Source organism: Rhopalosiphum padi, chromosome 1, assembly GCF_020882245.1.
Source record: "Rhopalosiphum padi isolate XX-2018 chromosome 1, ASM2088224v1, whole genome shotgun sequence".
Classification (NCBI taxonomy): domain Eukaryota; kingdom Metazoa; phylum Arthropoda; class Insecta; order Hemiptera; family Aphididae; genus Rhopalosiphum; species Rhopalosiphum padi.
The window spans coordinates 25,690,277-25,834,455 of record NC_083597.1 but is presented as its reverse complement, the minus strand read 5'-3'; the positions used below and the strand labels follow the sequence as shown (position 1 = coordinate 25,834,455).

The 144,179-nt window shown below is 26.8% G+C and overlaps 13 protein-coding genes and 1 long non-coding RNA gene across 40 annotated transcripts; 9 read left to right on the top strand and 5 right to left on the bottom strand.

Moving 5' to 3' along the window:
• Positions 1-13,233: 13,233 nt before the first annotated feature.
• On the top strand, positions 13,234-40,294 carry LOC132930668 (synaptic vesicle glycoprotein 2B). 5 transcript variants are annotated; one of them, XM_060996661.1, is made up of 14 exons: positions 13,234-13,848; positions 33,546-33,719; positions 36,013-36,072; positions 36,186-36,290; positions 36,831-36,992; positions 37,082-37,244; positions 37,311-37,432; positions 37,496-37,734; positions 38,086-38,255; positions 38,317-38,413; positions 38,534-38,702; positions 39,277-39,436; positions 39,533-39,660; positions 39,737-40,294. In XM_060996661.1, the coding sequence occupies exons 2-14, from the start codon at positions 33,686-33,688 to the stop codon at positions 39,790-39,792; spliced, it is 1,665 nt and encodes a 554-aa protein (XP_060852644.1). In that variant the 5' UTR covers positions 13,234-13,848; positions 33,546-33,685; the 3' UTR covers positions 39,793-40,294. The 5 variants fall into 5 exon arrangements, with proteins under 5 accessions (XP_060852644.1, XP_060852676.1, XP_060852668.1 ...); XM_060996693.1 differs by lacking the exon at positions 13,234-13,848 and adding an exon at positions 14,688-15,076; XM_060996685.1 differs by lacking the exon at positions 13,234-13,848 and adding an exon at positions 32,938-33,316.
• Positions 40,295-49,694: 9,400 nt separating this feature from the next.
• LOC132931652 (endophilin-A) lies at positions 49,695-65,127 on the top strand. 6 transcript variants are annotated; one of them, XM_060997552.1, is made up of 13 exons: positions 49,695-49,769; positions 49,833-49,928; positions 55,064-55,148; positions 57,574-57,642; positions 57,730-58,080; positions 58,143-58,209; positions 58,288-58,388; positions 58,529-58,632; positions 59,341-59,435; positions 59,790-59,831; positions 61,172-61,276; positions 62,040-62,155; positions 63,287-65,127. In XM_060997552.1, the coding sequence occupies exons 3-13, from the start codon at positions 55,104-55,106 to the stop codon at positions 63,404-63,406; spliced, it is 1,215 nt and encodes a 404-aa protein (XP_060853535.1). In that variant the 5' UTR covers positions 49,695-49,769; positions 49,833-49,928; positions 55,064-55,103; the 3' UTR covers positions 63,407-65,127. The 6 variants fall into 6 exon arrangements, with proteins under 6 accessions (XP_060853535.1, XP_060853534.1, XP_060853533.1 ...); XM_060997551.1 differs by having other exon boundaries at positions 49,707-49,928; XM_060997550.1 differs by lacking the exons at positions 49,695-49,769; positions 49,833-49,928 and adding an exon at positions 54,649-54,794.
• Positions 65,128-67,689: 2,562 nt separating this feature from the next.
• On the top strand, positions 67,690-73,398 carry LOC132917149 (uncharacterized). The gene is made up of 2 exons (XR_009660252.1): positions 67,690-68,259; positions 73,204-73,398. It is a non-coding gene; the product is annotated as an uncharacterized LOC132917149 (long non-coding RNA).
• LOC132917148 (uncharacterized) lies at positions 70,041-74,001 on the bottom strand. The gene is made up of 4 exons (XM_060977747.1): positions 73,707-74,001; positions 73,409-73,565; positions 72,701-72,862; positions 70,041-72,563 (listed from the first exon to the last, which is right to left on the bottom strand). The coding sequence occupies exons 1-4, from the start codon at positions 73,810-73,812 to the stop codon at positions 72,425-72,427; spliced, it is 564 nt and encodes a 187-aa protein (XP_060833730.1). The 5' UTR covers positions 73,813-74,001; the 3' UTR covers positions 70,041-72,424.
• A 3,158-nt stretch (positions 74,002-77,159) lies between these two features.
• Positions 77,160-79,186, top strand: LOC132931912 (general transcription factor IIH subunit 2). Of its 2 annotated transcripts, none has more exons than XM_060997996.1 (2): positions 77,160-77,178; positions 77,833-79,186. In XM_060997996.1, exon 2 carries the CDS (start codon positions 77,845-77,847, stop codon positions 79,009-79,011), a length of 1,167 nt encoding a protein of 388 aa, XP_060853979.1. In that variant the 5' UTR covers positions 77,160-77,178; positions 77,833-77,844; the 3' UTR covers positions 79,012-79,186. The 2 variants fall into 2 exon arrangements, with proteins under 2 accessions (XP_060853979.1, XP_060853978.1); XM_060997995.1 differs by lacking the exon at positions 77,160-77,178 and adding an exon at positions 77,189-77,397.
• A 635-nt stretch (positions 79,187-79,821) lies between these two features.
• Positions 79,822-86,603, top strand: LOC132931910 (uncharacterized). The gene is made up of 17 exons (XM_060997993.1): positions 79,822-80,251; positions 80,927-81,196; positions 81,273-81,500; positions 81,606-81,812; positions 81,896-82,114; positions 82,187-82,380; positions 82,451-82,680; positions 82,752-82,882; positions 83,455-83,674; positions 83,781-83,932; positions 84,037-84,159; positions 84,245-84,372; positions 85,142-85,217; positions 85,296-85,439; positions 85,510-85,587; positions 85,661-85,873; positions 86,269-86,603. Exons 1-17 carry the CDS (start codon positions 80,105-80,107, stop codon positions 86,524-86,526), a joined length of 3,018 nt encoding a protein of 1,005 aa, XP_060853976.1. The 5' UTR covers positions 79,822-80,104; the 3' UTR covers positions 86,527-86,603.
• A 1,034-nt stretch (positions 86,604-87,637) lies between these two features.
• Positions 87,638-93,035, bottom strand: LOC132918265 (uncharacterized). The gene is made up of 6 exons (XM_060979416.1): positions 92,619-93,035; positions 92,093-92,368; positions 91,852-92,033; positions 90,538-90,667; positions 90,303-90,446; positions 87,638-90,079 (listed from the first exon to the last, which is right to left on the bottom strand). Exons 1-6 carry the CDS (start codon positions 92,686-92,688, stop codon positions 90,000-90,002), a joined length of 882 nt encoding a protein of 293 aa, XP_060835399.1. The 5' UTR covers positions 92,689-93,035; the 3' UTR covers positions 87,638-89,999.
• LOC132918263 (ral GTPase-activating protein subunit beta) lies at positions 92,659-106,111 on the top strand. 13 transcript variants are annotated; one of them, XM_060979404.1, is made up of 30 exons: positions 92,659-92,676; positions 93,610-93,665; positions 94,909-95,136; positions 95,195-95,396; positions 95,531-95,557; positions 95,651-95,815; positions 96,059-96,292; positions 96,881-97,147; positions 97,269-97,427; positions 98,276-98,377; positions 98,478-98,603; positions 99,615-99,955; positions 100,028-100,173; positions 100,241-100,325; positions 100,394-100,538; positions 100,619-100,729; positions 100,917-101,075; positions 101,331-101,471; positions 101,735-101,749; positions 101,873-102,099; positions 102,688-102,795; positions 102,863-103,061; positions 103,129-103,351; positions 103,411-103,630; positions 104,197-104,358; positions 104,438-104,717; positions 104,784-104,978; positions 105,101-105,236; positions 105,403-105,519; positions 105,739-106,111. In XM_060979404.1, exons 2-30 carry the CDS (start codon positions 93,630-93,632, stop codon positions 105,857-105,859), a joined length of 4,677 nt encoding a protein of 1,558 aa, XP_060835387.1. In that variant the 5' UTR covers positions 92,659-92,676; positions 93,610-93,629; the 3' UTR covers positions 105,860-106,111. The 13 variants fall into 13 exon arrangements, with proteins under 13 accessions (XP_060835387.1, XP_060835388.1, XP_060835385.1 ...); XM_060979403.1 differs by lacking the exon at positions 92,659-92,676 and adding an exon at positions 93,451-93,468; XM_060979405.1 differs by lacking the exon at positions 92,659-92,676 and having other exon boundaries at positions 93,411-93,665; positions 98,481-98,603.
• Positions 106,112-106,752: 641 nt separating this feature from the next.
• On the bottom strand, positions 106,753-112,331 carry LOC132918266 (X-box-binding protein 1). Its single transcript, XM_060979417.1, has 4 exons — positions 111,845-112,331; positions 108,363-108,459; positions 107,567-107,940; positions 106,753-107,489 (listed from the first exon to the last, which is right to left on the bottom strand). Exons 1-4 carry the CDS (start codon positions 112,027-112,029, stop codon positions 107,393-107,395), a joined length of 753 nt encoding a protein of 250 aa, XP_060835400.1. The 5' UTR covers positions 112,030-112,331; the 3' UTR covers positions 106,753-107,392.
• Positions 112,332-122,087: 9,756 nt separating this feature from the next.
• Positions 122,088-125,989, bottom strand: LOC132917242 (protein deltex). The gene is made up of 9 exons (XM_060977887.1): positions 125,556-125,989; positions 125,325-125,473; positions 124,897-125,071; positions 124,655-124,837; positions 124,372-124,574; positions 124,190-124,286; positions 123,873-124,087; positions 123,646-123,788; positions 122,088-123,384 (listed from the first exon to the last, which is right to left on the bottom strand). The coding sequence occupies exons 1-9, from the start codon at positions 125,758-125,760 to the stop codon at positions 123,087-123,089; spliced, it is 1,668 nt and encodes a 555-aa protein (XP_060833870.1). The 5' UTR covers positions 125,761-125,989; the 3' UTR covers positions 122,088-123,086.
• A 1,321-nt stretch (positions 125,990-127,310) lies between these two features.
• Positions 127,311-129,446, top strand: LOC132925197 (uncharacterized). The gene is made up of 2 exons (XM_060989614.1): positions 127,311-128,097; positions 128,697-129,446. Exons 1-2 carry the CDS (start codon positions 127,786-127,788, stop codon positions 129,444-129,446), a joined length of 1,062 nt encoding a protein of 353 aa, XP_060845597.1. The 5' UTR covers positions 127,311-127,785.
• A 2,171-nt stretch (positions 129,447-131,617) lies between these two features.
• Positions 131,618-135,495, top strand: LOC132918551 (eukaryotic translation initiation factor 3 subunit E-like). 3 transcript variants are annotated; one of them, XM_060979833.1, is made up of 10 exons: positions 131,618-131,875; positions 132,048-132,164; positions 132,239-132,400; positions 133,064-133,186; positions 133,256-133,488; positions 133,558-133,675; positions 133,764-133,975; positions 134,048-134,282; positions 134,346-134,388; positions 135,252-135,495. In XM_060979833.1, exons 1-9 carry the CDS (start codon positions 131,786-131,788, stop codon positions 134,370-134,372), a joined length of 1,317 nt encoding a protein of 438 aa, XP_060835816.1. In that variant the 5' UTR covers positions 131,618-131,785; the 3' UTR covers positions 134,373-134,388; positions 135,252-135,495. The 3 variants fall into 3 exon arrangements, with proteins under 3 accessions (XP_060835816.1, XP_060835809.1, XP_060835802.1); XM_060979826.1 differs by lacking the exon at positions 135,252-135,495 and adding an exon at positions 135,000-135,242; XM_060979819.1 differs by lacking the exon at positions 135,252-135,495 and having other exon boundaries at positions 134,346-134,493.
• LOC132918561 (sulfiredoxin-1) lies at positions 134,432-135,780 on the bottom strand. The gene is made up of 3 exons (XM_060979846.1): positions 135,541-135,780; positions 134,998-135,134; positions 134,432-134,777 (listed from the first exon to the last, which is right to left on the bottom strand). Exons 1-3 carry the CDS (start codon positions 135,581-135,583, stop codon positions 134,568-134,570), a joined length of 390 nt encoding a protein of 129 aa, XP_060835829.1. The 5' UTR covers positions 135,584-135,780; the 3' UTR covers positions 134,432-134,567.
• Positions 135,781-136,733: 953 nt separating this feature from the next.
• LOC132918532 (ankyrin repeat domain-containing protein 13D) lies at positions 136,734-143,800 on the top strand. Of its 3 annotated transcripts, none has more exons than XM_060979812.1 (13): positions 136,734-137,674; positions 140,473-140,608; positions 140,682-140,852; positions 140,918-141,061; positions 141,127-141,177; positions 141,723-141,906; positions 141,973-142,171; positions 142,235-142,351; positions 142,404-142,554; positions 142,613-142,774; positions 142,844-142,944; positions 143,018-143,103; positions 143,164-143,319. In XM_060979812.1, exons 1-13 carry the CDS (start codon positions 137,516-137,518, stop codon positions 143,189-143,191), a joined length of 1,689 nt encoding a protein of 562 aa, XP_060835795.1. In that variant the 5' UTR covers positions 136,734-137,515; the 3' UTR covers positions 143,192-143,319. The 3 variants fall into 3 exon arrangements, with proteins under 3 accessions (XP_060835795.1, XP_060835784.1, XP_060835789.1); XM_060979801.1 differs by lacking the exon at positions 143,164-143,319 and adding an exon at positions 143,355-143,800 and having other exon boundaries at positions 136,735-137,674; XM_060979806.1 differs by lacking the exons at positions 141,127-141,177; positions 143,164-143,319 and adding an exon at positions 143,355-143,800 and having other exon boundaries at positions 136,737-137,674.
• The last annotated feature ends 379 nt before the right edge of the window (positions 143,801-144,179 follow it).

Here is a 144,179-nt window from a genome sequence, read left to right as displayed (position 1 = left end):
TTTTCTTCTTCAATAAGTCGCGGTTATTTAAAATCTGATACCTTATAAATTTTTAAATTCTTAAGATTTTTTGTTCTACTATTACGGTGTCTTACAGAGATACAAAATTCTGTTTTTAAAATGGTAATTCCCCTTTTACATAACAAATTATTTAGCGGTTAACTTTACTGAACATTTTTACATAGATATCAAAATCAAATTTCGAACGAATAGTTTTCGAGTTATATTTAACTTTGTGTATTAATGATATATCTATAAACATTAATTACTTGTAAAAATGGTTTAAACATAATAAACACTAGATCCAATATTAAATATATTTTAAATTTTTGTAAGACTATTTTTAAGGACTATTATTTATACTATTTGTATAAACAGCATTTTAACAACTACAAGAAATTTCAAGTTCATCAAAACTATCGAAACAATTATCAACTAAATAGTATACAATAAAAAAAGGTGGTTCTCATTTGAAAAACAGAATTTTGTATCCACACAACATACTTGTTAAGAAATTCAAGAATTTTAAAATATGATGGTCTTTATATTTAAAAAATTCTAAAAATCAGAATTTGAATAAATTCATTATTAAAATTTAAATGAAACAATGGGGGTGAGCATACTTGGTAAATCGTCCTGTATATTTATGCTCACGTGGATTACACATTTACACATCATACGGAGTGTTACATTTTACACACCGATAAGGCAATAATGAACCATATTTTTGTCGCAGTATTAAACGTGGTTTCGATACTTCTCACCGCGACAATCTAAAATCTCATCATAATTTATTTGATTGAACAATGGTCGGGAAAAGAACACCTTTCTGAAAAACGGTCGATAATCATCAAAAAAATGACTATATAATATGGGTATAGTGTAGAGTTTTACTGTAAAAATTTAATTAAAGATGCATACACCGCAGCGGGTCACATATTTTGCAAGACGACGCCATTAATTGTGAAAAAAATACATTTGTATTTCCTAAACTTAATTTAAAAATGATAGTGTCTCGGGTCAAATGAAATATGAATCACTCTGTATGGTCGATAAACCCGCGTACGTTCGTAACACGAAATTCCAAACGTTCAGCGGTTTTAAATTTTTTTTTTTTTTTTGTTAAATGTACATAATAACTTCAGTGGTTCGAAACGAAAAAAGTATGGAAAAAATTTACATTCAAATTTCTATGAATTCATCAGTCCCGTAGTGGCGGTGTAAAACGTGCCACGTCACATTCTACCTTTGAACTCGTTTCGCAACATTTGTGCACAAGCATCGAAATAACGATATCAACTCTCGGCTGTAAATTGTAATATAATATACATAATATTATAATAATAACACGAGTTTATAATAAATAATAATATATCTACGCTGCAAATCGGTAAACAACGAAAATATGTATATAATATATAGATACCCAAAATTATATACTAATAAATAATATTATAAAAATATACAAATAACTGACAAAGTGCCTTCTTCATTGAAAAGCTTTTTAAATCTATTATCCTAACCATCATAATATAATCGATCATCATTTTCACTTACAGTTCTATTTGTAACAGTTAATGAATCGTATAATAAAATAAAAAATATACCCAATATTATTGATCCTAACGTTACATCCAGATCTAGAAATACGACCCAATCAAATTTATCGTCAAAAGTGCAATAGACTTATATCGTTCAATTTTAAAAGCAATTTTAATTATAAATAATACACAATACTATTAACATAATTATGTATTTAAGCAATATCGATGTATTATAAAATTAAAAGAGAAATAATCAAAAAGGAAAAGTTGTGTAAGAAAGTTATATATTACAAAAAAATACAAACTATTCTTTGCAAGGAAAGTTTCAAGTTTTTAACATTCGTTATGCGTATAATTGCCAAATATTATAATGAAATGGTTAAAAGTTGGTTGGTCTTATAAATAAATGAATGACAGTTTATTACCAACAATTTATATTGTTTTATCTTTGGAAAAAATCTCCTGCAATTATAATAACGAGAATAATAATGAATCTTAAATCAGGAAAAATTTTTGATTTTTTTATAATTATTTCTGAAAGTGGAGAACAAATCGTCTTAAAATTATACTCATGAAATAAATAACATGTAATAATATGAGAGTAAATAACTTAATTTAAAAGGATTGAAACGTAAAAATAGCTTTTGAAGAGGATGTGTATTTCAACTATCAAAATATCAAGTTAATTTTCAATAATAAGTATTAATATTGAAGGAATTTTACCTGCCTAACGCCTATTAGCCTATATTATATAACTGATGTTTTAATACAAATATATATTTTAAAAGATGAATAATTCAAAGAATAATGTAAAGAATGTAAATTGTTATCATATCATAATTTCCGGAACGTAAATTTATAAAACATATAAGTAATAACCTAAAACCGCAATGCAATACCTACACCTAATTCGTTAATCTATTGAAACTCTATAAAAAAAAAATTAAAATACTCGCTGTGGTCTTAAACACAATATACAATGGAATAAGATACCGCTAAATTATTATTAAGTCATATAGTTTCAAGGAAATGACTGTAGATTATTTTTGTATGTCGCAAAAAACCCTTATGAAGTCACTTTTTAATTTTTATTTGCGATTAAACTGTTTATCTAAAGCTTTCGACGTGTATTAAAGCATATATACTTTGATACAAAACGAAACCGAAATTCTTTTAAAATATACTAATACATACAATTTTTAGATAATATTATTAAACATATTGGCAATTGGCATAAAAAAAATATATATAACTAGGATAAGAAATATTAATAGTATTATGTCTTATTAAAAATTATTTGGAAATATTTTACGGTAAACCGATTACCTCAATGACAATAAAAATATATATTAATGTACTTAGTATGTATTCTATACGTAACTATAGTTATCACTATGAAATATAAATCATTTGTAATAAAAAATATTTATTTTATTTATTATTATATTAATCATGTATTCATGTCCCTTAACCATATAAATGACAATATAATTTTCTTTTCGCCTTAATTTTTTCTGGTATTTTAATACTTATGATAAATGACTCAAATCTTATAAATACCCATGTAATAATTAATCAAACTATCGTACGTCTAAAATGTATTACATTTTTAATTATGGTTTTAGGTCATTTACGATATTATTTTATTTACAGTTCAAAGACACGAGTCGTTTGAAGTCCATAGTCTACTAAAGGCGGTGTAGGACGTAACGATGTTATTGTATAAAGACGATACAAGATCGATAATATTCTTGGCAGATAAAAAATAAGAGCAAACGATTTAGCGAGACGTTAATGAAACCAAACCGTTGTGATTTATAGCGCTCGCTGTTTAGTACGTACACCGTGTGCGTTAATCGGTTTCATCCTGTAACATTTTACCCCAAACGTGGAAAGTCGATTATAAAAAATAGAAGTTTGGCGAGAGAGTTGTTTGCCCTCCGGGACTATTTACTCACGTTATATGTATATGGTATAAATAAAACGCAAAAGATCAATTATTATTCGCCTCTGGGTAATATACTGGTATAGACATACACGAAATAATTATACCTGCTACTTTCTTCAATACACAACGATTGTGTGTTTCATCTTGAGAAAAGTCTATAATAATTATAATAAGTAGGTAAATAACAATTATTATGCTAAATATGTTAACATTTAAAATAATACTATCGCAGATCAAAGAGTTGTAAAATACGTTTACAGTTATACACTAATTATATCCTTTGATAGTTGGTACAATACGTACAAGTCGCAAAATATCATACGTATTAGGATTAAACAACACTACAACTTTGAACTTTGTATTGCTTATTTGTGTTGATTAATTTATATCAGTAATAGTATAAACTATAAAGACATGCGTTTAAATCTGCAAAATAAATAGCTATGATATGTCAATATTTCCAATAATAAATCATTTACTATAAAAATATACAGTGAGTCACCAAATATACTCACCCCCTTTTTTTCAATAATGATAAGTTACTTTGAGACTATATTTCCAAATTCTTAATTTTTTGTACAACTTAAGGAGATACATATAGATTAGAGACATAAACTTGTGTTAGCACAAATAACTCCAAAAAACGAGATACCGTTTTCCTCCACTGTCCGTTTTCCGCAAAAAAAAAAGGTTGGTTTCCATTTTCCTCCGCATTATTTTTGACTAAAATTATGTCTATTTTCCTCCAATATTTTAGCCAGTGTTTTTGTGTTGCGTTCCGTATTATAAAGATAGAGTATGGCTAGGATCACATTTTGCGCGTACCTGTTGATGATAAATTCTGATTGCTTAATTTCTAGGTATGTAATTACAAAAAGTAAAATAATTATTCATATTATGTATAATTTTTATTTTATTTAAACAGGTATTCATTTGTTGCTGAAATGTCCTATAATTATAAAAAAATATAATATTATATACTGTACCTACCTAGCGATTTTACTATATTTTATATCTTATATTTTACATTTTCTTTGGTTGCGTTATCACCAACCACTTATTATTACCTAATTTTTTCTTATTATTTTGTTTATTGATTGATGCATCTTTATCGACGTACGATTTTTACTTACTAAACTAACTTTACTTTACTAACTTGATACTTTTTTATTATATTCATTCTCTTTTTAGTCACTTGCCAATTTCGGCGCGTATGGTATATTATTATATTATAATTATGCTTTAAATATTTAATTTGTTCTTTTATTTTTAATTTAACATTCTGACAACGAATGGCGATTTTATTATTTTGGAGGAAAATGGACAGTGGAGGAAAACGATATCTCATTTTTGGAGGATCTGCCTAAAAAATGATACAGCTGACAATCATTGCAGTTGGAAATATACTATTATTTTAAGCATGGGAATGCGCAGAGGTATTTACAGGTAATGCAAAATCATCAAAGCGGCACTGTTCACTCTTAAGGATATTTTTCTTATTATTATCAGGGCTGTACCGAGAACAAAGCACTAATATTTCGGTTCGCAAGTCGATTTGCACGACCTGTACGCACGTCTATAGTTTTAAGTATATAATTATAGTTTAATCATATCATTACTTATAAATTATAGTAATAAATAAATATGAATAGATTGTGTAAGTGTGTTTTATTTAAAAGAGAGATATTACCAATTGTAAAGAGATATAACAGGTACAATGAAGTACAGTGGCGAACATAATATAGTACATACTCTTATTTTGACGGATTCGGTGATTTATCCTGATCCATCACACTGTAAATCATAAATCATCACTGTGAAAATTGATCAAGACCTGCAAATACGATATTTACAAGTTTTTGGCATAATCTCTCCACAACTCCACTATTAAACAACTACCTATGCCAAGAAGAATAGCGGTTATCATGCTATTCAACAAAAACTCGAATCATTTGTTTATCAGATTTAAAGAAAAGTTTTGCAATATAAAACTGTTCCAGTATAAAGTTCCTTAAGTGAATATAGACAATTGATCACATTCAACAGTTTTTTTTTTATATTGAACCAAATTTATTCTGAAAGGATACTATCATACAATTATTAGTTATACAATTTTTAAAAAATTATATACTTTATTTTAAAATCCGTGTTAGTAAAATATATTTAAGTAAGCAATCTATGTTAAAATGAATTCCTCCTCCCGCAAATATGTACACACCTGCTTAGAATATTATATCATAACTCATAACTCATAAGTTATAATAGTATAATCATTAATCAGTGCGATGATTTATATATTTACACTTAAATATTTAAAATAATAACCGTCCACTGAATTACGTTGAAGTTTAAAGTAAGAAAAATTATACCCTATCCATAATAATTATTATACCAAAAACAAAATATATATAAATATACAACAATACGACTGTCGACTATGTATATACCATCGGGGTTTTTATTTTATGATTAAATTCAATGATTTGTGTTCGTGACATTTGAGTCAAGTATTAATTTAATATTATAGTCGTATACTACTATTATAGTCTAAACTCAATGTAATATAAGCAATCTCAGATGTATTATAATTTACATCCATTTGCTATAAATCATTATTATAGTTTGATAACAATTAGTAGAACTAGATAATAAATCCAATTACTAAATTATATAATAGGTACGGCTATTATCTTTAAAACATTATATTATAATATATAATACGAAACAATATTCGTTGAATTCGTCTAATACAAATGAAATACACTTATTATTTATACATATTATTATTATTGCTGTGCGAATGCCAATAATATATACACATAAGTTTAAACATACTAGTATACTATACCTACTACCTAGTATTTAGTAATACAGTAATACCTTTACATATTATAATTATTTCGCATACTATAATTACCCTATTCAAGTTGTAATAATAATATAATATAAAATAATTTGTAATCTGTTTTCAATATTTTATAAATTTATAACAATATGAGATAGTATTTATTTTTAATTTTAAGCAGACAATAACGATTTTTATTTAATTTCGTCATTACATGATATAATAAAATTCTATTTCAAAAGTTTAATGATATATGCAAATATAAGGCAATAGCTATATATGATATAATATAGATTACTCAATTTTTAATTATGTCTTCGAATATAAATTAATATTTCATGTATGATATTTTCAGTTTAATACAATTTTAAAACTATTTATTGGACAATTATTTTCACTATAAACTTGTACAATATTTTATATTATATGATCAACAATTTCTCACAAGTTTTTTGGTTTTATGAAATTGTTAACATATTTATATACTTGCTTTATATATGTTTATTTTATAGTTTAATTTTCGACTAATTATTACATTTTACTTTCAGTCATCATTTGATTAAACAAATTTTTAATATCTCTAAGTATATCACTTATTTTTATAAGCAACTTCAAATTTGAAATTGATTTACAAACATATTTCCAGTTTACTAGTGCATAAATAAGTACTCTAGTACAGCTAAATAATGGTTATATTGTATTTGATCCGTTTAAAATGGTTTTTTTTGATTGTGGGAATTTACCATTGATTACAAATTGATAATAATTATAATAATATATCACTATTTTGCACTGAGGTGAACGAATCGTTGAGTTTATTATAACTATGTGAATGTGACTATCAACTTTTAAGTATTTCAGATATTTATTGTTTTATTGTAACCTTTTTCTGGCGATAATAACTAATGTTATAATGTTATATTTATATTTCTATATACATTATATGGTATTATAACTTATACGAATAAAAAAATACATATAATTCGATTATTATTCAGATAATATGAGAATAACCAAATCAAATTAATATTAACTATTAGATCAGCAATAATTATATATTATAAAATGATAATTTTAATTTTAATTTTTCGATGTTTTTAAAACTTCATAATTTTAAAAAAGGTTTGGAACATTGGAGAAACATTGAGTATATGATTGAATGGATATTGTCACATTGAACATATAATATTTTATAACTTTATATAAGAAATAAAAAAATAATTTATAACCAATTAATACCTAATGAGTAAAAATATTTCTTAGGTAGTTTTTTTTTATACTGGGCAAATAAATAATAAATACAACTTTTATTATTTTATAGATTTGTATGTATAAATGTAATCGTCAATAGACAATAGTAATTATTATATCACTCGATTATACATATTTAGTATGATTATCTATATATTTTTACAAAGAATTCTTGCAGATGTTGTAATAGGAAAACCTAACTTCGCACAGTGTATACTTAGTTCATCGATACCCAAATCATGTAGCAAAACTAAATTCTATATTTTATCTCCTAAGTAGGAAAAATTCAAAACAATAATTAAACTTAAAATTTTGTAAGTTCGAAGAATGGTTAAAAAAATTTGAAGAAAAGTAGGTATGTAGTATACTAGTATAATATATTTTTTATATCTTGTATACTCGTACATATAAATATATATTCAAATTATACCATAAATACTATACGATCCAAAATTGATACATTTTATACACCTGCTGCACTTTGTTCTTCACGTTTTTATTTAATTTTTAAATTAGTATTTTATTTAAATAAGGTTTTAATTGTTATTTTTTTAATTGGTTATTAATTGATTACACAAGGTTTATTTAACACAAGACACAAGTGTAGGGGGTGAGGGAATTTACAATAAATATGACACAAGAAAAAAAAGAAAAAATGTTTGTTTCGAATTATTATGCTGCAGTATACGTTACTAGTTACAGTTTACAAAGAGATATTACAATATATGTAATATCATACAGGATGAATAATCCAAAGAAAAGTCTGATATATAATAGCCAATCATGAACTATTATACGTGTACACGTCAGTATAAACGACTCCATTCTCCCGGCCAAAGGGTTTTGTTAAATGGAGTGTGCGGGGCCCCTCCACTACCGTCACATCCACCTCCGCGTCCTCAAATTACATCCGTCAACAATCATCTCACGCATTGTCGTCGAAACGTTGATTATGTACGGAATCGCCGAACAATCTACACTGTATACGAAAAACACAAAATTTTAAAGTAAGTCGGGTTGTCGAAAAATAATACATAACTATACGATATACGTATACAGGGCGTTTGTCCTACAAAGAAATACTTTTAAAACGGCCGTGTATGGACCACACTATAAACGTCTATACAATACTGTATTACTATTATTAACACTCACCACGATACGTAGTGATAATGGTTTTCGACGACGACTGGCGAGCGTTGGAGCAGGAAGACGACGGTATGCGTGCTGCTGTATATTATATAGTACCTACCATTTAAATAATTTATTTTAACATTTTTACGAAACTATTACTGGAACTGACTGACATCACGTATTATGACGTATGACAATTGTATTGAAATTATTAAAATGTTGAAAAAAATCGTCTCGATATGTATTGAAAATAAATACGTAATGGCAATAATTGGTGAGTAAAATATTTTTTTCTCAATATAACTCTTTACTGTAGTGAGTATACAATAATTAAGGACTAAAAAAGTATAGTGAACCAGAGGCACCCCTATGTATGCGTGCAAATATCAGCATTTCACGACGATGCCTATACGGCTATACAACAGTGCAACACCCACAAACATGGCAGAAACAGCCGACACAAACTAAAATTCGTCCTATACTTTTGTTCAAATTTTCAGCTTTCGTGTTCAGTACCCATCGGCCGTCAAATCGAGAGTGTTTTGTAGTCGCGGTTAACACGATTTTCGAACCCAATAAATCGAACGCACCCGACTGAATTGGTTTGCACACGGAGTACGGACGCGGGGTCTAAACAATGACGACAGCGGCGCGGCGGCGACCGGATGAATTGAATTCGTCGCCAAGGTCAAAAAGTGGAGAAATATAACATTACCCTCCTCCGGCGGACATAACACCATTCAGGCACTTTCCCTGCTCTACCCTCGGGGCATTTCAATTTTAAATATCAATAGCCCGAAATATAGTTTTGATACTACACGGCCACTGCGCCACTGTGTATAACACTGGAGTTAAACACGCGTGTTAAACGCGTTTATGTAAATCGTGTTTTATGGATATAACGTTCGTAATACTTAATAAATTATTATGTTGTACAATGTATATGCAAGTATCATTGTAAACGTTATAAAGGCTTATAAAATTGAAGCGGTTAAGTGGCCTTGTAAATTGTAACTTACAGCTTGTTACATCTAAGCACATGGTTTTAAACTTTTAATCCGACATTTATACTTTTCGTAGTAATGAGTGTTGTACGTTAAATGAAACACTCTGTATATAAAATTTATTACCGTGGTGGTGTAGTGTGTCTATGGTCTATCGTAGAACTCGTAGCTCATAGTGCTCATATACTACCGCGCGCCTTGGCGCTGTTTATCGAATCAAATGACGATAAATCGTTTAGATACCCGTTAGGTCAGTTGGTTCAATTCACAGGTTACTGGCTTTGGCTAATGTTGTATTGATAAATCACATAAGACACGACAATGCTATAATTGATATTTCAATACTTTACGAGTGGTTAAATATCGAAGTACAACTTACCAATAATCGTTCTCATAAATTTTATAACCGACCTCAACTAGTATTATCATTGATTTTAGAATATTCTAAAATCAATGGTAATATATACTAAATTTTATACAAAAATGTACGCAGGAGGCGTAATTCTAACTATTTATCTATGCGTTAGTGGTAAAATGATAATCAATTATTAACCTTTTTTTCAAATAGTCAAATAGGTGTATAAAAATTATTTCATATTTATCTACCTTAAAAATAATGAATATTGTTCTATAAACATTTTATTAGATTTACTAACGAGTAACGACAATAATTAATTTACATAATATACTATTATATGTTTATCACATTAATCATGGGAAGTTTTGCATTTTAAATTATGGAAATATTCTTATGCTTAACACCTAAATTCACTAAAATAAACTTAAACATTTTTGAACGTTTTAAAAATATTCTGTATATAAATAATAACGGTTAGTGGAAAAGTTAACTCGACTTTCCAACATTTTTGATTGTATCATCATAAATCCTTAAAAGTTAATAATGTTATACTAAAAAAGAATAAATTAAAAAATCTCACAGAAAACATCAAAAATGTGGAAAGTGGTTATCAAGTAGTCCTTACTCCTTATGACAACTTCAAATCTGTTGTTGGAATCTTATCGTTTCACTAGATTAATCGGTACGTTGGAATTATAACACATTTATACATTTAAATTATTCATAAATGTGAGTATATTAGATCAGTGGTGCATAATAACATACTTTGTACCACGATATCCATCATTTTACGATAAATATTTCACGACCCTCAGGTTATGCACTACTGTATAAGAAAAAGAGAAAATTAACGGTTTCAATAATCTTAAGTCTTAATCAGACTATTGCTTTATTTACAATTACATCGCAATTAACCAAAATCCAAAAGAGATTTTGACATTTTAATCAAAAAATAATGACGGTTATCAGCCGTTATCTATCTTGTGTGGGCTTGTCGGTAATTGAAACTAAAACAATATTATTGTTTGAGGACGGCCTAACATCAAACATGATAGTTTTTTATACTTGAAAATTTGACAATCTTGTCATTAATTTTCATGAAATTGTTATCAAAGAATACATCTTAATATGCTATAGATACATACTACATAGTACATATATAAAATAAGTGCCTATATCTATTTTATATATTTAAAATTTAAAACCTATTCTTAATTATACTGTATATTCATGTATATTATGTAAAAACTATAAAATATTCAAAGTACAATTTATTTTTTCATTACTCATACTATGTACACCATATAGGTACAAAATACAATTTACAGCGCTATTGACAAAATAACCAAAATTTGTAATGCATATATTTGCTTAATTTGGGATTTGAATGACATGTTTTGATGTTTTAGAGCATAATATTCATATTTCAATAGTTGGAAATCACATAGATACGTAAGGAAATATTTTTTACGAGTGAAAGGTAAAAATTATCAGGTTCAATAATCAATTTATTACGAATATAATATCATAGTCGCTTGAGATCAAATCAATACAAAATTTAGATTATGACTATATTATACAGAGTGAAAAAATTTAGATTATGACTATATTATACAGAGTGTATAATGTATTATATACTATATAGTAAAATAGAAATGTTATTTATATCTTGTTATAGATATTATTATTAATGATTTATAACCATAAATAACTAATAACTAATAATCATGTTAAATGTTATATCGTTATATGTATGAAATAAATATTATAGGGAAGCGTCAAGCAAGTTTCCATGGGGGAAGCTGATGCTCCACTTGTAGTAACTAGTGACGCCTAGTAATGTGCATACAAATTGTATGATACAATATTATATTATTAAACTAACGATTTTTGATAATTTAATTATAATTATACCTATACAATAAATATTAAAAAATCTATAAAATATTGTCATCGTGTTATAAGCCATGACTTATAAGTAATCAAATAGTTTTAATGATTTAAAACACATTGATTACAAATACCATTAGTTCATTTGTTTTATTTAACATACGTTATTTATAATAGAGTTGAATCAGTAGTTGTTACATTATTTTAATTGATATGAGCAGTTATTACTTCATTAAATAACAAAATATCCTGTTTCAAACTTTTAAAATAAGATATATTTACAACAAATTAACTGTAATTGTTATTTATAAGTCAATAGGTGATAGGTCATCATTCATAAAATATCGCGTAATCGTGTATTCGTGTCAATATACATTTTTCAATACTCGTGCGTTAAATAATAGATCTGATATTATGTTAATATTACATTATTATTTAAATATTAACATTAACGTTTATATTTTTGATCTACCATATAGTTTTGTTTTAGAAATAAAACAAATATTTTGTTTCTACATTATAGATTAGCAGGCCAATGTCCTATCAGTTTAATACAATGTTCATTTTTAATCTAAGCATTCTAAGCCAACTAAATGTTTGACTCTTGGTGTGTTTTAAAATACTGTAGTGGAACATAAATAGTTATTCAACGATAACACGCTTAGGTTCGATTACTAACAGTATAGGTATAAATGGTAAAATACTCTTATATATTATTATTATATTATACAACACGTATTGTATTTTATCGCACCATCGCATCAGAATAAATATTATTATGCCATTTTGCTATTTTGCGAGTAGTTCATGCCAATAAATGCGTATATTATCCCATGGCCGTACTAAGCACTATAATTGTCCCTTTTCGGTTTTTTCAGTATTTTCATCTCCCTCTTCGCCATTTTCTCGGTACGCGTCAGCAAGTCTGTAGTAACAACAATAACAATAACAACAACGACGACGACTACGACGCGAGATCCCGAGGGGGTTTGAATCGATGAGAGAGTGGGGATAAGGTCAAGACTGACCAGCGTGAACAATTTACAAATAAATATTACAAATCGATGGGGCACACGCACTGTTGATGCGCCGTTTTGGGAATCCCGGGCGGTGAGAGCCGCCGAAACGAAAGAAACGAAAAGAAAAAAAACGATCTACGCGAAGTGAAAAGAAACGGAGAAAAAAACGTGTACACACATAATCGAAATATTTTTAATCGAAAAAATAGTGGGGAACGGTGGCCTGCGGTCGCGATACGCACAGACGTCCACAGTGCGACGTTCTCGGTTGTCCGGACACTTACACGCGCCGCCCGTTCGTGTACATCATATTATTATTATACCGACCGTTTGAAAAACAAAATAAATCGTAGCGACTGTGAATACCACGTTGTTGAAATATTCTACGTCGACATCATCTCCGTTAAATAATCATTTATTTTTCATACATATATGTAAATTGTTATAAATTATTGAAATAGGTACATATATTATTATTTATCGACTATTGTAAACCGACATGTCGGTTTGTCGTCGATGTACCTAGCGGTTATCGCCAATTACTTAGTTGTTGCGAGTGTTGTCGTTTCGGCCAAAGAAATCTCGCAAAATATTTTTTTTTGCTGCATCTCCGTCACGCGTGTGTAGTGGTGCATCGTTGTTTCAGTCCGTCTCGCGTGAATTATAATAATAATAATATTGCTGTTTTATTTTGTTTTGATCATATTATACTATATTATTTTATATATTTTTTTCGTCGACTCTTGCGCGTGCGTGCGTACGATTGTCGTGTTTGTGTGTGTTGCATGTGAGTGTACCGCAGCCACCGCCACTACCACCGACGAGGAACAGGAGGAGGACTTCGACAGTGCACTGGTAAATTTAGAAAGATAAAAAAAAAATATAATCGTAAAATATCCGTTTTGTTTCAATAAGTGGTCGTCTCGCCCGGTCTTTTTACTGGGAAAACACGACCGCCGACCGGTCACCGGTGTAGGCCGTAGAATATAATAACCTAACCAACGGCATCAACCGTATAACCCGTGTCTTGTTGACGATCATCACGCGGTGTAAAAATCCGACGGCTCCGGACTCGCATGATGTGTGTGTGTGTGTGTGTGAGTGTGTGTATACGCGCGCGCGCGCTCGTGTTTGATAATCCAGAGCAGACGACTCGTAGTTGTGGTCCAAGGCAACACATCTTATACCGCGTTCAAGGACGCGGTTTTCAAGGTCGTGTTTTCTCCCCTATCGAACAATCGTCACCACGTTATTGTTTATACAATATTATATAATATTTTGTAATCAGTAGCAGCATCGTCATCTTCGTGATATCATCACAGTTATTTTTATTTACGTTTTCATTCCATTTTTATTTGACTGCTATTGCATACGACTCGCATACACAACGCCGTGGCTGTCTTTAATCTTTGCAGCCGCTCAGATCTACGGCCAGACAAATGTAGCGCACAATAGTATTGTTATAGATACCAACAACCTACAGCAAGCGTTGCACATTTATTTATTTATGTAACATTATTTATACATTATTATTATAACTAGTAACAGTAGTAACTACGTGCGTTTGAGGTCCACTGTGGTTTTATTTCTTTTTAATGAGACCAGCTGATAAAGAACGATTAGCGATGTTCGCCGAGAATACGAATTACTATTGAGTATTGATAACGACGTTAGTTTTTGTGGCAGTTAGGTACTACTGCAGTCGTTACTCGTTACGATCAGTCGCGTTAATTGTTTGCTCGTTGAACATAGGCTTTAAATTATTATAATTATTATTCTGCCAGTGTCTTTTTTTAAAAGTGTATTAATCAAAATTTAAAAAAAAATAAATGTTATTTTCATAATAATTGTTCGACGGAAAATTATTAAATCGTGAAAAACAATACCAAGTGAAGTCTCATTTTCTAGTGTTCGATTCAATCACAAAATATTCTGATGATAATTTATTGACGGATGAGGTTAATAATATGATGTACAATTAATCGTACAATGTGATATGAAACAATTTCATTGTCTTGTCAAATGAAATGTACGGTGAAAATCGAGAATATTTTTAACCGTTAGAATTTATTAACACAGGCAGGTAGTCCATTTTTTCGTAAGTTATAGATTAGATTTATTGAGACAAATGTTTTCATGGTCTTCAAATGTAAAAACGTTAGATTTTGGCGATGATTATCGTGATAATTAATATGCGATTTATTTTCGGTTATTAACATGTTATTATACGCTGAAAATAATGTCTAGAATGAAAAATAATTATGTTATTACTGCTTTATGTTACATCAATAATTCAATGATTAAGTAAGTTTGATTATATTTTTAGGCGAAGTACATATTTTTTATTCGACGATAGATTTGAGCTCTAAGGGTTATATGTATCCAATATTTATTATGAATTTAAGGAAAAGTGGTAAATTGTTTAAAACAATAGGAATACACTATACACAATTGTAGTCCTACATTTCTACTACGGTAGATGTTACAAAGACGAAAAATATATCGTAGAAGAGACTCGTTCATAATATTTATTCTTTACATCGATATATATTTATATATTTATGGTGTATTAAGGGTGGTTTTTTTAAGAAAATCGAATATTGAAGTCCCTGCTTATTATTCATTAGAAAATAACTTTTGTTCTTACCCCAAAGGAAAAAATAAATGTAATCACTGATCATGAATAACATTTAAAGGGTTGAATGTGGAGATTTAATTTCTTTATAGTGATGTGACGAAACTAGTGTTTTGTATCAAGATCTATTTTAGTAGGTAACACGTGCATCCCTGAAATAATACCTAATAACAAAGCGAAATTTTCATTTAAATTTTTGTTGCGTGGTAATCATAATATTATTATCGTGTTAAAAAACAAAAGCAATTGACCTATAAGGCTATAACAGTATTACTCAACTTTGTGATAGGCCAATCAGGTGATGAAGAATAAAATTTGAATTTTTTTCAAATTGAAAACTCGATACGAAAAATGATTGCTCAGAAAAACACGACTTCTGTTACGTACGTGTTTGTATAGTGCATGTATATTTTGCGATGACGTGTGGTCGAGACCCGAAACCACGCCATTGGAAAAGACGTGAACAAGAAGGAATCGGGACGAAAAATAATAATAATAATAATAATATTTACGACGCAGTTTATTATTGTTGTTGTTGTTGAGCGTCGCTTCGGTTCAAAATTCTAGTAATCCGACACCCTCCTAAACGTAATACGCAAGGATAAGGTCTGAAGGTGTGTTCACTACGATACGTGGTGGTGGCGGTGTGCAACCTGCCTACCTCACACTGAAAATTAGTATCACTAAAATGTTGTCGATCGACATTCGACACCGATGACTGATGACATTTATATGATTTTGTATCGTTTTTCGGACACGGTAACCCGTTTTAATATTTGGCATGTATTAAATTAAAAAAATGAACCATCAAACAAACAAATCCGTCAGCCGTAAACCAATTATCGCTTGTCCACGTCCACATGTAGTACACCTAGTCGTTAAAGTTAGATATTATGTTCCGGCATGATGCTGCCATGCCAGTGATTTTATATTTTGTTATTTTTATACCTATTCATAATAATTATCATACAATATTATTGTTACGGTTAAAAAATAACTATAAAAAACATAAACAATGATAATAGATTATAATAATAGTGAATATTATATAATTCGAACTTTTTACATTTTAGTAGACAATTAGACAAGGATGTTTTGTTTTCGAATATCGTACAGTTATTATTGATGTATAAGCTGTAGTTTTTCGCGTGTACGAGCAACCTCAAAACACGAATACCACGTCGTATTACGACTTGTCCTCTTATGTAAAGATATTTGGGCTCGTTGTCACCGTCGGTATTAATCTGTGGTTAACATCAACACTCAAGACTTGGAGATGATGCCACACCCGCATTTTTTGTGTCTACGAATTATTTTAATATTTTTAATCAGCTTTTTTTTTCGGTAAAAGTCATTACATGGGAGCCGCACTGTTTTCACATTGCTTAGTCCCCAAATTTTCAATTAGCCTGACGCTCGCTAAAATAACATTCATACGCTTCATTCATATGTTGTGATCTAGTTGTAACTGGTATATTGTTAATGCTGCTTAGGTTATTTTGTTGGAATAAGGAATAATATTTATATTTTATTTTACCTATAGATATCTACAACATAAGCTAAACAATTAGTTTTCATTCGGAAACCGTGTAATATGTTTATCCTCCATAATACAAATTATATTGAAATACATTTCTAGTGACCATTCAGATAAATATATTTTTTAAATTTTAATTAAATATTCAATATTTGGTACTTTTTTTGTTATTTTTACGACACCTGTATAACATTTATCACCCCGCTAGCAACCTGTATACAATTTATCGCCCCGCCACCAATAAGTTATCCTACGTCAGCTGTTTACAATTTGATATTCGTGAATTCATGATTGTTGTATCTATGATATCCACGTGTAGGTTCAGTAAAATGTCTTGGAAGGCATGGCCTCTATGCCCCCTCTTAATAGCCGCTCCTGTGTAGGTTAGTATGTTGTATATTGTGATCTTTTTATGGAAAAAATAAATTTGAAATTATATTTTACTACCTATATTTTAATCGTGTTTGTATTTTGTTGGGTTGTTGATTTGTCGATGTATTGCGATAGATGTGTTGTGTATTTGTATGTATAATATAAAGTGTATTCTTATCTTACAATCGTTATTAGCTTATTTTAAAATATTGTTGAAAATTAATTTTAATGAGTTATTTTTCAAAATATTTAATGCAGGTATTCAATTTTTATAGAGAAAATTATCATATAAAATTTGTGATATTTAAGAATTTTTATAAAACTCTTATTTTTGTAAGTACCTATATATAATAAAATATTAATTATTAATTTTTTATGCTACTATTAATTGTAAGGAATTTATTATTAATTATTATAATTTATCATTATTTAATAGTTTTGTAATGGCATATACAAATTATTACTGTGCAACGACGGTGGTGGGATGATAAATTTTATTGTACGACGCGATAATGAAGCATTCGAATCAATAAGTAATAACAAACAAGTCCAAGTATTTTAATCAGAAATCAAAATCAATAATTATCCGATTCTATTAAAGTAGGAAATGTAATAGTTGTTTTTATTTATTTTTTAAGTAATTATGTCGAGTAAAAGAAGTTAAATGAATTTACTAATATATTAGTAAATATATTTTCATACCCGAGACCCGACAGAATGTTTATCCTGGTGTATCGCGATTATAAGTAGAACTATTTACTATACGCATTACGCTATCTTTAAACTGTACGATTTCAATGAGTCAAGTGTATTAGACGTGGAAAAAAATAATAGGGATATGGTATTGATTGCAGTCCCTTTCTTAAGATTTTTCTTGGTTTTTTTTATTATTTTTATAATGTATAAGTGTAATTAGACAATTTTAAATAATATAATATGATAAGTAATATAATTAATTTGTTTAAATTTATAAATATCCATGAATACAAGATCGATAAAACTGAAACAAGGTTCAGTAGCCAAGATTCTAAGTTTTGCTGTATGACTTCAAATATTTAAAATATTTCGTTTCGATTTGCTTGTGTTTTCAGTTATATTTTTTGGAAACAGATTATATGTATATAAATCCAATTTCTCGATAGTGTGCGTCTTCGGGGTCGGTCGCGTTTGAAATCTGATAGGCAACAGGTTGCGCGCCGCGGCACAACAGGTGTTTAAACTTCGCTCAAACTGCATATAATATTATATATATGTATAATGTATATATATATATGTACATATATATGTGTGGGTGGGTGTGGCTGTCGTTTTGAGTAGGGTCTCGTAGGAAAATATTTGCGGGAAATTATAAAGTGCGTATTATTTTTGGCTTTTTATCGAACGGTTCGAAAAATCCCATTGTTCCGCGTCAGTTTGAATGTAACAATAATTGTGGCGTAATCAATAATCATATATTGTAACATTATTAATTATCTTAAATCAAAATAAATTTAGTGTAGATTTAAGTAACCATACGTTTGTTAGTTATAATAACAATATAAACACATTATTGATCGTTCGTGGAAACATATAAATTTGTATTACTTTAACGGAGATGCATTCGATACAATTACCTTGAATTACTTTTCAATTATTTTCTAATTACTTAATACTTTAATACCTTTGTAATTTAATATTTAAATATAATAATAATATGTAACAATAAATTCTGCATGCCAACAGAATTATTATAGTGTAAAACGTAGGTACAATAATTATATTCTCAAGAATTTAATTTTCAGAACTCTCGGAAAAGAAAACGTCTACCTTAATAATACCATAGTATTACAAGTATTTATAGCAACTAATATGGGGACTTATCGATTTAAAATAATATACGGATAATAATTCACAACACATTAATGCCATTGTACATCCAAACGTATAACAACATTTTATATTTATATTTATTATTATTTTCTATGTATTTTTGAAAGAAATAACCATGTCATTAAATACTAATTTCATTTGAAAATCTTTTGGCTCCGAAAATCATTTTTTTAAATAAACTATAGCTTAGAGGAAACTTCAGTTTGAATGGTAAGATTGTGAATATTTGAACATTTTTAATTTTATTATTTATACATTTTAGTTTTTATCAAACACATTTTTGTACAATTCCATTAATGTATATGTATATGATGTTCAGTATTTTATTTAAGAGCAAAAGCAATGTTCTAAAGATGTAGAATAATAAACTACAGCTGATAGCTGTACCAAGAAAATCATCAAATACTAAAGGCGATCCTTGTAAAAAATTAACTTTCAAGAATAAAAAATAGAAATATTTGTTAAAATTATCAAAATGGGTTTATTGTCCAATCATTGCCAGGACTCAGTCTACCTCGTTGAAAATGTTTGTGATCTCACTAATAATTAAGAGGACGCCATACCCGCGTGTATTGTCTCTGTCTTATTAACGTACATCATAACAAATTTTCGTTCAGCAGAATACATTTTGTGATGTTAGCTTTAATATTAGAGTAAATTTACCAATTATCAAATTTAAAGGTAAAAATAATATCTAGACAATGACATAGGCTTTTAACGATATTATTATTTTAAAGTAAGTTATTGTATGTTATGTGAAATATTACAACTTTAAAATGATAATATCAATAAAATCATATGTCATTGTCTAGATAATATTCTCACCTCTAAATTTGATAATAGGTAAATTTACTCTAATATTAAAGCTAACATCACAAAATGTATTCTGCTGAACGAAAATTTGTTATGATGTACGTTAGTAAGACAGAGACAACACATGCGGGTATGGCGTTATCTTAAGCTTAATCACTTAAAAATAGTAATTTAATATTCATTACATTTAAATATTTAATAATGACATCATTCACAAATATATTCTAATTTTATTAGATAAATGTGCAACTTAAAATTATTTAAGTTAAGTTTTATAATAAGATAACAAATAATGGCATTAATGGCATTAATGGCAAATTCTACATTATTTATGACAAAAATACCAAAATTAACAGCGTACATTAAGTACAGTTGAATAATTAAATTAAACCGATATTTATCACACTCGTGGATTAAATTTATAAAGTATTATTAATAATGTATTATAATATTTTTCTAATGTTTAGTATTAATCACCATCATCCATCAGTAATGGGTTATTTAAATAATGAATACTATTTCCATTGAATTAAAAAAAATTGAGTGAAATCAAACCATTATTTTTCTGATTTATTCGAATTTTAGATAGTTATAATAGTTTATTTATTTTATAAGCAAACAATTATGTTTTATATTAATATATAGTAGCTATGGAAATATATCAAAAAAATCTATAGACTTGATATTTAAATTACATTTGATAAATATGTATAATATATGTCAGATTTTTGTGAAATTTTATTATACGTATATAATACAATTAGTTGTCAAATTATTAAAAAATGTAATTTGAAACTTAAATATAAATAATTTACATACCTATTTATTTTTAGTGATTATTTATTTATATTAATTAAAAGGTTTAATATTTTAATTTATATTTATTATCATTATTATTTTCTAATGGGGGTTGTTGTGAAATCAATTCAATTGGCAGCAGTTGATTAAATATTTAATTTTTTCCATTGAAGAAATGTATCAGGCTTACAGCGGTTATATTTTAAATATTTTACTCAATGAAGTAGTAATAATATTTTATTTTTTACTTTTTACTTTTGGTGAAAGAACTTATCTCACCAATTAGGAATTCAGCTCTTTAATAATCCATAGAAATTATATTTTAACTAATGTGTGTTCCTATAACATATATTATAAACATTTGGTATATTATAAGTATATCATATTATAATATTATATTATTATGTAAAATATTGTATATAGCCATAGTTCATAAATACACTGAACAAAAATTAATGTCGAAGAATTTGCAATCTAATTAATTAATCCTGCTAGATAATTTCCAAAAAAAAAAAACATTTCTGCTGTGTTTTTGGCGATATTTATTGTTATTACTTATTAGTTATTAGCTTTCACCTAAATATTTACTATATTTGCTCATAATATGGTATTCCATGATGCATCTAATAAATCTAACGATTTTCTGTCGTATTTCCATACAATTTTAATGAATTCATATTTATTGAGAATAACATTGAATTATTTTTTTCAAGAATCTGGAAAAAAGTCACCGACCTTGTAATTTTTTTTATTCAGGAATATTTTCAGAAATCGTTTGTTTTTTTTTTATTTATTGCTGAAAAAATGTATTGTTTTCGTTTTTGGATATACCATATACCTTGGATTTTTTGGGCGGGTCCTTGGATGTACACGTGGTCCATTCAGTGGGAATATAATATATATTATACGATCGGAAGTAATGTTTTTTTTTTCGTGACAGCCTACATGGACGGGAAATAGATGAAGGGTAATCTACACAACCGTTGTTTGTGTTAACTGGAAAAAAACGGACGTCCTCATAATACATACGCAATTAATGCACATACGCTTTGTTGCTCAATTTGTGTGATTTAATATTTTAATAAAGTTTACATGACGAAACGACACATCTCGTTTCTAGTGTGATCTATATTATTATTATTCTGTTTGATCATCGGATCGTCGTTAAATATTCACTATTAGATTTTTGCATACTTGTTGGTCGTTGCACGGTGGCTTCTGGTGGTTATCTATGTGCATGCTAGTAACAGTTATTAATAATTTTAAATAGTCATTTTTTTACGATTTCCATTGAAAAATGGTTAGTTACGATCATTGTACCAACATGATACCGCAGTGGTTTGACGTTGACTGTCAAAAACTTTTATTTAATATATTTATACTATTATTCTTTCGTTAAATGCATTATAGTAAGTATTATATATTAAGAGGTATAAAATATGTATCTCATTAAAGTTAACATTTAATGTTTAAAAATAAACTGAACATTTTTTAACAATTTTAATTTTCTTATTATCTTATATTTCATTTTTCAACGAATACACGAATACGGTTAAAATACTATGTTACATTGTTACAATGTAACTTTCACATAATATTATATAGTTAATCATAATATGGTAGTAATAATTTGTCCTTTCGATAGCGTTATGCGGAGTGCGTCGCTATTTTTAACTTAATAATCATTACGGTTTTTTATTTTTTCAATATATTTACAATTTAATTCGTCCATTATTTTATCTAAATTCTAGACTTTAAATCGCTTTTCTTTTGACTGACGTTGAAGACACATTATATAGCATCACATCAGACATCATCATTTAGCTATAGGTATAATATTTATTCTAAGTTCGATATAATTAACTCGTATATTGATATTAATGATATTTGATTTAGAATTATATACCTAGGTATAAGGATAAATAATAATGAAGATCTGAGGAATAAATGTCTAGAGGATTACGAATAAGGAATATGCCTGGGCGTATTATTTGTTTACTCCCTTTGACCCACGTCCCACACACTACGTAACAGAATCAATCTCGCGTTGTTAGCTTTATTATTGAGTGAATAATTGACGTATTACCAAACATTAAGTAAAGAAAATGTTATCATTTTCTAATATCTATGTTTATACGTTGTTTCAATTTTTCTATAAGTTATGAGTTTATGACGTTATATGGCTGTTAATCTGTTATGACTATGAGTTTATAAAAATATTACGATTTAAAAATATATTGTATCACATAAAATCGAAGTATCATAAAATAGTAAACGTAACTGATTATGTTTTTAAGTTTGATAACAGGTCAATTTACTCTATATTATTAAAGCAAGAGGGGGTTCTACTCTTTTACTACTTCTTAGCAAATTGGCTATGTTGTGCGTGGATTATAAACACAAAACAAAATATAATATTGGACTATCATTGGCACGTACTTTGTATCTCCATATTGAGATTTTACATAGGTATTTGTATTTTGTACATAAATACATTTTAAATTACAATCGATGTCCAATAAATTGACGAATGAGGAGTTGAATGATTTACTAATTTTAAGTGATAAGATAATGAAATTAACATTATTATTTAAAATACTTAGTTTTTTGGATGACAAAAATGTATTTCATATATTATATTCTAATGTCATTGTGATTCACTTGGTATTATAATATATGTACATAACTTTAGCAAATAAATATAATTTAATACTAACTAACATTTAATATTATTTATTTTATTAATTTATTGAATAACGATATATGAAATTATGTTAGTTATTTTTAGTGAATACTCTTTTAACAGGATGTCGTATTCGCGTGTGTTGTTTCCGTCTTACTAACATGATAAATTTGCGTTTATCAGAATCCATTTTTGCTATTAGCTTTAATATCATTAGACCTATAATCAAATTTAAAGTTAAGAATATTATCTAAGGCATAACGTAGGCTTTTATTGATATTTTAATTTTAAAGTGAATCATGTGGATTTTAAAGTTAATATTTTACATAGTTATAACTCCGCTTAAAATTAAAATATCAATAAAAGCCTACGTAATCCCTAGAGCTTAGATATTATTCTTACCTTCAAGTCGAATTATAAGTAAATGTACTCAACTATTAAAGCAAACAGCATAAAATGGATACGGCTGAATTCAAATTTGGTATGGTGTACGTTAGTAAGACGGAGATAGCACGTCATGCGGGTACGTCTTCTTAAATTGTCTTCAATAAATTTAAAGTTTTTTATACATTGCTAATAAATGATTACAGATACAACATACCCATATGAAATATTGTAATATTGTAGTGAATTATACATATTATTAAACTTGTACTTCAAAGTAAATATTGTAATATAATTACTCAACTTCCATTTGTTGAAGAAACCCGCTTTGCATACTGTGCGTATTATTTCATGATTTCAAAATCATTGACTACATTTTTAGATCATTGAAAACATTGGTTTATATTCTCATTTTGTTTTGTATTATTAATTTTTTAATAATTTTAGGAAAAAGATATTCTTTTACATTTTAGTTAACAGTCTTTTCTGAGTTATCATTTTGTTTATTTGGTTCTATATTAATACATTTTCAAGATAACTGCTGACGCCTGCTGTGTAACATCTAGTATATATTTTATAGATTTTAATCACGTGTCGATAGACTTATTATTTGTATAAAAAAAAATGTTTCGTTTCATTAAGTATTTGTTATACATTTTTATCTGTTATTACTTATGCAATTATATTATTATATGATTGAATTCATTAATTTATATCATATTATTACATTTTTAAATTATCGTGTACACTAGTTATTACGTATTTAAGTATTTTGTTTAAATGTTAAGTATGTATTTTCTATATTATAGAGATAGTTTTTACTGAAATTACTGTATAATTAAATATTGATCTTTGTTAAACGACTATTATAGGTTTAAACATTTAAGTACAATTTATTAAATATCAAATAGTAAACTACCAATAATTGGTGTATGACGTATGTGATGATGACATGATGTACTACTTTAGAAGACACTAGTACTATTATTAGTATTATTATTTATTCGTGTAGACTATATAGGGATGAATTTATCGATTCTTTGAATTAAATGTGATGTATAGAAGTATTATCATTTCTGAGAAAAAAAGCAGTTTTAATTTTAATAACCATAATATTATATTTTATTTTCGTATAAAATTTCAATGATTTTGATCGATTCTTAGATTCATCGTTATCATTTCTTGTATTGATTGTTCATTTAATTTGAAATGCATCATATTAACTAAATATCAAAGTTGATAATAATTGTACATTTATTATTCTATACAGTATACATTTAAAAAAACTTTTGGATAATTTATACATAATAATATATTGGCAAATTACCAGACGTTATTGACCGGTGAAAATACGCTGGGTTTAAATTCCTACCCCTAAACCAAAAACAAAGGGTCTGATTATAATGATAATTAATTAATTATTATACATTAAAGTCGGAAGGAAAGGAATATTATGATTTCTGATAATGCAATAATAATTTATTTCCAAACTGTAAATGTATATCTTATTACTTAATTAAGTAAGTTTTTTTATTACTATATTAAATTAATTAATTAATATTGTTAACATTATCGTATATTGCATTTTTCCATGTATTGATGAACTCTAAATAGAAAAAATTTAACTATATTCGATAAACGAAAAGCTCATAACCGCGTGAACATCAGATATTCAAATTTCCGTAGTCCAGTGGTATAGTCGGTATACGCAATACGCGCTACACTGCACCAGTGCGTTAAAATTTCTATGGCCTAGTAGTATAATCTAGGCAATTGTCAATCTTATTTTATAATAAAATCAAGACGTGTAGAGTTTATCGCGAGTAACAAGAGTTTATAAAAACGAATGAATTCATATTTTACTTATATTGAGCTTATATAATGCTTATATTGACATAAGTAACAACACTTGGTAGTTACTTCCAAGACATAAAAATTAATTATAAGTCTCTTAATATAATATGACGTGTACATTGTATATACAATAAAATTATAAAATGTACATATTGTACATATATTTTACTTCTAATGTATATGAAATTAATTTTTATTTATTTCTCAGTTAGGTACACATTTTTTAAAATATAAATAAAAATATAGGTATTTAGGTATTATGTAAAAGTATTTCGTATAACGTCTGAAAAACCTAGAATCGACTATTATTTTAGTTATTGATTACTTATTTATTATTGTAGTTAATTATGGGCTTTAATAAAATTAATGAAGTTGGAAATATTTGTAAATTATTCTAGTTTAATACATAATTAGACTTGGACATTAACCAAGACTAAATCTTTAATAATATATAATTATCAAAGTGTATATTGTGTAGCTTTTCACGTAAAAAACAGCCATAATCGATACAATAAAAAAAAGGTTTAGATCAACAGAAATTATGTATAGATTTTAAAAAAATCATAGATTATCATCAAGTAGTATATTATCTTTATCACGTACAACTATCAAAGATTTTTACTAATTTTGTTATTACTCCGATAAAGTTAATTAAAACATACATTGAGTATTGAATATGAGTTAGTTATACGTACCTGGTACCTATATTATACTTAGCATAATACAATATTATCGCATAATTTAGATTATTCGTATTATAATGTTACTAATTAGATCTGTAAACATTATATTCATTCAACAGTGTTTTAATTATAATCGTGAAGTTTTTCATCATATGAATCCAACCGTAACAAAACATAAAATTTGAACGCTTTACAATTTGATCATATTGCCAGATTATATTGTTCATTCAGGACTTCCCAGTTTTTTGTTTAAGGTAAAAACAATTAACAACCCAATTAATTACATCCGGACAATAGATTTATGTATTGATGTGTTTGTATGTGTGAACGGGTGATAATATTCATCACACAAATGATGAATATTAATGCGACATTGAGGGAACAAAGTCATCCAGCTGTGTCATTATGAAATCCTTGGGTCCGGGATCATAATACACCTGTGTATTGAGGTTTAAATATTTTGAAATTGAATTCGTACCGAATGTTTAAGTGTTAACATTTAAATTAATGTTAAAAAAATTGTATGCAGAATTTCGGTGTGCATAATTTTATGTCTAGCTGTTTAATGATTTCTACCTTAACAATTAATGCATAGATTGGATTATAATGTACTTTATCTTTATGAAATAGCAATGAAGTATGAAACGACTTGGATATTATTTCCTTATGTGTTATCTCGTAAGTTGTACCAAATTAACAAGATGTACAGATAGTATGGTCACCTAACCTAATGGTAATGATTAAAACTTATGTAAATATAAAATATTTTATTTTTACAAGTTCATAAAAACGAAGGATTAAATAATATTTTATTATAATTTAATAAATTGTAGTAAATTTGAACCAAATATAATACTGTGTATTATATTCAGAATATGTAAACGAATATATTTAGGTAATAGATAGTAAATAGAAGCTTTAAAAAGAAAAAGTTTAATTATCTAATTGAAACATTTTGTTTAGTCTTATTTCTCATTCATTTGAGCTGTCACTGCACTACGAGTAATCACAACAGCAATGATTACAGATGATCAGTAAATATGTATATTTAAAAGAAGGTAACGATAAAAACTAAAGGTTTACATTTTTAGAAATCATATTTAGGATATTTTAAATGAAAATTACTAAAATATTACTAAATCTATTTAAATATAAAAATATCCCATACATTCTCGTTTTCATACTTTTAAATTTTTTGATGATAATATTTTATTAAATCTAACATGTAGCGAATGTTTGCCATGTTCGTAAACACGATATAAATTACTACAAATAATTGCTTACAATTGAACACGATTGATTTCTTGCGAACATAATGTACGCTACAGCTAAGTCAGTACATCAGTTTATGAAACCACCTTATGAGATGTTAGTATATTAATTGCTTTCTTTCTCTCACTCACACTCAACATAGATAAAATGCATTCATGTAAAATTGTTTTTACGAGTTTTGAATAACCTTTGAATAAAATCGGCTATTATAAAAAATATTAAGAGAATTATAATTATTTGTATATTTGAAAGTTTGATATAACGGTTTCATATTTTATTGTAATTTGACTTTGTATTCGACCAGTATAATATAAAATTAATAAAATTATGTAAATTTAAATGAATATTAAATTTTTGGATACAATATTCAGACAAATCGATATGATAAAAATATTATTCTTCATAATATTTGTTAAAAATAAAGAATGAACACAATTATTTTGTGTGAATATGTTTTATCTAAATTACGCGTGGGCCAGAGAAAAAAAAGAAATAGTTCTATGATATCTTCTTAAATAAATAAATATTTTAGATATGTAATTTGAATTGTGATGTCTGTGATTCCTACCTGGGAATAATTCTACACCGCTGTTATAAAATGTATTTATTAATTTTTATTAAGTAAAACAACTTCCTTGAAATATATTTATACACATTAATTATCTAGAAGTCTTTAGTCCGTTAAATGTACAATAAGACGTGTAAGGACAACCAAATCCGTATATGCGAAGAATGGAAAACCATAATAACACAATATTCTTTCGTGATTCCATAAATCAATGGTAGTACTTGGTTTTTAAATTGTTATTGTAGATATAATCACGCTATTGTTTTTAAATATCTACACATTTTAAAGGAAAAGAAAAAAATAATTGAATTTATTATTTAATGTGTTATTGGGGAAGTCTTACTATGTTAATTATTATCTGTTTCATATTTGACTGAGAATAATTCAATTCACACCAATAAAAATATGTGCATTATTTTTTACACTAGTAGGCGGTATTCATATTTTTGTTAAACGTATTAAGTAATTTTATTATTTATTATTATTGCGTTCAAAAAATCAAAAATGTGTTGAAAATATATCATAATCAAGTATTAAAAGTAGGTTGATCATTACTTTATTGTACATATTAAATTTGTGTAGTTGATAATTCAGAATATGTCTATTGTCTATGGTTAGGTATGTTTTTTATAGAGTCGTATAAATTGTGTCAATACATTTCAGTCTCGACTCAAACATTTTAATAATATAAACTTATTATTTTTGAAAAGTTTTCTCAATAATATATGTTCATGTTATTAAATTTATTTATAACTTAAATAATTAAAAAAAAAAAAATTAAACGAACAATAAAATGTTTATGAAAAATAGTTTTATGTGTTATATTGATTACTAATAAATTATACGAACTTAACAGGGAAATTAGCTTTCAGGATTAATATAATTAGTCATTACGTAATCAAAGCGATGATAGGAAGGAAGAAACTAGCGTTATACGAATTGCGAAGAAGTTTTTATTTCATGTAATATTATATAATTACACATAGATAATTTTTTCTGATACACATTATAATATTATATTTGTATTTTGCTCTGATACGAATTTGTTGATAATAATTATTAATTATATATTTTGTTCTTGTTCATGACAAATGATAAATAATATATTATTTATCTAAATACTTTTATACTATTGTCAATACTATTATAACTAGGTATTTGTGTAGATTCTTTAAGTTCTATATTATCGGTCTACATTGATTTTGTACGTATAAGGTATAACATGAGATAGTGCATTTTTAACGTATTTGTTATTAGAATGGGATAATATTTGGTATCAGTCTATTGTTTAAATAATCATATTTGATAAAAATTTAATTCAGCTATTCACATATTATAATATAGGTAGCAACTTTTCATTTTTATAATTTTGTAATCCAGTGTAGACTAGCAGGTTATTATGCAGACAATATGGGTTCGTAATAAATTACTATGTGTTGGGATAATATAATATTATGAATTATCACTTTTTGGTCAAAATTGTAAAACGCAATACCATTAACTAAAAATGTCACACTAAACATGCTAATTTTATGGTGTGTATTTATCTATTTTCGATTATGTTCGATAGGATGAGTACTGAATGAATGACTTGACTGGTTAATTACAGGAAATGCACAAATTACTTTTTTTTAATTTCATGATCGAACATTTTATAAAAATTTGTTTTGTTACACCTTTATTAGACAAATTAGCTCACCAAAGTGCCTATGAAACACAAATTGCAGGAAATTTGAAACGTGTTCATGAGTAACGTTTTTTCGCCTATTTATTTGGGCGTTGGAATTGTATTTGCTATTCAGGGTCTATTTCATAATTTTTTTTTTTTGAAGGTCAATTGTCTCTTTTTACTAATATTAATCGTAAATTATTTGTCTAGACTTATCAATGACTATTAATTTGCAAGTTTACTATTATTATGTATACACTTATACTTGACTTATAGTAGTTTTTATTGCAATTCAGTTGAAATTGTATGCAGAATTTATTGTAATAAATATCATAATGAATGTAATATTAGTATAATCGTTGTCACTTTGTCAGCTTAAAAAATAGAAAGAATAATTTTTGTCTGTAAAAAACTCAGCGTAAATATTAGTGTTCGGTAAGCGTCTGACAGCCCAAACTTTAGTTACGTCAACTTATTTATTGCTATGTTTCGTATTCATAAATATATTATATAAATAGCCTATGTTGAATAAATTATGTTCTTAAAACAATATTAAAACCAATCAAATAGCAACTAAATCTAAATTTATTCTAATTATTATTTTTAAAAAAATGAAAAAAATACCTATGTATAAATCAAAAACAATAGACTTAGTCACAAAATCTTAAGGTTAAAAAAAATTAAGCTTAGAACCAAGCCATGATAATATAACTTATAAATTAAAAGTCAATCATATGAATGTTAGAAATGTTATCTATTAACAATGTTTTCTCTCTCACAATTTTAGGTTTTATATTTGCAAAATATATTCTTATTCAGTGGTTCATACTTCAATTTAATAGTTTAGTTTGACTTTCGAATTCGGTCTCATTGGTGTTATTAAATATCTCGGAGCAGTTAAGTACTTATAATAATAATTAACCGTACATTAATATCATTTAATACCTTACATTCTTACATGCTTATAAATAACAATACATTATCAATATCTGTTAATTTTTCGTTTCGTTTGTTTATTCTTATTACTTTAAATTTGAATTTATTCTCTTTTAAATTAGTTTAAATTTTGATTAGTGATAATCAAATAACAAGACATTTATGAAATTAGATTTTATTAAATGTATTTTAGTAAATACACAATACACCTATATTATAATTTATAATATGCGGGTTCATAAATCCAATTATTATTTTGGGTTTAAAAGTGATGAATTATTTATAAATTAGGTCCGCATAACTATTTCTGTCGCTTTGTATCATGTTATTGTATAATTATAATAAAGATTGTTTAGAAGGTAAACATGATTTTATAAATGAAGAACTATTTGAATTTCCATTTAAACTGTTGAGGTTATTATTTATTATGGTTAGATAATAGATAGGTACTTACTATTATATAAAGTTTAAATATTTGTTTTATTTATTCTAGTTTTGTATTATAGCTAAATGCTAATAATACTATTACCATATACTTCTATAAGATTTAGTACTGTTAGTATTTATTATGGTATATTTGTTTCACCAGAATTCGTTCGACGTTGATGCAAGTCACAAATTATGATTAATTAATAATTATAAAATATAATACTAATTGTTTTGAATTCAAAATTGTACATTGAAAAAAGTATAACGAAGATAAGTATATATTTTATGGAATCATGCTTTAAAATGTATTATTTTTAATATATTATTGGATTATTCAAGTGTAATTGGGTTAGTTAATAGCTGAATATTTTTATTAATTTTGAAATTTAATTATATGACTAAAATATAACATATTAATTTCAGATAACATTAAATTGTTCTTATGGGATTTCATTATTTATCTAATTATTTTAATAAATTGTGGTTGTATCAAAAGAGGTAGCTGGGTAGCTGTATCCACATAATTTACAGTTTTATAAAAAAATTACCTATTAGTTTTTATGGTTAATAGTTATTGTCAGTAAGAGGAATTGGAAAAGACATTAAAAAGTATTAAGCAGTAGTTCATGTATGTTTAAATTTTTTTAAATGTTTAACCATATAAAAATATATATGTAAAATGTAAGTATGTAACTAAGAAACTCAAATAAGCGTGATTTTTAACGTACCTAAGTGTGATGTTGAGAAAATTCTTTGTGTTTTTTTTTTATTTGGTTTGTAGTTGCTCTTGTTAGATACCTACGTTAACCTAATCTCGTCTTCTTCTGCAAGTTATAAATTGTGTTTAGTTATGTTATTATGTTTATAATTTCGATGACCGATATCGCCAAAGCCAGCGGAGCGTGCATTTTTATTAAATAATATCGAACCAATCTAAATCATATTTTCGCTTAATAATTCGCAACACACTTAAAATATATATAATATGTATATTATAATATTATACACTTCATTCTTGTATAAGATATCGATATATAGATAAATAATAATATTAATATGATCGATACGATTAGGTTAGGTCTGTGGCATAATACCAATGTGCGGAATAGCGGAATATCGGTGTTGTAAGTGGGTCCGTTAAAAATGATCCTCGGACCGGCAACTCGATAAATATCCGGTGTAAAACCACATTAGCGTGTGCTATTATACGAGTTTTTCACACACGTGTATTGTGCATGTGTGTATATTGTATTGTGTGTGTATATATATATGTATAAATTATATTATGGAGTTCGATTGACAATCTCATTTTCGTACGAGGCCTGAGGCGGCTGTCCATTTCAAGGTCTGCACTCTGTACACTCCACTCTCCGCGTTAAAAAAAAAAAATGAATAAATCTCGTTCCGCAGCAGCAGCTCTTCGCACAGCAGCCTTTCATTCCACATTCTAATGAACCCGGCCGACGGACGCGTGTCGATCCGACGCTCAGCGGTGTACTCGCACCTATTATAATGATACGAGCGAGCGCGTGTGTAAATAATAATACTGTATAATAACAATATTATTGTGTGTATATAATATAAGGCGCATACACGTGTGTGTACCGTCGCAGTCGTCGCGATCGTCGTCGTCGGAGCAGACAGCAGTTGTAGTAGTAGTAGTTTGGTAGTGTCGTCGTGTCGGTCAACGGGATCCAACATTCGTCTTGTATAATAATTATTGTAGTAGTACCTCGTTGGTCGTTGGTCGGGTCTGTCCGAACGTCGTTTCGAATACCTATCAAGTCTAAACATTTGCCGATCCGCCAGCAAACCGTTTAGGTACATTATATATTAATATGGCGGACGTACCCCGCTGTACGACGTACGTATCATGTAATAATAATTAATAATTATTTGAGAATGATGATTATGTGTTATGTAAACACGATTTTATTTAAAACATTATTTTAAGTTATATAGAAATATAGCGAATTTTGTGTGCCCGTCGGAGGCTAGTTTCGTCCGAATATTTTTGATAAGTGTTTTAAATTTATGATGTGTTTTGTAGATGAAATCGACGTCGCATCCAGAATACCTTTCATCTACACGACCAGTCAGAGATAAGTTATGATACCAGTTTTATGATAACCGGCAGATACGAACACGTCCTAAGTCTTGGCCCGGTTTGCGCCGACCAATAACTCTAAAATGGTGGTAGATCATAGTGGATCAAACAGTCCAGGTAAAAATAAAATATAATGTAAAGTATACAGTACCGATCGTTTATAATGTGTAATGTTTACATTCCTATTTTTTTTCTACCCCCATCAAATGTTCTTTACTTGACGAGATAATACTATGTTATTTGATACTGTGCGTTTACCAGCGTTCAATATCTTTATCTAACGCCGGGTACGTTATAACGAGAATGCCTTAAAAAAAAAAACAAAAAACAATTTTTTAAATTTATACCTATAGCTGAATAATAATTTCTTGCACAAAACAAAACATAATATAGACAATCATGCGACGATTCATGTTCGCCAAAAATCAACAACATTGTCGTTCGAAGTTACTACATAGTACCATAATTAATTATGCCGAATTTAGTTCTTCGATCCTACCCAAAACCTGATTGATTATATTTTAGGTACGATGTATTTTATTTTGCGTAGGTAATTATCTAACGATCGGCGTTTTTACATCATGTTCGTTTTAACTGTTTTAAGTAGGTACCTGTATAAATTATTATATTATTTACATATGCGCTTTTTATTTTTTGACATTCGGCCAACAGTAATTTCGCTGAACTTGTTTTAATAAATTTATTAGGAATAACGGTTAAACGCTGCGGTATTGGTACAATATTTTATACGCATGATACAGTGACATGTACCTAGCTCCATATGTGTCAATGTGTCATAATAGTATTTTAATTGGTGGTATAATATTGAGTATAGGCACTCTATATACCTTAATGTATCCGTAAAAACTACGAACTAACTGGGTCTGACTATTGCGACACGTTTCGTTACTGTTTTCAAAATATAAAAACTCACGATGATGATGAAAAGAACAAAAGTTGTTATTGTAACAAAGTACGCCGTTCAGGAATTTCGGTTGTGACCATCTAAAACCGCATGCAGATATTCGTTTATTTATCGGCTTAGGTGTAGTTAGTTTTTTTCAAAACGCGTAGGTAAGTGGTAGGTAATACAATAATATAATACTACATGCTCACCTCCCATGCGTATAATATAATACGATTATTATTATTATTTTTCGTATTTATTATTATATCGTTTGCCCATTCATGGTTGTTGGTTGTATTGTAATAAAGTCTCGGACCACTTCTATAGTCACCACCACTGCCGTCGCCGCCACCACGTGAATCCGCGTGCTCTCGACTCAACGTTCAATAATCGAAAAGCAAAAAATATATATATATATAATATAATATACACATATACGAACATAACATGTACACGAAAACAATACCATTGTACGGATTCTTCTCATTCTCTCTCTCTTTTTTTATCTCTATGTATAATACCGTGTATTTTCTAGTAATATTGTTGGGAGTTGAAGAAAAAGATCGTTTTATTATTTGTAGTTCGTGATCGTACTTATTCGCGATGATCAATTAATTAGTCGCGCATATCGGGCTCGAAACGATTCATGAAAATTCGTTCAATTCTTATTGTTGATTTATAATTACTGCGTGATGTTAAAATATTCAAGTTCGTACTTCATAGACACCGAACAAATTTTTAATCTCCGATTAGTATAATTCATCGTCCTCGTCTTTTATTTTTTTTTCGTCTCATAAGAGTGGCGTATTTCAACTGATTTACGAACGTTTATTCAAAGTTTAATATATTGAACGGACTGCTCGAACTTTGGTCCTGTCTCCTGTACGCTGGTCGTGCCAGGCTGCGTCGGCGGTCACACCGAATAAAAATCACTATTATAGACCGGCGACTGTTAAACTGTATTGTAGTGTATCACGCGTGTATACGCGTATCGTCATTATTACTATTATTATGTGACATACACTTCATAATAGTAATATAATATAGTAGTGAAACCGGCGGCGGCGTGTCGTGGTGTCTCTCGGGCTCAACCAACTGCAGTCGTTGATGAATTCGGCCTTTGGCGTGTCACGATCGTTATTACAACGATATGGACCCTCCTAACGGCGGCGGTAAAAAAAAAATCTTCTATCATATTATGTATACACGCGTTACTATTTTCGTTTTCTTCACCACGTTCACACACCATCTCGAGAACACGCAAAAGGCAAAACTCATTCATCTCCTGCAAGTCTAAATCACATCTGCAATTACGAATGAAAACTACCGGCGTTTTCCGGGTTTTAATTATAGGTGTTCTGTCGTCTTGTAGAGAAATGCGCGCACCTCCCTTGTTATATTATTCTCCAAATGATAATGTTCCAACAGTCGCACCTATCATACGGCGGTTTCTGCCGATTTCAACGGTTTAACGTAATACTATATTTATAATCATTTTTCCAGACACGAAATACAATAATGGCAGGGTAAAAAACCAAGAAACTATCGATCTAAAAATTAAAAGTAAGTCGTCCATATCTGATGTACGTTTCTACTGCGCGCTTATATTATTATACCACTGTAGTAGTCTACTTCTACTTTTATGATGTTATACGGTGTTTTTGTACTTTTTTTAGGTGGAACGTTAGATAGATACGAAAAAAAATTAGACGCCATCGAAAATGGTTCTTTTCCTCCCACCAAGGAGGTTGCAGATTTCGAACAAGCAATTGAACTCACAGGTAATTGCAAATGCTGATGTTTCGTAATATTTATACATTAAAATATTAAACAGAAGTCTTCGATTATCTATCTATATATTATATAGGCATATACTTATTTTTATAACAATTGTATCCGATGTGCTTGAGTTTTGAACATTAAAATAAAATTACCAATTTAATTAATTTTATCATAAATATTACTAAATTTTGTTATTTATTCGATTTTTAATTCACGTCACACTTTTAAGTAGTGATTACCGTTCATCAATAAATTAAAATTACGATAATTATAAAAAGTCTAATCAGTGAAATTTCACCTTTAATAATTAAAAATAATAATTAGTGATTTGTTATTATTTTTGGATATAATTTAATAATTAAATTTTGTGAAATTTTTATCAATTATAATATAATATGTAGATATATTTATTTAATATACCATATCTACAAACTGAAATTAATATAATTTATTTATTATTATTTTTTTAATAGCAATACTATTTTCATTTTCATTTTAATTTGTAATTAATTTATTGTTTAATTTTCTTGTTTCTTTAGGTTATGGAAAATTCCATTATTTACTGTTGGTTGTGTGTGGTTTTGTTAGCACCAGTGAAGAAATGGATGTTATATGTATGTCTTTCATATTACCATCAGCCCAATGTGATCTTAAACTAAATACGTCCTCTAAAGGATGGCTCAATTCAATTATATTCATTGGTTAGTATGATTATATTTTAATACTTTTTTAACATGTCCTCAATGACTGTATAATATCATATTATGTATAATAATGTATTTTTTTTTAGGTATGATGGCTGGCGCATACATTTGGGGTTCGCTAGCTGATGCATTGGGTCGTCGTAAAGTATTAATTGTTATCAGTTTTATGAATGCCCTGTGTATTGTAGCATCAACTTTTGCACAGTCTTACGGTGTATTTATGTTCTTTAGATTTTTAAATGGAGCTGCGTAAGTGAATCTGGTGGATGTAAACCAATAAATAAAAACTTTTCTAACATACTTCAATTATTTTAGATTGGGTGGTAGTGGTCCAGTTATATGGTCATACTTTGCTGAATTCCAGCCTAAAAACAAACGTGGTTCAATGTTGAGTTCGATGGCAGCATTTTGGACTCTTGGGAATTTGTTTGTAGCATGTAAGTACAAAGGTTATTAATTGTAACAATGATTTTAATGTTAGTATTATGTACTTTATTTAGCATTAGCATGGATGATCATACCACAAGATATTGGCTATAGGTCCCCTACCTTTTTATACAATTCTTGGAGAATATTTTTGGCTATATGTTCCATTCCTAGCGTACTTGTTGCTGTGTTCCTGTTTTTTTTACCAGAGAGTCCAAAGTTTTTATTGACTCGTAATGATCACAAAAAAGCATTAGAAGTATTCAAGCAAATCTACGCCACCAATACAGGAAACGATCCTGAAATGTATCCAGTAAGTTTTATTAATATATTATAATAGTGTGGAACCTATAAAATATTTTATATTACCAAATGTAAAATAAAATGTTTGTATTTATATTAAAATTTAAAAATAATAAAAGTACTATAATTTGAATGTAGTTTAAGAGTGTATATTTTGTCAGTTTTATATAATAAAAATGTAGTAGAAATAAAATACTATTGAATTAAGAATGTTCAAATTGAATATTTATAACTAAATTATATATAACTATACAACTTAACCAAACTCAAATGGTATATAATTTAACAAAAAAATTTTTAAATAAGATATTTAAAAAATAAAAATATAATAATAAATGTGTGTATAATTTTAAAATTATAGGTTAAATCATTGGTAACTAAATCAAATGCTATTGAACATGATAGTACAAAAAGTATTTCTTTTAAAAGTATGACTGAAGAAGTAGCTCATAATACTAAGATGATATTTATGCCACCAATATTAAAGTATACATGGATATCTATAGTGATCAACCTCAGTTTTCATATTGGGTACGTAAATTTATAATTGTATAAAAATTAAAAAGTAATTGCAATTGGCTTTTTTTTATAGCTATTATGGTCTCATGATGTGGTTCCCGGAGCTATTTAATAGATTTGATGAATATGCTCGAGCCCATAATGGTAGTGAACAAGCACTTGTGTGCGAGGTATGTTTATTATATTGTATTTATTTGTATATTTGTATTTTATATCAGCATTAACTTACCAATAAATTATTATTATGTTTGTTATTATAACTTGTTTATTTTTATTTGTTGATGGAATAGGTGACTGAATTTGTAGTTAAGACAGGATCACACTCCCATGTGGACTTATGTTCAGATAAAATCGAAAGCGGCGTTTTCCTTGAATCATTTATTACAGTGGCAGCTGCCATTCCTAGCAATATATTTGCAGTATTGGGAATGGATACATTGGGTAGAAAATTCTTTTTAGGTAAGGTATAACTAACTATTAAATATCTATTATATTACACAAAGAGTTCAACAATGAAATTACTTGATGTTTTCAAAATGTAATTATTCTTTAAAGAATGAATTTATCATTATTCAAAATATATAAATAAAAGTATAATGTCTAATACAAAAAAAAAAACTATTTCTATACACTTATTTTACATAATGCCCCCCTTATTGAGATGTATGCATTCTTGGAGTCAAAACTGGAAGTTTTGCATGACTTCGTGCAGCATATTAACAACAGATTTTTATTTAATTTTGTTCCAATATTGTAGAGGAATAGTAGATTGGCATCAAACATTCATGAAAAAAAGAGTTGCAAGCTGTTAAATTAGAAGAGTGATGGGGTCCAAGCATATCCATGTTTTGAGAACTTGCTTTTACTGAAATTCTGTGTTGTTTACCTGTTCAACGATTTATTTTTATTAAATTGTAGGCTTTGAGGATAATGACTGTCTTGAGATCTTACTTGCTACCATCCCCACCACAAATTTACTTGTTTCACTGCTAAACCTTGTATTTTGAAAATATATCAACTATGTCTTATTCAGTTTTCAGTACAATGGCATCTGGAATATGTGCTGTTGGCTTGTCACTAATCACAAGTAAAAGACAAAATTTAGTAGTATCTGCTATTTTTAGTAGTGCTATTAGTTGTGGTAATGCTGCTTTGGATTGTTTAATCACAGAAATTTTTCCTACAAATTTAAGGTAGTCTATGATAAATGTTAATAATATAATTTGCCGTTGATGAACAAAGTTAGAATGTAAATTATTTAATAACTATTTTTTTTAAAATATTGATAGAGCTACTGGAATGGCTATATCAATGGTAGCTGCCAGACTTGGAGGTATTATTGGAAATATTGTTATCGCTGCGCTACTTGATCTATATTGTCCTTTACCTACTTATATAGTAGCTGTGCTCCTGATAGGTATGGTATAATTTTATAATAATAATACTTAAAAACATGAGTCTTCAAAGCAACTTTTTTATATTTCTTTCTCTAGGTGGAGGACTTTTGTGCCTATTGTTGCCTAACACCACAAGAGAACCATTAACGTGACCTATTCATGGAAAAGATTAGAAACAGATTTTAAGTCGTATCATTATTATTTTACTTTCATTTATTGACATGACATTTTGTTAGTTTTAAAACCTTTATAGACACATAATATGCACACTTATTTATATATATGAAAAAAAAAATTCTTCTAATATAATTGTATTAATTTGTTGTTTACTGTATAATTTGTATAATATGTGTACATTAATACACATATGTTTGTATAGATATTTTCCAGACAAAATTTCTAATATACTATTGTTTATTTTATTTTATTATTATAAATTTTTTTTTTTTTTTACTGTGAATTTCTTGTGAATATACTGTTAACCTTAATATTTTAGATTCCAGTATTTAGTTAAGTTACTTTACAACTATAATGTTAAAATTATATATATATATACAAACTAAATACTATTCTTAATTTTTTTTTATGTTTGTTTAGTCATAATTTAAAGTTTTATGTAATACCAAATAAAAGATAAACAGTTATTAAATCTAATTTTTGTACAAAAATTAATGTAAGTTAGATTCGAGTATAAATTACAGAGGGTAAAAGAACCTAAATATAATCCAGAATGGTCCAAGAAAGTAGTTACAGGGTATGATATTCCCAGGAATACTTCATTTAACACATTTTTCTTTGTAAGATGTGTAGCATGTAATTAGGAATTTGTTTTTTGGTATGGTTGGAATATGCAGCCTTTAGATTAGTAATAACTATGAAGCAAACCAAATAACTAATACGTTAATATGCAATAATTACTGTGATAATATGAATTCTGTCTTAGGTTTTTATACAAAAAATTCTGTTTATGAGTTAACATATTAAGTATATGTGTATCCTATTAACATAAATAATATAATATTTACTTAATTGTTAATTATCTAATACATCCTATTTTCAAAAACATTGTGTGTATCTCTTAATGATTATTAAGAATGTATAATATGTAAATTCCTCAATAAACTTCTGTCACTTTAGGCCTATAGAAAAATATATCCTATACATTATAAATGTACTTTATGTACTGATAAAAGAAAATTGTTTGAAACATAATATATAATAATAAACTAAATAAAAACTAACTTAAAATTTAATATAAAAATCATAATGCTGGATAGGTATGAAATAATATTTAATGCTATAATGGTAAAAACAAAGAATAACTTTTTTAGGTCCATTATTTGTTGGAAGAAGTAGCTATAAAAGTGGAATACTTGCTATAGCCCTATAGGTGAATACTTAAAAATAAATGACTGTTTATCACCTTTAGTAAAGCACTCAGAAAATTGAAAAGTTTGAGTTTTAAAAATGAGATACTAGGAAGATGACAATTTTAATCATTTATACTAAACAACATAAGGGACATTGTACCACTGTCCACTATTAGTACTTATAGTACCATAGTACCTATTTTCAACCGAATAAAGTTATATAAACTCTGATGAAATTATGAAATAAAGTTTTATTTTTTCGAATTAACGAATTCAGAAAAAGTCTGGTAGTATCGTTCAAATATTAAATTTAAAATGTTTTTCGATTCTATAAACTATGCAAGACTACGTGAGTATTATATATATTGGTTTTTTGTTATATATATATTATATAGTTTTATAGGTATATTAGGATATACACTTTAGAAAACATCATTCATTTTGCAACTTAGATGAATACATTTTTTTTTACTAAAGTGTCCCATAAGATCGATTATTCATACCTCATTGGCCTTTACACGTTTACGTGTGTACTTATATAGTTATATATGATGGGTAGATCAATAAAGGTAATCATAATATATCTACTATCTGCATAGGTACATTTTACTTACATAAAAAATTCCGTTTTTAAAATAATAAACTGTAGCCTGTAGCTCTATATGTGCACTAAAATGTTGAAATGTGTAATGTTATACCTACCTAATAAAGATAATTGCCGGAAAATTATGAAGGAATCGTTTTTTTTTTTTTTTAAGAAGAGTTATTTCGTTTCCACGTGTAGCCCTTATTCAAGCACTGCCCATTATGTAGTTAAAAGTAGAGAATGGATTTTGTTGTGCGGTTGTGCCGAATATAAAAACTACCTTGTGCAGATACTTAGTAGTTGGTACCTATTGAAATATGTATAAAAATATATGTAAATATAACAAAATATTTGTTGTTTATAAAATTAAGAACAAAAAATACACTCATATTTCACGCCTCTCATTTGAATCAATTTGGCTGGTTTTATGATTATTTGAATGCATTCATTTAACAACTTACAATCTAAGACATTAAGAAGATCGAATTACTATACTCAGAACTAAGTTTACCAACGTCCAACAATGTTGTTACCCATGACCCACGTATTGATCTATTAAATTTATTTACCATCTATCTTTGTAATTTGTTGATGATTATTGATTAGTAATTTAAACATAATGTTGATTTATTTGAAAACGCTACCCTTTTAATATTGATTTTCACAATATTTTCAATACACAACTCTTCCTTTATTTTGAAATGTTTCATTAGAAAAATTCTTTTTATGACTCAGCTATCGCTTAACGGGAATTTTCAATCTAATCTAACAACCAATTTTATAAAAAAATGTCGATAACAGTATAAGTACGATGTAAAAAAAAGAATAGTGATGAGTGATAGTGAAATATACAGAAAGTTACGTAGAACAAAATTTAAAGACACATCGAACAATTCCTAAAATATTTATAATATTCAACTTATCAATCAACTATGTAAAACTAAATTATTATTTAGATATAGCACCGATTTACTCGGAAATTCATGAAATATATTTAAATTTAACTTGCAGATGTTTAATATTACAACTAACGGTAAAAACATGAAATTAGGTACCTATACTAATTATTAGTAATAATAACAACAAAAATCGTTCCCCAATTATCAGTAACTAAATATATTTTTTTACATTTACAACATAGAAATGTATATTTAAAATAAAACGAGATATGTACGAGAAAAAATTTATATTTTTAATTAATAGTATTGAGTTATACAAATTAGTCCTAGATTATTGAGTATTATATTATTTATAATTCTTGGCCGAATTCCGTTTAGAAATAATTTTAAAAAACTGATGTTAAATAGTTTATGAGATAAGTATTTAAAGCTTATAGATGCACAGGTCACAGAGTGGAGTGGTATGAAGATACCCTGGAAAATGCTAATCTTCCATCATCTAAACTTTAAATAGGTACTTATAAAGTTACTTTTATTACTTATAAACTATACTCGCCCGAATTGCAATTATTTCGTATCGAAATACTCAGAAAAATATTCTGTTTCAGAATATTTAATTAAAAATGTACGTGTCATTCAAAAAACTAAATTATAAAATTAAAATATTAAAAGTAGGAAAATCTAAAAAAAACTTGTTTTATTTCGAATGAAAATAATTTTTAAATAATGGGTGTTTTTCAATAAAATAATTATTGTATATGGCTAGGTACCTTTATTTTTTTTAAAGGAATGCATAGACTATAAGTAAGATTTTAAAACATGATGGTAAATATTTTTTCCGTATCAATATTTATAATCTATTGAAACATTAGGCGCTCAATAATTATCAAAACACTAAGATAAAAAAAAAATTGATAAGTAAACCTTTTTTTTATTAATTTACCATATTATGTTTTGTATGTTTTTTAGATTTGATAATTATTTTTATTTTTTTAAATTATACGTTTATATGCCTTAATTTTAAGAGGATTTATATAGGTAACTAAAATAATAATATTGTTTATAGCATTGAAATTGAAACATTCATTTCCATCAATCACATTTATTTCCTTATACATGTTTCAATAAAAACTATAAGCTATAGCTATTATAATATATAATAATTAATTTGCAATCGATAAAATCCTAATGTATCAAACTATCAACTATCAATACTTAAATTATGGAAGTAACATAAATTTGAAACAATTATCTATGACTAAAAATTTAAAACCAATTTCTTATTTAATTTTTTTGTTTTTTTGAAGTAACCAATCACATATATGTCTCAATAAAGCTCGCATGGCAATCTCTATTAAATTATGGACTTCAATAAATAACTCATAATTAGCTGAACTATTTTAAGTATACTTAAACTTAGTTATTTTGATGTATGTCATTTTAATTACATTTGATAACAAAGTAAACATGTCATACAGATACTCAATATAATATTATTAATGGCAAATACATTGAACCCTTAAAGGTATAGGTAATTTAATTAATTCATTTGCATGAAGAAACTAACATTTTATTTTAAGTTTAAAGATGCCTATGTACCTACCTATATGAAAACTATAAATTACAATTAATTAGTATTTTTTTAATAATTATATAAAATAAATAAGTACATACTATATGTAACCAAGAAAACAAGTTCTTATATACTAGCGTATAAGTAATTATTGTTTGTAATAAAAAATTTAAATTTATTATTTGTTATACCTAATTGATAAATTTATTTTCAAAAAAATGCATTTTCAAGATTAGATTTTTATTTTTGGTAGCTATGACTATAAGTATATTTTATTGAACGAATCAATGATGTAATACTATTTTTTTTAGCAATTTCGATTTTCCGCTGTAAATACTTAATTCATTACTTATATTTTAGTTGAAGTTATAGGTACTCGTAATATGAAATTAGAACAATAATAGACTTACAAGCAGAGGCGAAGCCAGGCATTTTTATGGAGAGGGGGGGTAAATACTTTTAACTTGAGTTACTGAAAATCAAAAACAAAAACAAAACAAAAATACTGATTACATATTAACGTTGATTTGCCGTTAATGTATTTACTATTTTAAATAATTAAAATTTGTAAGACAATTTCCATATTTAAATTTAAATATTTCAAAACAATATATAAAATATACGGCCCCTAAATACTATAGTCCCTTTAGCCCCTTCCCCTTGACTACGCCACTACTTACTAGTTATAGTTTTTATTTTAATTATATTCAAGTAAATTCAAATTAAATTAATAAATTACTTAATTATTATTAAAGGTGACTGTATATATATATATATTATATGTATATCATAAATACATGGTAAAAATGCTTTAATTTTGTAAAATGGACAGTTTACCAATACCTGAAGAAAACTATTATTAGTTACTTAGTTATAATTATAAAATAAATGAATACACTAATCAATTTTTTTATGAGTATTAATACATGATATAATATAAATAAATAAATATATTTTTTCTTTACATTGATCTACTTAGTTACTTTACTTGCGTGATCAAATGTGCGTAATAATAATAATGTTTCATATACAATTTCCGATACAGTTATAAAATATATTTTTATTTAACCAATATAACCTGTTACTTTAATCAGTATTAAATTGATCAATAAATAAGTTTATAATTTTCAAGCATTTTAGTATTTAGTGTGTAGATTGTTTATGTTGATATTGATGGAATTAGATCGAACAATAATATTTTCATATCTGAAAGTAGGCAAATTTAAATACAAGCGCAATTGGTGTACTGATTTTAAACTATAAGGAGCGCAATGGTACACTGACCACTAACCCTAAACAAAAACTTTGTTTTAGGCGCAATTGATCTATGCCCGTAAATGCTCCCAAGTCCCAAAACTATTTTTTATATTACTTTAAAATATAGAAATTAACGACCCATTAAGTACTATTATATAGTAGTATTATTAGTGAGAGTTGAAAAGTCTGCACTTATTAATTCCTTGTAGGGGTACCTAAACATTTTTGTTTTTGTTTTTAATTTGTTTTATTATACAATCTGTAAATATATTATTTTTACAATAAGTATAAGTGTTGTATAGGTAGAAATTCCTAAACATTTAATAATAAAATAAAAACCTAAGAAAATACTAATTATTAAGATTTTTGAAAACAAATATGTATTTATTTTTAATGATTAGTTTACGTAGATAGATGATCTAACCTTGATGAGCGCGTGTACTTCATAGGAAGTGAACTGAGTCTTTTAGTGGCTCCTAGTAGTCTTAGTATGTTGTCCATAAACCCGGCTATAATAACAGCACCTATTGTATGTATAATGTATGAAATGCGCGAATATTTGAATAATAAAATTGCTCTACTGAAATTATTAATCAAAACAAATTGGGTAACTGTATAAAAAATACTACACAATTAAGTATAGGTAGGTAACGGGAGTACATCTGCATCTTGGCACCCTCTATATTTCCACATCCATTATATAGGGATGATGAAATGGCGTTCTAGAAGTGGAAGTACGAGTGTACAACTATTAAAGGCTGCCGGGGAGGGGTTAAATACTGATCATTTTAGAAACTTTATATAGTACACTACATAATACTACGTTAATGCAGCACATTACAGCGATAAATAAGTACGTACCTATACCTATTTAATTTTTGAAAATATTTTACATTTGGACACAAATAAACCAAGAGAATAATACAAACATGATTTGGTTTAGTTTAAAACTGAAATATTGTATCTATATACATTATGTTTATTATACATTTTGGCAGTCCTATCGAGAAGTTAAAACAACGTCCTTGTGTCCATAAATATTTTGTGTGATGAATTTATTACTGTGAAAAAATCACAGATCTTTAATAATATTATTAGATAGTCACAAATATAATTACGGTAGAGAATAGTTTTTTATAATAATTGTATATAAAAAAAAATTTAAAGTCTTATTTAACGACTTTTATCTAATTCCTGAAAAATACTATTAACTAAGATAAAATCCAAGCTCATGCTAATATTCATTATTAATTATCTTTCTTCATGGCTTCATGTAGATAGTAAGATAGGTTAGAACATTTTTTAAAACGAGTTAGGTGTTGTTAATTAGAGAGGAATATTTTACATTTATAAATAGATATAATAAATATAATGTGTATATTTATATACATTATTATAATAGACTTGAACTTTTTTTTATTAAAGAAATATACTCATAAACTTATATAATATGAGTTTCAAATGTTTAGATTATTATATCATAATACCTAAATACTATATCATCATTTCTATTGATTGGAAAATGGCTCCACTCTCCACTCTACAAAAAAAAGAACGTTATTTGCATGTTTATTTGTTGCAGATATAATACCTGGGTATTTTCTTTCGGTATATTTACATATGAGGTGCATTTTATTTAATTTTAATCTTATTAAAAATAAATAAACAATAAACTACTTTTACATAGTAAAAAAAATCAAAATTGTATGTATCACTGGTTTTTAGTAATTATATTAATTTATTTAATCAATAAATATAAATTATTAAGCTAATTATCTAATGCTAAGGCATAACAAGATGGGTGTGCTTGGTTCATTCTGAAAACAATCTCCCAACCATTTTACTACACAATTTCTCTAGTTATACCCACCCAATCCATTTATACAAATTAATTATTTTTTTTTTTAGTTTTTATGTATGTAGTAGTTGTATTTAATATGTATATAATTATATGTATATTGCTTATGCTCATTGAGTAAACAACTGTTGACTAGCTGGATTATGTTTCAAAATAATATTGTTTCACCGATACTCAAATGAGTCAAATGATCGATATTTCTTTGTTATTGCTAATATCTAGAGAGTAGAGATCAAAATTTCAAAAAAAAAAAAAAATTTACTGAAAAAATCCGGCTTTTTCAAGTTTTCACGAAAAAATTAGTAAAATTTGGTTTAATTTAAAAGTTCCGGAAAATATGGTTTTGACGAGAAAACGGAATTTTTTGGAAAAATTGTAAAATTGTGTTAATAAATGGTTTAAAAAATTGAAAAAGTTATACAAAATGGATTGGAAAAACAATCCAATATTCAATTAATAATGATAGTTGATAATCATAATACAAAAATTATTAATATACTATCACTTACAGTCTGTATAGTGGATGAATTTTAGGAACTCTTACTTTGTTTATAAATAATTATAATTTGTAATAATAATTAATATTAATATAATATCGCCTCTCCCCATATGATATTTTGATATGTATTTTTAGATTTTTTTAATATTGTCAATCGTCCACTATCTATATTTATCTACAACTTGGGTACAATAGAATTACAGTATAATTTAGTATAATTTATAATAATTTTAACATTTAAAAGACGGGTGACTTATTTTCTAGGAAGCATGTACTCTTTCGCAGTCCCACTTTAAATCTTTGATAGGTAACGTCATTTTTACTTTTTAGAACAGAAATATTAAAATACCGTACTAATTTACTTAATTGTCAGTACTTTAATTATTAATACAATAATATAATACGTACGCCTTAACAAATAATGTGAAATGACAATGGTTTCTTATCAATATTTTTTAATTGAGTTTTTTATACTTCGATTATCTTAAGCTTTAATACAATTTTAATTTTCCAAAAATTCTGTTTTATTTAATTTTCCGAAAACTTCAGTTTATTTCGGAAATGTATTATTTTAATATATTTTAATTTTTCGATATTTTTCCAAGGTCTGAAAAAAAAACAGTTTTTTCCGATATTTTCCTGAATTTTTCTAGCATTTTGATTCCTACTAATATCTATAGTTGGTGGCATTTTAATAGATAAATCAAATCATGACATTTAATGGTCAAACCTTTTACAGTTCATTAATTGTTTTGTTGAAATAGTGAGAAGTATCATTAAATTATTAGAGATTATTTTAATTTATTATTGTTGTTAATTGCTGAAAGATTTTCTAAAAATCTAAGTATTTAACTAATAGAAAAATAATAATTATAGATTTTATGTTAAAATAATAATTTATTTTTTTTATATATAGGCAATAGGTATATTATTCTGATTTCTGTTTTTAATATTAATACATACCTAAATAACTTTAATCAATTCTGTGTTTTAATTAATATTCCAATTTATAATTAATTAGTCAAGTAGGCAATACAATTTTAGACTTCATGCTAAATATTAAAGAATGTTTTTTTGATATTTTTTGACATATCCTTGGAATATTTGGAATTATTTTCAGACAACGGGCTGTAACAGAATAGGCAACTGTAAATTATTTAGACAGTATTTTGAATAATGTCAAACAACTCAATAATGAAACAACATTTTACTTAGCCCCTTTATAGTATGAACGTTTGTGAATTTGTGATACAATTTTAGGTGTGTATAAAATGTGTAATATATCATGATAGTTGTTTTACTAAGTTATTGTAGTTATTGTAATCATTTTTTAAAGCTTATTATTCTAATATTATCAACGATTTATGCTTAAATGAATTTGAACTACTTTATTCTAATTTAGTAATTTGTACTTGGATTATATAATTAAATCTATATTAATAATATAATAGTAAATCTATATTACACTTTATATTATTATTTAAAAGTCCATAGGTTTTTAATTTTATTTTATTTAAAATAATTTAATATCGTTAAAAATAAGATAAACAAAACAAATAATAGATTATTGTATTTAATTAATATATAATTTTATACTTCTATGACGAAGTCCTGTACTCTTGTTAATTGTTAAAACAAATAATGTCAAATTGTAATATTTATTATTATTATTTATGGCATAGTTTATAATAAAATAATGGATAAAGCCTTGTATAAATGTGTGCCTATACGGTCTATATGTTATACGTTTGTTTATTTTTTCGCAACTTAATACGTAATATTTAATATTTTATTTTAATCACATCTCCTTGTACAATTAAAAATTTAAAAAATAAAATAATGAAGGAATTATTCAAGTATGGATTTTTGGTTTTTACTTTTTAGAGTTATGTGTATTTAAGCTTATAATAGGTATATATTATTATTTTTTTAAACAGTTGGTAACGCGTATGCGGTATCAATTTACGTATCAGCTGGCTGTCGCCTGGCTGGTCAACGAGTTTCGGTTATCAGTACCTATTACACTATTACACTGTCCGGGTTAAATAATATTTTCACAATTTATTTTATAAGAAAAATAAATTCTGGTAACTGGATTCAGTATTAATTATATTGGTGAAATAACTTTCATTAAAATTTTTGACTTTTAGGCTAATTCTATGGCCATGTGGTCGATAACTCCGTGAGTTATAATGTTTTTATAGCACATTATATTCGATCGGCTTCTTAAATATCAAAAAAAAACTGTGAGTACTGTTTTTCATTAAATTTAATATATTATAATTTAATATTTATAATCATTATGCCTATATAGTTTGTTGTACAATATTCACTAACACATATATACGATTCACGTAGACGTAACCACGTAACACTTCGGTAAATAAATTTATAAAATTTGGTAATTAACGGAGAAAGGGTTAAACATTTTTACATTAGGTAATGTTATTCATATATTCATATATTATCATGTATTATACATTATAATATTTAAATACAATATTTTTTATAAAGTTTTTATACCTAATTCATAGATTAATATACGGTTAATAATATTAAGGTTTACAATTTTTAGAGTATCGTAACTTATAAGTATTTAAATTTAGTACACGAAGTTTTTAAAATAAAATAAAATAAATATTCAATATTATTTTAAGTGTTATTTTGCAATACTTACCGTTAACAGCCACTTTTAAAATGTTATTAAACAATTTCATAAATTTTCTATATGAACATTTTTAAATGTTATAAATTATAATTTTATTAGAAAGTCTATCAAATTTACTAATTTGGAGTTATTTAATTGTTACTTATCTATCATTTCTACTACTGTCTCTTCGGCTATAAGTTTTTGAATTACAGCAAAGTACAGTTGATTTTGTTATAAAAACGGATGTGTTTTAAATTTGATTATTTCTTCTCAATTGTTTTTTAGTGTTATCTTATGCTTAAATTAGTTTTTTAATCACCAAATAACTAACTCCTCCAAAGTACCAATCGGTAAATATTTTCTATTAATTGAAAGTTCAGACTTTAAACTATTGGAACATACCTACTAATAATTAAAATTATGAAAATTAAATTAAAAACACGCTACTGTAATAGCACTAGTATTTTTCTCTTCGTTCAGAGTTTTACTAGTTTCAAGTCATTTTATAAAAATAATTAATATTTAAAAATTTTAAGGTTATTTGTTAGTTATTTACTGTTTTTTCTTATAATTTTAATTTGTTTAATCATTATTTAAGAACGTTGATAAACGATTATAATATGTCGATTAAACACGAAAATTACTTTTTATTTTTGTATTATAGCTATGATAAAAAAATTATATCAAAAAATGGATTTTATCAGCAAAAAATATATGTTTTTATTTATTTATACCTTTATAATAAATTAATAACCATTAATAAATTATTCATTTTTAACTTTAGGTATAGTTAGTAATATGCTAAAAATTTAAAATAAATAAATTTAATTAATAAAGTCTGATATGTAGGTTTTCAGGTTTTCCAGTAACATTTAGGTACTTATACGTGTTCTGTCAGTAATCTAAATTTGTATGCGCTTCATTGATCAATTTTAATCACAGATTGTAGTTTAAATCAGTGGTCCTTAAATTTTGTAGAACTATAGAACTCTGATGAAAGACTTAGAAATCGTGGACCTACCCAACTTTCTTTCGAATACCTACCTTTTTTTTACAAAACATCTCACTTTATATGTCCAGGTCGTAACCACTGAAAAACCCCTGAAGACTCCTATAATATGACTAATAATATGAGTGACGCGAACCACAGTCTAACAACTGCTGGTTTAGAGAATTAATTTTTTGATTTACTCAAATAAATATAGTCTTCGTAAAAATATGTAAGCTATCTCACTCGTTTTTTTAAAAATGAAGTGACTTTTTTTCGAATTCCTTTAAAAACTTTTATTCGAATGCAATGATTTTTCATTTTTAAAATTTAAAATAATATGAGACCTAGCTGCGAAATCAAGAAGATTGTCTTGACACTTATTCGATTATTTTTTTTTAGTACTTACTAATTAATGTTCATGTGTTCTTATATTTATACATTTTAACATTTATATTACTTTAAGCGAATATAATTTAAACACATTTTTTTGATACCTATAATATTTAAAGATGGTTTTTGGTATTGTAGTAATATTTAGCTACCTACTTTGAAAGTCGTGGTATTAATTACATTTATACAAATTAAATAAATTATAATATGGTTTTATTCATGGTAATTTTTTTTTTAATAAAAAAAAAACACGTTTTAATATCATTTATGGTATAATTTTTAATTTTTATAGAATTCTCGTATGTGTATTTTAACGAACATAATCGAATGTTACAAGTGTATATTGATTTATTATAATATTAATAAATTATTTTTACTAAATTTAATTGGAGAAATTAACGAGTTTTTATTTTTTATCTTATTATTTGCTAGATGTATTAATTATTTCTTTTAATGATTTTCCTTACATAGTTTCTAGTCTTTAATTAAACATTGAATTAATTTTGTTTATTTTTCATTTATTTATTGTATACTAATTTTTATTATTAAACTCGTCGTATAAATGTATATTATTTATTTATTGTTTATTGCATGATTAGATTAGCTTATATCTGTCGTATCTGACATATTAATATAACAAATAATTGTAATTATAAAATATTTAATAAATTATCGACAATAATTTCTTTCGTACTTCACGTTTTTCCTTTTGATACGGATTCATCAATCTTTAGTTAATTTTCATAAAAAGATTAAATGAAAAATTATTTTAGTATAAACTTATACTTAAAAAAGTCAGGAAGTTATTCTGCTATATAGTAAATGCCGATGAGTAAACCTTATCAGTTATCACTGATTAGATTACTATAATGGATGTGTTAAATTTGAATTCAATGATTAGTCATTGCAAACGACAAACAGTTTGATCGAAAATGGCCTATATTTCTAAGTATTTTTATAATATATAAATAATTTATTTTTCTTTTAGTAGACAGTATGACAGTAGATTGAAATAATTGTTGCCAACTATAAATTGTATAAATTATAGGTAAACAATTCTAATATTATTAAGTAGGTAGCTATTAATTTTGAGTATCCAATTTTGTGCTGTGGTTTTATTAAAAATTCGCATTTTTTCGTTTCTTGTTTTGTTTTTCAGATTATTTAGAAAAATACTGGGCATTTTTAAACCAATCTCAAAGTTAATTATTTTTACTGGTTAAAGGTGACGACAGACGTAAAAAATTCTCTAAAATGCATTAATAAATTATTTTTATTAATCTCTTATCATTATCAGTTATCATTATTATTTAACACGTAACAGAAAACTGCAGTATTGGATTGTACTTGTTTTACATAGATCAATTAATTATGCACGATATTATATCAATAAATTTGTACAGAATAATATTTTATATTTTCTGTTGGCAATAAAAATTAAATAGTTTAAAAATTGTGGATTTTTCAAAAATATTTTTGTTCAACTGTTTCAAAAGTTTTGTTTAGCTATTTATGTATATTGAAAATTACTAATTAGACGCAGATGTTGCTTATTTTTTTTCGTTTAAATTTACTGCAATAACTTATGTGTTAATACTTGTATTTCAAAAACAACTACAATTTTAGCTCGTTTTTTTATGTATTCATCTCAAAGTAGTTGGACTTTTAAATTTAAAACGATTTTTTTTTCAAAGACATTTAAAGTGCTTAAAAATAATTATGTATACTTGGACTTTTCATTATTTTTTGAAAGCATTATTAACAGAAATTTTTTGTAATTTATCATATTCGTTCCCCTGATGATTTATTAAAAAAGAGGTTTTAGATATTAAAATTGTTCTCATTAAATTTTGTTTTACCTTTTCTGAAATTTTTTTGAAAAAACCTTGTTCAAAATCGTTCAAAATATTAATTCAATAATCACTTCCTAATTTACTTTACATGTCTACTCAAGAAATACACCCAAAATATATAATTCTTTATAATTTTGTTTGACTCTTATAACAATTTGAGAAATTTAGTTAGTTATTTTAATTATAATGTTAGCGGGTTTCTGTAATTTTATATTCACGATTAAAATTAATGCGAATAATATTTTTTAACTAATATAATTTAGAGAAGTTTTAGTTTAAGAATTAAAATTTTATAATTGGTCAATAAACCTGAGAAAATTAATTTTTTAGATTTTTAGTGGTGATTGTTGGTAATTTAACATAATTTATATCAACATAAAATATTTTACTATAAAAGAAAAAATAAGTACGTGAAAATGAATAAATACTTGCATGCATTGTTTTGAACTTTATATTTCAGTCCTAACTCGTTTAAGACTACATTAGTTACAACCTACCTAAGTCATTATACTATTATCACACTTATATACATTGAAAATCCCGGGGGACTATAGAATAAACCATAAATGTTAGAAATTTCCAAATGTCAATAGGCTGTGTGTTTGATAATGTAATTTGATTTTATGTGTCATTCAACATGTGTATCTCCCATAATTATTATCTACAATTACGAGCGCACGCTGCAGTTGAGTACAATGAGTGTGTTATACTCAGCTGTAGTATGTCAGTGTGACGTGTATACCTTTACTTAAAAAAAAAAAAAATGAAATAAATAAAACGTGTGTTTCGCCGGTGATGTGTATAATAATATGTTTTCTCATCGAGTATAATAAATATATTTATATAAATTTTATATTTTCATATGCAGTACATGCGTTTAGGGTATTCTTCGTAACAACATAATTATAACGTTAAACGAACGAAAAAAAGAAAAAACCGTACATGTTTCCACGTACGTAAAGCGAAGGGCCAAACAATATTATATTATAGTGCTGGTATATATTATGCGTGTGCGCGCCGTTAATATAATATTATAACGTTGGCTGCCGGGGAGCTGAGCGCAAGCGCCGTTGCTGGTACGCCGTGGTGTGTGTGACGATGGGCGAGATGAACAGCGAAAAAAAGTCATCGAGCTTTGCGATCGCTGTGTTAGTCTCGCGCTAGTGTCACCGGAAGTCGAGTACGTACGAGACGCATCGCACTCGGATCATCCCGTCGGATATTTTTGGTAAATCAGTGCGAAATTGTTGAAAGATCATATACATAACTATCATATTCTCTTTTCGTTATTATAGGATAATATGTTTTGCGATAACGTCGGTATATAGCGTATTGTTTTAGAGGTTTTTTGCAATTCAATATTGACGTAAAACATAGAATTCAACTATATATATATATTAATATAATAATTATTATGCATCGTTAATTTTTGAATAGCTTTACGTACTTTACGATTTTTTAGTAAGAATTTTGTTTTTTTTTTTTGATTGGTTTCAGGTGGTTTTTTAATACACACGTTGAATAAAAAGCTACCAAAATGGCGTTTGCTGGCCTCAAAAAGCAAATTAATAAAGCAAATCAGGTAAATATAAATTTCATTATTATTTTATCTGTAATCTATGTAAATAAAAATTATTTAGTATACTATATAAATATATATTATGGTTATATAGATAAAAAATAAAAATAAGGAAAAAAATGTTTTACCTACAAAAAAATTTATAATATTTCATAATTTGTTATTATTCCATAAAAAAAATTTAGAGTTAATAATTTATTTTCATCATTCAGGCTATTTGTTGATATTTTTCAAATCACTTTTTTAATTGAACATTTACTAAATGTAAATTATGGTTTGTAAGTAATTTGTGTGATTTTTTTCGTTGATACGGCGCATTATGTATGCAATATTAGTACGTTCTTTTGTATTTAATATTATTTAAAAAAAATATATTTTATTTAAATTATGTTTTTATTTTCCGGTAACGCCCTTTTATATCTTTTGTGATTTTACATTTTTAGTTGATTATAATGTAGCCTGGTTAACTGTTATAGTTAAAATATGGACGTTTAATAAAATATTTAGATGAATCAACGTACAATTGTTGTCATTTACTCTTGTAGTTAAGTTTTTGACATTTATTATAAATTACATGTGTGTGTTTCTTAGTTAAATTTTATAACGGATTCAGCACGTGTCTTTTATATATTAAAAGATAACTAATTAAATAAATCATAACTGGTGTTCTAAGCTTTAAGTAATTATTTTGTGTAATAAGGTGTCTATTTTGGTAGTATATAATAAATTAATTTATAATAATAGCGTTGAAACCTTAGAAAATCATGCGTGTTGTCCGATAATGCCCCATTAGAATTAAGACTATAGTATTCGTTTCTTGTATAAAACTTGCTCGTAATAAACGATTTGTATACTTTTGTAGATAAATATTTGCTCCTGTTTAAAAGTGTGTTGTAAATTAATTGTGAAAAATGGATGGTTAGGTTACTACCTATGATCGCTGGCCTATAAATACATTTAATGAAATTAACTTTTTGTATTTTAATTTATATTTGATTAATCGTCGTTTGTGTTGACACTGTGTGTTGCTTTAGTAACAGTGAACATAGAAACGTATATATATATATATTAGAAAGTATCAAGATATTAGAATATATATTATAATGATTTTTGATTTTTCACGATTTAAATTTGTATTATTCTTTACATTTGCAATGATATCATATAATATGTATTTATCTACTAAAGTAGATCTAATTTCCCTATTTGCATTGATAGAGAGAAGAAAAATTTTAAATGAGGCCAAGGGAGTGTTGTTATATTAGTGTGCGTGCGTATAAATACGTACGAGCGTATGCGTGTGCGTCGGGTTGGGAGTCGAGAGCATTTTATTGATTAACAAAGCTCTGTATACCCGTGGCCGGCATGGAAGTGGTGTAGTTCTGACGATATTGACGATGGTTGGGAGGGAGGGGGTTGGTTGTGCGATTCTTATCTGTTGGTATATCCTATATATCCGTCGTCACCTCCTTATAATAATTAAGGGTATTAATAAAGGCAAGCTATATAATGAGAAATATGCAATATCACATGATAATATTTTTTTTTTTTTGTTAATTCATTTAATATTTAATTTACTTAAGAAATAAATTAAATATCTTGAAGTGTAAATAATTATTGAATTTTTCGAGTACATCCGTTTATTGTTTAACCATAAAAATTTAAATTTATATAATATATATATATAAATTGGTGAATTATAGAGTATTTTAAAGCATCTATAATCTATATTCTATATAAATAAAAGATTTTGTATAGTATATATAGGTATATATAGGTGTAAAGATAAAAAAAAAATGCAAAGTTTAAGTAGTAATTTGTTTTAATAAAAAAATGTATAAATGTTTGAACAATGGACATTATTATTAATAATATAATACGAAAATAAATGTTTTTTTTAAATCTCTCTCAAACGATTTATTAGGCAGAAATTATTTAAAAAATCTGAAAATGAACCATAGGTATGGCCTAAATTAAGTAAAAAAAACAATTAGTTATCAAATATTAATTATCCAATTTTTATATATTTGATTTGTTCTTATAGGTATTTTGTGTATTTATAATAAATTAACCATTATTGTATAATAAGTTAATTAAAAATATAAAAATAGCTATGCAATTTACAAAATCAAACATACTTAAAATAGCATAGCTAAATATGATATTATTTGGTTTTATGATCATACGCTGTATTACTAGCTTATATCTGTTATACATAGCCGTGTATATGAATTATATAGTAGGTAATATTATTTTGATTAGCGCTTGTTTCATAGAATAAATTATTAAGTTATGTTTCTATAGATAAATAATTTTAATGATTTCAAATTATATAAATTATGTCTAATATATTATAGAAATTCGAACTCTTCAATAAACATGTACATTGTACTTAGTTTATAATTTTTTTAACTATTATTATTTACAGTATATGACTGAAAAAATTGGCGGGGTTGAAGGAACAAAGCTTGATGTGGACTTCGTGGATATGGAAAGGGTAAATTTGTATACTATAATATGTGTAGTGCACGTTAATTATATTTTACATAAGTTGGACAATATCTAATAATCAACTATTTTTTAGAAAACTGACGTTACTTACGAGTTGGTCGAAGAACTTCAAATGAAAACTAAAGAATTCCTGCAGCCGAATCCTACAGCCAGAGCTAAAATGGCAGCCGTAAAGGGCATATCGAAACTTAGTGGTCAGGCAAAAGCATCTACCTATCCACAGGCTGAAGGTACCCTTGGTGATTGTCTGCTCATGTATGGTAAGAAACTTGGCGATGACAGTCTTTTTGGCCAAGCACTGCAGGAGATGGGAGAAGCGCTTAAGCAAATGGCCGATGTTAAGTACGCATTAGACGACAACACCAAACAAAACTTTCTCGAACCATTACATCATTTACAAACCAAAGATTTAAAAGAAGTGATGGTAAATTATAAGATCTGTCAATGATAATCATATAATTATACAATTTTAATTATTTTGTTTAGCACCATAGAAAGAAACTGCAAGGAAGAAGACTAGACTACGACTGCAAACGAAGAAAACAAGCAAAAGGTAACATTTAAATTTACTATTTTTTGTATTTGTAAATAAAGTAAATAACCAAAAAACTTTAAATTTATTTTTATTTAGGTTCACATGTTAGTGATGAAGAACTGAAACAAGCCGAAGAAAAATTTGCAGAATCGTTGCACAGTGCTCAGATAGGAATGTTCAACTTGCTCGACAACGACGTACGTTTGATTATTTAAGTTTTTTAAATGTACCGATACAATTTTTAACTTTGACTCGTACTTTATTTTAAACTAAACATTTTTTTAAAAATATGATATTATAGTAATTAAATTCCTTTGCGATGATTGTCGTATTTTAGATAGAACAAATATCTCAGTTAACCACATTCGCGGAAGGTCTTCTTGAGTACCATCAACAGTGTACCGAAATACTGAAATTGGCAGTAATGGAAATCCAGGAAAAGTATGTTAAATGTTTATAGCTGAACAGTTTTTAACAGCAATTTCATTGATTCCCTGACCTTTATTTATATTATTTTTCCACGTTTACTTTGCATGTCCGCAAAATATTATGACCATAATATAACAGTAATATATAGAGTTGGACTATAAATATGCGCAAAATAAGTTGTGGACATTTTTGCTTTTCACTACAGACATTATAAGTAAATAATTTTTGTGTTTCCTCGTTTAATTAAATATCTAATAAGATAGGTAGTATTAAATAAGGTGATGATTTTAAATAAATAAATGTATAACACAAAATCAACAGATATTCACGTGTATACTATTTCTGTGAGGAATCGCCGTTATTATTGTGTAGGTATAGTAGTTAACAATAATCTAGTGATATCGGTGATTGTCATTCTTTTTCTATCCCTATTTTGACCAATAATTCAATATTCGCAGTAGATATGTGTTTTCGACTGATAAATTTAGTAATTTTTCATTTACCTTGTAAGATATTGTCTGTATAGTTGAACATTTCTGCACAGTGCACATATTTCGTCAGCTGACATTACTCAGCAGCTATTTAATATTTATTTCGTCTTAATTTATTATAAAATATGAAATTATTTTTAATGTAAATAATTTTTTGCGGACAAAATTATGTCATGAAGATTACTTGTAGGTTGTAGAACTATTTTATTGTTGCTTTTCGATATTGTAGGCGCGATCAAGCTGCCAGCCGCCCGAAATTAGAATTTGTGCCTAAGACTTTGAACGATCTACATCCAGTGGATGTTATCGCCGACGACATTAATGGTAATTATTTGAACATTTCAATTTTGCCTTTTAAAATATATATATATATATATATTATAATTAATTCAGACAAAATTACGCAATGGTCATATAATATAGATTTTGAGAAATACCATTATTATAATATTTATAATATGTTAGTATTTAATACATTATTTATATGTATATATATATATATATATATCAACCCGCCCATCGACGAAATGGATAATACAAAAATAGCGATAATTCATACTTACCTACAGGTTATAAATTAGTATACATGGTTTGGAAAGTGGGATTTCGATATTTTGTAATACTGTTTTTAGGTCTTTTAGTTTCATTATAATATACATAGTATAACGGTTTTTTCAGACGAGTACGAGTTGATGGAACCACAGCTCGCACACGTCAAAGGTAAAAACCAAAACAACTAGTTTAATACCAATCATTTATATATTGATCGTTATAACTTATAACAAATGCATATTATGCTATTTAATAGTTTGGTTCAACTTCAAAAATTAACATAGCATTATTATTTTATTAATTTTTATTAATTATTAACACCTAATACATTCGTATATTTAGTTAATATAGTTTCGTACATAGATAAAGTACCCTGCTAGCTAATAGATTTACTAAATATTCATATATATATATTTTTTTTTATTGATCATATATAATGTCAGCAGCTAAGGTGATTAGCTTAAACATTTTTTTTTAAACGTCTAAATACTCGAATTATAAATTACATATTTTTATATAATTATAATATAATGTAGGTAATATGTGCATTATACAAAATGAGACAGATTGTTTAATTGTAACTTAAATTTGTTTATCAAATCCGGTATCTTTGAGGGTAGAAATGAGGTCGTTCCAAATATCTGGTTATATGATTTCTTGAATAGGTTTGAGTAAATGTACTTTTGTGTTGTTTCTTCATATGATAGGCAGTTTATGAAACACATTTTTAATTTATGTATTAGATATTAATTATTATAACATAATAAAATATAGATCCCAGATTTCATTACAAATAATAAAATATAGATCCCAGATTTCATTACAAATAATAAAATTACAGTTTTATTATTATTTTTATTAGAGTTTTTTTATTCAATTGTAATAAATGTTTACAATTATATGTTTATATTTTTATATTAGTAGACTAATTGACTAACAAGTTTTGAACTCATAAATGTATAATCTATAGCTTAAATTGTATCAATTTAAGTAGGTAGCTTAGACAACTGTAATGTGATAGAAACAACCAATATCGTAGATTTGCGTTTACTGTAAGCAGTCATACAACTAGCGTAGTACCTATTTTACTTTTTATTTTTTTAAATAGATATTAGTTTATAAAAATCTATCTACTCGTATTAGGACGTAGGTAATACATACATAATCTGGTTTTTGTTATACTTTTGGTGTTTGATAAACATTGTGGAATCATCAAACAAATATGAAATAATTGTATATTTGTCGAGTTGTTACCGAATTACCTAATCCATTAAACAATACATTATCTTTACATTACATAGAATTTTCGGCTTATATTTAAGTATTGTTGAAACTTGAAATGTACGCAGGCTTGATTCGTCGATCATTTTTTACATATATATATATATATATATATAGTGGTCGTTGCTCTTCCTTTTAACGCTTATGTTATAGTATAATATACGTAATTAACAATTAATATTAACAAAATTTCCTTTTATCTGTATAATGCTAAATATAAAAATTAGGTAGTTCACGAGCTTCGTCCCCGACTCACGCAAAGTCTAACACGCTGGAATTAACGTCTGGAGCAAACCATCACGATAACCAGCATCAACAACCACATCACAATGGTACCTATTGTTGTTACTTGTTTAAAGCATGATATTTTGTTCTTTATTGTTGCTAATTACTACATTAACAGCTACTGTAAAGACGCTTGTAAATATTTTAATACACCTACGCCGCAAAGTAACTTGGTAGGTAGTTACTTTTTTATATACTGACTCTCCGCAAAACGACAATATTATCATATTACGCGTTAACGACTGTGGACACATTTAGATTAATGCTGAAACTCAATTTTAGTCGTTCGCTTAAAACGATTCAATGCAAAAATTAAATATAAAAACCTTGGTAGACGTTTTATTAGCTTACAATTTTAATTAGCCACAAAAATAAATTAGTTTCTTGTATTGAGTATTTTCTTTTATGTGTGCAAACGCGTTGTTAATACATTTTAACTAATAATAATACCTATACACTGGGTTTTTGAATTCTCCGACTTGTTCTATTGATCTTTAAATAAATTTCGAATCAAAAGTCGAATGCGTAAAATTCTTAAAAATGTAACCTATTTATAACGTTTGCAAATACTTAATTTGAATGAAATTCAGTCTGCAGATTTTTGTTTAGTTCATTATACTATATAATTACTGGTTTTTATAAATACAAATTGATTCACGTTATAATTATTGTTTTTTACTGCTTTGTTGATTTTAACTATTGTTTTATATTTGCCTCTATATAATTCCATTAGATATTTTTCATTTGTTTACTATTTGAATACATTATAACTGTCTACACTAACAGTAATTATTATTTTTATTTTTTTAGCATCGCCTGTTTCTTCTCCAATTAAGTCTGTTCAACGGCAAATACCACGCAACTCGCCTTGTTGTACTGCGTTATACGATTTTGAGGCCGAGAATCCAGGAGAATTAGGGTTTAAGGTAAGTGACAAACATATTGAACCTATGCCGCTCATTCTCTTCTCTTTCTCATATCCTATTGAGAATTTTAGTTGAATGTTTTAATAACATTTTTACGTGCCTACAATAGTATAAGTATTAAATACGACCATGTTGTTTAGTAGTGATGGCTAACTGTGATAAAGATGTTTGCGTTCTAGGAAAATGTCTATACACACTATACAACAATTATAATAATCTTTACTTGTACGCAATTAATCATTAATCTACTCCTGGTTCAATCTATAATCCCTAGCTCCTAGAATATTTTTCAGGGTTGCAGGTTGTCGTTTAATGTGGCTTATTCTAATATGCATTTTAAATTAATTTACATACTTTTTAATAAGGAATCGTATATGGTCAATAAACCACTCAACTACGTGAATTATATGATTTTCCTCTAAAAAGACAGAAAACTAACAATTTTGTATTATAGTTTATTGATAATTTTATTTTTCAGTATGTATTTCCAAAAAAGTATTCAAACTAACTGATATAATATATTAAGGGGATTCGATACCATGATTTTCTGTTTTTGTCTAATGCACGCGTGACATAGGATTTTAGACGGATCCTTTGCCAATCATATCAATTGATCCAACGAAGTGATAAGAATTCTGAAAACAGATTTGATTTATCGTCAAGTCTATTTGAAATCGATTTTCTCACAGCTTTGATATTTTCCTCCTAATTCCTAAAAAAATTATGTTAAAATAGAGTAATTCAAAATTGCGTATTTCAATTTTTGGAGAAGTTAAAATCAAAAAGTCAAAAATCTGGGAAAGTCAATTTCAAGTAGACTCAACGAAAAATTCAAATCTGTTTTTAGAATTCTTATCGCTTCATTGGATCAATTGGTATGATTGGCAAAGGATCCGTCTAAAATCCTATGTCATGCGTGCGTTAGACAAAAACAGAAAATCACGGTATTGAATACGTTTTATAATTCTACTGTATGGATTTAGATTAAATGTTAGACCCCTTCTTTAGCTTCTCCGCCAATGAACTTTTACTTAAAGTATTGCCTAATGTATCATTAACACCCCTAAGTCCTAAGTGCCTAACACTTTTAACGAAAATACATACATAATAATAAAAATAACGTATTTACAGGAGGGCGAGACTATAATACTACTGAACAGGGTCGATGAAAACTGGTTTGAGGGCAGTGTCAACGGCCGTACCGGATACTTCCCAGTCACATACGTACAAGTCGTCGTGGCGCTGCCTTAAGCATCACAACTGCCATTGACGAAGACTACGACACCGAACAGACCGCGACGCCAACTCCTCACCCCCCGCGTAAGACTTGTTAAAAAACGTATCATAATATGTATTATATTATGTTATGTTGCCCACAAGCGTATACAATTTCAATACGCATCGTACGTAGGTACACCGACGAGATTAACACATTATTAAAATAATATATTTATTATGATTTGTAATAATATGATCGATGTACAAACCGATTTACTTGTGTTTGTGAGACGATGCTTCGTAAAACCTACATTTAATCCCCTTGCAATAAATACAATTATAGAAACGGAAAAATAATTACCAATGTTATAGTACACGCTACTCGTTAATTCCATTCGGTTTTGTTGTTTGTAGGTGTATATTCTTCTTCTTCTAATATTACTTTAACTACTACTATAATACTACTATTACTATTATAATTATAATTATACTTATTAATTATTAATTATTATTGTTATCATGATATTATATATATATATATATATTATATTATATTCGTTAGCCACGTTTTAAAACAAGAATTTTATATGCGTCTGGTCACGAAAACTCGTTTATTCTCCTAATTCGACCATAGGTATTAGTGTATAGATAGTATTTCTATTTGGACTTTTGAGAATCTTATTATATCGCGTTACGTTTTAACTCTTCTCTTCAGCTCTCTTTGGCACTGAGCGATTTTGAATAGATAACACACATAAAAGGGATACATGTATTATGTTGGTACAAAGTTCAAGCTCAACTTGTTCCCTTGTGTTTTTCTATCGTGGTTATAGTCACCCCAATGAAATTATATCCGTATTCCCTTAATTATTAGTACTACCGATTATCAAATAATTTATAATTATTATGCATTCGTTTTTTATATAATATTAATCGTAATAACTTTATATATTATTATATATAAAACAAACAAAAATTCTTAAAATTTCGCTTGTTACCATTTGCTAAACTAAATGTCTGTAAATAAGTTTTCTGATAAACATTAGACAATAAATATGTTAAATACTTCAAGTGAATATTAAAAAAAAGTTAAAAATATGATAATAATGTTATTTATATATATAATATGTTATCATTATTTGTATTTCAATGTTGAGTGTGTATTTGTAGTGTAACCTACCCTAGGGATAACAAAAAAGTTTAAATTAAATTATAACCTGCATATTATGTTTTCCTTAAACAATTTTAATAACAAAAATTACTAATTTTTATATCTCACTAAATTTATTTTATGGATATGCCTCTATTCTTGTTCTCATTTAACAATTATTTAGTACCTAATAAATAAATAGTAAAAATATGTTACTCCATTTAAAAAAATTCTTTATCACTATAAATTATAGAATTATCCTATGGAGTGTTTTTGTAAGTGTTGGACGTCTTTATATAGTTATATGTTATTGTATAACTCGATTATTTATGTATTAATTTGTAGATTAAATATACCTAAATGAAACTTCACTCTGACTTTGACAAGCCGCTAATAAATGTATGTTGGAATTCAAATAGAAAAGATGAATACATAAGTGGATTTCAATATTACACGCGCTAGCCTTCCCATACGAGTGCTAGTATCTAGGTATATTTAATCTATGATTAAACTAATATAATAAAATAAACTTTTCATTTTTATGAAAAAAAAATATATATAAATAAATCCAAATTGACTGCATTTTTGGAAATCAAATTATAAATTGTTTTGTTTTGTATTTTATTTTATACCTTTTTATAATTTTACGTTCTGTGTTTTTATTATTATTAATTATTGGTTATTACTATGATATATTTGTAATTAACTGCACTATACTAATATGGATGATGAGAATAGTAAAAATGAATTCCAAGGGAAAACTAAGCTAATATTTTATAGTTTATAATATTAAAATATCAAGTAAGTAGTAAATTTAAATAAACTTATTGCTTTATTGGTTAATTTACTAGTTATCAAAAAATGAATTACTAAATGAATCACAGAATTCATATTATTTATATTAATTTGTTATGACGTATATATTTATATATATTATTTTTTAGATTTCACTATTTTCTCGTAAATTATCTTTTTATTATTTAAAATGACCCCTCGGCAGAAGTGGTCATTAGGATATAATTAGGTATAACAATTTATTTATAGATACGTACAGATAACAAATACAAGAAAATACGTGTATTAAAATGTATAATAAGTAAATTGGGCTGCATCCTAATTGCATAACAAAAAAAAGTCCAAATTGCATGCCGTGTACCTACAGTTTAAATCATTTTATTTTAGTCTGAATAGCATGTTTTACTCTATCTAAGTCCGAGTATATTTAAAATAGTCAATGTCTTAAAATAAGTACAATGTGATATATATATATATAAAAATGCGTAGCTCAAATTTGAATAAAAGACGTCGAGAAATATTCGAAAAAGAAAAAATTATAAGTTCAATGATGACATAATTTAAAAATAATGAAATTAATAGAATATTTATTATTTGTAAAAAGTTGGCATATATATGGCGTTACTGACATAAAAATAAATAAAATAATACGCTTTTCTAAATTTTTAATAAATGGTGTTGAATATGACAATATACAGGTAGACAATATTATTATTATTATTAAAGAAAACCATCAAATTTTATAAAAAAAAGATTATTTATTTGAAATATACAAATATACCATGTAAAAATGTAAAAACATACCTACTCACTTGATTACCGTAAAACTACAATCGTTTTATTTAATATTCTCCAATATCCATATATTTTATTTTAATGTAACAAAATCCCATTCCTTCAGTAGAAAAGTAAGTTAAATTATTTTATTTTGTTGAAGATATTTTATTGAAGGGCATTCAATTTGGATGTACAAGTAAATTGATAGTAACGATGAATTTCATAATGGTCATAAAGCGGTTCAAACGGTAATTCCAAAATTTCCGTAAAATGTTATTTATATGTAAGCATTAAAAAAAAAAATGTTTTATTTAATTGATAGATAACATGAAAATAATAGAGTAGAGAGACTTCCCAGTGAAAATACTTCGTCATGAAATAGTATTATAGTAGACAATAGTTATACTAAATGTACAATACTGGTTTAATTTTGTTTATGTGGGTGTATATGTATATATATGTGTACATATGTGGATACGACCCAAAAATTACTAGAACGATTTTTACCAAAATTGTCTGTGTTCTTTGAAGAAGGTTTAAAGCTATTTAAATCCTTCAATAGCTCCGTCATATTGTCACACGTCTCCTCCCCATAAAACCACCAGTTTGTATGTATTAAAATCATAGACCTTATACTAGTATAAGGTCTATGATTAAAATAAAAATATAATATACGGGTGATTCTTTTAAACAAGCGGAGTAGTGGACAAACATTTTGCGGGGTAACCCCGTACTACTCCACTCCACACATCTAACTACTTATAACTCATAAACTAATCGCCCTAAATTCGATTTTTATGTATCAAAATACTCAGAAAATTATTCTGCTTTGGAATATGAAATAAAAACTCTATGTTGTCATTCAAAACAGTAAAAACTTAAAAAAAATATAAGGATAAAAAATATTTTCAAAAACATGAATACTTTTTGAAATAATAAGTGTTTTATGATAAAATAATCACCCTGTATAATACATAATAATTTATTTTGATTTGTGGGTTACCCTGACAACATATGTAAAATTAAAACAGTTATTACCTAATTACTTTTAGAATTAGTATTTATTGAAGTAAAGCTGAGATTTTTAAAATATAAATGAAATTTGTGTCTCAGTCGAATGTTTTTGAACTACTAATCTGTTAATAAATATTAAATAATATAATATAATATATTTATTTAATAGAAATTATTTTAAATGCCAGTATGCCACAAAAAAAAAAAAATCAAACATAACAAGATCGACCATGCCTACGCGGCAACTGTCGGTTATTAGATCTACTGAAACATCTAAAGAGCGAGACACAAGACGTAAAGCTGAACGCTTACGGTCGCGACACAGTCTTAATATAGCCAAATCTTAACTTAATCAGTCGTAGAGCTGCGGGGTAAAATCAAAAAACCAAAAATATTATTTATTATCCTCTCTCGTTACACCAATGTTAGCATTAGGCAATCAAATTTAAGGGGCCGCTACACCAGCATTTGTTTTCTCTGTCTATCTTCCAGTCTTCCACATAATATAGGAATAATAATGATATACTCCGTATTTTCACGATTACGACTCTCTGGTTCAGTTTAGGGCAAAGAGGCACAAGGACAGCTAGTAAATTATAAACAGGCCACAAAACCTTTTTATTTTAGTCTTGTTTTGGGATTACTTGGTATTGTTGCACGGCTATAAAAGTTGACTGATAGTTGATAAAAGGCCGCTTACGATAGATAATTAGTCGGTATTTAGCTTAATGAGTTTTGGTAATTCGGTGATAGTGGGAATTTCAAATATAATTGATGAGTATTTTTCGAAATTAATAATGCGAATTTTGAGATGATGCGAAGGATTTTAGATCGAATCTTTAATATTTAGTCTCATCGATTTGATTCACCATCATTTACCCCAGGTTTAGAGTAGATACAGTAATGAGTAGGTTCAATATTTAAATAATAAATACCTATTCACCGATTACAGCAGACGGACTGTAGAGAAAAAACAAACCCTTCCAATGTTATCACAGGGATTTCAGAGAGATTGCAGTAAACACTATAAACAATAATATTATTGGGAGCGTGTACGGCACACCAACATGAATAACGTTTGATACAGAAAGTTGAGAAAGTTGGACAACTGACATTGCTGCGATATTCATCATTTCTTTTATGATAGCAGGTATTTATATTAATTTTACTTTGTAACTGAAATATTATTACAATTTACAATTGTACCTAAAAAACGATTTATAATTGAATAAGTTTATTTTTTACACATATTTGTATAATTGTATTATTTATAATCTGTAAGAGTTCAACTATTAATCTTATCAAGGATGTCGTTGACTACGTTTTATTATATTTTTAACGAAAATAATTTATTATTACGTTAAAATAAACAAGAATACAAAATGTAGAACGTAGAACGGTTCTCAGACAGGGAAATGTTTACGCATAGGCACGCTTGGGCGCTAGGCACTTGTCTTTGATCGTATTTTATAAGCGACGACAAATTTTACAATTACAGTTAGATAAAAGATTTAAAGATATACTACTTTATAGTAATTTTAATCACAAATAAGCATTGCTTGTGGTAGGGCAAAAGTGTTGTAATAAAAATTCAAGTAAAAAAATAAAAATATTCAAATAAATAAATTTATAGATGAAGATACAAAGTGAAAAAGTGAAACAATTTAATAATTCAAACCAAAATATTTTTAACTAATCTTTATTCTTTAACATGTCTTTATATATAAGTTCATTTATAACGTTAATTTAATAACTTCCTTAATGTACATACTATTATTTTTAAACGTGGTACAATCAACAACTGTTTTTTATTTTTTTAAGTCCAATGTTAATGAGTTATAAAAAACTGGACCTACATATGTAAAATTGCTAAAAAATATAACAAGTTCTAAAAAATCCCTATAAATTTATTATTTAAATAAATTAAAGCATTTAAAGCAGAAACATATTTTTACAACTAATAGGGACATACGACATGGATTAATAAAGACCAAATTTGTATTGGCAGCAAACTGCCTAGATGGTTTATAATGTAAAAAAAAATTTTAAAAATAGGACTGATGATTATAAAATAAATAAGTACTTTCATGATAGCTATGTTACGACAGCTCGACAGTGCGTACCATAGTAAATTTTAATATTTATATAAATAACTGAAGAATTAGGATAAATTTCCATTATTTGGTTAATGGTTAGGTACCTATTTCTTTTCAAATATTTAATTTCCATGGATGGAAGTGGGTGTGTGTGATAAATGTTTAACATTATACAATTTTTATTGTATTTTAATACAAAATAATTAAAAATCAAACTTAAAGATAATAAGTTATTATTAATAACATTATATTATGTGTTCTTTCCTTGGCTTTTTACAATATTTCAGTTTTTAGCAAATTATGAGCAATATTCCGTTTGAATATTTTGCTTAGATATTCATGACTTGCTTAAAAATTAAAATATTGTAGAAATCCAATGATATAACACATATTAATTTAATCTATTCTGTGTTAATATGTTCTTATTACCCTTTCTTATCTTAAGTTTGATAATAGGTCAATTCAATCTAATACTCCACAAAATTGGAACTGCTAAACCTGAGTATTAGAAAAATATGCGTTTGTAAAGTAAGAATAATACTTGTGGGTATGAAGTCCTCTAAACAAGCTCTGCCAAGTCATGATCGTTAAATTATATTTCCAAGTCCAATCTAAATTATAATGGTTATTGATTTGATATACTTATTAATTTTTAAGGTAATATACATTGCAACAATTATCTAATATAATAAATAATAATATAATAATCACAGTTACAAATTGAAATTAAATGTGTGTTGGGCCCCGATATGGAAAAACAACTTTGGATGCCTTGGATAACCATTGATTAAATTAAATACACTTGATCGAAATAAAAAAATAAAATACAAATTAATTATAATTTTGACTGCCAAAGGCCTATTTTATTATCCACATAAACAATTTTATTGATTTAATATTTGAATATATAATTGTGCACTAAAAAATTAATGATTACAAGATTAATATATTATGATTGTGCATTTTAAAGTTTTAAACCACTAGAACATTTAAAAATGTAATTACCTAGGATATTTTTTAATATCCTAATTGTATCAAAATATTAAATTACTAGTTCCAATATCTATCAGTGGCGTAACTTAGACATGGTTCTTTTTTTGAGGGGGGAGGCAAGGATAAAATGTTGTTCATTTTGTCAATTATCTCCCCTCATCATCAAAAAAATTTGGTTTATATCATAATATAAACTCCTTTCAATATAACCGTTGTGATCTGTACATTTTAAAATTCATATAACATAATATTTAAATATTCAAATTTTCAAATACGTATAAACTTTATTAGTACCAAGATACAATTTCATTACAAATCACAATAAAACATCCATTCTATGTGGCTTTAATCCTAATTTATTAAGTACTTCTTCAGGGTTAATTTTAACATTTTTATGTACTGCCGACATGGCAAGACCATTTAATTGATTCTGTAGAGTAAAAAATTAAAGAATTACACTTAAATTTAATCTCTACCACAAAAATGTATGAAAAATATATTTAAATTAGGATTCAAATCTCAGCTATTGTGTTTCTTAGATAATATGTGTTCTCTTTTTTCAGAGTTTAAAACATATGCTCTGGTGAAGACTTTAAATTAATACTTATATTTATGTATGTGTTTGTCATTTAAAAAAAACAAAAGAAAAAGGTCATGGGGAGATACAACATTCAAACCTCCTCACCATTACGCCACTGACACTTATGGCAGTGCTCAAAAAAAAAAAAATTGAATACAATTTTTTCTTAATAATAACTTATAATTACCCTTATTAAACAATGGTCCGTTACTTAACATTTTACTAAGTTAATTTCAATATGAATTTTGAATTAAAGAAAGTAAAATACAATAAACTGCATAAACATTTTTTTTATATAACACAAATTTCCAACCTAATTTTTCAGAATAATTGTAAAGCGGTCTAAATAAAAAACAAAGGAAGAATTTATTTTAAATTTAAATTTGTAGGTATGTTGCATAGTTCAGACATATTTGTGATTAATAAAAGGATAAAAAAAATCAATCATATAAACTAAAAAATGATAAAATAAGACAGTATAAAAATATAAAACAGTCAAGTCAAGAGTTACACAATTATAAAAATTTTAAACACAAAAATCATTTTTAAATGCATTTGTTGATGGCAATTGATTATTTTATTTTATTTAAATGTTTTTTATACCAACTTTATGAAATGTTTAGGTTAGAATAAAAAACAGAACAAAAAAAAAATATTTAAATTTCCATGATTGCATATTAGTTTTTAAATTAAATTTATTTTATAAACAGTTTGGTTAAATTTTTTCAATGATATATTTATTGTTAGGATATATTTAATCTGTTTTTAAATATACTAAATTAGGAACAATGCATTTATTTAATAGTTTACATTTATCAACTTAATATTATGGTACTTGTTCTTATTATTTATTGCAATACTTTATATTTGGATTTTATAATATTATATTTATTAATGTTTTCACTGAAAAGTGATATGACATCACTAATATTTTGCTTAGACCCAGAATAGCACCAACACAACTTGATTAGATTAGTAATAATGGTATATTATGAAATTTCAAAAATAATATGTTTACAATCATCTAAGCAAACACATAATTATTATTATAATTTTATAAATTATATCTTTGGACACTTCAAATTTTGTTTTATTTATTTAAATAATATTAATGAGATGCGTTCTAACTGGACATTTTAAAATATTTTTTTTTTTAATAGATTGATTCAGTTTCAATCTCATGCTTAGTAAAATATATATACTCATATAATTAAGTTGATTATTCTGTTTCTGTATTACTTTATTTTTATCAACTAATGCATTTAAAATATTTTAATACATTTCCTTTTTCTAAATTTAATGACTAAAAACAATGGTAAAGTTAAATTAAATTTAATATCTATTAGTGGTAAAACATTATAGGTAATCTTAATAATAACACTAATCAAACACACATAACATACACAAAATATAATAAGAATACTACACCTTTTTTGGTATTAATATTTTTCAAATGCTTTATAGTGATTATTAACTAAACAAACAAATAATAATTTAATGGCAATAAAGTAACACCATTTAATATAAATAGTTTTACAGTGATAAAATAACTTAAAACTTTCTTATTGTAAATGTTTTATCAAACTATGTGTTTGGTTGTAAAATAATTTAAAAAATGCAATATTTTAATTTCATAAACACAGTTGTTAAACTTTACTTTTCTTGGATGAATTTTGACCGATTGTCGAGGCATGGTAGAGTTTGAGCAAATTTATTGCATCTTGAGCTTCTCGTTTTTCATAAAGAAAGCGTCCACTAGCTTCCTTAATTTGATCTAGAAATGACCTATAAATATATAAGATATTAGAACTAAGCAAATTTTCTTACATAACTTCCAAGACTAAGTAAACTGTGATAAGAAATCTGAATTCTATTAATTTGGAAAAAATAAAATAAGTTATCGATTGATTAAATAATATTACCTGTCAAATGCCATATCAACCAAACTGTCTGGATCCATATCAGATAAAAGTTCAAGATCGCAACCACCCAAGAATGCTATTTGACCTATATCATTTTGTAAACGTTGAATCAAACTGTTTAAACTCTGTGTGCCATCAATTTGATCATCAGTAAGTTTAATGCTTGAAAAAAAAAATATAATATACATATTAGGTACAAAAATATGTAAAAAAATTTTACCATAACTATTAGACCATTCTGCGGAGTAAAAACCTTTAATTTAAGGCATAGTAATTGTGATGTGTATGCCAAAGCACCAGGCCACCACCACAGTACAATGTTTTTTATCTCTAGATTTTGTACTATTGTAACCAAAAAGTATTTACTAGATAAATCAGATTTTTAAAAAATCACTTGAAAAAAAATGTTAACATTATTATTGATAGGATTGATGGCTATTTAATAGTCAATAATCACTAATATATTTTAAATCACATAATATGTATTATTATTTATTCTATAGGTATTTGAGGAAAACTAGTGTTTCAAGGATGAAGATATGGTTCCTGTACATTATTTTAATAAGCATCCATCTACACCATTTCAAAAAGTAGTTTTATTGTCTTACCAGATTATATAGATCAACATTGAGATATGCCAAATGGCAAATTCACATTCTACAACTTAAACATAGTAAATAAAATAAAAACTTTAATAATTTGTTATACCTTATATCATTATATGGACACCATTTTTGGTCAGGTTTTAAAATCATAATTAATGTATTATTTTCCAAAGTGTCAAAATAGTCTTCCTCGTCAATTTCGGTGCCATCAGATTCAAGAACGACTTTAATGGTTTCACTTATGTCAAATTTTTGTTGAGCTAAATAAAAGTATAATATTCTATAACTATATCATATTGTACAGATTAATAATATTGCCAATATTGATCAATGTCTCATTTTTTTTAGATTAAGTAAAAATATTAAACGAGTATATTTATTACATTACAACAACTTTTTACCTTTAGTCATAAAATCAGATAATGAAGTTGCCACGATACCGATTTTGTGTTCACGCTTTGAATCAATTATTTTGTATGGTTTACCAGTGTATTCTTCACTATCCATTTTAAATTAATAATTCAATACAATACTTTACTCTGAGCAAGCTTCTAATACAGTAATTTCTATTAACTAGTATCTATTGAGTATGGACTATGAATAATGAATATTGAATAAGCAATTTATATTTAATATATCGTACGATAATATGGAATATACTCATTACCCAGTACCCACTCTAATACTATATTCAATAACATTGTGTATAGTATTATCTCAACATCTGGGGCATTATCAATATTTCTTATCAATAGTTTTGTTTCATTGTTTGGGAATTTAAGACAATATTTGTAGCAAACTCCACAAAATGTTTGTTCCCGTGGTCATTTGTTCTAAAAAAAGTTGGAGGCCAGTTGGAAAAAACGTACCATTTTTTTATTTACGCAAATGGGCGATATCGTGTTTATTATGATCCTTTCGAGGGTCACATTTCGATTTAATACATAATAATATGATAGCCGATAGGTTATCATTACCTCCAGAATAATAATAAAACTTTAAAAATCACTACAATTTTTACTATTTTTAGATTCTAAGCGGAGCGATGCGTATTATATTGTATTGATTTTACAATAATGTGTTTTTTTTTTGTGGATGAATACACAATAAAATGCTTCGATTTTCAAAAATGTGAGAGGGTGGGTTTAGATATAAAATTGGGTCTAGTTTGTACTTTTGATATGTCAAACTTAAAAATTTACAGTAGGTACTTATTTTTATAATTTGGAAAACGAGATTTTTTACATAAATTCAATTTTTGGCAAAATCGATTTTGTTTTTTTGGTGTAACTTGAAAACTAAAAATCCATAGATACTTGAAATCAACTAAATGTTTATAATATCGTTTTCATTTATATAGTAACATTTTCAAAATATAATGACAATTTTTGAGATATTTAAATTTATTATTTTTAGATTTTTTTATAAATGTTGATTAACAATTATTTGCTGGATGCAAATCTTTGAAAATTCAATACAAAATTCAGTTTGATATTCATATTTATTCGTTTAATAATTATTTCTCCTGAAATAATTCTTGAATGTTTTTCCCGAGGCTATGATAAATATTAACATAAAATCATTGATTATAAATACTAGTATTTACTGTATATACTGTATCCGTGAACAATGTGCATACTGCAAGTACATGAATCATTCCCGAAAACTTCGAGGAGTCTTTTACAGTCATCTTTGCGCCGAATAGAATCTATGAAACGACCAGAATCCCCAAGCAATACGGTACCTAATAAGTTTACGAACATAAAATCGCCGGGCAGAATTCCTGCCAAGCCTTTCTGACGGGGAACTATAATACATTATAACCGGTACCGCAGGAATACTCCAATTTGCGTCACTTGTAACTGGCTGTTGACGCGATTATGGTATAAGCACGACGTCTTCAATTTGGAACAATTCTAAATATTTGGCGAACGGCTCGAGAGCAGAAATATAAAAGTGACAGAATAAACTTGTGCACGACCCAACTAACTATGTGTCAAATTTAAAATTAATTATAAAACTACGATTTTTAACATATCTAGTCTTATTATTATTTAATAAAATATAACAATGTCATCTTTAATGTTTGCAGTGGTTATTCACTTTATACCCATGTAAAAGTATAATGTGTACGAGATTGTCGGATTTTTATGTTTCTAATAAGTATAAAATATTATGAAAGTATAAAAATTGTTAAAATATTAATCCTGTTTTATTTATCAAAACCATAAGATGATTTTAATGTTCATAGTTCATACGTCTTTGTCAAAGTTGTAGAAATTCATACGGTATACTCATAGTAGTTTACGAATTATTCTTAAAACTAAAATATATTTTACAAAAATATCGTTTAATCAACAAGCATGAAGCATTAAGTATAGAAACAAAATGAATATTTATTAATAGATTTATCATGGTTTACCGTGGTCCACGAGGATGGCTGGACAGTCTGAAAGAAAGTACAACGGGGAAAAATTATAAATATGTCTTATAGAATTTAATATGAAACATCACAAATGGCGTTATAGACTATAGTCTATAGAATTGAAAACTTTGTGATGAGGCGGAGATAATACCTACCTATATAATATTCAAATGTATTCCATTATATGTATTGTCCAAGTCCAATGTTATACAAAGCAGTTTAGAACATATCACTTTAATTTTTTCGTTAATATAGTTGATTATTTAAAATTAATAAGTCAATATGAACACTTTAAAGTCATAGGAGTTTTATTTCAAAACTCAATGTGTGAATGAACTATTATATATTAAATAAATTATATTATATTAATCAATCCAGATTTATGATTGATTACATTAACAGTAGAATAAAGATTTGTATTATACACACGAATGCATGGCACACTATATTAATAAAATAAAATATTGATTTATTGATTTACATTTACATTACATTTATTAACAATCAATGTAATGTGTTTGGGGGGCTAAGGGTGCAGAGCCCCCACTTAATTAATTTATTATAAAAATGCTAGTGTTGAAGTCCCCCTAACTTAAAGGTCTAGTTACACCTATATGATGGCGCCAGTGGAAGAGGTCCGGACCCCCGGCGGCCACCGTTAATACGGCACTGGTAGACGGTTAGTATTAGCACAGAACTAGTATTAGATAATTAGATCAGTCTATTTAGAATTTTGCAATATTCGCTGCCTTAATTTGACTTGAGTTAATGTTTTCCCGACTTATTTGAGTTGTATGTTGAATTGTATATTTTTATTGAACTTAACCTGTTAATCTGTTAACTTGTGTCTCATTTTAACACCTAATGTATGTTGTATGTACTAAAATAAATAAAAGACACAATCAAAATATTACTACCTATATCGGCAATCGGCTATATCTATGTTATGGTGTAAAAATTAATTAACATTTAGAATTACAATAATACAAAATGTAATGTGTAAGTAGGTAGTAAGTATAGTATTATTTGTATGTATAGTATACACTAAAACTTTACCATAAGGCCCTAAGCCCTTGCCCCCTGAATTTGGTCGACCTGAGAAAAATAGACCTACTCCCCTCCCCATCATTGACGGCCCATTGAAGCTGAGGGGCATCGCCCATTTGCGCCAAAATAAAAAAGGTATGTTTTTTCCGACCGCCCATTTGCGCCAAAGGATCTGAATGAGTCGGATCTGGTATCAATTCTTATTAGAATGGTTACCGGGATCTCGATGACGCGGGATGCATGATTTGGATCTATTTGTCAGCAGTTGTAAGTTGCCGGGATCTAGCTGTCGAGGGATCTATGTGACCGTTCACCCACTATTGTTAGTCTTTTTCAAAGAGCTTAGAAATATTTAAATCAATGTAAAGATAATATTGATACTTACGTTGATAACGTAAGACGTAAGTTTTTAACTGTTTAATGTTTACAGTTTACAGCTTCATATAACGTTTTACTTCGTCTTATAAATTAAATTTGCTTAAAGTATTATTAATAATTAACTTTTAAATATTTTATACAAATTACTAACAAATCAATTAACATTTATTAAAATTAAAAATATATTTTATTTATTTTGTGGTGCGTTTAGTAGTTATATTCTTATTTAATTTGAGTTGCCTGTAAGTTGACTATTTTAAAATTTAATGAATTAATTATTATGTAAATAATATGTACCGAATACACTTTTGTTATTTTTATTGCTTAACCTAGTTGATTGTTTTAACAGTAAATTCTCATTATTTCAAATGTTATTGATGTTTTTCTGTATAATATTTAGTAAACTTTTTTTATAAATGTTTTGTAACTAATTAATAATAATAATGTGTGTCAACTATAAATTCTATGAATAAGTTAGGTATCTAGTATATATACGTAGGGCTATTAAGTACCTATTTATTTTAAAATATAAATATTGTTATTATTATAACTTAAAATACTACAGCTTATTAAATTTTTATAAGACATATTTTAATTAATGTTGATAATGTAAGATTGATAATTCCATAAAAAAAATTAATTGCACGTCTAACTTATTTTACTTTTATAATTTTTAGAAGATTTTTGAAATGGACGACACTGAAGTAAAAGAATATCGCTGGGAAGGTGGTTATGAAAAAACATGGGAGGAAGTGAAAGAAGACGAAGGAGGAAATGTTGAATGGTCGGTTAAAGAAATTATTGAAAAATCTAAGCGATTACTGGCAATCAGACAGCCTAATGTCCGCCTGGGCATGATGCGACATTTGTTTGTTATTATAGATAGTTCCAATTCAATGGTTGAAAAGGATTTAAAACCTACTAGACAATTATGTACTTACAAATTGCTTCAAGATTTCATTCAAGATTATTTTGATCAAAATCCAATTAGTCAACTTGGTCTAATAACTACAAGGAATTCATCTGCTGAGCGTATATCTGAATTGTCTGGCAATAGAAAATATCATCTTGAAGAATTAAAAAAAACTTTTGGAGATTTTAATTATTGTAATGGATTGATGTCTGTGCAAAACTCGTTAGAAATTGCATTGTCAGTTATGAAAATGTTGCCCTCTCATACTAGTAGAGAAATACTTATTATTGGATCTAGTTTGAGCTCTTGCGATCCAGGTGAAATAAATACTACTATTGAAACGCTTAAAACAAACAATATTAGAGTTTCAATGATACATTTGGCTGCTGAAGTAAGGATGTTTCGACACTTGTGTGATGAAACTAAAGGCAAACATAATGTGATCGTTGACGATGTACATTTTAAGCATATTCTTTGGTCGTTAGTGGAACCTGTTCCTCTTCCAAATTCAGTTGATGCATCGTGTGTGAAAATGGGATTTCCTCAAGAGTTAGAACAAAAACCTCCATTCACCACATGCTCGTGTCATTTAGCAGAGGGTGGAAAATTAAATGCTAAAGGTTTCTTTTGCCCACAATGTAACAGCAAATATTGTGAACTACCTGTGGAGTGCAAGTGTTGTGGCCTTATACTGGTGTCTTCTTTACATCTTGCTAGGTCGTTACATCATTTGGTTCCTATTAAACCGTTTATAAAAATTGAGCTTGAAGAGGGTTCTAGTGCCTACTGCTATGGATGTAGAAAAAGAATAAAGGTTCCTGCTGAAAATGTATACTTTTGTGAATCTTGTAAAAAACATTACTGTGATGGCTGTGACATTTATGTGCATAATACATTACACGTGTGTCCAGGCTGTGCTGTTAAACGAGATGAAAAAAGATAATGTACAAACAATTTTTCAATTAATGGATTACTTTGTACATAAGCTAAATAATTTAAGAGTATCAATAATTTATTGATTTTCTTTTATATATTTTTAAGCATTATTTCTATAAAATGATTTTAGTTTATGTATACAATTAAAAATGATTAAAAACAATAAAACTGGACTGAAACTATTTCATTTATTTTGTCTTCAATATTCTAAATTTATACTCAAATTATAATAAGTAAAGATGTACTATTAATTTGATTTTTTATATTTAATATAAAATATAAGGGTAATTAAATTTTTAGTTATAAAAATGTTTGTTCCATCATAGTTGGGAACGTATTATTAAATAAAAACAAATTATGCTATTACGTAATTATACTGAACAAGTGAACAATAACCATTACTAAGAAAAGAAAGAGGTAACCAATTGCTCACTGATTTTTGTATTCATTCAAGTAGCTAAACAAAGTCAAAAATTTCCCATTTGAATATTATAAACAAGTAATATTTTCGGATAGTACCTACTTACACTTAACATAAAAACTACAATTATTAACAAACATATTTCAATATTAGTGGTATTTTTACAACCTTAAATAATTCTTATTAAAATTGATTGTATTTATAAAGCACGCTCAACCCCATTTTTACTTAAAATCTGATCTTTAAAATTTTAACTAGGCGTCTAGGACTTAGGAATTTAAAGACCATGGTGTTTTAAAATAATTTTAACCCGCGTGCATTATCTAAACCGAGATTTAAGATGTATACTATCACTAAACATTAGTGATAACAGAAATACAACTAATAACTATTATTTTTGCATACTAATGAATACTCCGATAACAACACAAGTCACAACATTATTTAAGATGGTTTTATCTTGACTCTTGAGTGTATATTTACTATTTATATTCAATCGAGATTCGCGGTAAATTTTAACTTGCTAGTTGCTATAATATTACAGTCTAGTGTTGTAGTGTCTTAAAAACTTTACAATTTTCTTTGTGCAATCATGAGATTAACAACAAAAGTTTGAACGGTTTATTTTAAACATTTTGTTCTGTAGTTCTAACACAACAACTAAATAAAATTAATTTCGATGAACAAAGAATATATTATAAAAAACTCTGTGACGACTTTGGCAATAGCCATTGCAGATCACCAACAAACACCAAATGAAAATTATGTGGACAATTGTTTAGACAAAGTTAACAATGTGCTTAAGCCCCAATGGATGAAAAATCAAGTAATACTTAAATATATACACACACACATATATATATAATTATAAAAGTACCTACAGGCTACATTGTTAATGTTGAGCTTAAAATATATATTTATATAAAATTTGTACAGATCAGAATCAACAGATATTGAATACTTATTATAATTTCATATTATATATAATTTATTATTATCATACCTACTATATCAGTATATTAGCTAGAATTCCACTTCCGCATAAGTCTTGTATGCTGAGTAATTAACAGCTTAGGCTAATGTAAAAATCTTCATAAAAAAAATAACCATAATACTTTATTATATTATACTTACATTTTTAAATATTTATGAAAATTCCAATAACTATCAATGTGACAAATATTAATATATTATATATTTACTTATATTTACTTATGTAGTTAAATCATAATAAGAATTTAATTATATAATTATAAAATTAATTTCAAAATCGTATGCATGCATAAGGTAGGTAACTAGGTATGTTATGATATGTCAACTGAGAATTTTTTTTAATGGTTTGAAAGATAACGAAATGTAGAGTTATTGAAATTGATTATAGGAAGAAGAAATTAGTAAAATACTTATGAAAAATGTCTACTCTCTCATGTTGTTAATATTGGACAATGTATTCCACTAAATATATATTTTTTTTATGAATTTTTCTTTTTTTTTGTAACAGGATGACATCTTATGTTTATTTCAAGTATGTCAAGAGATTAGCCCATCAGATACCAATCTAGTTGTTAAATGCTGTAAATTGATGAGCAAAGTATTACCAAAACTTGGTGTTAGTGAAGAAAATCTTTTAAAAAATACAATTTCTTGGACACTATCAAGCATCTTTTATTTTAAATCCAGTGGTCAACAATCAAAACAAATCAATGAAATCCTTAATTTTTATGTCTGCACTATTCAAACATATAGAAACTTGAACATTAACAATAATAAAGTAAGAAATTATTATTTAATTTAATTAAATCAAACATAAAATTGTAAATTTTTAATAAAAAATATATCCATTTTAGAATATTTCTGATGTAATGCCTTTATTACTACAAGTGCTACAAAAAATAGAAAACAAATTTGTAGAACCTCAGACAAATATTGACATACTTACATACATAAAGTTTTTAGAAGCAACTGTGGTTATAATAAAAGATTATGATTATATCAATACTATTGGAATCTACATAATAAAATTTATTGAACAGTCAATAAATCAAAAGAATTATATGCAATCATATGATCAAGAAGTAAGTTATATTATATTTATAATATTTCTTTCCATTAATAACCAACATTATAAAATATTTGAAAATGTACAATTTAATATTTTAATATAATTATAATTATTTTAGGTTTTAAAATATGGATTACAAATTTTGTCACAACTTGTTGAACAGTCTAAACAATGGACTAATAATAATTTTAACAAATTGTTACCAATTGTTTTGTTATATTTAAGGTATGGTTTGATTTTTAATCAATCAAAATTTCTTAATGATTTACAACCCTCTCCTATCGTACAATGGGAAAATCCATCAAGACTAGATATAGTACCTATGGTGAATTCAATTTAAAATGTTTACATAATCTGATAATCACATTGATAAAATGATACTAAAACATAAAAAAATCTTATTTCTAGATTAATATGACAAATAAACGACGTCAAAAAAAAAAGAGAATTATAGAATCCAAAAATAAAGTACCAAAATTTGTTACTATTTCAGTAGACGATGAAGTTTTGATGAATATTAGGGATTCAGATTTTTCTGAAGATGAACCATGTACATCTAATCTTATTGGACGTGTGTCAATAGATATACGGTTATTAGCTGCACAAATAATGAAAAAAATGTTTACTGTAAGTTTTAAATGATAATTTAATTGTTTAGCTACAAAACTATATCTGTAATTGTGTTCAACTTAATTTCAGATAGTAGAGAAAAAAATGTTGTTAGGATATTTGTATTCAATTGTTGATGGTTCAATGAACATTCAAAATTGTTTGATTTCTGAAGTAGGAAATTCAGTACGTGAACCTTCTTCTAAAGTACGCGCAACTATTATAACTGGTATCACATCTATTTTTAATGGTTCAAAAATATTTTTTGCTCAAGCTCAATATAGGTATAAAGTTAATTTTTCTTATTTATGATAATTTTTTGTTAATTTTTATAAATTAATTAATATTTTTAAGAGAGAAAAAAGGTGCATTTACAACATGGTCTGAAACTCTTGCTGATTATATAATTACAATACATAATACATTGTTAAAAGATTTTGGAATGGAAACACATAGTGTCCGTCTTGTACTTTTGCATTGTTTTTCTACTGTGATTTCTAACACACCATATACAAGGTTGAATAAAAGTCTTCTAAAATCAGTATTAGACACTATACTAGTTTATACTAAATGTGAACCACGTGGTTAGTATTTTAATATTGTATATACTTTTATTATTTTTGTTTTATTAACTAATTTTTATATTTTCTTATAGATAATTATCTAAGAATAGGAGTGTTTCGCTGTTTGTCTTCTGTTTTCAATTCAGAACTTCCACAATTTGAAAAAGAATTATTGTTAGAAAAAAGGACAGAAATTGTAAATTTATGTTTGTTCTTATTTAAAGTAAGTTAGTGTTTCAATTAAACATTTTTATAGTATTATAAATATATATGTATGGTAATATTCACCAATCATGGCCACCCCCATTTTTTTTTTAGCAATGAACTTATTCAAATTCTGATTTTTGGAATTTTTAAATACACTTAAATTACTCATTTAAATTTTGAATTAGATACATTAAAAGTTTCCAAAAAAATATCCACTAAATAATTAATTATAGTAAAAAGAGTGAAGGGGTTCATTTGAAAACACTGTTTATATCATTACATTACACTCCTTAAATTGTATAAAAAAAATCTTATGAATTTTAAAATATGGTGTCATTAAGTATTTTAAAAATCAAAAATCAGAATTTGAATAAATTAATTACTAAAACATGAGGGTGAATGAGTATGCTTGGTGAATAAACCTGTATATAAATTAATAAAAGTCAAAAGCAAAACAATTTTAAATGTAAGTCATCAACTTACTTAACAATTTTATTCACTTCTGGTTAATAATTTAAACAAATTGATGATCTAAGTTTGATTGGATAATTGATAATATTCTATTTTTAATTTTATTTCTGTCTGTAGGAAACAAAATCATTTCTAGAAAGTGACCAAGACAATACACAGATGATTGTAAGGCGTCAATGTTGGCAAATATTAAATAGTTACTGTAATCATTATTATGGTCTGATTGAAAATAGAATGTTAATTAATATTGCAATCGAAGACATGAAATACACTAAACAAACCTTGTTACGTAAAAATATTTTGTCGTGCTTAAAACAAATGTCCGCAGTATCAGAAGGTAAATATACACATTTGTAAATTTTGCTTATTTACCTATTTTTTTTTTTATTATTATCATCATAAATAAATTATAATTTTAATTGAGTGTATAATGTGTATATTAGGGGATGATTATAAATCTGCAAGATTAGAAAAATGGAAGTTGATATTTCGAAAATTAATACCACAAATGTTTGCAGAAAAAGATCCACAAACACTGCCCATTCTTATTGAAAGTCTATCTACAATTGGATCAGATTTATTTAATGATCTTGATGTATTAATAAAAATGATTTATAATTAAATTTAATTAATGATTTAATTTTTAAATTATTTATTATTATTTAGTCAATTAAATTTAACAAAATCTTACTTATATAGGATGAATTAATTGATCAATACTGTGATGAATTACATATGTTTGTTACCTGTGAAGATCAAAATATCCAATCAGCTGCAATAGCAACGTTGGGTACACTTATTAAGTATGAAAAGCTATCAAAAGTAAGTAAACATAATTAGTATCTTTGAAACAATAATTCCTCTAATAGTTATTATGTATTTTTATTTTGGTTAAAACAATTTATAGAATCCAATGTATGTAAGACACACTATTGATGGTTTGCTTTATGTTTCATCAATAAATAAAGTAAATTCAGTTCAAGAAAAATTGGCATGGACATTAAACTGTGTGTCTGAAATCTTGGTAGAAAATTGGTAAATATCTATTAAGTTTATTTAATAAATAATTTAACACTTGTAATTATAATTTATTATAGGTTATAGAAATTATAAATTTTAATATTTAACTAAGTACTTTCATTTTCGAACTAATTAATTTAACAAATTTTAAAGGGTAAATGAGTAATTATTATCATCTTCTTTTAATTGCTTTTTTTAATTTTAGGCTAATTATTAAAATTTTCTAAATAATATTTTTTGTTTTTGTTTATATTAGTTAATTCTTTTATTGAACAACACTCATTATTTCAAAATCTATTAATGATTTTGAAAATATGGATTTTAAATTTCTTACTTTTTAAATAACAACATACATTCTTAAATTAATATTCTACATATTCTAAAGCAGAATAATTTTTGGAGTATTTTCAATTTTATAGATACTTAAACATCTAAATCCAGAAAAAAGTTTAGGTGAATGTAGTAGTAGAGCATCATTTTGTAGGGGAAAATCCTTGAACCACTACACATCACTAACCTAGACTTTAAATAGTTATAACTTATAACTCATAAACTATTTGTCCATATATATATTTTTTTGTATAAATTTTAAAATACTCCAAAAAATATTCTGCTTCAAAATAAGAATTTAAAAATATATGTTTTCATTCAAAAAAGTAAAAAAACTTAAAACTTTACATCAATAACAATTATTAAAAAATATATTTTGAAATATTAAGTATTATAAATGAATAACTTTGTAAATTATAATAAATATTTTTATTATATATCATATATATTTTAGGGATTTGTATGAAATTGAAGATGAAAAATTAATATGTTTGGCTAAAGCTGCACTATCAACACTTGACCGTAAACCAGTAATTAATACCTATGCATTTTAACATGCATAATTTATGATAATTATTGAAATTTTTCTAATCTATATTAATATTTAGTGTAGAGCTTGTGGTTCTAGAGCTTTAGGTCTATTACTGTCATTAATTGACCATACTGATATTAATGGACAGCAATTTGGCCCTTTATATGAAGACTCCATAAATATTTTAATTAATATAGCCAATGGAAATGATAGTATGAAAGTTAGTAAATAATAATTGAACCAACAATAGTCATTTGAAATTAATTTACAAAAAATGTATTCTGTTTTAGAATCGTTGGAATAGTTGTAATTCTCTAGGTGTCCTCTATCAAACCAATTCCATTCAAAAGTTACCAGAAACTTTAAGGGTAAAAATATATATGTTAAAAAGTTAAACATGCAACATTGTATGATATTAATTGCTTAAAATTGTATTTCCAGAATAATGTATTCAATACATTATCCACATTAATTATAAATTGCTGTAACTTTAAAGTCAGGCATGTGGCTTGTTCATCTTTAATGTATAATCGTCGAGACTTGTATGGTAATAATTACTCAAAAATGTGGCACAGACTGTTTGATGCTTTTGAAAATTCTCAAAATTTACCTCATATTTGTGAATATAAGCATCAACAAAAACTAATAAATCAGGTTTGTACAAAATCAATATTGTAACATCCCATTAACGTGTTCAATACTAGAACTAAATCTGCTGCACTTAGCTTATGATGATAGGTCAAATGCTCTATATATACTTGGCTGGTGATATATAACTATACAATTTGGTATAGCCAATATGTAAACAAATGATTACTATTAGTTTTGAGTTAAAAAAAGGTTTTATTTTGTCATGTCTATGTTATTATAAATATTTTATGCATCAGCTTAGGAAATATATCAACATATCATCAGTATTAAATGTGGTAATACATGCCTGTTTAAAAAGTGATATAACCTAATGGATACATTTTATTAAAGTTCCTAAATATTTGAAAAGATTATAAAATGTAATTTATTGTACATTGAATAATACTTTATTTTTCCAGCTTTGTGCATCGTTTTGCAATTTGTGTAACTTACTTGAACCATCAGATATTAGTGGTTTAACTTATTTGTTTGATTCTCGACTACATGTAATCCAGAATGAGATGGAAAAGTTTTGTAATTTAAATGATATTCCAAATTATTCTGAAATGTTAGCAGCAACACATAACCATCTACATAATATGTTGAAAACCAAACAACTCACATCTAAACAAGAAGAGATCGTAAACAATTTGGTAAATGTATTTGTTAACCGTTAAATTGTCATATGACTGTTATCCAATTGTATACCATATATAATTTATTTTAATAAAATACATTTATTATGTTTAAAGTATTGTGACTACTTTTATTACTATTAAGTATTAAAGTATTGGTATATGATGCATTATTAAAACACTTGTATAGAACCTTAATAAAAATGCATTTAAAAGTAGAGCAAAATACTATTATAATTGACCTTCATTATAACCCATAATATATTTATAAATTTATAATAGGTACAAATCTTAACTGTGGGTTGATATATTTTGGGTATACTTGTTCTAGCTATTAAATGATTGAGAATGTTTTATTTTTCTGACCAAACGATTGAAAAAATTTAAAATAAAGAGTTTACCACTGAACCAATAAACCAATATAACGATTTTTGTGCAACGTTGCTATATCATTTATTTGACTATCAAATGATTAAGCACATTATATTTTGTTAGTCAAACGATTAATTTTTAGCTTATACACATCCATGGTTATATATTATTATAAGTTTATAACAATAATAGGTAAACTTAATAAATATGTAACAAGTTACCTATATACCAGTTATAGCAAGGTAGCATAAGCTAACATGACCTAAATATTTTAATAAATTACTAAAATTTTATTTTTCATGTACCACATGTATTTATTTTGAATGTTTAGTATTTTGTTATTGTTTAGTATTCTGATAAAGATTGTTCAATAGCAATTATTAAATTTAGTGACATTGGAAAAAAAATAAAATATTGAATATTCTTAATTATATAACTAAAAATGCCATTATCATTGTTCTCAATTGTATTTTACTGCCTGCTATATATTATAAAATTATTGAAGTGTGACATGAATATTTGGAATATTACATTTATACAATATGATAGATTATAAGTTACCTAAGGGAACAAAATTGGGAATACAATTGTGTTTATATTGTTTTTGTTATAGAGTTAGAACACAACACAAAACTGTTGATAAATGTTTTTAAATTTAAATCCATAGACAGTATTAATGATAGCTGAGAAAAATTAAAGCATAGATATTGAAAAATAAAACATACTAATCCTTTTTTTTTTTAATAAATTAAAGATAGAAATAAATAAACAACAATATACATATTTTTTCTTAGTCGGTTTATTAAAAAAAAAAAACAAAATTAACACAAGAACAAAATAATTCACAAAAATCACTATACCATACCAGACTTAAAAAATAATTATTAATAGTAAAATTAATATCTAATCACATTTTAGATTACAAAAAAAATAATAAAGCACCTGATTATATCCAATGGATTAACTTGATAATAATCAAAGTGATACAACCGTTCAAAAAAAAAAAAAATATACATGTCAAAAATAAACCATATAAATTCACATAAATAAAAATGTATTGTACCCTGAAATGTTTTTATTTTTAATTTAAGTCAATTTGTTTATACACTCAAATGTTTTTTAGGCAAACATTACAAAGAAGAATAGAAAATGTAGAGAATGATTACTTTGATTTAGCACCGGTTTTTAAATATTTACTACTTTTTAGTATTTTGAGTAGGTCATCTACTGTCCATCAATAATTTATCTACCGTTAAACATTCTAAATTAAACTATTTATTATGTCATAATCAGAGATATATTACATTTACTGGTGTTAGGTTTAGCACATTTACATTAAATACATTTATATCATGGTATTATTTTTGTCTGGTAAAATAAAAGTTAGGTAACAAAATAATAATAATAATAATAATAATAATATTGGAACATTTAAAATTATACAATGTAAATTATTGAAATAATAAAAAAGTAATAACAACATTTGGGATAAAAAAAAGCATACAATTAAATGCATAAATAAAGTAAGATAGATGAAATAGTTAAAACATAATTTTCTTAAAATATTGGATCATTTTAAAATTTACAATAAGTATTTTTCCTTATAAGAAAAACTAAATATTTTTTCATTAAAAATATATGATTATGTTTGATTAAATTTGTATTAATTTTGTCTAATATAGTGTCTAGTCTTTTAATTTACAAAATTGATATGATTGCATATTTCAAACACACCACTGATCTACAGGGTTTAGTTATTTAAATTTATTATACTTTAAAAAGTAAAATATTTTAGAATAATATTATTGGTATTTTATTTTTGTAACTTTATTATTGTATATTAGTTGTGTCTATGTACTATGATTATGATTCAATTAATCATGTGATGAATATATTAAATACGTTTTAAATAAATTTATTCTAACAGTAAGATAGTGAAAATACAACATTAACATTATACATAATATAACCTAAATCACACAATAAAACCAATAGCTACCGTTGTGCATTAGAATAAAACAACAAATGCATGGCAGCATGGAAATGAAAGCGTGCAGTCTTATAATTAAGGTAATAAGAACCTCGTTTTGTCTTGTAGAATGACTAGTAATTTTTCGTTAGCCAAATGTATATAAAAAAAAAGGAAGCATTCAAGAGTATTCTTTATACATGATTGTAAAGGAAGCTTTTTAGATTAAAACAAATTTATAATTTTATATAAATTGCTTAATGAATAATAAGTTTTGAATTTCAAAATGAAATCATATGATAAGATATCACGAATTTTTGGAATTGGCATGTCATAATGGATATGCTTATATAAATATGAATTCAACTAAGGTAAATAATTTACTATAAAAAATGTTGTACATAATTTGTTCAATGATATATATTTTATACTGGAAGAAGTAGTATCAAAATACTAAGTTTAGATAATTAAAATAGGGGGGGGGGGGGGGTTAATAGAAATAAGATAAGACATTTTTACGATTAACAATGAAATAAGTTTTGTATGACACAAGTTAATCAACAAATTGAAAATTGAAAAATAAATATTACTTAAAAACGGAATTAGTTAACCCTGTGAATAAATATAATATGAAATAAATATTGTGTGGTCTATCAAAATACAATTTAGTCTAAATCTATGTAATATGTATTTTGATAACTATTTTGTTATACTTTAGAAAGCACCCTACACTTAAAAGCACCTCTTAAATACTATAAGACCAACATGACCTTAATTAAATATAATGACTTAGAATTTTTACTAAATCTCAGATCAAATAACTTGATATTTTTAGCACAAATATAACCTAACTTCTTACTAAAAAAATTCACAGATCAATATACAAAATAGGTATGTATCATTTTGGACATAGATTAAAATGTAATATATTTACTAGTAATTTATATACTGATATATTTAATCTGTGGTTTAAACCTTAACATTAATTTAAAAAAAGATCTTGAAAATAGTCTAATTATTAATATTATTAATTTATATATGATTCAAAAATCAAACCAAATGTCAAAAAAACAATACAAACAATTTATCAAGCTAAATCACCAAATTTTCCAAATCACCAGCAATTTGATTACACACCGACTCAAAAATTAGTATCAGTGTATTCAAATCTTAGCTATGTTTCACAATAACCAGGATTTATAGTAATATTTGGTATTAACTCAATTCGTTCAACGTCATCACTATGTTCCAATCCTATTTAAAAACAAATAATACTTAGTTAGATAGGTACTAAAATAAAAATATTAGTATTAAAAGAGTATGAAAAAAAAAGAGAATGTAAGTTGTTATTTACTTGAAAAATGTAAATCTAATTATATTCATTTTTTTATTGTCAAATTAATAAGGTCTATTCACTACTCTATTTATTAATTATTTATTAAAATGATATACTAAGTTTGAAGTAAATTCTACTTACTTTTCTGCACTCTGGGATCCTTGACAAATAAGCAACACAATGCTATTACAAATATACTAAAGGTACTCATGATCACAATTACTGCAAATGTCCATGCTCTGGTATCAAATGTATCAATACCTTCCAAAAGGTGTTTTTCTAATTCTAAAATCATAGAATATTTTGATAGCAATACCAAATTATAAAAAAATATTTTTCTAGAATGATAATTTAAATCATTATGACAGCATTTTACCAGATTCTGTCATGTCGTTTAATGTTTTAGTGGTCAATTCAGTTTTGGCCCCATCGCCTATTTCATTGCTGGCCCAAATTTGAATTTTATATAACGTATTTGGCCGTAGCGAATAAATATCTTTGAACATCTATTAAAAATAAATACAAAAAATTTTTTAGAATATTTAAGAATAATTTATAGGTTATATAATTTTAAGTGTTTTTATATAGTATGAGCTAGTGCTAGTAATTATATAAAATTAGTTATTTTTAAAATAAAAAATATCTATCAAAAGACAGCAATACCTTTCAGAGTAAATTAAGTATTTTAAAAGACATTTCTTTCCCATTTTTTAAAATATAACTTGTATATTAGTATTTGCAATTTGCACTACTTTTTATATTATATTTTTACAAAATATTAGTCTTAAGAAGACACTGCTTTAATTGTATGTGTTATTTCTGTCTTATTAACATATTATAACATACCATATTTGTGTTCAACAGAATTAATTATCAAAATTAATAGTAAGAATATTATAAATAGCATTTGATAGGCTTTTATTGGTATTTTAATTTTTAAGTGAGTTATAGCTACATAAAATATTTCAAACTTAAAATGATAAAAAAAAAATATCTTCTGAGATGCTCTTGTGAAAATATTCTTACCTTTAAGTTAGGTAAATTAATTTTACTGAAAGCAAATTATCTATGTTGGATAAGATATAAACAACACAACGTCCTCTTCTATTCTAACTATCCAAATTAGATTGAGAAAAGTAGAGTCAGGTGTCAAAGGAGTCAAGTGAAAATGAATCAATTAATTTAAGAGGATATTAGCGCAATTTTTGTTTTCTCTCAGATCAACATACAACATAGATAAAACGCTTTCACCTAAAATCGTTTTTTTTATGATTTTTGAATAACCACCTATTATAAAAATTATAGAGGATAATATTTTTGAAAGAATAATATATCAGTTTTATATTTTATTGTTATTTGATATTTACTTTCAAAATAAAAAATAAATGTTGTAAGTTTAAATGATGTTTAAATTGTTTTGAAACAATATTTAGATAAATCAATATGTCATAACCCTCAATAATATAATGGTTGATTTTACTCTAAGATTACCTAAAAACATAATAAAAATGATTCGGCATAAATGTGTTTTGGCTATGTTGAACATGAGCCAGAGAGAGAAAACAAACAGTACACTGACATCCTCTTAATGTTGAAATCAATGATTTAAAAAAAAAAAAAAATAATATTTATCTAGTAATTTCTTTATGGTATGAAAAAAAGAAAGTATCTAACTACAAGCTGTTTTTACCTTAGATGGATTTACTTGAAGAACATTCCAATCATCTCTTGAATTTCTATCATCTATAATTCTATACCTAATGGTAATATTTTTAACAGAAGATTCATCATTGTTTTCTATTTTTCTCCATGTGATGAGCATTAATACAGTACTAGGTATAACTTTTACACCAATTAAGGATCCAGGTATACCTACAATAATTTAAATGTTGTTCAGTACATTCAGAAATACAATTTACTATTTTACTTACTTTTTGGTTTTAGTTCAAATTCAGCCAGTGGAGCATGTTCAACATAGCCATTAGCAGCTGCTAAATCACAAACATAAACACCAGCGGCTGATGAATTAAATGATGTAATTAATAAATCTCCATTTTCCAAAATTTTTGCTTGACCTGGTAATTCTTTATGATTAATTTTCCATGACACAATAGAATTTTTTATGTTATTGCTGCCACATTTTAGTGTAACATTTTCACCAATTTTTGGAAACATTTTAATATAATTATTATTTACCCCATTTGTAACTGGAACAAAATAAAAAGTATAATACTAAGTTTATTAATTTTACTTATTTCTATTATAGCTTACTCATAATTTAATAACTTATGAAATTTTAACAATTTAAAATTACAAATTACAAATTAAAATCTGTTAACTATGACTGTAGTTAAAAAATACTTAATCTTAATTGAAAGAATCAGTTCTTAAATATACATATTTAGTAGATATTATGATCAATATACATATGTTTTTTTTTAATAGGTAGGTACTCACATGGGATTGAAAAGAGTGAAATGGCGATTATATAAACACAAACGAATTCGACAAATCGGTAATAAATCATTTTTAAATGTGCATCTTGAAACTTATTATTAATATACAATATTTTTTATACAAGAAACAATTTTTGAGACGGAATCATTAACTCGACATCTCCGCGACACTTAATGCATAATATACAAAACTAACTCACTGATTACTTTTTAATGTTTATCATAAACTAATAAACTGTATAGGTATATTAGGTATAGTATATATACCTATATCAAATCAATTTGATCAAAAAAGAAGTAAGAAGCAACTAAAGACTACATAAAAAACTAAAAATTGTAGATTGATAAGTATTTAATAGATTCAAAACTTAAGAAGTTTGGAACCTTAATTTTGTATAGCGTATGTATACTGTGTACATTACATTGATATATAATTTATATCTATATACACATTTATTATCGATAAATCAGTGCATCAAAACCGTAGACAATAAAAAGTGAGACTTGAGCTCACGAGTACGATTATTATCGTAATGATATTATTATCAATCGATTGATTTTACAATACAATTTACGATACCTGTACTAATTTTTTAACAATTTATAAAATAAAAATGTTCAACCATTAATCTATTGGTTTATTAAGAACTAAATATTAATTTTGAAATTATTTTTGATCATTTTGTTGATTTGTATGTATATACCATTTATGTATGCATATGTGTATGTATGTATTATTATTATTATTATTTAGCACAGTGCCATTTTAGTAATTTTACAAACGTATTGATAACAATTTGTTGACGTTTGTGATTAGCGCCAATTGTTTTGAACTCATATTCGTATTTCATGTACGCAATTATTATTATTGTTATTTTGTACTATTGTCTATTTGAATGTTGTGTGTACTTGGTTGACCGGTTTATATACTAAAAATATTTGAAGAATAAAAGTATGTTAAACATACTAAAGTGACAATATTTTTGTGACAGATATTCAACATTTTTGACATATGAATTTAGAAGTGTTCAACAGAGTGAACTGGAAGGTACGAATATTAAAACTATTATTATTTGTATGTAGTCAATATTTTAGGTTTATGTTTTAGTCAATATATATTTTTAACTTTGTATTCAACAGTAACTAAAAAATTACAATTAATTAGAAGTATATAATATGTATTAAAGCCGTAGCAGTAATACTAAATGATTGGAACAACACTGGTTTTTTGGTATGTGCTAACGCTAATACTACTCCCCCTCAAAAAAGTAGCTACTACTACTTTTTTTTTTATTGTTTTTAATGTTATCGTTTAAGTGTAATGCGTTACTTTTTTGGTATATTTCTTTAAGTATTAGGTCATTATTTGTTTATGTCCATCACTATTTTCTTGTATTTTCAGACAACAAGCGTGTTCTATGTATCATGTATGTCATGAATTTTTAAATATTTACTTATATTAATAATACAGTTAAGTTCATTTTTCCCAAAAATACATTATAGAAAAAATAGAAACCAAACTGGGTCATTCACTCTGACAGTTAAATCACTATATGTTGTCCATTGATAAGTAACATAGTTCGATAATATAAAAAATATAAAAAATACACCCATTATTATTGACATTATTATAGTATAAATAAGCATATTATTTTAATTATCATTAAATACGTTATATGTAGCAACAGAATATTGACAATTTTTAACTATAAATATTGTAGTATTTCTCTAAATTGTGTATATTTTAGCAGTGATATGTTAATTGATACATACAAAGTAGCGTGTTACCATAGTATTACTACAATTAGCGTGCTACTCCCACTACTTATTGTATAAAAATATTTACTACTATAAAATAAAACTATTCACATCAGTATGTTTCTGATACATCATTTATCAAACATATAATTGGTCAAGTTTATGAACTTTTTATTTCTTTTTATTCAATGAACTTGATATAAAACCATTATTTTCAGCAATTACAACTAAGTATATAAATAATTAATAAATCATAAAATTAACTGTTTTTTTAAAATTATAAACTCAAACTGGTGAAATAGCTTAAGCATGGACAAAATAACAAATTGAAAATTGTAATAGTTTGAGGGGAATTAAATGGAATATTTTTAGAATTAATAAAAGTGAGGAAAACTATTTCATTGGAAGCAAATAAGTGGATAGTTAAGTAGAAAGTTTATGAACTTAAATTATGGTAACTGATGAATATGTAATAATATGTTATTTAGTTACTATTAAAAATACTTTAAAATCATGATTTTTATGTTATTCAGGAGGGCACTGGTGGACGTTCTGGTATGTATTGTGAATGGGCATCGCTGAGTTCAGCAGTTCAAAACTGTGGCGAATTTGGTCAAAGTGTTTTAAGTAAATTCCCGCCAGGTTCAGGAAAGGAAGTTGTGTTGTCAGTCATCAAACAACTGTCATCAAATTTAGGTATAACTCAACCACCTGAACCAAGTAAACTTGCAAAAGATAATGAAGTGACCTGGTGTATGGAAGTCAGTAAATTTAAAAATTAATAATGCAAAATATTAATTAAGACTATGTTTATTTTAGGTTATTTGTTATGGTTTGAGCTTACCATTGTCTGAACATGATACAATTAGAGATTGTGTTCATATATATTGTGATTGGCTTTCAGCGTTATATGAAATACCAAAACTATCAGTTCCAAAACCAGTATGCAATGACCCAAACCTATACGCTAGAAAAATAATTTCACATTTCTATAATTTATTTGTACCCCGAAAAGGAGAAGGTAAACAAATTTAATTTTACCAAAGATTATTTTAATAATAAGTTAACACATCATAATACTTAATGCTCATTATGCCTATTATTAAAAATACTATTATACTAAGAAAAAAAATTGTTATTTTTCTTTGTTACAAGTCTGGACATTTTTGTATTTAAATATTGGTAAGGCATTTTACAAATATAATAAATAATTTACTTTAATTAAAATTATTGTACAATATCTTTTGTACTGATTCATAATTGGATGTATTTCAGGAACTGACGCGATTAACCGCCAAGCAGTTTTGTGCCATCGTGTCTTAAGAACATTGCATGATTTATCAAGAACATCTAAAATTATTGAGCCAGAGACTTGGGAAGCGTTGTTACTATTTCTTCTGGCAATAAATGATGCCTTGTTAGCTCCACCAACTGTAAAAGGTATGAATATTTTTAAATATGTTTATGATGTTTGATCTGCTAAATTTTATCACTTAAAATATAACAGTCGAGTTCTTGATAACTTAAATCTCAAAAGCAATAAAAATAAATTTGACATATATTTTTTGAGATAATATCACTGATAATAACTTCAAGGGGCATAAAAATATTCCAGATACAAATGTTTTTAAATTATTGTGATTCGATTTTTTAAAAATTATTATTGATATTAAATTTTTACAGAGGATGTTGGGGAAGAATTGTGTGAACGAGTACTAAGTGTTCTTATAGAAGTATGGCTTGTAGCATGTGTACGTTGTTTTCCTTCACCTTCATTATGGAAAACATTGCGAGAAATGGCAGTTACTTGGCGCCACCGTACTGCTTTGATTCATCAATGGAATCGTATAAACTTAGCACTTACTGCTCGTGTATTAACATTCATGTATGGCCCAAGTTTTCCACAATTGAAAATACGTATGTATAGTTTTAATAAATTCAGTGGTGAATTGTTGACTCCAAAGTATGGGATTTAATTTGCAATGGAACTTAATTTATTATACACTCGTACTCAGGATAGTCAAATAATGATAATCATCAACGCCAAAATGTAATTTAACGATATGAACTAGTTGATGAGTACCATGGATACTAAGAACCTACCGAATCTAGTAAAGAATATTTTTATACAATATATGATAGAATGGTTTCGACACTGCAAGTATTTCCCTGAAATTATAAGTGCTGTACAACTAATACACATGTTATCTCTTGGTCTATTAGTAAAAAATACGATAAGGCCATAATAAATTCCTGTTACTCATAATTGTATAACTGAAATTGAAATTATAATGAAAATGTTGTCATGAATTATTATTGTTACAAAATATTATGTAATATAATTAATAATTTATGATAGAATAGTTTTTGTGAACATATTTTTATTCATAATTAATAAGCAGTGCATGTGTAACAACTAACATGCCTAGAGAATTCACCACTGTATAAAATTTAACTTTAAGTTAATGAATAATAATATCAAATCAAATCATTTTTATATTTTAGCTAACGAAGACATTCATCTGATACCATCTGGAATGTCCAATCATACTATAGCACAAAGTTGGTTTAGATTGCTACAAACTATTGGAAACCCTGCTGATCTCAGTCGACCAACTACAATTAGCCGAACTCCCAAATTTCTCCAAGCTGCACTTTCTGACCCCAATCATAGGCTTGTAGATCCATCAAATCATCCGTGTTTAAACGTATTGCCTTACAACTTTTATGTAGCTATACGTGGGATTGCATCTCTTGTTGATGCATTTTTAGGCAAGGATTTATTTTATTTTATTTCTTTAATCTCTTATTCTTGGTGATAAGAAAAAATATTTTTAAATAGCACCTCTTTAATGTTGTAAATATAAACATAAATGCACATTTTTCAAAATAGGCATAGTTTCTCATCCTACTATTATTTGGGATGATGTTTTACCTTGGACTACAGGAAACATTTTGGAAAAAAAAGAAGCAAGTACAGTTACACATACACCGCCTTCGCAACGTCGATTGGCTAAGAGTTTTAGCGTTGCACCTTCACTTACTAATAAGGGTATATATTTAATCACAAAATTAAATTGTCTCATTAAATAAAGTAGTTTATAGTATATATATGTAGTTGGCAGTATGCATAGGTATGCACACACAATTTCATGTGTCTAGAAGAAATGTTTTTAAAAAAAATTATAGTATTTGAATTTGGATGACTATTAACAAAGCCTTAAAAAATATGTTGGAAGTATTAATCAATAACCATCTAAAGTATTATGAAAATGAAAGCTCAAAATCTTCATAGTTATATCTATGTCAATTCCTTTAACATTAATGAGGTTTTGTTCAATTATTAATATGATTGCTTAGGGCCAGTTGTACCGTCTCCGATTAAACTCCAATTATGCTTAATCACTGATAAGTGATAACAAATATTTTAACCGGGCTAATTCGGCCGATTAAACTGTGATTAACTTTAATCGGAGACGGTACAATTGGCCCTTAATAACATAAAAATTTAATTTTAATAAGATGTATAAATGTATTATAACAAGTAATTTATGGTGTTGGCAGTTGGTGGGTACCAAAAAGACTTTCTAGAGTATTTTCTCTTCTGCCTCGAGTCTATACTTTGTGCATGCCTATGATAATTTGTCCACAAGGATTAATTCATTAAGAAATAAGAAAACTGCTCTTATTTGCAATATATTTTTATGGTATTGCCTATTTATAAAAAGTATAAGTGTATTACAACTGCATAAAGTAACAATAGTAAATAAATTTATTTTGTATATAAGATTATTTGAAAATTACAAATAAAATATATAAATATCTTATTTTATTAACAAATTTACTATAATTTCTATTTATATCTAAGTTAAATTTGAAAAATATATTTTTTATCCACAGGTGTTCCAAAATCATCTTTAGTAGGCTTAACCACTAGCCGTATTAGCACTCAATCAAATAAACTATCTTCTTCAACTACTTCTATACCATCTATAGTTTCAGGTAATTAATTTATAAATTTCTATCTATTTAATATTTATAATAAATGCAAGTAGTATTGTAATTCAAATAAAAGTTCAAAATATATTTCTAACTTTTTAAGCAGAACCCAAAATATTTGCTGAAAATCGACCACGGTGTAACAGTATTCTCCACCTCTTTGGCGAATGGTTATTTGAAGCTGCATTAATTGGAGTTGATTTTAATAAACCTAAATCTTCTACTACATGTAAGTCATTTTTAAATAATATATAATTTTATTAAAATATAAACTTTTATTGTAAAAGTTACTAGACTTGTATATGATTAAACCATTTTGGTTTCTTAAAAAAAACAATATATACCTAACCTATAGGTCGTTATAAGTGTACATACAGGAGTGACAGCTAGAGCTGCCTTCCTTGTAAGAATTTTTTTCTTGAAATTTTCTGTCAAAAGTCGAATTATAAAATATTGTCAAAATACTAAAATTATATTGTACTATTATATATAAGTATATTTTTTCTAATAAGAAAGCTTCAGCTATAGTTAGTGGTTTGTTTTGTGAAAATAATGACTATTCAACAGTGTTAAATACATATACTGTAACCTTAAACCTGATTTTATAAATTAAATGTCAGAAAATTTTTATGTTAAACCTAATCTTTTGAAATATTAATCAACATAAAATAATATGGTTCCCTATAATCACATCCATGGTTTTTGTAAAGATTAATTTCAAAAATCGTTTTCATTTATCAAAGCCTAACAGAAAAAAATGCAGTTAAGAGTCCAAATCCCTGGAGTCCTAAGCTATACAGTCTTGCCTCCCTTGACAAAAGGACCAATGCTCGGTTATACAGGTCATCATTTTAATGTACTTTATGAATTTTTTAATTAACAATTTACTGTAGAGTGTAGATTATATGAAAACACATTTGATGATTTTTTAAATGTGACATCTCTTTTTCATCTAATATTTGAAAAAAAAAACTATTATATTATCTGACATAATAATTCTTACAATACATTTGGTTTTTTTTAAATGTTAATTGTTATAAAAATTATAATTTTTTTTAAAAAGTTACTTCTTCATCTCTTCCTAAGACCTATACACCTGTGATATAAAAACTAATGGAAGTATAGCCTATTTAGTTGTATATAAGTGCAATAAATTAAATAACTGACAAAAAACTATAAGTATATTGCAATTATATTTTAATCTAATACTATCTATTTTTGTATTTTTATTTTGTTATAGCTGATAGTAGTAGAATGTATAAACGACCTAGTTCTGTGATGTTTGATACAACGAGTATAAGAAGTAGCGGTTCTGGTGGTGGATATAGCAGTATGGGAGGAGGAAGTACAGCTTCTGCATCACAACCTAATTCACTTACAGATAATGTGTCTGATAGTATTGACTCTATAACTTCCAGTTCTGGCAATGTTCTTCATTATGATCGCTATATGCCTGGACGAGCTGAAGCAATAGGAACATTATGTAGAATATTTTGTTCCAAGAAAACATCTGAAGAAATCTTGCCAGTTTATTTAGCTAGATTTTATATGGCAGTTTATGAAGGATTACACGTTAATGAAGTAATAAAAATAAATCTTAATTTATACCTATATTAATAATTATATAGATTTTAATTAAATTATTTTAACTAGGCACATGAATGTGATGAAACTATTTCAAGTATATTGTTAAATTCTCATGACCTTTTACGTTTAGACTTAAACGGAATAAATGTTCTCATACCGTATATTATTGAAACACTAGAACTTGTGTTACCTGAACGAGAACTTAAACTCAAGTAAATAAATATACATAAGCTTACATTGTATAATTTTTTATTTTTAATATTACAATTTTATATTTAGGTCAAATAGTATCCCTAAGAATGAGTTAAGAAGATCAGCAATACACTTGCTACTTTCTATGCTTGCACTACCATTACACTTTAAAGTAATTTAACTCATATTATTTATTGATATCAACTTGTTATTGAAATTAATATTTTTGTACTTCCCTAGGATTTAGCTATTAAAGTACTGAATGTATCTAGTAGTAACACAAGAGGACCTATTATTATGGGAGAACTTAAACCTCGTGTTATGAATCTTCTTATAAATGCCTTACAATTTGAATCCGATTCTCATAATTCACAAATGCTTTTAGGTATAATGCGAATATTTTATTTTTAATGATATTATTCATTTTTAATTTTTTTTTTTTTTTATATATTTTTTATTTTTTAGGAGGATTATTATTATGTGTACAAGATTCTGCAATTTTTGAAGAATCAGAAAATGATGCAGATTCTGATAATACAGCACAAAGTGATACAACATCTAATTTGCTTTCTTCGGGTAATTTTAATTACTATAGAAAGATTAAGTACCTGAATTTTAAAATTTTACTTACATTTTGCACATAATTACAGTATTTTTAATTATTTTATAATAATATTGCGCTTGATATTATGTAGTTTATTAAATCAACTAACACAATTGTTTTTTTTTTTGTATTATATTTTATTTGCGCTTGTTTGCACAGTGGAAACAATGAGTTCATTTAGCTTACCATCCAGTAATCAAGATCAAATGATGAGTTTACCTCACAGCAATTCAAGTAATATACCAACTCCTGAATCCAGTTTAGATTCAGCTGGCTTTTATTTTGCTGAACCATTTGACTTCTCAATTCTAAACAAAAGTAATAATTTTCACAAAAATATTTTATTTATTTTTGCGCTGTATTTAGTTTTTAATTGTACATCTAATGTTTATATTTTTTATATTATAAATTATGTATTATTTTTATTGTTATTCATTGATTAACAAAAATAGATTATTTTTCTCCATTAAAGTAATAAATGTATTCCAACTACCATAATTTCCATATTTTTCATCTTTCCATTATTATTTTCTGTACTTAACAATTATATATACTAATTGTTTTATTTTTTAGATTCTGCGCACGCATTATATGTTAGAGCTACATATTTAGTATGTCATAGACTAATTTCTTCATGGAAATCTGATCTGAACATTTCACTAGCTGCCTTAGAATTGCTTATGGGTTTAGCTAGAGTCCATATAAAAGAAACAGGTAACATGTTTTTAACATTTTATGATTATTAATTTGAATTAACATTTAGATACTTATGTATTTTTTTTTTAAATTTTCATACGGAAAATTGTTTTTATATTTAACTTTTCTATAGTATATTAGCTTTTTATGAACATAGATTCTCAAATATTTTGATATAATTATCCATTAAATAATAAAAAAACATGTTAAATATGAATTTTTTATGATTTTATTTTTTTTTAAATACTTGTTAATAAATACATAATTAATTTTTCACGCAGCAAGAAAATTAACTGGTAATATAATATATAATAATTTTTATGTAATTACATTAGTTATAACTATAAGTATTTGTATTTTCAATATTTCTATTTTATTTAAAATTTAAATTAATATACCTGAATATATTATTCTTATAGATTCATTGGAGTGTAAAAGAGCTGTAAAATGGCTATGTGATTATATAACTTATCAGTGTTGGCGACCGCCACCAGCTCATTCTCGGGATTTACATTCCACTATTGTTGCTGCTTATCAATGTGCTGCAGTTTGGATTGTTGCTCATCCTTACCTATTGGATGATAAAGACTGTTTGAATACTATTATTGAAGTAGTAGAACTCGGTATATCAGGAACTAAATCACATGTACGTTATACATATGAGCATTTTAAAATTTACATACTCAAATCTTACTTAAAAATTAAAATGCTGAAAAAAAATCCAATGCCTAATCACTGATAATGTTCTTTACATTACTTACTCTAATTTTTATAATAGGCCAATTCACTCTAATATTGAAGCTAATAACACATAATAGATTCTGCTATATTATAGGTTTATAAGATAAAGACAACAAATACATTGTATCATTCTCTTAAGAGGACGTCTTTACCATTGTAATTAATTACATTTTTACTCCAGTTTTGTCTCTGTCTTACTCGTATACAATATAGCAAATTTGTGTTCTTCAGAATCCATTTTATGCTATTAGCTTTAATATAATTATAATATTATTTCATTTTAGAATAGCAAAATTTACTAAAGATTATAAACCATTGTTCGTTTGAACAGCTAGGACAACAAGCCCTCCATGTGTCTAAGCTCCAAGGCTCTGCTCTCCCCTGCCCCATTCTCTCGCCAGCCCTTATAATAATTATTTAATATTTAATATTTATACTTTTATGTTTATATAATTGTATATAATTATAATTTAATAGTTTTATGTATAAATAGGGAAAACCTCAAGAACCAATAAAAATGAAAGATGAAAAAGAATTGAAGCCAGCTTCAATGAGAGTAAGAGATGCTGCTGAATCATTACTTACTATTATACTAGAACAAGTAAGAAGAATATATTATTATTATTAATAATAACATTTAATTTTTATAATTAAACTATAAATTATAGGTTGGGTATTTTCCATCTATCTGTGGTGCTGAAAGTCTGTCCTGTTTATTGGACGAAATAACATTAATCAAACACTGTAACTCAATAGCTACTGATAATGTAGAATGCAAATCTCATGCTATATCTAAGTTTAGATTTTTTGTGCTAGAAAATTCAATCATTTTAGCTCTTTTTGAAGAACCTCTAGGAAACAATCAAGGTAAATATAATTTATTATTCTTATTTAGTATGTATAAATTAGAAAGTAAATTATTTTAAATGCTTAGATGCCCAGCCAACTTTGACAGTTTTGATTAGAGGGTCATTTGGACGACAAGCTTGGACTTTACAATTAAGGCATTTGCCTAGACATCGGTCTTCATCAACAAAACAGTACAATGTTTGCCCTGGCCGCCCTGTAGCAATGGAAGAACCTAATCGACATAGATATTCAAGAAGGTCTACTACACATTTTTCTGAAAGCATAGAACGAATACCAACTTGCAAAATGTATTTATTTTTATATTTTTAATTATTTTTACTGAAAACTAAATTACATTTAATTTTAGAGATAAATCCATACCAAGTTTAGATAGTTTAGTTTTTGATGATGAAGAACATAGTATATTATCAGATTTAATTGAAAAACAAAAGGAGATGGAAAGTTCTTACATGGAACCTTCGCCTAAAGCAACAGAAATGTTACCACCTCAACCTTGTACAGATTTCAATACAGCCAGATTATTTTTATCCCATTTTGGATTTTTGTCCAGATTAGATGATACAAACGTAATTATCTTATACATAGAAAATTGTATACTTGCATATGTTGTCTTCGTCTTACCAAAGCATAGCATAAACATAGTAAATGTAGTGTTCTGAATAATCAATTTTACTTTGCTATTTACTTATTTTTAATATTAAAGTGAATTGACCAATCATCAAATCTAAAGGTAAAAATATTATCTAACCCCATCTAAGCATTTCTAATACTTTAATTTTGAATTATATTAAAACGTATAAATATTTTATGGCTTACAAAAAATTTACAATTTTTATATACCCATTGCTTGTTTAAAATTAAAATGTCAAAAAAAAAGTCTATGGCCCTAAATAATATTCTTACATTTAAATTTTATAATTGATCAGTTCACTATAATGTAAGAAATAACAGAATAAAATGGATTATTCTGTATTTAAAATTTTCTGTTATATGTTAAATAAGACAAAGATAACACACTATACAAGTACAACAATCTCTTAATATATACATAACATAAGACAAATATAACCTAACCAAAAAATAATAACTTACTGCTATAAAAATTAAAAAAATATTTATTTTTAAATTTTAGCCATCATCAGTCCCTTCATTAGTTCCTTTAAATGTACATCATGAAAATTTTTGCAAAGACCTTGAAATTCTTGATAATACCCCATCACGCACCTGCGACACGTGCCATGTATTTTATGTTAAGGACGGTCAAACAAATTTCAAGGACATCCTTAATAATGTGGTAATTCTCCGGAACTTGTTTAATATTTATTATTGTATATTATTAATAAATAATACTTTTATGAATTAAATTTATTTAGACTTCCAACACAGCAGTTTCACCAAACTTTTTAGAAATGTTAACTAATCTTGGTTGGCCAGTTAATATAAGTGTACACCCTGGATGGACGGGACGTGTTGAAACAAGTTGGAATTTACCTGATAATAAACATACTAAAGACCAAAAATGTAATACTCCACATGGTGGAAGCTTGTATAATGGTGAAACTCATGTGATCTATTGGGCAGATGTAAGTTCTGAAATAGCTTTTGTCGTTCCTACAAATTATAAAGAACGCGTGAAATCACAAAACTCTGAAGGTATACTTTATACAATTAAACAATAGTTAACCAGTAGAATTTTTTTTTAAATTTAATGTTGAATAGGTGATGTCTTGCAGCATGGAGGTATCAGATATTCAAAACCAGTCACTACAAGAGCTATGTCTATTGAATTTGATTATAAAGGAAAACCAACTCAGCCACATATTGAACCACCCAAAAGACGTCCACAATATGTGTCAGCTACAGTAATGTTAGTTTGGCTTGAAAGTTTTGAAGATCATATAAATTTTCCTATTGGTGAGTAATTGGTCATTTAATCGCTTAAATCCTAAAAAAAAATTGTAGTTTTTATTTAAAAATTCAATCTATATTATAATACTGTAAAAATAAATCAATGAAAAAATTTTTTTTTTTTTTAGCAAATCTTCTATCCTATACAAATACCGGCATTGAGCCTTTGTCACATATTAAAGATATAGGTGACGTACATGTCATATACCTGCATGCATTACAGAGTGGATTACTTAGAGTGAAAATGCAAGGACCAATTGGAAGGTATTTAACTTTAAATTAAGGAGTATCTATACACCATTCACTCTCATATAGCTTAAGTAGTAAAATACTGATAGAAGAGTTATTATTTTTTGAAAACGATGATTTTAATTTAACTTTAGAATAATATACTTTAATTGTATGATATTTAATGATTTCAATTTTTTAGAACAAATCTTGCCACTCCATTAGTCGATGGTATGGTTATTAGCAAACAAGTAGTTGGTACAATGGTCAGACAAACTGCGTTAAACATTTGTAGACGTAAAAGATTAGAGAACGACAGGTGAGTTATATTTATTTAATTTTTATAAGCAAAATAAAAAATTGAATTTAGAATATTTTGTTAACGTGTTTTGTGCTTATACAGTCTAACACAAATATACAATAATGCAATACTAATTAAGAGTAGGTCATTGTTAATGTTCTACTGAAGTTGATAAAAAATAAGAATAATTTATTGTTACTTTGAAATTTAAATTGAATTATTTTTATTTATTTTCAGTTTTCAACCCGGTCATATACGCAGGCGTTTAAAAATTCAAGAAATTGTTGGAAAATACCAAATAAAGATGACTAAGCCAGAGCTTTATACATATTTATTAAGCAATGCTAATTCCATATGAATAGGTAATCATTTCTACTTAGTGACTTGTGCAATATATGCTTTTTGTTTTTTTATTTGTCATATAAAACAATAAACATAAGTCAATTCTTTGGAATTCAATTTTATGACCATATATGTATTAAATTCCAAATTTTGTGATATTTAGTTAATTTTAATTATTTAATTCAAATTTTTATTATTGTTTACTTTTATTAACCATTTATAATAATAATAATAATTTTTTTTTAATTAAATGTCATTCAATTGTGTACATTGTTATTCCAAATAATCATTAATCTGATTGATTTTTGGCTAAAAGAAAGTTATTATATAAATTTATATTAATAAACTAACTGCATTTTTTTAAAAGTGAGCATTCTTCTCATTCATAGTTTCTGTTTAATACAGTATATACTGATATAAAATACTTAAGTACATTCAGGATGTAAAAATATAATACGACCTTGTCACATTTTATTATAGATATTAAAGCTAAGATAGATGATTTTGAACAATATTTTTAAATTTTACAATCTTGCTATTATTTGCTTGGTTTAATATATGATTGTAGCTTATAGCTTATACTATTATCTTGAAATTATTACTATTAAGAAAACTATATATTTTGGTGGCTTCCCATTGCCACCCATGAGGTTTTATTAATATATTTTTATAAATTGAAATATTTAACAGTTATAATTCCAGATGTAGGAAATATTCTTTATAACTCAGAAATTCTCCTTTAAAATAACCAAACCTGAATTTTCCCGAAATTCAATTACCAATAGATATCCATTGCTAGATTAAACTTTTATTATTGGAAAAATTAATTTAATCATACCAACAATGAAAAATCAATAGTGCAAAGCAAACCAATTAATGAGTTTAATAAAAAAAAAAAACTCAAAAAAATATTTTAGTGATCAGTGTTAAACACAGACACAGACCATTCAAGATATATATATTTATATGGTACACAAACACAGAATTTATATCATAAAATTAAATACAACACTTAATGTCATTCAACATTATATAATAAATAGGACACATCAATTGTCGTATGAAAGTATACTAGAGTAATACAGTGTGCTTATACTAACATAAAGTAATTAAAGTAATAAAAGTGTATCAATAATAACATAGATTTAAGTTAAAATTTAAATTTAATATTATGTATCTTATTTTAATTATAGGTACTATTTTTATGAAAGTAAATCTGTTAATATTAGTGGTGTACTATAATGTGTTCTGTAATCATATTCGGGAGAGCTAAGCGATTCATAACCAATGTCTTCATACTGTTCTGTGTCAATATCATCTTCCTGGCATATTTCAAGAATGTGTTCATCATAGGTTGTTGTTACTTCTTCAACAGCTTCTTCTACGATAATAAAACGTTCCAAAGAGTTACTTTTGTCTTCGGAATGTTCTTCAATTTCAGATTCATCTATGTTTGGTGCTGAAATTTGCATTTCTTCTGTTGGAATCTTAACTGTATCTAGAATTCTTTCTGTGTCTGTGTTTAGCATGAATATTGGATCATCATCACTTATGTTTGCATTGGGTAAATTAATATTTTGGCCGGGTTCCATGACTTCTGATGTGCCCCCCACCATTTCATCAAGAGAACATTCATTAAGGAAACTCTGTAAAATAATTAATTTTTAAATAAAACTAATGTACATTGCACTTGCAATAATAATTTAAACTAAATAATACTTACTTCGCCGAGAAGTTCATCAGCAATTTTCTCCAAACGTTTTGAAACATTGTTGTCAAGCCAGTCCATATCATCATCGTCGTCTGGAAGTTTGAGATCATGTAGGATGGAATGGTCAGTAATAGGAACAGAATCTGACAACAGAGCATCAAACAAGATGTTCGATTCCGTTTGCCCTTCTGCAGAGGGTGTCTATTGGACACGGCAGGTCCGTTAATCGAAATCTTGTTATTAACTGCTGTTGTACAGAATTCTGTAACTACTGATTTTGGTATGGATGACTCAGTGGAAAGTTGTTCTCGTAATCTTTCATTTTCGGCGATCAATTGCTCTTGGTTGGCTCGTAAAGTTTCTATTTCTTCTCTTAAATGTACATTCTAAAAATACAATATTTTATTATTTGGAAAATGTTAGAAAGGTACTACAATTATATATCCACATTTTAAACAAAATTATTAGTAAAATATATAATATTGAAAACATAATAAAATAAGGTATATAAATATGCATATTTGAAAGAAATATGTACATAATTATGTTATATGTATATGGTATATCTACCAGTCTTTGTTTTCAAATCAAATAATTAACAACTTACATATTATTATATTAAGTATAAAAAATATAAAAAGTATATTAGATATATGTTATATTTAAGAGAAAATAAATATTTTAAATGTTAATCCACATAAACATAATACCTAGGACCTAGGTACTTGAAAAATATTCCATAAATTAAAAGATTAATATTTGTGAACCAAAATGCATCCAATGTTTATGTAAAAAATAATTTACACACCTCTTTTCTTAACCCATGAACCATTCCTGATAAAATATTGAATTGTGCTTTCTTTTTATCTCTAGATAATTGTGCTGCTTCTCTGTTTCGTAATTTCCTGAAAAAAATATATATATATATATTATTAATAAATAAGTAAGTAAAATGACAATTTAATATGTGGATTTGTTTAAAGTAATTAGTAAATAATAAATTTAAAACGAAAGAGTGTAAAATAATATTATAGCGATTTTCCTTAATTTTAAAAAGCTTTAATTAGTTTTGAAATGTTGATATGCGTAATAATATTAATTAATAAATAATTAGTAATCACTAATTAGTATTAATTGTTATTATCTATCATTCAACTATAAGTCAAAAGTAGATAGATTTAAAAATATTCAATTTTTATCAATGTATTTATCATTAAGAAAATATGATATTAGCACAGAATAAGACAATAATATTAGATTGAAACATTCTTTAAGGTACCTATCGATAATTCGACAAATATTTTAATTTCGAGTATAACAGTATATTAATTTAAGATGATAATTACCATTGATACTTAATGTTAATCAGCTATAATTATCACACATTTATATATTAATATACAAAATTATAATAATTAATTTGGTATAAAAAACATGAAACTGACATCAAAACTACTTAAAAGTTAAAATAGTTTTTTAATCAACAGAATGATTATTATTTGTAAGATTGTTGTTCTATATTATTTGTATTTAAATATAATATTTCAACGACCTACTAAATTATATACTATTAACATTGATTAAATAATATTATACTATATACTTGATATATTTAATTAATGCTATTAATACCTATATCAGCGTTTCCCAAAGTGTGTTCCGCGGAACCTTAGGGTTCCGTGGGACAATCTCAAGGGTTCCGCCAGATGTATGTGATTATTGAGAAAATTATTTTATATTATATTTGGATTATTTATATTATTAAAAATTATTATTTTAAAATATTTAAAAAAGGGAGTTCCGCAAAACACAATTTATTTCTCAATGGTGCCGTAAGGTCGTAAGTTTGGGATCCGCTGACCTATATAGATCAAGCGCGTATACAGGGGGGGGGGGTTAACAATTTATTAATTTTAGAAATAATTAGTAATAATATAAATATTATCCGGTGGAGTATGACTCCGCAAATTTGCAGAATCATGTACATTTTAATAGCCATTGATATACATACATATATACACGATTTCGCAAATTTAATACATATATAAATATATACATCACGATCTTGCATAATTTTAAATGCAACGTTGCCATTCCAAAAACGTGTATAAATAAAATATATTATTGTAACATAATAATATATTACAAATCATTGTGTACTTTAAACGCAATTTTGCGCTTTTGAAAACAAAATTTTAGTTTACATTTTACATATTGTTAGATTCGTTGGATTGTCGTATTTTATGTTGTAACTTGGGCATAATATGGTTAATTATTATTTATTTCAGAGTTCTTTATAATGAGATTTATTTTGAAGTTGTAAGAATTTTTTTTTTTTCATATGACATCAACATTATCAAACATTAATTGTTTTCATAGACTCATAGTCCATCAATTTAATTTTGTAGATAAAATATAAGATAAATGTTAATTATTTTATAAGATACATATATACTAACATTACTAGCATATATAGCTACAAATATTTTTTTTTATTATTATAAATATCTAAGGCCTCGTTACATAGGAAGTGACTGCAGGTCAATATACAAATATTATATACATATAATATAATATTTTACTGCACTGAGATAAAATTATTTTAGTTCCAATTTTTCCCAAATCCTAACATTTACAGATGAAACGAATTTAGTCAGTGACATACCTTCATATTGACACTATTGAATTCTTTTTTAAAAATGATCGGTTCACATTTACAGTTAATTAGTTCAGAACGAGGAAAAGATTTAACATTAGTCAATTTGTATAAGTATAGGTTTGTTGGGTATCGTAAAAAAGACGCTGTTCAAGTAACAAAAATTGTACGGCACTCATTTTTTTAGACCTAAAAAGTTCTAGTTTTCGACTTTTCTGGCAACCATAATTATGTTGCAGATCCTCAAACAAAAATGTATAGGCAAGTTTTAAGAGAAAACTGCAAACGAAAGGCAGAAGAATTCATTTCGTACAAACCAGTAAACATAATTAGATCTGAATTCCTGAAGTCCCTACAGCAATTAGATTTTTAGATACTACATCAATAAGAAAGGTAATATATATTAAACGTCGAAAAAAAATGTCCATACTACCCAAGTCCCAAATAATAAGATAAAGCTTTAGAACAATTAAGACGATAGCAATTAGAAGATAGCTTTATGTAAAAAAAAACAGCAATGTATTCATAGTTCAGCAAATTAATATTTTGTTTGTATAATAACTACTGATAATATTTAATTTATAATAAAAATTTACATAGAAATATTCGGAGATGGTACATTTGAGTATTGCGGAATTAGGTATGTATATCAATAGCTATTTGTGGAATTGTGTTGCAGCCTTATTATCACAGATAATAGCTATTTATACAACTACTATATAAATATATATACATACCTATATCACTATGAGTATTGAGTATTATAAAGTTAATAAGTCACGACCCCCACTGTCTATTCAACATTTTTAGGGATTAGTTTGGATTATGGGGTATTCATACGTGATTAGTGCAAATCCTGGAGGATTTTTGTATTTTCAGAGATGTAATAAGACGTGTGTTTTCAACTATATGGTGGACAAGAGAGATGGCAAAATCATAATTATATTTTTATATATTGATTTGATACATAAAAAGAAAGCTTATCACTTTGATTGCCTACTATATCTACAGCCATCTTTAATAATCATATTTTAATCGTATGCATCCGTGGCAGCTATACGCACTCAACAGGTAAGTGCAGGTAACCGTGCAAAATATTTTAACTATAATAAGTGCTGCGACGGCCAAGTTAACCACGCAAGAACTAAATTATATAAAAAAACACGACGACAAGAGACAAAATATAATATGAATATAAATATTGCGGGCTGCGGCCTGCGAGCAATATGGTTCGCTCGTTGCTCGTATACCTATTTGTTTGTTTAATATTGTTTATGCGCAATATGCAGATATAATATGGTTTATTCACCCGCCGACCATCAACCCATGCCTTGGCGGGACACGAAGCATAGGCATTATATTCTAATAAATAATAATAATATCAACATGGTCGTATTATAGCCGACGCGTTGGCGTTTGCGGAAAAAGCGATTATAGCAGCTGTAGCGGTGTTGAAGTGGTGGGGTTGGCGAGGAAGGAAGCATGCATAGATAGCACGGGCCGACGGAGTATCGCTTGTGGTGTGTGGGGGGGAGGGGTAAAGTTTTTAATAATTATTTTGACATTACATTATTTATTACCATTGTATATTTCAACCGTGATTATTTTATTACTATATATTATTTTTTACTCACTTGCGCAATATTTTCTCCTCAGGTGAGATGTTTTTTACGTACGTCCTCTTGGCCGGCGGCGATTTCGATGACATCGACGATCCGCCGTCGATGTCACCAGCGGCCGGGTGCTGTCGCTGTTTGACATAGCACATGGCTGAGTTGAATATCAGCATTTGACTAGGTCGAATAATGTTGGGCGCCATGAAAACTGTTGTAGTTGTCGGCAGTAAAAAACGATCTTACGACGGCCAGCCGCCCGAACCGCGGTCGATGAAATATTGTACAGCGATGATTGATGAAAAACAATTTAAATAACACTCTTCTCGTGTTACAACTATGTTTTGATTATTAGTTTATTGTTAATAGATCGCCAAATAAAATAAGTACATATATACACAAATTGTTACGAATAAAGTCAAGTTTTAGTTTTTGCGTTTGGTGGTAGTACGTGCTGCTTCTGATGCCGAATTGTTACTGAACTAGCGTAGCGATTAGCGAGAGGTGGTGACCGGAGGAGGCGGCGGTAGTTTTTGTCGACATGGCACGGCAATGTGGCAAACATCAAATTCCCGACATCGATGTTTATCCGACATCGATAGTCACCAAGCATGATGCAACAACATCGAATTATTTCGCATGTATGTACAACTGGAGATGGTACTTACTAGTTACTGTTATTACTTACTACTTATACTCATTTACTGAAAGAAATTAAAAAGCTGTTAGTTAACTCATAAGTAACAATTATAGATAATATATAGACGTGAAATTGAAAAATTCAAATTTTAAATGCCAATTGCCTATAAAATTTTATGAAAGTTAATACATATTTAATGTTTTCAACCGTATCGATTCTCGATAATTTTTTGACCAAAGTTCAATCACCAAGAACCATGACATTTTGTACCAACTATACCCTAAACAGAATAAGATTGTATTCAACATTAAACACTGTGGAATTATAAACACTAGGAGAAAAGGTTAAAATTATTATTTTACAATAATAACAACAGTTTAATTTGACATATAGGCTATAGATAACTGTACAGTCTGTACAGTCTACTACTTATATCAATCATCAGACCTATATGGCAATATCTATTTTGTAAAAAAATTGGGCTAAGTCAGAAAAACTATTTTCTTCGTATTCTTTTAGTTTTTCAATTTGTTGTCTTATAAATAAAAAGTAAAACATATTAAAGTTTCATGAGTTTTTTTATTTGGAGATTTAAAAGCTTTAAATTTTTACATATAAGAGGATGGACATTTTGCTTTTTACCAATGTCTATAAAAATTGACAGATTTATTTTTTTTAAAGTATTTATCATTATTATTATAGTATTATGTATTTATAATATACTATATATATTTTCCTTGTAAAGTGGAGATCGTTAAGATCATTAAGATCGTGTAACCATGGTAACGAAAACAGCATACATAGACTTTAGAGCGTTACGAAAATTGGTCAGGGACTCAGAGAAACAAGTTATATCCAGCTCAAAAACAAAATTATGTTAAAAGTATACTAATAACCAGGGATCCGGACTTACAGTACTTAAAACCATTAAATTAAGCGCTTAAAAACATCATTAAAAGAACTCAAATAAGCATTTAAAAATCTTAAATTTAAGGAATTAAATCAAAAAAAAAAAAATTTTTTTTACATGATAATATGATATAGTAGGTACTAGACATAATTTGTAACTGTGATAAAAATAATATAATTAAAAATTACAAAAATATTAAAACAAAATTATTAGGAAAAGTTTCTATAGTTAAAAATAAAAAAATTTTTTTATAAAAATCAAACTTCACTTTCAAGACATTCCACGACTACGCGACAACGTAGATAAGATAAAAATTATTTATAGAAAAACTAGTCAAAAAAGCAAAAATAATCAGAAATACTGGAAATAAGCATTTTTTTGAAAAATGAAAAATGACTGAAAAATAGCACTTTCGAATTTCATAATTGAAAATGTTGTAACATCACATATACTCCCATAGCACTCTGCTACATTTTAAGTCAATTCTGAATTCATAAAAATAAGCAAATGCTTTAAGTCCCGAGTCCTGCTAATAACTGTTATATTCTCCCCGACTTTCAAGTTGTATTAGAAAAATTGTTATTCTGGGGTAGTATCGTTGATTCATTCCTTAATTATTTACATGGAACTCATGGAAGATTGTGGCGTTCCATAATACAATGTTATTAAATATATAACTAAATAATTGCAATGAATATATCTTTATTTAATCTATTTATAGAATGTTATGATTATCTGGTTGACTACCACCTGTCGACTTTAATATTTACAAGGTAGTAGGTACCGAAAATCAAATTAACTCATTACATGATGATTGAATAGAAAAAAAAACCAACAAGATTGTCGTTATTTTTGTCGTTTAAAAAATCAAATCTCAATGTGTATTTTAATTTAATTGTAAAACTATGAGAGCCAAAGTTTATAAAAATATTATTATAAATTTTATTATATATTATAGTAATATAGTATAGGAATTATAAAAAACGATAATACTCAATAATATATTAATATCCAACAAAAAATAACTAATTCTGAAGGTTCCTCCGAATATTCGTCCCTTGTTTTTTGTTATTACTTATTAGTTATTACTGTTATACGTGTTATAATATAACTTATAACTATTGTTTATTAATGTATTATAGATGATCCCATAATTTATATAATACTCATTATTTATATATTATTATTTATTATTATTGATTGGTATATTAAACATTACATTTGTTCATATAGATTTGTTTTGTATTAAAACCTGTTTACTTATTATTTAAAATTGAAAAATTGGATTAAAAATGAATCTATTGTTGAACATTGTCATCCATGGTGTTGCGGTCCACTGGACAATAATGAACATGATGTTTCATGAATTACAGGTACCTACTATACTTATTTATTATTTATATTCCTAATTATACTTATTTTTGTTCCACCAACATATATTTAAAATTGTACACAAGGTCGTTATTTAAACACGAAACATGTATTAAGTATTAATATCTAATTTAATATTGACCCCGGGGCCTGAATTTCAGAAAATAGAATAATAGATATAATTTTTATTCTATATAAATATAATAGAATGGAATACTACTATATATTATATTATAGAACGGGTTTTTGAAAAAATGTTTTTTCATCTGTTTTACTTATTTTTTTAAATTGTCTACTAATCTAAAATTCTTCACAAGACTAAATTTTACGTTAAATTAATATTATTTAAGTTAATGTATAAGGTATATAACATGTCGTTATATCTTTGCAAATATCAGAACATTCAGAACCTATACAGGGATATATATTACTTCCTAAATCCTAATTCCATTCGCTGTCATTTTGCCATTGGTGTAACTAGGGAGGAGACTTAGGGGGGCTTAGCCCCTCAAAATATATTTTAGTCCCCCCCCAATTTTTTTTTGACTATTTAAGATTAAATAATAATTTAAGCATAAAATATAGTGAGTATGTAAGATACTTCCTATGCAATATAACAAAGAAAATTTAGTAGAATTATTCAAAAGTAATTTGTATATAAATATAAAATATTAAAGTTTATTTTGCAATATACATATAATTGAATAAAAATATTCTTATTTAATAAATATTATGCGGACATGTGGTATCAACCAGCGGCATTGCGGCGATCACCGTCCAATATTTTAGTTTTATTTTGGTGATTAAAAACAGACAAAAAACTTATTTAGTATTTTTAATATACCAAAAAAACTATCCGTATTTATACAGTTGTCAGTTATAATTATTGTCAATAATTATGAAAATAATCCAGAAGGTCCTCCTATTTTTTTTAGAAAAATTAAAGTAAATTAAATTAGGTATTTATTTGTGGGCCTGCAGCTCCCCTAATATTTTAGACCTAGTTTCGCCAATGCATTTTGGTACCTATTACAGTAATATCATAATATTTTTTTGTTTATACTGTTTTTGTAACGAATCTGATTAAAACTATCTAAAAAAAATGTAGGCAAATGGCTAGTGAGTAGTGAGTATCGTTCCGCTGTTCAGTAGTGTCGAGTGGATCACTGTAATAATGGATGTTTTAAATTTGAATTCAATGATCTATCAAAAAAGGAAACATTTTATCCATAGTAAATTATCGGTTTATTAGCTGTACTGAAATTTACAGAAATAATTAAATAACTCAATTAAAATATTTTGAAAATTATACCTTGTGTACTATACCGCGGTTAGATAAAAAGGTAATGAAAATGTCTAATGTATGCTTTGTCAGTTTTATTTTCTTACTTGTATAGGCTGTAGTGGTAATATAGATGAAACTCCGCTAGTGTTAAGGCCTTCCCACATTAAATACGTTGACATCTGTTGTGATGACTTACATATTTATAAATTGCTTAAGTTGATGTTAGTCGTTTAATTTAAAAATAACTGTATCTTCGTTATATAATATCTCAATATTTGAAAACAGTATTCCCATGATGATATCGTTAGTATTGCTAGTATTTTATACTGTTACCTTATTTTCTCTTCTGGCGGAGTTTACATGATGCGCCCGACAAATTTAAGTGTCTATATACGGTTAGGTTAATCGTCTTAGGCCTATAAAATAAAATAAGAAAATCGATTTTACCAAAAACCGGTTTTACGTAAAAATTCTAGTTTTTCTTTTTTCCAATTATTAAAAAAATACTGGGAATTTTGTATTTTTGAGCCACCTCCCACCTCCCCAAAAAAGTATCAACTAGGTTCACTTTCCTACTAGAAAAGATAAAGAAGTTGAAAATTGAAACATTTTTCTACTATACAAAATGTGTCTTCAAACACGAAAATAACCATATATAAATATACTCGTATTATCTATTTATTTATATTATTTATATGATCGTTCCTCTTAGAATTTAAAACAATAGGTATCTATAACAGTATAACTATTTAACTATGTATATTATTTAGGTTACAGCCACCTGCGGGTACATTGTATGATTTGTACGTGTATCTACTTATCTACACAATTTTGAAAGTAGCTTCCATTAAAATCTATATTGTGTATAAAATAAAATGTACTGACTCATTGATTCATCACCTAGCCGGAACCGTTGAAGTTATATGAGTATGAAATTTAGTCAGTAGTTTCGTTTTATGCATGATGTCCACTAAAAAAGGATTTTCTACGGTGAAATCATTTGTCATGAGCAACGCTGCGTAAGATCAACTAATGTAGTGTACAACTATAACTATTATTTATAAATATTAATACCTATTAGTTATAAATTTATCATTTTATGCTAAATTACGTATATAATTTATATTATACTATCATTATACAATATACAGTATACACGATAATAAATGATTATAATATATAGATTATTTTTAATCATTAAATCATTATTACCTTCATTATTTAAGTCTTTTAAAAAACAAAAAAAATAACTGTAAGAGATTAAAAAATTGTGTACGTATCATTAGTAATTACTAATTAATAATGTAATGTCTTACATTGCATGTATTATACATTATTTATGCTAATTATGATACTTGAAAGGTAATTTGTTTTTGTTTATATATTATTATTATGCATGTGTTGAGTGTTCCAAGTGTTCCAAATTCTATAAACTTCTGAGTTTCTGACAGTAACACAGTAGTCAGTTAGTCAGTACTCAGTAATAGTAGTGGTATAGCCGGTATAGGGATATGAAAATTATAATTATAGCACTATAGAATTGTACATTATAATACGTTATAGGTCTTGTAGTTAAATATATTTTAGGTGATAATAATCTATAATAAATTCTGAAACGTAGTCAAATCAATAAAAACACTTCTTAGAATATAGAGGTATAACTATTAACTATTTATGTATCTATATACACAAATATTAATGTGGTTTGTGTCAATACGTAAAACAAGCATACATTAAATAATAAAAAATCAATTTGAGAAATAATTCATTAATAAAAAACATATTAATATGTGACAATATGATGTCACTTGACGATAATAATAAAACGCGTAAAACTTGGTTTGTACGCGCGGCTTAGTATTACAATATTATGCATTAAATATTTAAACATAGAAATAAGGTCAGACGAGAAATCGCAATTGTCGATTGTCGCGCGATTGTTCGATAAAAAATGTACATAACTACTATTTTTACTATGGAGTATACCTATATCTACTACCTGGAATCGCCCACCCGTAACCAATACGATAAAGTTGCGCGGGGGAAAAGCGTTCTACGGACTACGACTTATGAGTCTATGACCCCACCTTTGAAAACAATATTATGATTAAGTAAAGCAGATAGCGACTAGCGAGCATACATTCACGTGGGAGTGACGAAAATGAATTCTACAGCAGTGACTAACACTTTAAATCTGCGGAGTACAAAATAGGGATAACGGATGTTGTTTTTGTTTAGTTCACAATTGTCGTACAACTAAGTACTTATATTATTATTATAGCTGACGCAACAAAAACAAAAAGTTTCACGCCGAACACATCCATGTGTTGCTCACTGGCCAACTGTTGAACTGCATAGTTAATTTTTACCTATAATTATTGTAATGTGCGATTATACACACATTTAAGAGGACACTATACCCGCATGTGTTGTCTTATACACGCGTAACATAGTTAAAAAGTGTTTTGCGCGGGACAACTTTACTCCCTCGATATTTTAATCAAAACAACCAAAATTATAAATCCCATTGGGAAGAACTTTACCTGTGTCGTAGCGTTTTAATTTTTTTGATAACATGAATACAATTAAAGTTATCGGTTTGAGAACTTTAGGTTATTTTCATTTAGTTATTAAAAATTATTGGTTATCAAAAAAATTAAAACGCTACAACACAGGTAAAGTTCTTCTCAAATTTTAGTAATTTTGATACAAATATCGAGGGAGTAAAGTTGTCCCGCGCAAAACAGTTTTTAATTATGTTACGTGTGTATAAGACAGAGACAACACATGCGGGTATAGCGTTTTTTTGAGTGAAAGATGTGAGGGTGCGTGTCAAATCAGACGTTCGCATTTCTAAAAATATCGTTAAAATAATTCCTAATCTAAATTACTACCTAGTACCTATATGTATATTGTATTCTAATATAATATATAATCATATGTATTACTATTTTCCAAATGACAATAGATATTTAGATACAAAAAATGCGAAAAATATACCAACAATTTATAACGATTAACGGTGGATAATTAAGAGTCAAAACTGAAAACATATAAATACATAATATTATCGTATTCAGTATTGCTATTTCAGTTTATCATCATTCATCCTTGATTCTACCGCACCACACTGCCATCATAAAGGACAGAGGTGACAATTATTAATTTGCGTCTGGTCAAAATCCGTTAACAAATAACAAGTATCTCTGAAAGGTCCGAAACCGAATAAACCTATCGACTCTCTACCTAATACATGTATAATAATAATAAAATATGGTAATTATACCTAATTGCATTATTCATTAACGATTAACAGTTATTACTTAACAGTACGGCGTATACGCATCTGTGTTATACACGTGAAAAGAGAATAGGTAGGTACATATTTACATTATTATATTTACATTTATTGTACTTTATATTCTGTTGTTTGTATATGTTGAATTTATATTTTTTTTTAGAAAGATTAGATAAGGATTGCAAACTAACCTTGGGTGGGTATAATTACGAAAATATGGAATATGGATTATGGCCTATTGTCTATAAATATGCGTGACCTGACTTGTGCTTTCGTGGCAATAAAATTAACTTGTGTTAATAATTGTATATAATTAGTCATTAAGTCACTTGCAAAAAATTAAGCGGGGGGTAACTTTTTTTTTATTCTTGGTATAATAAGTTGTCGTAATTCATATCTATACAAGATGATTCATTATTAGAATGCACATTGCTCATTCACATTTGTTCCATCAATAATTATGATATTAAGCTCATTTATTCAAATTTAGAATTTCTGATTAGGTATCAATATTTTTAAGTTTATAAGTATCTATATTTAAATAAGTTAAGACCATAATTATTATACCTATACTTGATTTATTATGCCATTTAAACCTTTTTATTATAGACTAAAGGTTTATTGACGAATAATTATTTTGAAAACGTTGATGTAGATATTAACAAATTATTGAAACTTTTTGTTATTGTATTATAAATCTTTTTGTAATTTTATAATTTATAAGCAATCTCTGTACCCAGAAAATATTTTCTAGGTGGTGGGTAGCCGGGTAGGCAGAGGTTGTTAAACTCAAAATACAGTGAAAACTCTTTATAACGAAACCCTTTACAACGAAAAACTCTATATAACGTAAACATTACACAATAATGGTTGGTATGCTTTATAACCCATTAGTCAATTCATTCTCTATAACGTAGTCAGTAGTCACTCTCAATAACGAAACAATATTCTATCTTTCATAACACAAAATTTACCTGTTATCGTATTATAAATTATAAAAGTAATCGGCAAAAATGCCGAAATTTACAAGAAAGATTACATTCTTTCATTATCCACTTTAATATCGTAATAATACCGTTATTATCGATATCGAATATATTAATATTTTATTATCGACGTAATTTTGTTTTTTTTAAACCCTCTCAATTAGGAAAACCGAAAACTCTCTTTAACGAAAGAAATCTCTTGGTCCTTTCAGATTCGTTATAAAGAGTTTTCACTGTATTTCATACAGCATACGCGCATTTTAAGATAATTTTTAGTCAGATACATTTGGGACAGTAAATCACGGATTATATTAAAATGTTACGATGTATTTTTATATATTATTTAATTAGACTAAGTACAATAAGACATAAGTATATTAATGTAGGTACTTTTACGTTATTATTAAATATGATAAATTTATTATAATTTATAATATGTATAAGTATAATATAATAAATGGGGACTATGATTATTATTTTCAATTAATGTTAAATTAATATTTAATTATCTTTAAATGATTAATAATAATTAATATCAATAATATCTATAGACAACTAAATACGTGTAATATAAGTAACTTAAAAAAAAATGTACTATGACTTATGAAAAACATTTTAAATAATCATTTTAGTGTTCGTTTTTCCGTTGGGTAAGCCGACGAGAGGAGCGTGAACAATTTATTATTTTGTTAGTTATAAAAATTCAAAAGTAAACTAATACAAATAACTGGGAAAATCGGTCTGTTGACTCGTTGACTGTTACATAAAGATTTCGAGTGAACCTCATGCACTGGCTCACGTGTCAATTTTTCGTAATTGAGTCAGTCATTGTAAATTTTAATAGATGTGTTAAATTTGTAATAATTTTGTATCCATTGCTAAATCATTGTACATGAATTACATGATTGAGTATGATTTTGATTTCTAACAGAAAGAAACGGGTGGATGTGGATTAGAATCTATTTCCAATTCCAAGGTTAGGTTATTTAGGTACTTATATGTGAATATGCGATATTTTTAAAAGTATTTATTCGGTAGATTGGACTAATTTTAGCCCAAAATATCGTACCTATGACTTATTAGTCTATTGAAATATGTACCATAAGCCGTAGAATAGTGTGCTTCAAATTACTTCAAATCATTTAAAACTTATAAATATTTTATTTTATTTTTCCGTTTTAGTTTAACATCCAATTGTGTCAAAAACTTATACGGACATGAAAAAAAATGGAGACCATGCATTTTCGATAATTTGTAATTACTGTAAGAACAGTATAGTGAGAACTTTGCATTCAATTTACAAGCTATTTGAACAAGAAACAAAAGCCCTGAGAACATAAATAGAAAAATAAAAAGATTCAGATGTCTATAAAAGCTGTGAAAAAGACCCAAATATTTTGAAAATTATATCATGTCTAAAAAAAGATTATACTATTTGATGAGAATTTTAAGTCATCAGTTATTTTTGATTTACAACATAATAAAAGATACGTTTTGTAATATTTTTAAAATAATCAGCTCTATCCTAAATATTTTGATAGTATTTACTATTTATGATCCCCAAATTGACTCCTATAATTAAGTTACTGCCAGAAACTATCTTTAAACTTTAAGTTGAAGATTTAACAATTTTTTTTTGCAAAAACCATGATAACAGATAAAAAAATCAGAAATTTTTTTAATACCAATTGAAAAAATGGTTTAACTATATTAAAAAAAAATAAAACGTTTTTAAGGATATAAAAAATAAAAATATATATTAAAAATAAATAAATATAAAATAATATGGCTATGTATACTTAATGTTTATAAATATAAATATTAAAAATAATTTGATTTAAAACTTCTTATATATTAACAACAAATACATTTTCTGATTAACATGGTTATTAACACATTTATTGAATTATAAAATTATGAATTTATTATGAATAACGTCATAGAAAATTTAATTATTTTGTAAATATAAAAGTTATTAACAATGCATTAAAATGTTATACTACTATTAAAAGAAGCTTAAATTTAGCTAGTCAAATTTTGCAGAAAATGTGTTAATAATTAATAATTTTGGATAAATTATAAAAAAATTGCACTTAATTAATTGTACATTTTAAAACAATTTATAGGTTGGTATTTACAATTGTATAATTTTATTTAGTAAAACTTAATAAAAATAAAATTATCTATTGTAATATATATGTATTAAATTATCAAGTATCAACAACCAATTTATTAGTAATATAACTATAATTTAAGTTTAAGTAGGAAAATATAAGAAATTTCTTTCTTTGAACACATATAACATATTTACATTAGTATAATTATGACTTAAAAAGTCGAAATTATTTTGTTTAGAAACATCAATATATCTAATTTGTCATCAGGTTATCTAGAGAACAAAAGAAATGATGCATAATTAAGTATTTAATTTTATCTTTTTTGATAACATTTAAATATCAAAAATAGTAATGCGTAAATCATTTGTAAATTATTTTGTTTATAATATTATATTATTTAAAAAAATATATTAATAGATAGATTTTGTTTTGTAAGAGTTCATATAATGTAATACCTATATTAAATTTAAATTAAATATATAAGTTAAAATTTAATACTGATATTCTATAATTTAGGATAAGAACAAATGTTCTATATTTATTATATAACAGCCAACAATTTTAAAGCTTTATTGTAATTCAGTAAGTGAAGAAGTTATTAAAATGATATAAGGAAAAAAACCAGATTAGTACTTAATTTATATCCAGAAAATAAATCAAACAACACCATGTGCTGATAATTGTTCAATACATTCATCTAAAAAACCATGATGCATTCTGGTGTCGAAGTCCGTCTTGTGTATGATACCATTCCATGCAACAACATCTTCATTGCCAGTTGTAATTGAAAGTCTAACTGTAAATACCAGTCGCCTTTCAAAAGCTTTACTCAACAATGATAATACACGCCTTCCTTTTTCAGTATCTGGCAAATAACAAATTCTTGGAAAACCTAAAGCATAATATGGACGGCCTGGATGTGGATGTTCTTCACCTTGAATCCCAGATGATATTCTAAAAATGTATAAAATTAGTCAAAATAAAATAAAATATATTTAATACATTTATTGTATTTTATATATTTAATTATAAATAATGATTTTTTTAGCATTCTTAACATCCTTATTTTTAAATTTTATTAATTTATTCAAACTTTGGTGTTTTGGACATTTAAGTTTTTTTTTTCTGGCCATGAATTTTTTTTTTTTAGAATTAAGAACTTACATTTATTTTATACAAATTACCAATAAAACAGATTTTATGTAAAATACTTACTCATATGTAATCTGAATAGTTCTTGTACTACCATATCCAGGTAATGACCGATTTAAATATGTCCACTTCATAGCACCTGGTGGTTGGTTACCTCTTTTTTCTCCATATACTTTCATACAGATTGGACATTGAATATACATCCACTAAGAAAAATTTGAATATATAATTTATAAAATATTTATCATTCCCATTTACAGAAAAGTATATTATTTTTAAATTTAAAGTACCTGATTAGAATAAGGTTGATTGTTTAAAATTGAATTTAGACAAGTGAGATGCATTCTATGTTGACATATGCTCAAAGCTATAACTAGGCTTTTATTTGATTTATTTGATGAGATAAGTGGATTTTGACAAAATGGACATAACATGTCAAGTCCTGGCCAAAAATCATCAACTATTTGAACATAGCAAGATAATTTTTCGCTTACTGAATTCACACCTAAAATAATCAATTTTAGAGAATTTTAAGTAAAATATATTTAAATAATCTAATCTAAATTGAAGATATTTTTTAGATTTATATTTTAGTACTATAACATACCAATAACTGATTGATTTCTGCAATTATCTGATTTCTGTTGACATTCAAAAGCATCATCACTACCAATACTGCCACCAGAATAATCCAAGAGATCATACTGCAAATTAAAACAATTTATTATTGGCATACTTAATTAGACATAATAAATTTATTAAAGATTTATTCATTTTGAATTGTATTACTCGTGATGTGCGAAGTTCATGACTGTCATGACTTAGATAAGTTGAAATAGTATCTACACTAGGACGTCTACCACTGCGTATGCTACTAGAGTCTAAATCAATTATAGATGAATCTGATTTAATTGATTCACTACAGCTTTTAGTTGCTGTGGTTCCTATTGGCCATTGAGCTTCTTTAGACAGTGATGAAGGATTTTTATTAGCTGAAAATATTTAATGTTTTTTTTTTTATTATTATTATACAATTATCAAAAACACAGAAAATATAATGTAAGCGACTTACCAAAAATACTTAATAAGGTACGAGCTATATTAGTTCCACTGTGATGGCTATCATGAACTACTTGTTTGTTTTTTTTATAATGAAGTTGTTTTTTAGCTATTGTATCTATATATTCTGAACTGGACTTTCTAATAGTTTCATTTTTTGATGATAAATTTCTAATGGTGTCTACAACTGCTCTATCTAAAAATTAAGACCAAAAAATTTATTTAATCAAATAATATAAGTTTAAATCAACTAACCATTAAATTGAATAACTTCATCTGATTGTATTTTAACTAGTGGGTATGGTGCTTGGTTCACACGTCTAATATTACGTTTATATCCACTGTCATTCCGTACTTGGGTTAAATTACAAAAATTAATTGTATATGGAAAACCTAAATATGTCCGGCTTACATCTATAATTTGACAGCCCTATAGAATAAAAAGATTGAGTTAAAAAATAAATAAACAATGAACTAAACAAAAGTATACAATATAAATAGTATATACTGCCGCACGTTAAGAACATGACCAGTAGCGCATCAAAAACAACTCCCTTCACTGCACCATTCATTATAGTAGGTGGAAAAATTAAACAGAAGCTGACTATGCATAACAGATGCATAACCAGTCACCATCCAATCTTAACATGTCGCGAGTATAATTATTTATTTAGGAAACTCACCATTGCCCAGGCTGTTTCTAGGAAACATTGGGATTCCATGTCGTATGTATGCCATTCTCCAGGTACATCACCAGCCCATTCCCATCTAGCTCCTTTACCAGGCAAAGAATTGGCCGGATAGTAAGATCTGCGTACAGCCAAAAGTGCACCTAAAACGTTGATATTTAATTATTTTAATATGTGTGATATGAAGTCTGTAAGAATGCTGTATAACACAATACAATAATATACCTTCGTTTTCTTCAGAGCACTGGTACATCGTTCGTAAATTGACAAACGAGGACTCCATGTTTGGGTCAGCATCTCTCAGTATCACCCTGGTCAACTTCTTGAAATGAGCCCTTTCGAGTAATTGTGCCACTTCGGGACTATGAGGTTTCCATCGGCCGTTCCTGTTTTCCCATTCCCAAACGACAACGGCGTGTCCTAGGGGCATCTTATAGCTGGATCAAAGGTAATTTTTCAAAGGCATCTGGACAGCGGCGATGAAAAACAATACGTATAATGACGACTATAGAAAAACTAAATAATTCCAATAGCTATGATAGTTTATAATGATAAATATTCTTATGCCTACGGGCAAACGCCTACATAGTGTACACTGTACACTATACAACAAAAACAATAATCACATACGTAGTCGTCGTATCTACTGCCTACCAAAATCTTCTTATCAGCGTCGTACGTTGTTGTGTTTACAACAGGGTAATATTATCATAATTATTACTCCTCTATCGCACCCTATGGTATACAAATCACGATTAAAGATATTGCTAGATGTATATATCTTTATGTTTATTTGTTTAGATTTTGAATGTACCATTGTCATTTAATGTATTTTGGATTTAACTTTATTAAGGTAGTATATTTGTCTATAAAAATGTTTTATATTAATTTGTCTCATATGTGTTCCAAATCTAAGTGGGTATAATAATTATGTTAACACTAACTGGTATATCTATAATTTATTGTGATTCACACAATATGTCTTGTATTTAATAGATTTTGAATGACTCATTAATATGGTTGAATGAGTGGGAATCTAACATGAGCAATGGGTCTATAACAAAAAATGAATTTTTAACAAAAACAACCACAGAAGGATTAAGAATAAGTTTACAATCTACTATTGATTTAGTGAAATATTTGTTAAATGATTGCAATTTTTCGTATGTATTAACTGGTAAATTGAATCAAGATTGTCTTGAGGTAGGTAATGTTTTTCCTGTATTGGCGGGTGGAGAAGCTGGGAATGATAGTAACATGATAGGAAGTCTCTCATTAGGGACACCTGGTGGCTTTAAATTTACAGATAGAATTTACTGTATTATATAATTTTATTCAGAACATATTAAAATTTAATTTCAAATTATAGAAATTTTTTGGGATAATTAGGCAAGTGGCAGACCCCAATGATCACCCAGCCACCCCAACTTTCCTACAACTGTATAGAATATTATCTGTTTATTCACTAGTAAAGGCTCCCAAAACAGGAAATTGTTCTATATCTACTGGTGAATAAACATATTAATTTTTTCAATCTCAAATTTAAAAAAATATAATAAATAACTTAATATTTACTTAACATTTTTCTTAGAAAATATTCCAGTTATTACGGTCTCAGATTTAAAGGACATAATTCTAGATCCAGAAAATACTCCAGGCAGAGTTAAAAAAATAGAGTCTCTGAAAAAGAAAATTGACACAATTATAGAAGAGGGTCACTATGATTGTGATGATATTTTTCTTGACCACGATTACACTGAATCAACCTCATTTGAATGTATTGTGTATTATTTAGCAGGGTATTATATTTTCTGTTTGATTAATATTTCCTTTATTTAATTTTAAATATATATTTTTTTTAATAGGTATATAGCGAGACGCATAATAAAACATTCAAAGTGTGAAATTTGTATAAAAAATTTAAAAAGTTTTTGTACGATATACGTAATATATATTGAATACCTATTATACTATTTTCATTCAAATTTATATTCACTCTAAGCTGTGAACCAAATCATTTTATTAACTATACGTAGTTCGTAGAGCATTATATTATTCATCGCTCCGCTCAGAATCTATAAATAATATACAAGTTATGATAACATTTCCAAGTAGATACTAAGTAGTTACAATTTATACCTATTAATGAGTTAAGAGAAAAAACAAATATCAACAATAATGCTTAAATTCCTTGAAGATTGTTAAAATACAGAGCATCGAATTAAATTTATTTTGTTTCCGTGGAATCTTGTTGTCATGTGAAAGTGTATTTCTTATAATAAATTTTATCTAATAAAATAAATTTAGGTAATACTGTACTCTATAATTTTCATTAGTCTATTATAGTAAACCTATCTACATAGAAATATATACCTCATAAATAATATACTAAGCAATTATAGCTTATATATTTAAATTTCCGTAATTATATTATAAAAGTTATAAAACATAAAAAATGAGTATTGTTGATGAGGAAAGTAAAACCGATAAATTGAAAATTGAACTGTTAGAGCTCCAGGAGAATGTTAATTTGAAAATGACTCAACAATTGTTCTTGCGCGACATTATGGAAGTAAATTACCATCGAATGACGGAAAAATGTGATGTGTATGAGAAGGAATTAGAAAAGATTCGCTCGGAAAATACACGTTACAAGTTCGCAGAACAATGTTTGAAAAATAAAGTTATAGAATTAACCGGTTGCGAGTTCGCAAAAAGTTCAACCGGCTCCGACAAAGACGATGCTGAAACATCTTTACAATTGGAAGTGAGTCGTATTAAGTTGTGTTTGTGTTATATTTCATATGTATATACCTAGTGGTACTGTGGTAGTCATTATTATATATCGAACAACAGCTTACAATCAAAGAATCAATATGCGATTAGTCGGATTAGTACATCCGACATTGGTATAATAATCTAGGTACCTACATAAGGTATATTGGATACATAATGCCATAATGGTACATATGTATTATACATTTGTTTTTTTTTTTTTGGCCTTTTATCAGCTATATACATTTTTAATAGTTTTCGTTAGGAACCAAAAACTGCTTTTCTGGTTTTTAATTTGTTTTTAAAGACCCTATCATGACTACAAATTATATACCTCGATAGTCGAAAGAAAAGAAAAAAACAAATTTATTCGAACAAAAATGACACAACGAATGTTTTTTTTTTCGCCGAACTATTGAGGACTACCTACCTATAAGGTACTTAGGTACACCGAATCATATATTATTATTCAAGACAAAAAATAATTTACTTTGAAAAAGTTATGCCCTCCTATGCTCACACGTAGTCTGCAGGTTAAATACATTTACGACACTATATAAATCTCTGTTGGTCCATGTCCTGCGTCTACAGGTGTGTAGTAACAAACTGCTGGCAGAATTGAAGAGGTACAGGGACCAGGCCGAGGTGGCGTCCAGAGACTTGGTGGGTGCCAAAGACCAGCTGACCAAAGCGTCGGAGATGGAAGAACATCTGAAGCGGTGCGCGGCCAGCTTGACGGTGCTCGCCGAAGCGGACCAGACGAAGCGGGACCGCGAGGAAATGGAGTTGCGGACGATGGCCAAACGGCTGTCGGCCGAGCTGGGTGACGCGCAGTGCGACTTGGGTCGAATGCGGACGGTCGTGGAAGATATGTCGGACGTGGTAACGGGAAACAAGCCGGCGCCGATCACGTGCAGTGGCGAAGGGCTGCGCGAGGAAAAATACCGGTTGCAAGCCGAACTGGAAGCCAACTTGGCGGAAGAGGCCGCGCTGCACGCCAGGGTCGCCAAGCTGGAGACGGCGCTGCGGCAATGTCACTTGCGTGTGGACGCGAAGTCCCGGGACAGGCAGTGCGCCGGCGGTGGAGTGTTGCGGGACCGACCCACCACGTCCCTGTCACAGCGACGCCCGCAGCCTCGGGACAACGATAACAAGACGGTCACCTTGCCGGTCTCCGAACCAGACTACTACGAAACGTTACCACTGCCGCCGCATTTAATAAAAATAATGAAAAAATACGGAAATCCGAGTAGTCGCCAATACTATGAACTTGAAGGGACCACCTGTTCGCCGACCGCGGCGGTGCACTTTTTACAGGAGGAAAGACCGACGGACGATTGAAAGAAAATAATTATTAATTATAGAAAATATATTAAACATATATTTATTAACATATTTACATTATATTATTTCTTTTTCATTTATTATACATATTGAAATTTTCAAAATATTTATCTTATTTATAATACAGTCGATTCCGCTTAATAGAGACTACACCGGTTAATAAGGACAACCGCTTAATAGGGACAATTCTTCAATTACGAAAACAAAGTATACGTCTTGTAGGGTGAACGTTCACCGCTTATCTGGGCCACGAACCCGGGTAATATTGGGACATTTTTATCGAGTATATGTATATATCTGAAGACACCTTTCATAATAAAAACAAATTCATACATTTCCTTTATTATGGTTTCATGTAACAAATAGTACCTAGTCAATGCTTTGAGGAATTCAATTTTCAGTACCATTTTACAAAATAATCAAAAATTACATTACATTAAAGATAAAGAAGTAATTATTACAGTGTTGCTTTATACATTAGTGATTAAGTTTATTACTGTAATTAGTGTGTGAAATTTGAATTTGAAAGAGACAGTCAGTCAACCTTCATTAATAAGTATAATTTTGATGTATTATGACTTATAATATTATATGCTGATTGATATTGCTAAGTATTTCTTTTTTTTTTTTGTGTAAAGTTTGACAAGCTACATTTTTTCCGAAAACATTGCATTTATCATAATTATTATTATAATATTGTATAAATAATAAATAGAATTTATACCGTATTATATTCTTGTTATATACTTTTGAGTTAATAGGTACCCTTTCGTAAAATAATTTGAATAAATAATATCTTAAGATTAATCTACGTATGTCAAAAATGTCATTGTGTACGTATAGTATAACATGAACAAAAAACTTTTATGTCCCTAGTCCCTACAAATAATGTTTTAAATAATAACAAAATATCGTAAATATACATAATTTCAAAATATTTTGAAAAAATACTATTTGTAAGAAATACTCTCATAAGAATTTAATTAAAGTTTTAAGTATCTAAGATTATTCGTTTTTGAACTATAACAAAATATAAAAATTATTTGAGAAAAAATATTTATTTTTAGGGTGGGTGTATAATAAACATTTAATAAGTTATAGGTATAATACTGAACTTCAAATAGTCATAAAAAATAATGTGACTTTCCAGTAAACATATTATTTTTGTTTTAGGTTAAAAAAAACTAGTGAGAATTAGTATATTAAATTTGTATATAAAAAGACAATATTATATAAATATCTGATGAAAAAATAATTTGAAAATTGTATAGATTTAGACAAAATTTTGATTTTAAACGTATAAATATATTATCGTGACTATACATTTTTTATTGCAGTAATTTAGTGACTGATGAGGAACATTGTATTAAATTTTAAATCATATTTGCTATCAATAATTTATGTCGGCTTAAAAAAAAAAAATTTAATTATTTAAAATTGTTTAAATGTTTTTATAATTATACAATGTATAGGAAATCATAATGTATACAGTTTGATTAGAATTTTTGAACTAAAACTTATTAAATTAATTAATTTTGTCGAAATTATACAAGTACCTATATATAGCGCAATGATTCCAGTTTTTCCGATATTATGACAAGATCTAAAATTGTTTATGTTATTTTACTATTAACCACCCAAAGTACTAAATATATCATATTTGCTACAAGAATTCATAACAGATAAAAAAATAAACTAAATAAATTTAAAATCAATATAGATTCATTGCTACGTCCAGAATCCAAGGTATAATTGACGAATTTATTTTATTCTTGGCTATTTTTTAACTTTAACCTTTTAGAACTCTCATGCCATATTCACAAATTAAAAACAGTTTGTGGACCAGACAAAAATAAAAATTTTGTAGTCTTAAATAATTTACTATCTGTGGGTTCTATAGAATCTTAGATCATATACTAGTATATGATCTAAGTATAGAATAGACGATATATCTTTAATCGTGATACAAATAGAATTATTATCATAGTCCAAGTGATAACCACGGATTAAAATGGGTTGCAGCGTTTACCTCGAACATTGAAAGTTACGACGACCAACTACACCGAATTTATATTATCATACCTATGGTTACTATGAAAATCAGTTGCCACATGCGTATAGTGTCTTTGGAAACGCGCGATCCTATAATAACAGAGTAATCTAACCTCAAAAAATCAAATGTAACGCCACTCTGACGTTTTGGAGCTTTCGAGTTTCAGCTTTAATGCTTAATATATACTATTTACTTCTTTCTTCTGTGCAGCGTACGCTGATTTTTGAAATACTGTGTTAGTTTTTATATTCATTACAGTAGGAAATACATAATTGCTACTAACATGGCCAAGTTCGATTTGACGAGCAAGATGACGAAATACCTGGACCGGCATTTGGTCGCTCCACTGTTGGAATTCTTGTGGGCAAAAAAGGTAAGTGTTTTCTTGAATTGACTTAATAATATTTCCACCTAAATGTAAATTGTTCAAATACGGTTCTCAGTAGGCTTGAGTTTTTTTGAATTTTAATCGAATTGTTTAGTGTGTGTATAAGCTAACAGTATTTGCTATACATTTTTTAACCGACCTCAAACTATTTGTTTAGATTTACAATGAGAATGAAATTTTGCAAGCCAAATTAGACATTCTTAATAAGACTAATATGATGGATTATGTTATTGAGATTTACAAACAGTTAAATCCTGAAAAAGAAGTACCTGAGGTATGTACTTATGTTTATCACTCTAGAACTAACAACAAAAGATTTTTTTTTATTTTATTGAAACATGATTTTAGGAAATGAAAACAAGAAGAGATCAAATTGTATCACAGCTTAATCAATTTCAAAGTGAAGTTGATGTTGTAATGAATTTCCTTAAAGATGATAAAGTAATGAAAAATATGGAAACTATGAGAGATCCTAAAACATTGTCATCATATTTGACCACTGAATTCGACGTAAGTGTTATTCTTATTCCATATAGATTATTGTTGATCTTTTTTTTCAATTCCAATTCTTGGAAACTTATTGGTTGTGGTTTTAGATTTTATTTAAACTGATTTTTTTTTTTTAAGGAGTTAAGTATTAATTATTTACTAACAGGGATATAAGTTGGTAAATGTATTTCTAAAAATAATACTATATATTATAATATATGATTTTAAAGAACTAATAAATAAAAATAAATTGTTTAATGATATGTTTATATATTTAATATAAATATAACTTCCTAGTTATCATGGCTATCTCAAAATTGGAATTTTAGTATCAAGACAAGATCTTTTTATTTCATGTTATATGTGTCATAAGGGTTATTATGTTTACCAATGCACACAATTTTTTATGTCAGAAAGTGGAGATGAAGGGTATCTTACACCTCCTTAGGGTTTTTCATTAACAATTGAATCAAAAAATTATAGTGTTAATCTTAACGTTTTTAGAAACATTTTTAGTTTATATTTTATAAGAACATTATCATTATGGAATCCTTTTTATGATAATCATGATATAGAACTAAATACTATCATAATTTATTAAATAAAGTTGTGTATAGAAATATAGATGTCACTTAGTCTGTAATAAACAATAACTATAAACTATAATTTTTTATGTTTATTTAGTTTAAAGTAGAAATGATGGAAAGTATGTACAAATTTGCCAAGTACCATTATGATTGTGGTAATTATGCTGGTACAACAAGTCACTTGTACTTTTATTTATTAGTTATGTCGCCTTCTGACAAGGTAAATTTATTGATAAGTAACATTTTTATTGAGTTTCTTGTATTAAAATTTATTTGAATTACTCTTTAGAACTATTTGAATGTACTTTGGGGAAAATTAGCTTCTGAAATTCTTATTCAAAACTGGGAAACTGCTCTGGAAGATTTAAATAAACTACGAGAATATATTGATTCCAATACAAATAGTTCTCCATTGCATTTGCTACAACAACGGACATGGTTAATTCACTGGAGTTTATTTGTGTTTTTCAATCATGTTAAGGGACGTGACCTTATTATTGATATGTTCCTGTATAGGCCAAAGTAATATATTGTGATTACTAGTAAAAATACTATATTATATTATATATTTACAAATTAGTTTGTTATCAGCTATTTAAACGCCATTCAAACCATGTGCCCACACATTCTTCGATACTTGGCTACTGCAGTAATCATCAACCGTTCAAGAAGAGCAGCTATGAAGGATCTTGTCAAGGTTATTCAACAAGTGAGTTTTAAAAACATTTCATAACATTTAAATTAATTGTTAATTATTATAAAATTTAAATATTTATTAATACTAATACTGTGTTCAGGAATCATATACCTACCGTGACCCTATAACTGAACTTCTAGAAAATCTCTACGTTAACTTTGATTTTGAAGGAGCTAGAGACAAATTACATGAATGTCAAATTGTTCTTTTTAATGACTTCTTCTTGACTGCATGCCTTGATGATTTTGTAGAAAATGCTCGTTTGATGATTTTTGAAACTTTTTGCCGTATTCATCAGTGTATTAGTATTGGGTATGTGTATTGTATATACTATAATTATAATTTCTGATTTCATAACATTTAAATAATTTCTTTATTGTTTAGTATGTTAGCTGAAAAGCTTAATATGAACCCAGAAGAGGCTGAATGCTGGATTGTGAACCTTATCAGGAATGCCAGGTTAGATGCAAAGATAGACTCAAAACTTGGACATGTTGTTATGGGAACACAACCTTTATCACCCTACCAACAGCTTTTAGAGAAAATAGATACACTATCAGTGCGATCAGAAGCATTACAACAACTCATTGAAAGAAAAGTCAAAGCTAAAACTCAAGAAGTAAGTTAAATGTTTTTAATTTTTCTTTGTATTGGTTTTTCATAAATGTTTATATATTTTCAGCAAGATCCACTTTGGTATAATCCATGAACAAGTGTTATCAATGGTAAGTTCTAAACAAGTGGTTTTTTTCAATAAAACAAGAATAATATTATTCATGAAATGTTATTTTATTTATTTATCTTCAATAATTAAAATAACATTCAATTCATTTGCTGAAGTTTTTTGAAATCCCGAAACCCATAAAATCCATTTCAAATAAATTAATATGAATGAAATAATATTTCATTTAAGATCTGGTGTAGATGCTCCTAAATAGTTGTGTAAATCTTGAATAGTTGAAGATACCAATTTCACTTTTACTGTATCCCTTTTTAAACGTTTGTGAGCTGCATACCTATGACATCCACCAAATGAATAAAAGTAATTCCCACCTTCTCTTCCTACGATCCTTAATACGTCTATTGGTGGAACTGAATCTGTCCGATCTGGATCCTAAATTCAAATTTTTTTTATTACATTTGTAAAATAAATTAGTAGATTTAAATTTAAGAAAAAGCCTATTTTATTTATGCAAATAAACAACTATATTTTATTCAATAAAATGTATATATTGTAACTTTTAATTGTTTAAATTATTACTATTTTTTTGGTGTATAATTTTTTTTTTTATTATTTTGTATTTAATCATCATTAAATATTGTAATACACTTACAGATAAAGTATCCATTAAACTTTTAACTTTTCCTTCATCCACTTGTGGTGGAATTGGTCGTATGATTTCATTAAGAGGCATTTCATGTATTTGTTCAATACCAGCCGAATGTACACTTGTACACCTTTTGTTCATAGCTAAAACAATTTTATTATTTGCAAGTATCTGTTTTAACAAAAAATGTAATTAACCTAATTTTTTAAACTTATTTTCATAACTTGTTAAATTTAATTTGTTAAAAATTATTTTTACAGTTGCAAGATTATTAAGTTTTTCAATCCATGCTAGATTAATTGTGAAAATATTTAATTGTATAAAAGTTAAACGACTCTTCTTTTCATTTTATGTCAGTATTAACTATTAATGTGAAAAAGTTATTTCTTTATAAGTTTTTAAACTTTTTGTGATTGCTTATATATGGATCTCAAAAGCTGTGAAATTACTTAATCTTTTATGGCACACATTGTTAACTGACAATTAAATTTATGCAACCTTTTACATATTCCTTGTTTATAATTGTACATAGTATCTAACTTTTCTTACCTAAATTTGATCCGGATACTACAAATCTTTTGAACTGATTCATAACATGGGGGTTTTGAGTTACAAACTAAGATACTACATTATAATAAAAATAAAAAATAGTATTAGTGCCATTGTTATTATGTAACTAATTTACCCCACATTCAGTTTGCATGAATCATGTCAATTTATTATCACTTCCAAGTTACTAATATCCATATTCCATTGGGTAATTTATCGAACAATAATTCCCCCTTCTTTCAGTTTGATTTTATATATTTCTAGTTCAAGGCTTCAGTACAGAATATACCAACTTTAAAAAATCTATCTTCGAGTACCTATATTATAATTATATTTTTTTTATCACACTTTTACCACAGCTGCAGTAAAGTTGTAGAGATTCTGGCAGTTGTACCAATAGATTCCTAAACACAATACAAATAATATGAGCGTTGTGCCACGTGCGATAGTGTAGAATTATTAAAGATGCAAGTTTAAAACAAACGAACAAAATAGTTGTCTAATAAAAATAGCGCGTTTAATGTATACGGTCTTGCTTACACGGTAAAACATTTTTAAATTCATTATTCATTATCAAATACTTTTATTATTCCAAATATTTTGGAATATATTACCCTAAAATATTTGATAGTGTGATTGGAGTTTAAAAATGCAATAAAAAAGGACGAGACTACGATAGTATTGTCGAAATCGATAACTAATCGAGTGATATAGATGATTGCTGTAATGCAATTTATTTAATTTATTTTGTGGTAGTGCTGAGCCGTTCACTGTAAGTGCCTTAGTGGCGGCACGAGAGCTCGATAAGTGGGAATCGCTTGAAACCACGATTAAAGATATCTTTAATCATGCTTGAAACCATAAAATTGGAAGACAGAGAAATCGCTGGGATCGTTAAATATATTATTTAATAATTTATATTATATATGATATTGAATTTGATAGTGGTCGGTAGGACATTCTGGTTTTCAGTGTTTTAACTGTCTTAAGCATACTAAATACTTGAAAAATTGAATAATTTCAAGTTTAAACTGATTTGAGAATGGCTAGAAAAGTAGAAACTAGAAAGTTAGTTTCTCTATTATTTTTCTTCCAGGTACTTTCGGAAAAGTACCTCAATCGCTATCTGCTGCTGTGTCTTGGACTGAGATAACTGATAACCGACACACCCGCGAATATATGATAATAAATATTAATAAATAATAATAGTATAATACATAGTACATACAGTAGTAGTCATTGTACATACTTTTTTGTATAATTGTGTTTATGACGTTAATTATGTATGCTCGTTGCTTGCGTACTTATAATAATTTAGTTTGACGGTTTGTACATACCGCTGAAGTACTGCGGTGGCGCGGCGCTGCACGAATGACTAAATAATAATAATACATATGTTAATAATGTGTAGTAAATAATATTTGTCGAGAACAATAATTGCACCTTAAATTTCTTGATTACCCGTGGGGTCGAAACACTCGAAACCCTACTCGGCGACTCAACAGTTAAGCTCATCGTTCAGGCTACTTTTATCAGCTTTGAACAGTAAGAACACCGAACTTTTTACCGTAGGTACTACCCCATATTGTAGTACCTAGTCAGTTATAGGTAGCCGCAGTCCATCAATTCGTTCCCGCAAAAGTTTATTTTTTAGCCAACTTATTATTATTATTCCAATATTTAATTAGACGACGACGATAATATTATATTTTATTAACTATTAAACTCTCCGTGTATGCGCGCGCGCACCTGATTTCGGTTTATGTCCTTGTATGAGTGTGCGTACGTTATATTTGTCTATAGTCTAAATGTCTAATATAGTCTATGTGCGGTGGTTGGTCAGTGGTCACCATCACACCGTCGCCATCTCGATGCACACGTCGTTTTAATCTTTAATTACTTCCAACATTGTGTCTGGGGAGTATAATATTAAGTTACTACTGTGCGATTGCCTGTGTGCCGGGCTTTTGCGGATATGTCTTCCGACAGACAACCAGAGCTGGGGACCAGCCAACGATGGGAGGCACGCGCCAGGGTCGATTTCCCATTGCATTATTTGATATGGTTGCGTGAACATAAACTACTAGAGGAGAAGCTGGACGTGGTCAGTTCCAATCAACTCCCCACCAGTCAGGTAAGTTGTGTCAACATTGCTAAAATACTGATTTCGCATAACTCCTAAAAAAAGGTCATTAAATTTGTCTAAATAGTATAAATTTTATTTTTATATTTGTATACCACATTACCTTACAAATCACAGTAAATTATATTTATTATTTCAATGATAGTTGGTTGGGAACAAACCTCATATGAACAATCATGTGAATAGGCAATGATTATTGATTAGGCTCAACCATATTTCTCAGTGAGTTTTTCCCCTCCGTCTGTTTTTACAAATATATTTGTTCATTAAAAGGTTTTTTTAATAACTAAATTGGAAGAATACATGTTTAATATCATTATTTTTAATTAACTAATTAATTTTTTTTTTTTTTCAATAAGTTCTTGCGTTTTTTTGATACTTGGTAAAAATTGCTTATTAATCTATTACTAAGTTATAAATTATAATTATAAATTGTGATTGCTTATCTAAGTGTTTTATGTTTTAAATAAAATGTCATTAAAACAAAAATTATAAGTTATAACTATCTAAGTCTAACTATTAGCTGTGGTACCTACTAAAAAATTTAATTTTAAATTTGCTTAGTTAAATACACCTTTTTTTTGTAACATATGTTTTAAAAAATAAGATTATTTGGTGTAACTATACTTTGTAAACATTGTACAACCAATAATTTTAATTTCTTAACCATTTACTTATATAACTAAAGTACTTTAGGCATTAAAATTGTGCCATTATAAATTTAAGTGTATTATTTTTGTTTCTGAAACATTAATTTTAAAGCAACCAACAATTTATTATTTTACATTTTACTTTTAAAATTAACAAAATACCTACAAGAGAATATCATATTATATCATATTGTGCTATTTAATTATAAAAACCTTTAGACATAATTTATAAAATAAATAAATTTACATTTACAGAAATACCTATTTATGTGTTTATTCTAGCGCGAATACTAGGCGGGGGGACTATGGGGGCTGAAGCCCCCCCCCCTTAGACCTAAGGTACCTACTTTAAATATTTCAAAACTTAAACTTAATGCCTATGCTTTTATTTGCTTGCAGTTAATTTTTTTATTTAGCCCCTCCTCCCTTATTTAATTTATAGATCCGCGCCTGTGTTTATTTAACTATATTTTATTACAAAATATAAATATATTATTTTAAAAATGTTTACAAAATGTTGGTAAGATAATATTTATGTATACATACAAGTGAACAATATCTAATACAATTAAATTAATTAAATTATCACATATAAATGGCTTCTTAAAAGTTTAAATCAATATAGGTACTTGTATGTTGTTTAAAAAAAAAGATACAATACATTTTACAAATAATCTTCTTAACTTTTGAGAATATTTGTCGTTAAGTTTATTATGTTTGTCTTTCACACTTACATACCGTCATATGGCTTAAGTTTATACAATTTTTAAGCTATTTTAAAACATTTATTTTGTGCATTTTTTTTATTGTACCACAAATTTAGAAAAATAAATGGTAATTTCCAATACTAGAATTAAAATATTTGATAAATATTAAAAAAATATTTCTTATAAATAGTTTTAACATATTTTTATTTCAATTTATACACTCTAATACAGAGGAGTATTATTTGAACACACACATTTTTAAAAAATCAACAAAACTATTAAAAAAACATGCATCCAAATTTACACCTCAGTTTGAACTGATACTTTATGACTAGTTAATTCAGTAATTTCAGAATAATAATTATGTTTTAGATACATTACTGTATGGAGCTTATTGACCTCTAATAGAACTCTTTTCCATAAATCACAACTATATTATTAGTGTTATTAGAGAAGTAGAAAATTATCTAAAATGTAAAATAATTAAGTCTAACCAGGGGCGGATCCAGACCAAGATAACAGGGAGGGGGGAAGTTTTTAAAGGGCACACATTAATTTTGATAAAGTATTTATTTAGGTACATACATATGTTACTTTCCACAGTCTAGTACAGAACAAAAAAAAATATTTTTTATAGTAATAGTAATAAAAAATATATCACTATATAATTTTGTTACCCTTGAAGTATAATTACGTCAAAAACTAAAATCAGGGACTTCAAACTATTTTTTTTGAGAGAATGGTGGGAGGGGGCGATCGTCCCCCCCTCTGGAAACGCCACTGAGTTTAACGTTATATTTTAAATATTGATTATTCACAGACCATAAAAATATAAAAAATATAATAACTATGACATTTTTAACAAAAAATATTTAAAATGTTGTTAGATTTTTTTACAATAAATGCTGATTTTAGATTTACCATATTAATAAAATGCAAGGTAAAATATTTGATATTTTACATTAGTGGTAGCACAAGCTGTCGTATACTATATAATATTATTTACTTGTAACAGTACATTGGTCGATGGTACATGATATTTTGAAGTACAGTCAATTTATGTACTATACCCAGTGCCACAATAACTGGGTGTGTTGCATGTGTCAAACACATAGGCTCAGAGCCCCAACCTAATGGGGGAGGGGCTATTAATTGTATTTACACACATGCCCAAATTGGTGTAGTTGCGGCACTGACCATACCTATATTTATTATATCAAGCCTATAGTGACAATCATTATATTATGCATTAAAAAGTTGTTTTTATTGACATCCATCAATTTATTATGTACCATCTTACTTAAAACATATAAGTCAGTATTGCTTTAAATTTAATGTATATGTAAATGTATTTCATTTACAATAGATATGTGTTTGATATAACTAAAAAAGTTGAACATGTTAATATATTGTTTATTTATTATTTTTTCAGAATGAACTAGAAAAACTAGATCCCAGAGGTCGTACTCCATTGATGTTAGCCATAACATTAGGTGACATGGAATCAACTAAATTATTAATTAACAGAGGAGCTAACGTCAATGTAAAGAACGATGAAGGATGGACTGGTAAAATAAATATATATTTAGTATGTCAATTTCTGTTTGATAACATTTTAATTTGTTTATATAATTTTTATAGCATTGCAAGAAGCAATTGCTACAGGTGACCCAGAAATGGTCAAGCTTGTAATGGAACACAGAGATTATCAACGTCATTCAGATCGAGCTACTGATGTTTCAAAACTGTTAAAGCTACTCGAAGAATCACCTGATTTCTATGTAGAAATGAAATGGGAATTTATTAGTTGGGGTTAGATTCTTGATTCGATTCATTTATTATTTTGAATAAAATGTATAGCATTATTTTATTTTTAGTTCCACTAGTTTCAAGAATGTGTCCAAGTGATACCTATAAAATATTTAAACAGGGATCTAATGTGCGAATTGATACCACATTATTGGGTTTTGACCAGGGTAATTGGGAACGTGGAAATTTGAGTTACATATTTTTGGGTCAAAGTAAGTGAAATTGGTTATTTTTATTTATGTGCATGGCTTATGTCTATTATGATATGATATTACAGCTGCAACGCTTTTCAAATCAGAACGAACATTCATATTTCAACTTAAAAAAGGTTAAATTTTTCATGACAACAAAATATAACTTATCTAGAATTAATTTGCATTGCTTACTATAGTTTTCCAAGCTACAATTATATCAATTTTTAATATTTGTTAACGTTTATGTTTTTAGGCAATTTTATTGCATCTTAAGCTTTCTAAACAATTTTTATTACACATTTAATTTTATACACTGGCTTGAAATTATTTTTAACATGTAAAATTTTTTAATATTTTTATGTTGTGAAATTTAATTATTTGGAAATTAGTCATAAATTAAAATGTAGCATTACAAATGTTGTTCTAATTTTAATGATTTTTTGTTGATTATATTTTGGTGTTAACCATTACTTAGTAGACATATATACACATGTATTACTTAAATTTGAACTATATAAAGCACAATTCTTCTGGTAAAATTATATTATACTAAAAAAACTATATACTTATTAAATTATGTATACTATTATAATATTATAGTTGTATTATTGGAAATTCACCTTGTATTCTATAAAACAGATTTTTATAAATTAATAAATATTTTTTTTTGTTTTATTAGGTAAATCAGCTACATTTTTAGAAGTAGATCATGAAGCACACAGGGTATACGTAGAAGAAATACAAATGATACCTTTGGATCAGGGTATTGAAGTTATGCGTCCATCAGATGATACAATAGCCAGCAGATTGTCTGCTCCTATTGTTAGTTTTGATATAGATACTAAAAAAATTAGTTTTGAAAGGTATTCTATGAATATTTTATGAGAAATTTAAAAAAATATTGTTATAATCTTTTATTTGTATTTTAGAAATAAAAGTGGTATTTGGGGATGGCGGCAAGATAAATCAGAAATAATTAGTGATTATAATTGTAAAGTATTTAATGCTAGTAATGTGGAATTTGTTACCAAGTCAAGAACAGAACATATGAATGAAACTGAAAAAGCAAAATTAAATAATACAAAAAATCCTATCCAATCAATTTTAGGCTCAAGTGAAGAAACATGTGTAAGTTAATAATAGTTTTAAGTTTTTAATTACATATTTTATTTTGAAAACTCTACCTCTTAGCCAGTTAAATCAGAACTTGAAGTTACTATGGCTGAATATTTTGATGAATTGGTCGATATTAAAGGCAAATATATACGGAAGCCAATAGAGCAAACTACTAAAGTTACAAAAATCAAGGTAAGTTTATACATTATATTTAGTATAAAATCATAAATTAAAAAATTTTCAGGCTAATTTATGGCTTAGTGAAGATTACCCACTTAGTCTGAAAGAACAGATCATGCCAATCGTTGATTTAATGGCAATTACGAGTTCTCATTTTGCCAAACTAAAGGATTTTATTGAAATGCAGCTCCCATCAGGATTTCCTGTTAAAATTGGTATTAAATTTGTCAAATAAGTTAAATAATGAATACTTAAATGATTATTATTTTGTAGAAATACCATTGTACCATATTTCTAATGCCCAAATTACATTTGGTAATTTATTTGGGACAGATAAAGCTATAGAAGGTGTTCAAACATTAGATTCTAATGGAAAAATGTTCTGCGTAGTTGAAGATTCTGTATTTTTTCCACCCAGAAGTTATGTAGTTCTTGGTAAAATATAATTTTTTATACAAATCAAATGATGTATATTTGTATTAATTAAATTGTTATTTGTTTAAGGTGCTGAACAAAGACGTCAAATTGGTATGGACAATGATGAAGAACTACTTCAATTTGCTGTTCGACAGAGTCTTTTAGAAACTGGAGCCGAAGAAGATCAAGTAAGTTGTTATAATATTTTTTTTTTTATGTTTACAAAAATGTTATAATATTAATATTTTTTTTTTTAAAAAGGTTGATATTTGGGAAGCTTTACAAGTTCAACGACCAAATACTCCCAATGACCTCTATATTGATCCAGCTGATGAAGAATTACAAAGGTACAAATATATATACACACTTTATCATACATATTTATCAATAAAAGTATATTTAAACAGGTTACCATTTAAAAAGAGAGGACAATAAAATGCTTAATTCCTCTAATTTGAACCTAAAAATAAACCGTCCTTGGACCAAGTTATTTAATATTTAAAAAAATTGATTATTAACTTATTATCCAACTAATATATTTAGTGTAAAATGATACCTTTGCTTGGCTTGTATGTATATTTAGTTAATTTCCTTGTAGAGCAATCCATGCAAGTTTGACCGAGTGTACATTTGTGCCTGCGGTTTCACAATCAGATGCTCCAGATTTAGTTGACAATGCAACGGCTGATGATGCTGATGCTGATCTTAAAGCAGTGTTGAGGTTATCAATTGAAGAAAAAAGACAGGCTGAACTACAGGTACAAATGGAAGAAGAAATGTTAGAAAAAATTTTACAACTATCTCTGACCGAAAAATAATGTGTATTTTTATTTATTATAACTTGTTATAATACTGTTTTACTTTCTGTGTACCATTTAAAATGTACAAAATAATTACAAATTGAATGACAATTGTAAGATAGTAAATTAACAATTATAAAGAGTTTAAATTTAGATATATTTTTATATTACCGAAATATTTTTGATTTAAATACGAGTATGTGCAATATAATTTGCCTAAAATGGGTAATTGTGTGTAGTGAATTTCCTATAGCGTTTTACATTCACCTCGCCAATTGTCAGCTAATTTTATTTTATTATAGTTTATTATTTATATCTTCTTTATGAGAAATGCGTTTACATGTAGAGTATACTTCCCATATGAGAGTAACCTCAGACGACAATCAATTATTGTTGAGTTTAGTCTATTCAGACTCTTTTATTAAATCGGTATTTTTGAGTTTCATTGTTATCTTTTGTTTCTAACAATCAGCGTTACTGTATTAATCTTAGCAAAATGCAAAAAAGGCGGTTATTGGAATAATAAAGTGACTCACCCGAGAACGCAACATTCGACCCACGTTAGCTATACCCAATGGGCTATACCCAATGGGTATTACCCATTGCTGTTGCTGTATGTGGAG

Excerpts from the sequence above, each read along its gene's own strand:
- LOC132930668 (XM_060996661.1), top strand. The coding sequence starts at position 33,686 with ATGGTGGTAGATCATAGTGGATCAAACAGTCCAG. Across the intron at positions 33,720-36,012 it reads TAGTGGATCAAACAGTCCAG|ACACGAAATACAATAATGGC; the intron begins GTAAAAATAAAA and ends TCATTTTTCCAG. Across the intron at positions 37,245-37,310 it reads AGATTTTTAAATGGAGCTGC|ATTGGGTGGTAGTGGTCCAG; the intron begins GTAAGTGAATCT and ends CAATTATTTTAG.
- LOC132931652 (XM_060997552.1), top strand. The coding sequence starts at position 55,104 with ATGGCGTTTGCTGGCCTCAAAAAGCAAATTAATAAAGCAAATCAG. Across the intron at positions 57,643-57,729 it reads ACTTCGTGGATATGGAAAGG|AAAACTGACGTTACTTACGA; the intron begins GTAAATTTGTAT and ends ACTATTTTTTAG. Across the intron at positions 58,210-58,287 it reads ACGAAGAAAACAAGCAAAAG|GTTCACATGTTAGTGATGAA; the intron begins GTAACATTTAAA and ends ATTTTTATTTAG.
- LOC132917148 (XM_060977747.1), bottom strand. The coding sequence starts at position 73,812 with ATGGATAGTGAAGAATACACTGGTAAACCATACAAAATAATTGATTCA. Across the intron at positions 73,566-73,706 it reads ATCTGATTTTATGACTAAAG|CTCAACAAAAATTTGACATA; the intron begins GTAAAAAGTTGT and ends ACTTTTATTTAG. Across the intron at positions 72,863-73,408 it reads TGTCCATATAATGATATAAG|CATTAAACTTACTGATGATC; the intron begins GTATAACAAATT and ends TTTTTTTTCAAG.
- LOC132931912 (XM_060997996.1), top strand. The coding sequence starts at position 77,845 with ATGGACGACACTGAAGTAAAAGAATATCGCTGGGAAGGTGGTTATGAA.
- LOC132931910 (XM_060997993.1), top strand. The coding sequence starts at position 80,105 with ATGAACAAAGAATATATTATAAAAAACTCTGTGACGACTTTGGCAATA. Across the intron at positions 81,501-81,605 it reads TGCAATCATATGATCAAGAA|GTTTTAAAATATGGATTACA; the intron begins GTAAGTTATATT and ends TAATTATTTTAG. Across the intron at positions 81,813-81,895 it reads GACTAGATATAGTACCTATG|ATTAATATGACAAATAAACG; the intron begins GTGAATTCAATT and ends TCTTATTTCTAG.
- LOC132918265 (XM_060979416.1), bottom strand. The coding sequence starts at position 92,688 with ATGATTTATTACCGATTTGTCGAATTCGTTTGTGTTTATATAATCGCC. Across the intron at positions 92,369-92,618 it reads TTCACTCTTTTCAATCCCAT|TTACAAATGGGGTAAATAAT; the intron begins GTGAGTACCTAC and ends ATTTTGTTCCAG. Across the intron at positions 90,668-91,851 it reads TTCAAGTAAATCCATCTAAG|ATGTTCAAAGATATTTATTC; the intron begins GTAAAAACAGCT and ends TATTTTTAATAG.
- LOC132918263 (XM_060979404.1), top strand. The coding sequence starts at position 93,630 with ATGAATTTAGAAGTGTTCAACAGAGTGAACTGGAAG. Across the intron at positions 103,631-104,196 it reads CCAGATTAGATGATACAAAC|CCATCATCAGTCCCTTCATT; the intron begins GTAATTATCTTA and ends TTTAAATTTTAG. Across the intron at positions 105,520-105,738 it reads AAAAGATTAGAGAACGACAG|TTTTCAACCCGGTCATATAC; the intron begins GTGAGTTATATT and ends ATTTATTTTCAG.
- LOC132918266 (XM_060979417.1), bottom strand. The coding sequence starts at position 112,029 with ATGGCGCCCAACATTATTCGACCTAGTCAAATGCTGATATTCAACTCA. Across the intron at positions 108,460-111,844 it reads GAGGAGAAAATATTGCGCAA|GAAATTACGAAACAGAGAAG; the intron begins GTGAGTAAAAAA and ends TATTTTTTTCAG. Across the intron at positions 107,490-107,566 it reads CTGATGAACTTCTCGGCGAA|AGTTTCCTTAATGAATGTTC; the intron begins GTAAGTATTATT and ends ATTATTTTACAG.
- LOC132917242 (XM_060977887.1), bottom strand. The coding sequence starts at position 125,760 with ATGCCCCTAGGACACGCCGTTGTCGTTTGGGAATGGGAAAACAGGAAC. Across the intron at positions 125,474-125,555 it reads GTGCTCTGAAGAAAACGAAG|GTGCACTTTTGGCTGTACGC; the intron begins GTATATTATTGT and ends TCAACGTTTTAG. Across the intron at positions 123,385-123,645 it reads ACTATTCAGATTACATATGA|AATATCATCTGGGATTCAAG; the intron begins GTAAGTATTTTA and ends ATACATTTTTAG.
- LOC132925197 (XM_060989614.1), top strand. The coding sequence starts at position 127,786 with ATGAGTATTGTTGATGAGGAAAGTAAAACCGATAAATTGAAAATTGAA. Across the intron at positions 128,098-128,696 it reads AAACATCTTTACAATTGGAA|GTGTGTAGTAACAAACTGCT; the intron begins GTGAGTCGTATT and ends CTGCGTCTACAG.
- LOC132918551 (XM_060979833.1), top strand. The coding sequence starts at position 131,786 with ATGGCCAAGTTCGATTTGACGAGCAAGATGACGAAATACCTGGACCGG. Across the intron at positions 132,401-133,063 it reads ATTTGACCACTGAATTCGAC|TTTAAAGTAGAAATGATGGA; the intron begins GTAAGTGTTATT and ends ATGTTTATTTAG. Across the intron at positions 134,283-134,345 it reads TCAAAGCTAAAACTCAAGAA|CAAGATCCACTTTGGTATAA; the intron begins GTAAGTTAAATG and ends ATATATTTTCAG.
- LOC132918561 (XM_060979846.1), bottom strand. The coding sequence starts at position 135,583 with ATGAATCAGTTCAAAAGATTTGTAGTATCCGGATCAAATTTAG. Across the intron at positions 135,135-135,540 it reads AGTATCCGGATCAAATTTAG|CTATGAACAAAAGGTGTACA; the intron begins GTAAGAAAAGTT and ends AAATTGTTTTAG. Across the intron at positions 134,778-134,997 it reads GTTTAATGGATACTTTATCT|GATCCAGATCGGACAGATTC; the intron begins GTAAGTGTATTA and ends ATTTGAATTTAG.
- LOC132918532 (XM_060979801.1), top strand. The coding sequence starts at position 137,516 with ATGTCTTCCGACAGACAACCAGAGCTGGGGACCAGCCAACGATGGGAG. Across the intron at positions 141,062-141,126 it reads TTACATATTTTTGGGTCAAA|CTGCAACGCTTTTCAAATCA; the intron begins GTAAGTGAAATT and ends ATGATATTACAG. Across the intron at positions 142,775-142,843 it reads CAGAAGTTATGTAGTTCTTG|GTGCTGAACAAAGACGTCAA; the intron begins GTAAAATATAAT and ends TATTTGTTTAAG.